The sequence below is a fragment of the Paramisgurnus dabryanus genome, chromosome 7, assembly GCF_030506205.2.
Source record: "Paramisgurnus dabryanus chromosome 7, PD_genome_1.1, whole genome shotgun sequence".
Taxonomy (NCBI): Eukaryota; Metazoa; Chordata; class Actinopteri; order Cypriniformes; family Cobitidae; genus Paramisgurnus; species Paramisgurnus dabryanus.
In genome coordinates, this window is record NC_133343.1 from 18,420,175 (window position 1) to 18,561,313 (window position 141,139).

Sequence of the window (141,139 nt, forward strand, 5' to 3'; positions counted from 1 at the left end):
ATTTGGCATCTCCAATTCACCTAACCTGCATTTTTTTGACCTGTGGGAGGAAGCCTGAGTACCTGGAGTAAACCCACGCTGACACAGGGAGAGAACCAGCAAACTCCACACAGAAAGGCCACCTGACCTAGCCGGGGCTCGATCCGGGGACCAACTGAGCCACTGTGGCCCATGCCTTCTTTGAAGAGACCTAGTTATTCATGATAATAAGCTAAAATTTGTGTCAGTTTGCAACGACACTTGATTTCACTTTAAAACATAACATTTGTGCCCTAAATATTTTTATTTTGTGCTATTCTTTTTAACAATAAAGCACTTATACAATAGTCACTTTCATATGTAGTTGCAATATAGCACAAACTCTTGCTCTGTGTAGCTTAAATAATGGTAAACATTAAGAATTTTTTTTGACACTTAAATTTAGTTTAATTGCAATAAAGATGAAACTACAATACAGGTTTGTATTGTCCTCTGCTATAGGTACAGAGCAGTCCTTTGTTCTTTGTGTGGACTATGACGTACCAGCCAAGGCTTTCATTGTGTTCTGTGAAGTAGAGAAGAAAATTGCAACTTGCCTTTGATGACCGATGTCAGTGAGACATTTGGAGCTCAAACGAGCGGTCAAAGAGCAGACACCACTGTGTCCTGATTCTCCACCCCCACTATTACATCAAATATATGCCTTCATACCTGTTACGATGTTGACCTTTCAAAATGCATTATGGGATATTTAGTCATGAATCACCATCAGTACCTGGGATGCAATCAGGACTTGGGGATTTTTAGATGGTGGTCAGAGGCAGAGACAAAAGCCGCTAGTATGTTTGCCCTCACCTGTCATGATAATAGACAACCACACATTTTCAACAGTAATTTTAAGATGTGAGCAGCTGTCCCTTGCAAGAGAAAAGGATATTTTGAAAGGGGTCGACGGGTCATTAGTGGACCACTCACCCTCAGGCCAGGATGATTTTTGTTTGGCAAATGAAAGGCCAAAGGACTAGTTGAAATATGGTTAAGGTGATGAGAGAGATAAAGATCAATGCCCCAGCAGCTGCACTCTGACACCAGAGAGAGACCCCAGACAATCTATATGTCTGTCAGATCATGGATCTGTATATGAGTCTTAATCCTATCATTCCTTAGAGCGAATACATGCTTTTACCATAGCTTCAAGCTGCTACAGCTGTGGGGGGGAAAATCACGATTTCATTTCACGATTACTTTCAATTTTTCAAAAGTATAGGTACGTGTGTAAGTAAAATTATCTTTTTGTTTCATACTGTTAACTACCAACAACATTTCTGTCAAATTGCTAATAAAAGTAATGATTTTATTTGCATGTATTTGCAGAAAATTGAAACCAGACAAACTAACAAAAATATATAATGTGTTCATATCTTGAAAACTGTAAAAAAAAAACACATTTAAATTAATTTTAAACAATGCAATGCTACAGTTTTACATGTATTTTAAAAACTATTCAAAAATGAATATTTGGCAGATTTTTAATCACATCTTTCATGGGTCCTATCATGCACTCAGACACTGGTCAAAGTGGTCACAATACATGTAGATAAGATGATTAAAGGCAAAACTGGAATGGTCTCATATTTTTTCCGCGGCTGTATATGCCATATTTGAAGGTACTGTTTAGCTATTAAATAATATGTTCAAACAAATCAGCACACCTGTGAACCCCCATGCTTATCCTTAATGCTCTTTGTGTGGAAAATATGTAGACAGGTGCAGTTAGGTCTGTGAATGCAGTTACACAGCAGATGTTTGGCATGATCTTTGTGGCACTCAGCTGGCTTTCTGTGTATTGTAGTCTGCAAATGTCTACTAAAAGTTTTATTTATTTTATCATAACTTGTTTGTATTAACTGTAACCCGAATAAACAAACCCAGTATAGTCTTGATACAATTTTTTTAAGTAAAAAATCACACACACACGCATTCACACACACATACAATCCTTAGAAAACCATTAAACTTTGGCTTATAATGACTTAGTTATTATACTAAAATAATAAATGTTACTATACATACCCATTAATGTAACTTTTAATGTTTGTTTGTTGTAATGTATTCGAAAACGAGGTTACATTTGAGGAATAGTTGCACAGAATATTCACCTGGTATAACATTCAATCATGTTGTATATTTTATTCATTTTTAGAAATACAGAGTCTGTGATAGAGCAACAATATTATCCTATAACAATTCTAAAAGCAAGAGATCCTGTCTTAAACATGTCACAATCCAGCTTGAAAAAATGGCGGTCCGCGCTCTGAGCTTTTTCCAGAACCCAAACTCAAACTAATTGTGTTAATGCAATTAAAAAGAAATCAATACATTACATACATTTTGTGTTAGACTAATTAAATAAATATACTTATTGCTTTTAATAAGATATGTTAAATTAATTCAACACAATTCTAATATGCTATTTCTAAGAAGAGCTTGAATCATTTTTTTTTTTTTTTTTTTGAGTGTGCGATCGTTTTGCAATATTCGTAACCTGTACAAACACGCACATGCACAGAGTGACCATTGTCTTGCGTGCATGTAAGAGCTCATGCATGTACTTTTCTTGTTTTTAAAGAAAAGGTTAATTAAGTAGAAATCCCTTCCTCACCCCCCTTTAACCACCTATAATGGCCGCCACACTGGCCCCGATGCACATGCTAATGTGTGGAATGCAGCCATTTCCTCCCTCTCAGGAGACAAAGAGAATCAATGCAAAACGGTCTTCCCTTTCAGTCTCTTTACAATGGAAAATGAAGGGCAAGATATTTTACATTTAAATTTATATTGGAACAAGCAATGCTAATATATATTCAAAACCTAGATAATCTGAATTTAATTTTGATAGTTGTTTGTAAAATTTTGTAACATATGCCAAAAAAAACTACCCCTAATAATAAATATACACACTATCAACAACAATATTCAACATTCAACATGTTTTGTATCTTACAAGTATACTTTGTGTTGTACCCCTAACATATAACTGGTACACAATAGGTATTTAGGGTATAATATTGTACACAAAAATGTGTACTTTATCCACTTGTTAGTCTGACGTCATGCACCGCTTCAGGGTCCAAACGATCTTAAATGCCATAGGAAAATAACAGAATCGTGCAAATATACACTCGTATCATAATGCAAAACTTCCAAAAACACCTGATCCTAATTTTTATCTCCATAACAAAATCGAAGATGGCTGGACATGGACTAATGGATATTAATTTTTTTTAAGAATTATTAATATATTGCTGTCAGTGATTCTGTGAGCCTGGAGACTGCAGTGTACAGTGTGAGTTTAGACAATTTTTGTGTAAATGTGAAATATGAATAAATAGTGCTTAGAAAAACTAAATAAATAGTGCCGGATAGGGCAAAAAGGAACCTAGTGACAGAAAAGGTCAATTTTGACTTTTTTCCTGACAGTGTAATCAGTTGCTGTAACTGCCATGCAAATTACCTACCATTCTTAGTAAAATGTGGGCTTATTTTACTGTTTGCACGTTTGCATGTTGACGTTAAAAGAGTAGGTACAGATCTGTACTGGTGATATGAAGAGAATCCAACTCAACAAGTGCAGGCTTGATTGCCATACAAGGCAAAAGGGCATTTGACTTTCTATACATCTTTTCAAGAGCAGGTGGCTGGGTTTTAATATTTGTATTAAACATGATCATGAATTAATGAGTAAACAATTATGGTCAATTTTGTCTTTCCAACTTTTATATTTGACTAAAACACTTCATTGCTATATTTATTTTTATATTTAAACTAATTGTCCTCAGATTTAAATAATATACACACTCACTGTATAGCTGGAAAATCGACTGTCCATATAATATCTTGGTGGCACCGACAGACGTGTGTTTGTGAATAGAGTGTTTGTATAAAGTGTATAAGGGAGGTGTAGGGTATAGGAGCAGATGGTAGACCTCTCCCCAGTAATGTCTGCTTTAGAGAGAACAATACACCTCTCTTTCTGAGGCATGATTAAGGGGTGGAAGAGGATTGCTCTCTATGGACAGCTGGTTGGCAGCATGCCTCAAACACACATACAGACACCCCCTCCCCATCATCTACACAGACACACTCAGCAGTTAACTGACACGGGCCATGGTTTAAATATTCACCAGCCCGGAACGAACAAAAGACATTTAAATCCCTTCTCATTATGTGGTCTGTATTTTTCTTATACAATATATGTTTCAGAAGATTTTTTATTTCTTTTATTTATTTATTTTGTGTCATGCTACATGTTTTGTTATCATAAATATTTATAACATTACATTAAAATCATTTCTGATAGTCAGTAAAATATATAAAGTAAGACTAACAAGCAAATATGTTAAAACAACAAAGGAAATGAGAAGCAGAAGCAAGAAATGGGAAGCATTTAGGAAGTTACTGATATGAAGTTTCATATTCATAAATCTTATCTAAGAGAACATCCATGCATTGATGTGTGCATATATAGAACACCATTGGAACTTCAAAAGGTAAAACAAAATAGAATAACAAAAGTCATTTCATCTTTAAACAGTGAACACTTTACTGCATTCCTCACACACACGTTAACAACAAAAACACCTCGACGCACAGAGCAGCGGTAAGCGCGTGCAATATCCCCCTTGAGCAGCGCAGTCCGTTGGAGAGCGAGCGGTTCTCTTGCGCGCTCGGAGAGGGGGCGGGGCGAACGACAAGCGGAACTGCTTTTGATCCCCGAGGGACTCGCAGCCTTCACATTCCTCGCATTCCAGGGGCCGTGAACAATCGGAGCTCGGTCATTTATTAGCGGAGCCCCTCCTATTCTGCTCTCAGTATGCTGGAGAAGCTCTCCAGACGCGCACGCATCTGAAACATACGCATGGAAATATAACCCGTACTTCAACGGATTTTCTTAAGGATTATATTATTAAACTCATAAGCGAGTCCAGAACACCGTGCGTAACTTTAATTTGTGATGCGACGGTAATTTGGTAAGTTTTTACAGGGTTTTTACAAGTCATCTGTTTGTCGTTTTGCTGTGTATTATACATGGGTTGATAAAGATTTTGCCAGGGAACGATACTTTTAACGCTGATTGTTTTTAAACATGTACTATTTAAAACGCTGCGTTTGTGATAGTATGCTACTTGATATTTTTGTACAGTGCGTTTATTCAAAAGGCGCGTTTTCTCTAAGCCTACACTATGGATGTTTTGTTTTGCCAGACAATACATTGTGTTCGCATGTTTAGTATAAAGTGTTGAAAGAAAGCCAACCATGACATAACATTCGCGCTACTTTTGGCATGTTAAAATGTAACCTCGTGTTTTATCTAATTTGTTCCTGAAAGACGAAGTCGAGAAACTGGATAGGAATGTGCAAGTGTTTGCAACAGGAAATAATTGTCGCAACTTTCCAAAAATTTCCATTTCTCTTGTTTTGTTTGTTTATTTGTGTGTTTTGCCTGTCCAGTATTAAATATAAAGTTTATATAATTTTAATAATTTTAATTTGACGGATTGTATTTGTGCATACAAGCAGTGATGTTTTAAGTAAACGTGGTGTTGCTATGGGTAAATCTAGTGAGCCTAGAAGCATGTGGAATAAGTGAGACACCATTCTATTATTTGACTCTATGATTTATAGACTGACTATAGACTGGAACAGAACAGACGTTATATTGACGTAATTTATGTCTTTTGAACCAGGTACGTACAGTCAGAAGATCCCCTATAACAGAGTGACATTGATTGCTGTTGTGCAAAACATAAACAGAAATGAGAACCGCAGAGGATTCATCAGGCACTGTGCTGCACCGGCTGATTCAAGAACAGCTACGTTATGGGAACCCCACTGATCCTACTCTTCTGGCCATCCAGCAGCAGGCTCTGCGTGGAGGCAGCAGCGGTGGAGGTTCGGGTAGCCCTCGTTCATCCCTGGAGAGCCTAACGCAAGAGGAATCTCTTTCCCCCCAGCTGTCCACCAGACAGGAGCCTCAGGGCCAAGAGCATCAGGGGGACTACCAGCATTTAGAGAGTCCCATCTGCCACCTCTATCAGCTCCACACAGAGGAGCTGCCTACTTATGAAGAGGCAAAAGCTCACTCACAGTACCTGGCCTACCAGAGAGGGCAGGCAGGACTTCAGCAAAGCAGTCTGAAGACCCCTGGAGTAGTCGAAGTGGCTGAGCAGGACAACGGCATGTGGGATATGAAACGGGAGCATGCTCGCTCGCTCAGCGAACGCCTAATGCAGCTCTCGCTGGAGAGGAATTCTACCCATGATAATATTCACATGAGCTCATCGCATAGCTACCCCCAGCTCTCAAATAGTCATCCTGGACCTGTTTCAAATGAAAGATCAATTCATGAGCCAGACCAACGTGGCCCTCCCCCTGAGTATCCCTTCATGGTGAGATCCCCTGGATATATGGTTAGTCATTCACAAGAACATGGACACTTTTACAAGGAGCCCCCTCCAGCTTTCCACTCTCAGCATCACAGGTACTTTCAGCTGCACGTTATACGCAAATATATTTATACATTATAATAGAAAGATATTGCTCATATGGTCTTTATGGCACACTAACAGTTCCAATGTCATTGCTGTTATCAGGTTATTTCCGACCCAGTCACAAATGCCCCACCATAGCGGCCTCCCCATGGTGACCCCTGCTGGCCAGGATGTCATCGTTGGAGGATACAGCATTCCTATGAACAATTTTCAAATGGAGCAACTGATTAGAGAGAATGAGAGATTGAAAGGAGAAGTTGAAAGTTACAGTGAGAAGGCAGCAAAGTTGCAGAAGGTAAGATGTTTTTAGAAACTTCCTGAATTGATATTCTTGGTATGGCCCTGCTTTTATATGAAAGCAAAGATACAAAGAAGACAGCTGTGGCCTTTGTTTTTATTTTAATCTCAAAAATCACCTACAAAGGGTGTGAAGACAAGAAATCATTGTGCGCTGGTGTCTTCTAGCAGCTTCATTGTAAGAAGATTAGCCCTCTCGCTGTGTAGGAATGTATTCAAGGGAGTAGAACACAAGGATTTTTATTTCATTTGAAAAAAGTTATTCCTGGTGATTTAGGGGAAATTTCACAGTGGCTTATTTAGCATCTAAAATGTGTATGGTTTGAGATAGGTGATTGTTAGATTGACATTTAGCCATGCCTGCAATGCCAAGCATTTTTTCGTAATGTGATAATGTCATCACTGAAATACCTGAATGTCATAGTAGGACAAGGGATGAAAAATGTATTCTGGTGTGTGTTTTGGCTATTAAGTTTTACCACATGCACATTTATCTTTGGTTCTCATTCCATGTGACGTTCAGTGGCCTAACAGTGAGTAAATTTCAGTTCAAGGTATTTACTGCTGGAACCAGACCAAATGTATCTGTAAAATAGCTGCCCTACAACAGGAGATTATAAAGGTCAAACCTACTTCATATAGATGGATAGATTGTAAATCAGCAGTGGGGGTTGGTTGTTCTATGGCCCTCTTTGTTGGAATTCCAATAGGATGCCAATAGTAACAGATGTCTTAGCTCATCCCAGTCTGTCTGAAAGTGTAAAAGGGCTCTGCGTAGCCTTCAGCTGATGTACTGGGCTGCAAAAAGCAACAACCAGACTCCACAGCTGTGGATTTCCCATCTGAATGGCCCCTTTCACTTTCAGTCATGAACAGAACCCCACATGGTACCCATGGTCCTGCTTGTGAATTAACTGAAACAAATAGTCTAAATCTACAGTTCTGAGTAAATGGTTTAGGATGTGTATAGATGGGTCAAAACATTAAAACGCATGATCTATTATTTTTAAGAGAGATGGCATTCTTTCACAAACCATTTTTCACATCACAAATGCCAAACAGGTGCATATACTACACAGTACTGTTCTCTGCCTCTGTGAATGGTATACACATACTGATCCTTTATTCCCTGTGCTTTCCTTTGGCATCCCTCCCGGTAGGAAGATAAATGCATAGACACCTGGGACTTATAAGTGTTCTTTCTGGAATGTTGATTCAATTCCCAGTCCATTAAGAGCTCTATGAGAGAGTGATTCACTTGTGGGCAAGCACAAGAAAGAGCTCGGCCAAGCACATTCTTACCCCTTCCGTCTTTTTTATGGCTTATTCATAGTTTTTCTTTTCGATCCAGGTGTTTTGGCATGTAGGTGTAAGAATAGAGCAATATATTAAAGCTTGTTTAGATGTTCACTGCAGTCCCTGTGGGAGAAAGTGAGAAACTGTGTATATTGAAATATATTTTTCTTCTCTTTCAGCTGGAACAAGAGATTCAGAGGATATCTGAGGCATATGAGACTCTCATGAAGGGGTCTGCAAAGAGAGAAGCTCTTGAGAAAACCATGAGGAACAAGCTAGAAAGTGAGATTAAGCGACTTCATGACTTTAACAGAGACCTCAGGGGTAAGATCTGCTTGTAGATGTTTCACATACTTAAGTAATTGTCTTCAGTTTTCAAAATATGAGCTACATGCTTGGGTATGAGGCAATAAATACTAATTGTTAACTCCCAATTTAGACCGCCTGGAAACGGCCAACAAACAGAAAGCAGCCATGGAAGTTGAAGACAAGAGTCGGCATGCCTTTGCCAAACTGGTTGAGCAAAGTAAGAATTCCCCTATTGGTTTTCTATAAACTGTCTGTCTCTTAATGTGCAATCAACCATGCAAAATCCCCAGCTGTTCCCACTGAGTTTTTATGTTTATGTTGTAGGCATAACGATACATTCCTCAGACAATAATGCGTTACGTGTTTGTCATTGCTTTGATTCCTAAGAAAGCATTTGTTTTGATGTATTGCTTGCTAAGCTGAAATGGTGCATTAGCATAGCAAAGGAGTGTTTTTTACAAACTTAATTAGCATGTAGATATGCTGCAGTGAATAGCTGGTTGGTTCTGGCTCAGACCCAATGGAAAGGAATGGGTATGTTTTATATTCTTCATCCCTACCTCACATAGCAACTTTCGGAATTTGACCACCAACCATTATTAACACTAAGTAAATGCGAGTTGGATGCCTGGAATATTTTCAGGTATTTTAGAATATTCCATTCTCCTGGAATGCCTCCCACCCCCTACTTTAGCCTCTAAGGCCATAAGCACCCTCTTCTAATGCCCTAGAAGACCTATGCCAGATTCTGAAAAGGCCCTCTTGCGCTCCATTTTTGGGCATATTAGTGCTGTGGAATTCAGAAGTGTGTTAGGGTAAAATGGATTCGTTTTGCTAATCCTAATAGGGTTTGTTATTACCTCAAGGGGAGTTTGCTATTGTTTAGCATTTAATTTCACCATTGTGGAATTATAATGTCCATCATGGGAATGGAAGTCTGAAGCAATGTTTTGGCATAATAAAATTAGTTTTCCCGTAAAGTTTTAAAATGTTTGAATAAAACGGACCATGTTTCACTTTTGTGCAAACAATAAAACTCAATGGTTAATGATAGAAACATTTTGAGTTCAACTGCAGCATAGCCTAGTAAAGATTCAGGATCTCTGAAGGCTTACAACGGTGTGTTAACATTAATCTTTATGACCTTGTGGAGGTATTTGCTTTACTTGTTTACAGCCTGGCTCAGAGGCATTCCAGTTGGTACAAATGTGTGCTTGTGCGCGTAAGTGGATAAGAGGAAGTCTGCATTCCATCCAAAGGCATTTGTTTTGGGTTGTATAATCAGAGCACCAGTGTACAAGTGGGATGCAAGACTAATTGCTGTCTAATTTGAGTTGTATCTCGCAAGGTATTCAAAGTGAACCAAAAACAAGCAAGTTGAGGTTCAGTGTGATCCTTTTCAGTGATCTTAAAGGGTTATGTGAGTTTGTGGAATTCAGCATCCCACATGGGAATTCAGTGAATTGCTTTTGTGATCTGGGAATTCTAAAGCAGTCTGCAGTGTAGGTCAAAGGACGCGGGGAGACTCTGCCACTCCCCTACAACCCAGACAGACGTGTGTAAATCAAGCATCCTTCTTTTGTTCCAGACTCTTGTGGGAAGCTTATCCCCTGAGAATTGGTTAGAATAAGACTGCAGCCCTAGAGAATGCTTTGGACACACCCCAGTCCTACAGCATGGCTATTCATTTTGCGGCCTGCGTAACAACTATGCATAATGTCTGAGCGTTCACTGTGCCCGAGGACAGAATTCCATAGAAGTATGAAATTCTGTCATCGGGGAGTATTGCCACATACATTTTGATGTATCCGTATTGTATATTTTCAAGTTTAAGTTTTTACAAGTACTGTTTTTGCCTCTTCATAGATGAGGATCACCAGCAGGAGCGTGAACGACTGGAAAAGGAAGTGCAACATTTGCGAGGCTCGGGAGAAGAATGGAAGAGGCGCAGAGAAGCCCTGGAGCAGGCGCTGATCTCTGCTCAGACACGGAATAGGCAGCTAGAGGAAGAGCTACGAAGGAAGAGAGCTTACGTGGAAAAAGTGGAGAGGATGCAGAGTGCCCTGGCACAGTTGCAGGCAGCATGTGAAAAGAGGGAAGCACTGGAATTACGGCTACGGACCAGATTGGAACAGGAGTTGAAGAATCTGAGAGCTCAGCAGGTAAAAACAAAAGATTTTCATTCAAAAAACTGGATGGTTGTTATTGCATGTCCTATGTTTGGGGAAAACAATCATTTGGAGATTGAAATCAGTTATTTCAACAACATTTCCCTTTTTTTAGTGGCAGTCTCAAGGTCAACAAATAAGCACTGGGTCCATCTCAAACCTGAGCATGTCATCTCTACAACAGCAGCTGAGAGAGAGAGAGGAACAGGTTCTGGCCCTGGAGGCCGACATCACCCGTTGGGAGCAAAAGTATCTTGAGGAGAGCACAATGCGTCAGTTCGCCATGGATGCGGCCGCTACTGCAGCAGCCCAGAGGTAAGCAAACGCAGAAACGATAGACAGATCTAGCCTAAAAGGACAGGAAATTACAAAATAATTTGTTCCTGTTGTATAACTGTAATGCTCTCTTCACAGGGATACAACCATCATCAATCACTCACCTCGCCATTCACCCAACAGCAGCTTCAACGATGACCTGCCGTCCCCAAACCAGAGACATCAAGAAATGGAAAACAGGTATGTCCAGTGTTAATTTCTTGCTGGAAAATCTGTTCAAGAAATGTTTTGGAACACGGTAGCTGGTGCAAGCTCATCCGGCTACATGCGCTTTCCCAACAGAAACACTCTCTTGACCAGCTGGTTTGCTGCTTGTCTGAGATGCTCTTAGTGCACAAGCCAGCTCATAACCGGCTACCCTGTTCCAAATACAACTTTTCTTGTGTCAGCAATAAAAAGTAAATCCAGTTTAAAGTTGTTAGCGAAATTATGTGTTTAGTAAGTTATTGTAATGCTTAATAGTGTCCAGGTGCCATATCTCAAAGTAGTCTTTGTTTTCTATCCAGGATTCGAGCACTTTATGCTCAACTGTTGGAAAAGGATGCCGTTATCAAGGTCCTGCAGCAGCGCTCACGACGAGACCAAGGCCGACCTGAGCAGCAAGGCCTACGCCCTGCTCGATCGGTCCCCTCCATCAACACAGCTGCCAACACTGCCGCGACCAGAATTAAAGGTGAGCAGAGTCGGCTGCAGAATGTGCTTCTGAAATGTCTGAGGCAAAAATTACGTATACTTTTAGCTGACAGCTGGTAGCTTCTTTACTTAGTAGAGATGTAATGTCGCCAAGGAAGTATTTGTCAACCAGTGTTCCTGAAATAGTTGACGTCTTGTGAAATTGGAATGCATTTTGGTCTCCCTGCTCTCCAGAATAGATCTTCTAGAATAGGAAAGGGAGTTTACAGGATAGCAAATGTTTGTGTGCTGGAATGTCTGTGATGGATCCAGTAATTAAACCGTTTCCTTTTTTTGTCCATGATTTTAGGGAAGAGCCTCTCGGATGACCAAACAACAGCCGCGGTATTGCCCCCATTGCCCCATTCACGTTACAAAGCCCAGTCTCGGGACACCAGCACCCAGTGTGATACGTCAATAGATGAGAGCAAGACTTTACCAGAATCTGCTGCTACTGCTTCTGCTCCAGAACCGTCAATTGCCCCCAGCTCTGGTGTGTAGGCTAATAAATCTGACTTAATTTCATACCTAATCTCTCTCCCTTTATCACTTTCCCTTTGTTTGGTATTTCTGATGAAAATTAATGTAGTTTGTGGTTAAAGTATGATATTGCAAACCTAAAATCAGCATTTCTATCATTACCTGTATCAGTTGACAAAATCAATGCATAGTGGTTAGAAGTTCTCAAAGATGGTGCATTCTTGCCCTTATGAGCCAAAGTGGTTAAAAAGTAACCCAAGCACTGTGAGTGCAAAGTTTTTGCAAAATATGTTACTTTGTTTACCATCCAGGTATTACCCAACTAACTAAAACTTGTATTTCATTACAGATTCTTACTCTCTGGCACATCTCAACACAATCAAGATCAGCAGCAGTGTTGAAAATGATATGGTGGAGATTCTCATCTAAAAAGGGAAGAGATCTGAAATGAACAATGATCAGCTTGATGCTGTCTGCTGCTCTTACACAGAAGATTTTTCCTTCTTCTGTCTGAGGACTTACCATGTGCGTGCTTAAGAAGAGAGCTCGCCAATGGAGCCAGTCAGCTTTGGCATCAGGAAACCATGGGAGAAGTTTGTGGGATGAACCGCAAACTGATCTTTAGTGAAGGAGAGCTGAGCTCCCTTGATGATTTCTCCACAAAGAAAAAAAATTGACAGTGTTTCATCTCAGCTGGTGACTCTCAACCAGCTGGACTGTGAGATGTACATATGTCTGAATCTGAGGTACTTGGACAGTACTCCGCAGAGCTCTGAAAAGCTAAAGTGAAATGCATAAGTGCATTTAAAAACATTGTATATGTTTCTTTTTATGCAATTTATTTATGAGTATTGCTGCTGACTGTGTGATGTTAATTTGTGAGTTTAGTTTCGAGTGTTGTAAGAAATAGGAACGAAATGTACAAACTATCCCGCTGTTGTGATTTTTATTGCTTTATATAAGTATATCGGCCCATGTAAGACTATATCCCACATTCCTAGTTAAAAACTCAGACAAATATATCTCGCCTTTACATGTTCCATGTATAGAAGATATGTCAACTGCTTCATCCTCAAATATCAAGAAAAGAATAGTTTGGATTGTGGGAAGCCAACTAACCAGCCGTTAGGCCTAGGATTAGATAATTTACCAGAATAGTTGGGTAAATACCACATGAAGAACAGCACTCCCTTTGACTAAATTATCATTACAGTTGTTGTTCTTTTTATAATTGACTGACAGTGAGCGCTTCCTGATTTAAGCAAGGAATGGGAAGCTTCCTTTTGTGGACAGTGGAAGGGTGCACATGTCTGCTCTTTTAGGAACACTTAGGGGTAGCGTTATCCTTAGAAGGGATGGGTGCTGATGTTTCGAATGCCATATTATTATTATTTTGCACCCCAAACTGCATTAGACATACCGCTCGCTCGCAGACAAGCCGGAGCTAATCTTTCCACATTCCTCCATGGTGGAATGCCCCTGCTCAGAGGAAAAAAGGCTATCTAGAGTCTGACCCTTGGCCCTGTTTAAAACGGTTGGCATTAAGACCACCATACTCTTTTCGGATCTGTTTATTTTTGTAGTGCTGTGGTAGCTGGTCCTACCGTATGCATCTAAATGGAAAAGTAGAAACGAACATGTGCCTGGTTCTCCAGTCTAGCAACTGTGACAAGTCTTGAGAGGTTACAACATTTCTGTTGTTCTGCCAACATTTGTTTTCATCTTACATTTGTATTGTTGGGATGATGGTGTAAACTAAACTAGCGACCATTTTTACCAGCTTGTTGTGGTAAGCTAGGTTAATGAGTGTTCAGTCTTATTTATGTGGGTAATAATTATTTTACCATGTTAATTTATCCTTTTCTCACTGATATTAAATGTTACTTGTATTTTCCTATTGACTCCGACGCAAAGCATTTGCTGGTCAATGTTTTGTAAAGGAGCCATGCTTTTTGTTCACTACTTGGACTGTTTACAGAAGGGCTGTTTTGAAACGAGAGAATTTAATATATTTTGTATATTATTTTACTTTTTGGTATTTAGTGATGCAAACTCGACGCCAAAGATTTGCATTACAATTAAGTTATGTAATAAAAATATCAGCATTAGCGACGTGAAATGTAGATACGCAGTTCAAACTGGTTGACCCATATTTGAATGTTGCTGTGAACTTCAAGAATGGGGAATGTTTTGTATGTCATTAACATTTCTGTAATTCGAATAAAACTTTAATATATATCTTTAAAAGTATGATGTGTCTGTTGGTCTCTTCGCTGAATGTAAGCTTGAAAAGCGGATGCATTTAGATGTGTCGGGAGATGTTTGTGGTATGGCCTCCTGAGATGTTTCACATACAAGTACAAGTCTGTACAAACTGCTCTTATCTGCGTCCTTTGGTTGGCATGAATGGCATCTTTCTTTCAGAGGAGAAGGGAGCTTTGTTCAAAACAGAGAAACAATTCTAACACCTGCTTTACTGTTGGCAATCTTCATGTGGAGCCACATAATTGTTCAGACCTATTAAGAAAATTATCAACAGCCAAATGTTACTACACAAGAAAAGTGGAGATAATAGATTGGCAATATAATGACAACAAAGTAATTAACAGATAAAGACTTTGTTGTGCTTTGTGACCCAGTCTATGAAATCCCATACATTTTGTGATTTTGCTGTTTACAAAGAAAATTCTATGAAAATATATCTTTGATATCTTTAATATTTTTTAAGACAATGTCAAAGAAATGTATGATTAGGAAGTCATGTTTATGACTACTTTAATTTAATTCTGAGACTTTAGCTTGGATTTTACATTAGTTTACAGCCTTATTGCTTATATAAATGGTTAGAGGGTAATGAAATAATGAAGAATACTAATTCCACTAGGATTCTTAAAATTATAGATTTTTTGGTTACTCATAAATCCTTCCATTAAAAAGTGTAATCGCTGACACGTAAACAGGAGTAAACCATTGCTATTCAACACAAATAACAAGATAACTTTCAACCACCTTAGGCAAATTAAATCTAACCAGACAGGGTCTTAACACTGGAACAGTTTAAGCCAAAATAATTCAAAGCTTCAGCTCAACATTAAGACATAACTGGAATTCACTCCCTGCTAAAAGGTTAAAAGGTGTTAAAGCATTCCATTCCAAATGTGGAGAAAATCATAGACATGTTGGGTAAGAAGTAAAGCTTCATTGCTGCTTTCATTATTTTTCTGCGAACCAAATGGGTTTGTGTTTTTTTAGTGTATGAGCCACAAAACCAAAACTCCACTATATGATTAATGCCAAAAACGTTGTCTAGTAGAGTTTCACATTTCCTCCCTCATCTGTCAGTGATATTAATCTTATAAGAACTTTAACTCCCAAGTTCTGTTCACAAGGCGCATTTTTGGAATAGTTTTCTAAAGAATGCAGACAAATGATTCACAGTGCTTTTTGGTGTTTGCTTTAACCCGAAAATTACTATGCATTATGTTTCAGGATAAATTGCATTGTAGTATACATAAGTATGATGATCCCCTTTAAAAATGTAAATTATGTGTACACACCTAAGCAAAATCATTACTGCTATTTTGCATGAAAGGACATAAAAGCCACCCAGCAGTGTTGCATGTGCTAGAAGTGGTGAAGATTGTATGTGCTCCCCTGTGGGTTTGTTTTCAGAATAAATATTTTGCCTTGCATGACTCCCTTGTAGGTGTGAGCTGGCATTCCATAAATGCCTTGCGAGATACCTGGCTGATGGGTTTACTTGTGGCGGATCAGTGCTACTTTTCTCAGCCGAAGGAGTTCTCAACCAGATTGGAGGAATGCTCCTGCTGGAATGTTTCTATCGTCATAGGGCTCAGTACACTTCAAGGTCAACAAATGACCAAAATACACTTCCCATTTGCGTTAGCTGTTGCTGGGTTTTTTATAAATTTGGATTTTATTCAAAGTGCATCACAAGTTATACATTTCATTACTACAGTATGTGTGTTCCCTGGGTATTAAACCCATGACCTTTGTGCTGCTAATGCAATGTTCAATCAGTTAAGCTACAGAAACACTATATTTCAGTTTGAATAACACATACTGTAAACATTATTCTTACATTTGTTTTCATTTGTGTTGTTCTGTCTAGGTGAGAGGTCAAGTCTGAGGACTAAGACCCTCAACATCTGTGTATGCAAGATCTCACACTGTTCTGTGGGGAATGTAAAATTCTTGGCCCTCCGCTTATTTCAGCAGGCTTCCCAAGCTCCCCAAATTTCAGCAAAACCATCAGGGACCGAGTGCGTTCCAGAAACATCTGCAGTTTAAAAATGTAAAGCTTTCTTTTTCGCAGTCAACATTGTTGAAGACGTCTGCACAATTGAATGTCACTTTCTTTGCCCAGCTAACCAGTTTTGTCAAACGAACAATGCAATAATTCTGCTTTGGTGATTGTCATTGTGGTGAATTTTGAGGGTTCACTCACAATGCAATTGATATTTATAACGGTTGGCATACCCTTTATGCACACTGTGTGGAACATTTTTTCCATTTTTTATCATTACCTGACTATCACTGTAAATGGAAAGCGCAGCATTGATATTGGCCTTTACTCATGATCCACAGGTCTTGGTAACATGTGTTTGGTTCAGGATCCGATTGGAAAATAAATCAAATGTTGTGTTTTCCATCAGTTTCCATGGAGATTTCCAAACATCCTGCTTGCAGTGTGCATGGAATGAATTTTTCTTTCTTTCCAAAGACGGTTAATTTTAGGTTCGCTTTTTGATGGAAAATACTTTATTTTTGCGTAACACCTTTTGTGACAATTAGAAACCCATCTGTATATGAGACATACATGTGGGATAAAACTGGGCAGATAGGTTATTTAGGAAATAGTGCGTTTTGTTTTTCCCCAAATCGGTAAATAGTAACAACGACCACTTGACAAACCAATTGATTTAGGGATAATGTTTAAATGTTGCATATTTATATAGTTGTGAATCCCTTACCATATCAAATATCAAAATGCATTATCTGAACGACAGTTTTCAGTATTTAGGTGGTTAAATCTACAGTTTTTTAGTTATTGTGAAAGAGTATCTTGCATAAAAGGACCCTAATAAAAAGTAACAATTGGAAATTGACCAAAAGCAACACGAAAACTTTAAGTGCCTAAATATCATGACTTTTCCATGTTTAAGTGCTATAATTGGGTCCCCGGTGCTTTTATCAACCTAAAACGTGTGAAAAAGAACAAACCAGTAACTTAGTTTTGGTAAACCATTCTCTGTAAGCATGTGAAAAAATAGGTCATTAAAATTTGGCTCCCCTTGTGATGTCAGATGGGGATAATACCACTCCTTAATCTGCACTATCCAACCACAGCACTGCCATTTAGTGCAGAGATCATCTCATTTTCATTTACAAGGACACACCCAAAAACACCACCTTATCCTGCTGGAAGTAGCCATCAGAGAATGGGTACATGGTAGTCATAAAGGGATGGACATGGTCAGAAACAATGCTCAGGTAGGCCGTGGCATTTAAATGATGCCCAATTGGCACTAAGGAGCCTAAAGTTTGCCAAGAAAACATCACCCACACCATTACATCACCACCACCAGCCTGCACAGTGGTAACAAGTCATGATGGATTCATATTCTCATTCTGTTTATGCCAAATTCTGACTCTACCATCGGAATGTCTCAACAGAAATCAAGACTCATCAGACCAGGCAACATTTTTCCAGTCTTCAACTGTCCAATTTTGGTGAGCTCGTGCAAATTTTAGCCCCTTTTTCCTATTTGTAGTGGAGATGAGTGGTACCCGGTGGGTCTTCTGCTGTTATAGCCATTCCGCCTCAAGGTTGTGCATGTTGTGGCTTCACAAATGGTTTGCTGCATACCAGTGGTTATTTCAGTCAAAGTTGCTCTTCTATCAGCTTGAATCAGTCGGCCCATTCTCCTCTGACCTCTAGCATCAACAAGGCATTTTCTCCCACAGGACTGCCACATACTGGATGTTTTTCCCTTTTCACACCATTCTTTGTAAACCCTAGAAATGGTTGTGCGTGAAAATCCCAATAACTGAGCAGGTTGTGAAATACTCAACCCGGGCCGTCTGGAACCAATAACCATGCCACGCTCAAAATTGCTTAAATCACCTTTCTTTCCCATTCTGACATTCAGTTTGGAGTTCAGAAGATTATGTGTGTTCGAGATCATCCGGCGCTGCGCAGACAGATCGGCGAGGTTTGCCGCTTGCAGTCGAGGGAGGAACTGAAGACGGAGCCGTCAAGCCGGACACCTGCTGCTTGCTGTAGTGACATGTGCGCTGTGTTTCCTTGTTTTTAATCACAAATGAAGTGAATTAGATGCTGAATTTGATAAAAACAAACCTTTTCATAAAAAGTTGCAACCAGAAACATTATATATCGAATATTTTAATTGCTGCTTATACTGTATACCCGAAAATAACGGGAAACAAGCCTATATTATTAAAATACCAATAGAGTTTGTTATTGTCATTTTTATTTTATTACACGACACAATATATTTAAGCATATTAAAGTGTTTTTTTCCTGTTTTAAAACATGAATTTATAATGTTTATTAGTGGAACTAAAGGTTGGATTAAACTTGAGAAGCACGTGATCGTTGTCATCAGTGAGGCGACCAATCACGTTAAGCTGTTACGTCATCACAACTCCGTGCAGCTCTCGCGGTACTTAAAAACCATATGACACAGTTACGTGCCTGCAGCGCCAGCTGAAGTCAGACAAAATTACTGAAGTCGAACACACCTATTGTCTTGACCAGGACCACACCCCTAAATGCATTGAAGCAACTGCCCTGTGATTTGTTGATTAGATAATTGCGTTAATGAGAAATTGAACAGGTATTCCTAATTATCCTTCAGATGAGTGTATAAATACACACACATTAATGGATGTATTTAAAAAACATTTACATGTGTATAGATTTATTTATATTTTTGTAAGTTTCAATTAATTTTTTTCTATATTATATAGACGGTTTCAGCAGTAACAACATAAACAAGCGGCTGTCGCGGTCCGCACGTAACTTCCGGTAAACTCCGCTAATAATAAATAACAACAAAGTACTTTAAACGTAGTTTATTTATATAACAAGCAAAAAAAAACACATAGATTAAATAGGAAACCAAAACATTTGTTATTTTCGACGAGGCATTTGTTCAAGAGACCATTAAAAAAACGAAACCGGAAGTAAAGTTTGGATCCAGACGTGTATCACATGCGTCCGATGAAACCGTCCATATCAATAAAAAAAAAAAATAATATATATATATATATATATATATATATATATATATATATATATATATATATATATATATATATATATATATAAAATCTGAAATGTATGTGTGTGCGTGTGTGTGTGTATTTTTATTTCGTATGCGATTAATCGCGATTAGTCTTTGCCCTGCACTAGAAAAAATACTTTTGTCTTTTTTGTCTTTGCCTTGAAACCAATAACCTGTATATACCTATATAAATAATCTGTAAATACAAAGAAGCTTCACAAATGTCTGGGTGTGGTAATACTGACTCTGTTTAATCTTTTCAGACAGATGGCTCTTTCCTCTATACTATCTGAAAGGTTAGTGCCAAAGGTGGGGCAACGGGAAGTGTAGAAGTATCATCTTCCTGTTCAGGGATCAGATGTCCAGCTGGTTTAAGGTGGATTATGTTTTCTTTATGCAATCTTCAGTTTTATCTTATGACTCACAAGTGGTATAAGGGCGAGGTAGGAAACAGCTGTCCTTAAAGATGTAGGTTAAATTACCTAATAATAAAATGATGAAACTCATCTCTCCACTCCTTCTCTACAAATCTATAACCACAGTAAAATATCAAAAGTGAAATAATACTGTAAAATACTATTTAAATTAAAACAAGCAAAAACAAAGAACTGGGATCAGGTTTTTCAGTAATTTTATATGAAATTATAATAATAAGCTGTTTAATCAAGTAGAAAAGTTAAGCTTTGTCATGTCTAAAGGCCTTGCTTTCTGATGCAAAGTGAAATTAAAACTAGATCTATTTTATTGTGATCTTATGTAAAACATGCTTTAACATCAAGAGAAGGTCATGCATGCATACATGGAAAATGACAAACTGATTTAGTGTTCAAATTACTTGGCAACCGATTTGAAAGCTTCTATGTTGCACTTTTAGTAGCACTACAAATATGAATTAGTCATCATAAAGTATCTGTCATCTATATTTGCTGGTTATGTCTATGTGTGTGTGTCATAAAATAGCTGGTAAAATAGCAAACAGTTTTCGCATGTTTTCATGTTTGTCAACAACCTCTCTTGAATTCCAACCATTTACAGAGACATGCTTATTTACATATGCTGTTTAATTTACCCCCATCATGTCATAACTTTTCCCAGTAACAGCATACCAGGTTAACCCAGATAAGATCCTTGAGCTGCTATGCAATGTATGCTAAAGATAGGAATGTTCACTATGCTGTTTCATCAGAGCTCAATCCTGGTCACACACTGACAGGTGAGCATAGAAAGTGTGTCACTAGTAATGCATGTGCTTCAGTGGCAAAGAGAGAGAATGTGTTAAGAAATTGCTTCTTATAACTGACCACCTATAACCAACAGGTAAATACACATACTTGAGCACATACATGCTTATTTAGTCCCTTTATGTTAAATATTTGTATTGTGTTATGTAAAAAAATTATATACATTTTCTTTCCACAGCAGTGCACATAAACTTCATTGAAAGAATCTGGAATGCTCTAAAAAAAGAAAATGTGTTAGGCGAACAGTTTTATATTTTTATGGCCTGTCAGTTTTGAATTACTAGCTATTTTAATGCCCAAAACCATAAATTGTTGGTTGTTTGAATTGTTAAGGGGACATATCATGAAAATCTGACTTTTAGTGCTATAATTGGGTCCCCAGTGCTTTTATTAACCTAGAAAATGTAAAAAAGAACAACCCAGTAACTAAGCTTTCAGTAAACCATTCTCTGTAAACATTTGAAAAAATAGGTCATTAAAATTTGACTCCCCTTGTGATGTCAGATGGGGATTACTTATTACTCTACCAGGCCACACTGATTTGGCGACATTTACAGTACATTAAAACATTTAAGACAGGTGAAAAAAAGTAGCCGATTCACCATTGCAAACAAAGTTTAGAACAAACAACAAGAAAACAAAGAATAGGAATCAAACATTATGGTGACGAACATGCTCCACAGCTTTCTGTTCTTGGAAGAAGTAAAAATTAAAGAAGAAAATTGATAGTGTGTGTGTGTGTGCAAATGCTGTTTATTAATTTGTATAATTGTTTGTAGTGTAGTGTCCTATCTCAATAGTTTCACGCGCATGTGCTGTTGTACGTGGACTGTACATGCTCAAAATTTGGACCACACGCGGATGTTCCACGCGGACGACCGCGGACCCTCCTGATGACAAAAAGACCTCATGCAGATGGCGCACATACATGGACGTCCCTAGTATCTTCAGCTTAAATCTGCACTTTTCGACCACGGCACTGTCATTTAGTGCAGAGATCAGTTCATTTGAAATTTAAAGGGAGACACCCAAAAATGCCACATTTTTGCTCAGACCTACAAAGTGACAATTTTAAAATGCTATATAAATGATCTATATGGTATTTTGAACTAAAACTTCACATACTTCACGTACTCTGGGGACACCAAAGATTTATTTGACACCTTAAAAAAAATCTTGCGAAATGTCCCCTTTAAGTTAGTTACTAAATGATCTTTAAGAACCTTTGACTAAAGGATTCGGAAACCAAAACTGGTACTTTGTATGTTGTGTAAGCTTGTGTCTTGGTTATAACAAATAAAAGTTTTAAAAAACAATAAGGAAATAAGTTATTTATAGTACACCGGTTGATTTTAGAAAACACGAATATAATTTTTATAAAGCACGCTTTAGTTCTTATTAAAATAATAAGAGCAATATATTTAAATTTTCTTATACAGAATTGTCTGTATCTTATAACCAAACAGAAAGACATAGAGAACAAATGCTAACAGTGATATCCTATTTCTGACATTCCTGAACACATTCCTTGCACAAACAGATGCTAAAGGAAAAAGACAGAGCTCAAATAATTATTCCCGAGCTTCTGGAGATTTTCAGAGAATTTATTGGATTCATATTTCAAAGCTGTATGCTTTTCAAAACTTTGACATATTGAAGTTTCGGATGTCATTATAAAATTGGCTATTTTATTCTTGCATAACATCTGCGGGAGGTGGATATTGTATCTTGTTTACTCCATAACCCACTGTCACAACCTCATGTGGTGTTTACATATTAGTCTTTACCATTTAGAAATGGAATGCTAAACAATGGATTTTCTACTGCAGCACTGCATGCAAGAACCTTGTGGATTTTTTAAGATGTGGGCTGTTAAGAAAGACCTCCCATCCAACACCTCCCATTACATTTAGTTTTTAAGAAAGTGAGTCATTCTGTAAAGAAAAACAGATTGTATGCCAGTGTGTGAAACCATGCCCTTGGCTCATTGAGAAAGTTAAGGCCCCTGGACAAAACAATTAATCAATCCAATAATAAATGTACTGTAAACATAGGGAACAAAAGTGTCAACTAAAGGATAAATTACAGAATTGGAAAAGTATTCCTTTCATCTCAACATACTTCAGCAGAAGAATAACAAGCTGTTTAAATACAAAAAATACTTCATTAGCTTTTATAATTCTTGCAAGAGAAGTGGATTCCATTTATTCGAAAAATAAACCCAACACATTTGAATTTTGCCGAAAGCATCTTACTCTACTGACAGAAATAACACCCATCTAAAAAAACTGTTTTGAGCACACACCAAACAGGGCTGCCAAGCATTTTGGGCATCTCAGTGATGTAATGCTCCATGTGAGGGTGCCAGTAACATGATGCTGAAGCCTTGGGGTTGTTGTCCATGCTCTGAGACTTTTCAGGTCTAAAATGGTCTTTCATACCATAGTTCATTCTAGACCTTTGCTCATGCACACTTTATTGCCTTTTAGCATGGAGGATAGAATAACATAACAGTACTTCACCAAGACAAAACATAACAAAAATAACTTTGCCTCGGTCTGCAAGTAATATAAGAAATATATTAGCATGAGCATTTTAAAGGGTTAGGCCAAGTGAACTTCGCCACAAAACTAAAACTGTATTTCACAAAATATTCAAACACAGTTCTATAGTGCATACCATTAGGATAACATAATATGTTTTTTGTTAATAACTTCTTGGCAACTGTCTTTCCTGGTATTGTCATGTAAGTCATATGGTAAAGAACATACCAACAATATTTGCCAAGAACATAGCCTAATCCAGATGCAATGTTAATCAAAATAAATATTTCTTATACATTTATTTTTCCAACATATTGGGTTGTGCAGCATGCCCGTGTTATCTTTACTTGAGGAGTTATAAAATTAAGAGACTAACTAGAAAGGTCTTATTCCAGAAATTTGACGGAATGTCATTACTGAACCCTTGTGGAATGTTCTGTGGACTGGAGCCAGATAGGAAACCTGAAACATTTGTTTTCCTGGTCCCAAATTCAAGCACCAGATTTCTGTAAGGATCTAAAGAAATCAAGATCACAGAAATAAAAAAAAATCTAATTTGATGTAATATTTTAGAATTTGGCGTAGGAGCGTATTACCAAAAACATTTCAAGTTTTTTAAATAAGCAAAAATGTAGGCTAATTCCTGGTCATCCTTTAATGTACATGTCTTTTAATTCTTGATTTGTGAAATGCGCTGCACTGTAACACCGCACAATTATGCAGGGATGCTGTCAGTATAACGAAGCTTTTGAAATCGTAAATATTAACTATTATTAAATAATTTCATTGCCTAGCAATACTTGACCTTTCGCGTAATTAGTTTAGTTCTGCCATCTGGAGATGATAATTAGCACTACAACAACAAAATACTGGCTTCTGTATTTTAGAGGAACTGTTAAAATTACCTTCTTGAGGTAACACAAAGAAATTACACAAATACAAGTAGTATTTTTTTATCAAAAAACGTCAAACTTTAACGGTATGCATACTAATAATATACTATTTGTCCTAATGTAGTTCTGCCATCTGGTGGTGATAGTAAACACTACAAAACAAAAACAAAATAGTGGTCATTTGATGTTACACAAATGTACTAGTAGTATTTAATTAAAAAAAAATTAAACTAGTTACGGTATGCATAATAATCTTATATTATTTGTCCTAATGGGGTCACTTTTATACAGTCAGTGTAATGTAATGCACGTTTTCGGATTTGAAGTGTTTTAAACGCAAGAAATTGTTGACTCTGTAGTTACCGTGGTACATTTTGTATAGGTTGCTACAACAATGCAACTTGTTAAACATATATTTACAATATGTGTATAAATATAATATTTTGATTATTTTTTTTACATTTTTTTGTCCTTTCAAATAAATTAAACAATGTCGATGTCTCGATGTATTTTTAGTCTGTGGGCTTTTATTTTGAAATCTCTGGGTCCGGTCTTCCATTTTGTTTTTTGTTGCTGTGTTCACACTATGGAGTGGAAATAGCTGCAGAAACACGGTAGTATTAGCAATGTTTGTTACATTGTTATATATTTTTTATTGGACTTGTAGTACATTTTAATACCATTGTCACCTAGTAACACTGATATTTCATGTACGCAATATTTGCTTTATAGACCGATTCGCATTAGTTTTAATTATTGAGCAGGGGAAATAACGCCTGACTAACCCGCTCTTTTCATTTAATAACATAAACTCTATTATTATGATGTCCTTATGACTCGCTGTATGATTTGAACCTTTGTGTAAGGCAATAAACCTGATCTGAGTTAGACGATGTGACGTTTCGCGTGATACAGAGAAGTAAACAGTAAAGCAGTCGAACTGACATAAGTAACGTTAGCGATACGCGTTCTTCATCCTACTGTTATCGGTTTACATTTAAACAACTAGTTTTATATTTGCCTTGGGTTAGATAGAGCAGATTTGAATGAAACTGTTATATTTGCTGTGTTCTTCATCGATCGAAGTAGTTCAGAGTAACACTTTGTTTATTTTGACGAGTGCCTTGTTTGCAAATAATAAATATGGTCTTTGTCTATATGGCACCTTTATATAGTTATGATTGAAACCTGGTAGGGACTTAACAATGTCCTGTCCTTTTCTTACATTTTAAGGCAGTGTGAGACAATAAGCTTGTTCAACTTGGTTTCCCCCCACAGGTTATAAACAGAAGATGAGTTCTCAGCAGTTTCCCAGAGCTGCGTTGCCTCCCTCTTTGTCTGGACAGAGTCAGACATCTACTGGCAGTTCTGGTCTAGCGATGCAAGCAGGTAAATTTTTCCTAAAGCCAGTCCAGTTTAGCCCCATCTAAAGCATGCCATCACTGGAGGGCTCACAAAATGTGATAAATTCTCTGCTGCAATAGGTGGTGATGAAAGCAGTCGTGAAGTAGATCACTCTCAAGACACTCCTGGCAGTAGCGCTGGAGCAGCAGGATCGTTTCGTGATGATAAGCAGGAGACTGTTGTGGTTAGACCATATCCACAGATCCAAACCATCAGCCAGCCTCCTGCTCTGCCCCAACATGTGCCTATTCAACCCAGCCCTCCTATAACTGTGTCTGCCCCTTCAGTTCACCTGCCACAAGGCCAGCAGGCAGGCATCAGTGAGGGCTCACTGAAGGTAATCTCATTTTACTTTCTTATTCACAAGTTAAAGGCGGGGTGCATGATCTCTGAAAACCAATGTTGACATTTGAAATCACCTAAACAAACAGGCCCCTACCCCAATAGAATCTGGACTTATTTGATAGACCCGCCTCACACATACGCATCCCAGGCAATGGTTAATGGCGAGTAAGGGAAATGTCTGATTGGCTACAAGTGTGTTTTGGTACCCGCCTGGCCTGACTATTTTTCAAAAATCATGCACCACGCCTTTAAAGAGCTGAGACCATTCATAGCATATGACCTGCAGTCAATTCTTTATCCAGTTTTTACATTCAGTACATTATGACACGACGGCCACAAATATCCGCAAACACAAGAGGCATCACATTTGACGCACTTTGTGCTATTCTTATAAATTACGCGATTGCAAACGGGACATCTAAAACCTTGTTTATTCGAATCGCGTTTGTTCATTAAATGCACAGATGCATGCCTTTCCAGACATGTGTTATTCCTTTGTGCTTCTTTCAAACAACACAACAGATTAATTGCGTCTTTAAACAAACACAAAGTGAGTTTGCAGATACGCAATTGTGCAGGGCAGTAGTTTACTCATTTATTTATTTGTTAATTTTTTACTGATTTATGACAAGCCATATATGTGATTATCATTAATACATGACCCTTTACATAGCGGTGATCCATGATTGCTGTCTCCCCTCGCAGGCCTAGCAAAATTTCAAAATCCTTGGTAGCCCTTCTGGCAGGTACTTTTAAATTTTTGGCAGCCCGCAATGAATATAAGTAGCCCGAATAAAAAATACATAGAATTTAAGGTAGAATATTGATAAATCCTGGATATCCATTCAAGCTAACTATTCCTGCCCATCTCCTAGGGCCAGTTGTTCAAAGGTAAGCTGATCGGATTTTGGTTATCGGATTGGATCAAATCTTGAAAATGGGTTGTTCAAAAGGGAAAGAAGGAATCTGAAATCAGATTAGATCACAGAATCCAATCCTAGTTTAAATCTGGATCAAACCTTCAGTTTGTGTTGTTCAAAACTTGTCAGTAGGATTTGGATAACTTTGATCCAAAGAAACTGGATTATCCTGATCCCAACAGGGGGTAGGATTTAAAGGTGGATTCCAGGAGGGAAATGTAGAAAAACTTTAAAATTGGTCAAATAACACATTTGTTTCATTTAGTGTATATACTTTTATTTATATTTTGAACTTGACTTGTGTAACCGTTGTAACAGTGATAAAGTAGATATAGTAGACATAGGCTACCAATTAAGCTATTCAGTAAAGTAAAAATAATGAAATATGAAACAATCCCCCAAACACATTTCAATCACAAACAAAAATAATATATTCAATTTTTATGTCATTCATCACCGTATATTAATTTCAAAGAAACAATCATCAGAGGTGAGCCTGTCAAAAACAATGTCTAACAATGGCATCCCTTACTATATGTCCACTCAGTCTCTCATTCTGACAGAATGCCAGAGGTTGGTCTGGTTCTTCAAACGGCTCAGGTGCATCATAAACATCATCACAGGGAGGGACATTGCGATTTTGTGCAGGATGTTACACGCTAGTATTATGTTGCATGCTCTCTGTGGTTCCACTCGCAAGTAGTTAAGGCATGCAAAGCGTCTCTTCAGAACTCCATTTAAAAGCTCAATTGCACATCTTATTTTGCAATGAGTAGTGTTGATGAATACACAGATGTGGTTCTGGACATTATTGGAAGTGAAACTATAAAGCTCTGCATGGGATTCGAGGTGTTGTAGGGGATGGTGAGCCTACGATTGTAAAGGAAAGTGAGGAAACATTCATTCTGGATCTCAGCCCTACTGTATTTTTGAAATACAACCTGGACCCTCACTGGTAGAGCAAGCAGTCACAGGAGCTCAGAAAAGACACTTGAAGCGTCCTTTGTGCGTCCACAATGTATTTGTTATTGGATATATATATTTTTTTGTGACTCAGATGAGGGTTCATAAAAGAAAATATAAATGGATGTTTATGTTATTTTTGTGTTTTGTATCAAAATTAAAAACTCTTACAGTGATCCCATATTGGTTCTTCTACCTGTTCTTCACATAGCTGGTAGCACATGTTGTGATATGTTGTCCCATTTAGAGCACAGGTAATCTGGATTTGGTAATCTTGAAAACTGTGTATCTGGATCAGGGTGATCCAGTCCAATGTTGCTTTGAAAAACCGACATTAAAGTAAGACGGATTACCTGATCCTGAATAGGAAAAAATGTGATTTCCAAATCCGGATCATTTTGATCCAGATTAAACTTTTTGAACAACTGGCCCCTGATGTTAGTTTTTGGTTAGCCAGGAGTTTTCTTTAAGAAAATACAACATTATTTTCAGGTTAGTTTAACGTACCCCTAACATTAGAATAATTCAATTACTCTATTACTGAAATATTATATGAATGGATTATAACACAGGTTATTTTGAATAAAAAATACCTCAACACATCACACATTGTATTTAGATAACATTGTGTTTTATCAAATATATAAATAATGTGACTTCAACACAATATAGATGACTTAAAACAGATATTTACTGAAAAGGAATAAACATTTAATTCACTTTAGGTTAACATATCTTACCACAGCGGTTTAGCCGCCTCTCCTTTATTGAAATTTACAACAATCAAAAGATTCTAACATCATCTCTTCATATAGACGGAAAGCACTCAAATATATTTTCCTTCTCACATAATTAAGTTACTAAATAAAGAAAGAGAACAAAAGAAACAATGTTGTCTCTAAAGTAAAAACGAAATGACACTTGTTATTTTTTCCAGAGCATCAATGACAAAACAGATCTAGAGCATCAATGACAATTCAGTACTGTCGCTCCTTGTACAGTTCAAGCGATCACTAATGTAAAGTGAAAGTACATGTAAACCCGATACCCAATGTCTGAATTACATACAATATGATTACCTATCTAAATCTGAGAGAATGCAAAAACATAAAAAAGTTTCCTCCTTAAGATAGCCCAACAACCAGGGCGGAGATACATTTTGGTAGCCCAACAGGAATTCATAATAGCCCCGGGATGTCGGGCTAGAGATTTTTGTGAGCCCTTCCTCGTCTTTAGGAAACCAATACATTTTTTATTTTCGACGAGGTATTTGTTCCAGAGTTCAGTTTAGCCACTATCAGACCCCTAAACAAACAGAGACCGGAAGTTAAGTTCTGTCCAGACACGTAAACGCAACAATGCGCGTGCGACTGATGAAACCGTCTTTAATATTGTGCTTTGAGCATGCTTGATGTAATAAAATTCTAGTAATTTAAAGGGATAGTTAACCCAAAAATGAAAAATCTGTCATCATTTACACTTTACTTTACATTACTTTTTTAACTTGTTACAAACCTGTTTAAATTTCTCTGTTGTGACGAAAATGAAGGAAGATATTTTGAGAAATGTTTGTAACCAAACCGATCAGAGGAACCATTGACTTCTATAGTAAGAAAGAAGAATACTATGAAAGTCAAAGAGGCTTCTGATTGGTTTGGTTACAAACATTTCTCAAAATATCTTACGTTTTGTTTTCAGAACAAAGAAATATACACCGGTTTGAAACAATCTGAGAGTGAGTAAATTTTTAAGACAGAAAGAGAGTAAGAAATTTTATTTTTATCCCTTTAATGTTTAACATATAAGACTTTAGCTGGGTTTTCACAGACTGGGTCACATTTTTCAGGCTGACTGACAGTCTGTGTTCTTAACACAAAGACTACTTCACATTTCTGTTTTTTCTCTAGGCTGCTTTGAAGTCACCTATGCCCAGTCGTCTGATAGCACCTGCTCCTGCAGTTACCCAAGGCCATATTCCTGTCCCAGCCAAGGTGGCTGGACACATTACAGTTCCACTGGAAAGCAGCATCACTTCAGCTTCTATACCAGTGGCAACCATCAGTGGTCAACAGGTAGAGCCCTATTCGATAGCTGATGTAGTTGAAACTTTACTTTAGATATACCACACAGTGGGTTTCATAACAAAATCAAAATTATTGTTTCTCCAGGGGCAGAGTAATTTGCATCACCTAATGCCGACTAATGTGCAGATCATAAGGAGCAGTGCACCTGCACTACAAATTGGATCTCCTGCTCCTCCTCCTCCTCACACTTTCACCTCCCACCTACCTAGAGGTTAGTGCATTTCATTCACACATAATTCCTGTTGACATCACTTAATTGCTTGGGTATCTTTTAAAATGCTATGTACTATATTGCTATACAGGGTTTGCGGCAGAAAAGTTGTTAGTCAAGGTGGTAGGGTTGGGCGGGTGGATGGGGCCAAAGGTGTGGCAATCAAAGTAATTTATGCTTGTGACATAAATTACACATTGTAGCCTATGAAATTATTAGGGTTGGAGCTATCGATTATTTTACTGATTATTTCATCGATTAATCGGATAAAATTTAATTTAGTTATGATGAAAATTAAAATATTTTAATAAAATAAATTAATAAAATATTTATTTTTAAAACACTCAAATAAAACTTAATTTTGAAGAAACTATGACAAAAATGAACACATACTAGATAATTAATGAATTTTAATGTTTTTAACAGATACCTCTAATGGTAATAGCTGCGTTATGAAGTGAAACTAAAGGGTTAATAAACACAAACTAAAGCAGATGTTGTAGATCGTCTGGCGAACGATGATAGATAGCGCAAAAATGGTAAAAACTGATTATTTCCCACTATTAATTACATTATCTTAAAGGAGTGTAACTGTAGCATGTAAATAATAATAATAAAGTTGATTAGATATAACAAAAATTATATCTAATCAACAGGCACATGAAACCTAGCTAGCAGGTTGCTCAAACAACAAAATCACCAGCTAACTTACTTTAAAATTAGAAGAACTATAGACTAATACAATAACAGCCTTGAATAACCCCAAAACATAAGTCCACTTAAAGTTCTCACGGACACGTGTTTTATCAACTGGCTATCCTCCAGACATGACGGAGCAAGTCTTATCTCATTTCGGCTGTGTGGTGCGTATGCACGCTCGCGGTGTGAAGCACGTCCGCCCTATTCTCCGAGATGTTTTATCAACTGGCTAGTTATCCTCCAGACAGTGACGATCCGGACCACGTTTTTCTCATTTTGGCCGTGTGGCGCGCGTCCCCGCATGCGGTGTGATGCGCGTACGCGCTATTCTCCGAGATGAACTTGACGGCCTTTTGTGCAGCGATTTTTTTTTTTTTTTTTTTTTTTTGGACAAGTTAGTTAAGGCGGTAGGGTTTCCAAGCTTAGGCGGGCCGCCTTAACTGAATATGCTGCGGGAAACCCTGCTATATATGATATGTACGCAATATTTAAAAAAGCCCATATATGACAGTTTTCCGTCTTTTTTCTTCAAGGTTGAACATGCTATGGCCTCTGTGGCAATTCTGAAAATATCCTTCTTGCTCTTCCATTTGGTGTTGCTTGTGACATAAATTACACATTGACGCCTATGAAATTATTAGGGTTGGAGGCAGCTATTGATTATTTTAGTAATCGAGTATTTTACTGATTATTTCATCGATTAATCGAGTAATCGGATAAAATTTATTGTCTTTAATAAAGAACAATCCTTAATATACAAAAGAAAATAATACAGGTCTCTTAAAATGTACTAATTTGTTTCATTCTTTTAAAATTTGCTTTAGAAATCACTACACTGGTAATTTAGAGGGTTTAAAATTGTGTAACGCATACCAAAAAGTATAAAACAACAACAATGTATAACACATGACATGTATTAAACAACAACCACAAGTAAAATTCATTACATAAATAAATAGACAGGTTAGGTAACTGAAAAAAGGACAACAATGAATTTAATAGTTGAATATATTATGACCATATGATATCAGTTTTATTTTTTCATAAACTCGGTTTTAGTTGACCTTTTTTGTTGTGAATTTGCCCAAATTAAATAATACTGTGTTATAAAAATTGAAGTATAGTTTATTTTAAATTTTTATTACTAAATAGTATAGTGTTATTTTATAAAGTATATTTTATAAAAAAAAATTAAATATTTATAATTATCTATTTAAACTATATTAATTTTTTTATGTATATTACATTTAGTTTAGTTTAATGTTTAATTGGCTGTTTAATTTAGTAGTAATATACTACTTGCTGAGATGATGCTGCCCTCGGCAGTGTACACGCCGCTGACCACCTGCTGATCACCTGGAACTCACATATCCAAAAATCTTGAGGCAGGACATTTTAATTTAAGCGCTATCTTTACTAACTGACCACATATTTAAAGTTTATTCATCTATATTCTCGAATAAACTACATTTTATGGCACAGAAAGAGTAATATTTCGAATATTGTGCAGGTTTTAAGCTCCATTGCCTTGACGCGAAATGCATTCTTGGCTGTCATAAGTCCACACAAGTCACCTCCTGATGCATCCTCTATAAAATGGGATCAAGAACACATCTGGGGATGTTATGTGGAGTTGGCTTGGATTTGGAACAGTACTTTGGCCGTGACTGATGACATTTCAGAATTCCACAAGAACATAAACAGACAAGAATGCATATTGAGAAACGGCCCTTGTCTTATGTGCCAAGTCACGCATGCAGTGCACGTGTGATAGGGTGCGTCAGTAATAATGTTCTGGGGGTAAACAAAGTGCTCCGTTTGTAATTAAATGGACTAAACGAAGCCTCGAAGACTTATCATTTGCCTCAATGATTTTTTCTTTTCAAATTACTCTAGTTACTTGAGGAATCGTTACAGCCCTAGAAATTATATAATTGCATCACTATGTGTTTTTGAGTACATGCACGTGAAAAAGGGATATATGGCATACCGTATAATCTGACAACTGTCTCTGTTTTTGGCGGTTTAGGTGCAGTCGCTGCAGCTGTCATGTCCAGTACTAAAGGCCCTACTGTTCTCAGACCAGCCGGAGGAGGAAACACGGGCCCTGGCCAGCCTACAGCTGTGCAGCACATTATACATAAGTCTATTCAGGTGCAGATACTAATCACTTAGTTACATGCAACAGTCACTTGACGTTTAGAAATGTGGAGATTCTGTAACATACGCCCCAACATTAAATTATGCATTAAATGAATTACAATATTGTTACAATGCTAAAAACAAACTATTAATGCTATGTTAATGCTGTATGTTAGCTTTAGGCTAAAGTTCTACTATTGACGTTACAGTTATGTTTTGCAGATCCATACTGAAAAAACACAAACTTACCACTCAAAAATTTCCATTTCCAATCTCTTAATAATTGATTATTCCTCAAAATCGGTATCTTCTTCTGATACAGGCTCAAACATATAAGGTCTGCTGTTTGCACACAGACAGCGCTACTGAAATTAGCCGCTCTGAGAAACAGCCAATAAGTGCAGACCTCAACGTTATTTTTCATGACCCGTTCAAATAAGGTAGTAATATCTGGAGTTTAATTCTTGAGACAAATCCTAGGGTTGTAAATGGACTCTGGATTATTAAACTTAAATCTTAAAAAAGTCACATACAGTGATGTGAAAAAGTGTTGGCCTCCTTCCTAAATTTTTGTTTTTGCATGTTTGTCACACTTTAGTGGGCCAAAATTCCTCTACAGTGCTGTAACAAACTCATTGCAGGTTTTTGCAAACGCTTGATTGGAGTTGTTGCTGCTAATGATGGCCCAACCAGTTATTAGGTTTAGGGGGCAAGCACTTTTTTACACAGGGCCGTGTGTGTTTGGATTAAGTTTTCTCTTCATAATAAAAATCTTCATTTAAAAAGTGTGTGTTGTGTTTACTTGGGTTATCTTTGATTAATATTTAAATTAGTTTGATTTACAATGTGTGACAATGTGACAAACATGCAAAAACATAAAAAATCAGGAAGGGGGCAAACACTTTTTCACACCACTGTATCTTCTATGTAGGTATCAGAGAACAATGTAACATTGTATTAATGCATTCTTTGGCACCTTTAGGAAAACACAAAGTGAATCTGTTCAGCCCATAGTTTAATTTAAAACAGGCTTCTTGATGTTTACCTGCTGCAAATGTCTTCACAGTCTCGACCCTTGGTGACCACATCTACGACTGTTCTACCCACCATGGTGGCTCCTATCACAGCTGCCAGAACCCAGTCTCCAGTCATCAGTACCCCTGTGACACACACGGCAGAGATTCATGGGTATATTATCGTATCTGTTTGCGAAGTTTGTATGTCATGATAGGGTTGTGTGATGTTGCTTTTCTAACTGTCTTGCACTTTTAGGCGACCAGTAAATATTCACCCTCCAACCACCATTAACATCCAGCGTCCACCAGCCCCACGGGATACTGCTGCTCGCATCACTCTACCATCCCACCCAGCTATTGGAGCCCAGAAGGCCCAGTCCTCTCATCCTGTCGCACAAGTCAGTGACATAACACACCTTTTGTTTCAGTTATCTATATAATCTGTTTGTTTTGTTATTTCGATTTTTGGGTGTCCTGGCAGAATTCTTTACATTGACATGTTCATTTTGTTGATGCTTTCATGCAAAGTGAATTTATAGGTCAGAGGTAGACATTTTACGAGTTTGTTTTTCCCTAGAAATACGACCCTTAAAAACTCTGTGTATATCTGAAATATGGGGGTACTTAATGCTACAAATATCTTTCATTTATAAATTGAGTGTTTTCTCAATTGAGTCTTGTTCCACAGAAGCCGATCTTCAACACTGTGACCCCTGTTGCTGCTGCTACAGTAGCTCCTATCTTAGCTACTAACACTGCTCCATCAGCCACCACTACAGGTATCTTATTTTTTCACCTGAAGCTTTCTGGCAGAGATGAGCTGATTCCATACTGTTTATGACCATTACCTTAACATTGTCTGTCCTATAACAGGCTCTGCATCACACACCCAAATGACCAGTAGCACCATTGTCACCATGACAATGGCCTCTCACTCATCTCATGCTACAGCGGTGACCACCTCTGCTATTCCCGTTGGTAAGTCTAACCTTTTCTATAGATGTATTTATTATAAGAGACAAAAGGAAGGGCTTTTGTAAGAAGTGGCAGTTGTTAAAAACAAAGATTTTCTGGAATGCTTGAATCTGATTAACCAGTGACCGACATTTTGAGGTTTGTTGTTCCCAGATAACCACAACAAACTATTAATACATCTTGACAGATGCAATTTCATACTTAGAAAATTAATCTCGTAACATTTATACTTTCACTTTTCAGCTAAAGTTGTTCCTCAGCCAATTGCACACACGTCTCCACGTATCCAGACAGAATATCCTGGAGAGAGGGCTAACCTGATTCCCATCTCAGGTCATCGTTCCTCTCCAAACCCAGTCACTATGGAGGCCCGCAGCGATAACAGGTAAAACAACACCAGAAACACTAGATTTGATGGTTAAGATCTAGAAACGTGAGATTTTAGGCCAGCCTGGAAGGCTAATGCACTGTAGTTTCCTTGGGTGTTCAGAATAGAGCCCGCCCGATTATATATATATATATATATATAACACATATCGCAGATGTAAGTGCTTGTACATTGTGCAATTACTAAGTCTGTCCAGCAGAGCGCGCTCAATTGTTTACACTGGCGACCCAGGTCACTATAGTGACACAAGCCATTACCAATAAAGGTCTCTTTTTTTAGGCAGTGGCAGAAAAGCACTCCATAGAGTACTGTCTGTAAATAATAAACTACTAAAATACTATTTAAAAACAAATCCTTATGTCCTGCATGTTCATTTGACTACTATAAAATACACATCACAGAATTTGTAAAATCTTTTTTTAATTATCAAAATGTTTCTTTTATTTAATATATAAGTTCAATTCAATCGATATATTGTAACCAGGGTTTTTTTTTTACTTCCCATATCGATATTGGCATCGTGCCCCCCTCCCTAAAAAAAAAACATTGGCCAGACTTTAATTCAAATTAATGTTTAAAAATGGTGGGCTGTTACTTTAAGATGCTTTTCATTTTGTCCTGTGATATAAATTAGAGTTTACAGAGTTTTGAAGTCGAGTTTTGAAGTAAAGTTTTGAATTAACCAAACTTAAACCAAAGTAACTTATATTTAGCATATCATTTTAAAACTAATCATTTGTTTATTTCTTATGTTTTTCTTTAGACCATCTGTGCCAGTACAGTTTCAGTACTTCTTACCCACATACCCCTCATCACCATACCCTCTGACCCACACCTACACCCCCATCACTAGCTCTGTCTCTACTATCCGCCCCTACCCAGGTAAACACAACACACACCCTATAGTACTATTCGGACGGGATTAGTTTTACATAGGGAGGTGGGGTAAAGCAAGTTTTTATCAGAGCTTCTCAGTGATTTTAGTCCAGTCCGAATGCTCTATGTCAGTAATCATTACGGACAATGTCAGTAAAGATTACGGCGTCTTTTACCTTCTGTAAAAAGTAGGGATGGGCATAATTAATCGACGATCGACAATTGATTGTTAAGAATTTCGTCGATAACGTTAATTTGTTATCAATTAATCGAATGCATTTTTTTTATCTAACTCCTGTTTCACAAATACTCCGTATGCAGTGCGTTTGCGTACGTGTGCGGCGAATCCGTCAAGCACCCGTTGCAGTTTTGCAATGCTTTATTTATCTCCACATATATCATAAATAAAAATAAGCAGAGTAACTTTGCAAGTCTACCCTTCCACATTATATATTTCCTACTATGTATGTATATGATTTCCAAATAATAAACGAGAGTATTCAACGACAAAAAAGCGTATCATATGGAAATAAATCCTCACAATATTATTATTTCTCAAAACTTTATGACAAAAATAAGCAACTGTATTCCTACAGTTATTCAAAGATGCACACATTATTCCGCATATATTTAAATATTATACAAAAGTATTCATATAACGGCACGTCTCATATGGAAAATAAATATCCTCACATTAACATAACAGCACAATGAAATGAATAAACAGACAATGAAACAGGATTGAAATATAAATTGTATTATTATTACCGGAAAAAAGCAATATTGCTAAAATAATCTCTGAGGTAAATGCGTCAAAAACGATGTTACCCGCACAATAAGTCTAAATGAGCAATAAAAGTGAAACAAACATTATTAGGCCATGTCTCAAAACTTTATATGACAAAATATATTTTAAAGAAATGTATACTTACAGTTATTCAAAGATGCACACATTATTCCATATTACTCCCGTTTATGAGCACGTTTGTCTCTGGCCTCGCTCTGTTATGTAGTAGATTGACAGGTGCGCATCTCCGTCTTTCAAACATATATAATTTTGTAATTACTACCTTAGGAAAATTAGCCATGATTTTATCATTGTGAAAATGTTTTTTTTTTTTTTTGCAGATTAAAAACGATTTGTATTTCCGCAATTTTACTACAAATACCATGGTTATGGTATATTGTGGAGTTGGAGACCATAGTAAATTTGTGTCTACTGTTGTTTTACAACAAATAAAAACTAAAAGACTATGTTAGTATAATTAAACAATTGTGAATGGAGCTCACAAAACGCACGCTGTTTCACACATACTCTGTATGCGGAATAAGCCAAGTTAGCGCTGAGGTACCTGTGCATCCCGGCCAGTCTTCTCTGAGCAGCTGTTTTCGGCGGCGGCTGGACTGACGGTCACCATGGGTTGCGGTCGCGTCTGACCCCAAAACATGCTTTTATTTCTCAAAAAAAAAAAAATCAGTAGACTGGTGCAGAAGTTTTATGCGAGTTACTAAAGTTAGTTATTTTTCACGAGGCTTTAATGCCTAATTTGTTATAGCCATAATGTTAGAAAGGCTAATATCTTGCACTTTCTTCTGGCTTGAATAATTTTGAGTTACATTTTGACAAAACCTTTCAGATCTAAGTATTATGTTTTTTGTTTAATTTAATGTTAAACATGAATCTGTTTTTTTTATTTATTTTGGAAATAATGAGGTCTCTGTTTAAGAACGCTGGCTCGCAGCTGCAGGTTCCGCTGCTTTACAGCACCGCACATGCACGCACATATATGTTTGAAACATAGTTTAACTGTCTGCCACAAGTTGATCTTGTAATAAAGGTCTCATCGAGGAAAAGCACGCTGTATGTTTGTATTCATTGCATTTTTTAAGTATAAAAGTTAAATAACAAATTTTATTATAAAATATTAATGATTAATCGATAGTCGATCGTTAATTCTCCCGACGATCGACAAAGAAAACTTAATCGAATGCCCATCCCTAGTAAAAAGGTCCGGAGAAATTACCTCAGGTAATACTAATCCAGTGCGAATAGACCAGCTGTAAATATCCACGTAAATCGCGTCATTTCCTTTCAATTTGCGGGTTTCTTTTAAATATAGAAGCGCTTAAAGAAGCATTTACTTGCGTTCTAGACGGGAAACAAGTCAGTGGCAGGTCAGTTTCTGAATAAAACACGACACAAACTTTAAAAAAAAAAAGTCAAATTCACTTCTCAGATTCGCGGAACTGTTTACGAAACTGACGTTCTCCCCAAACTGAAATTAATAGGGATGCACCGAATCCAGATTTTTTAGGTTCGGCCGAATCCCGAATCCACCGTTTAAGATTCGGCCGAATCCGAAACCGAATACCGAATCCTACTCGCATCCCATTAACACAGTAAAACACATTAATGAAGTAAACAACGTCCACAGCAGTGTATTTTTCATTTTATTTAATTTTAACTGTACATTATGCCAGGATGACAAGTTGGAAAAACTATTTTGACAATTACCATAAGCCTATGCATAATGAAAGCGATGCGTTGCGACACGCTCGTTTTTACAATAAGCAAGCAGCTCCGCGCTGAAAACTATATTTAACTTTGAGTGAGAAGCTCCGCTCGTCAATGTCAGGTTTCACACGGCCGTCCAATTACAGTGGAGAAGGGGCGGGAGATTACCACAGCAACCAACCGGCTCACAGCTGAAGCATCACAGCTACCAAGCGCTCGGCTGAAAAACAGCTGGCATTTGGCGTCCTCAAGGCGTTTTCAGCCGTGTTTAAAAGTTTTGGTGTGTCCAGCCCCCAAGGCTCACCGAAAGAAAAAGCTCATCTCCACGTCAGCACCCGATGTGTGTAATCAACGGCCGCGTGACGTCGACCTGCGTAGCGCAAGCCTAGGGTTCGGTTCGGTGGAAAAAAAATCTAGGATTCGGCCGAATCCGAACCCCGTCAAAAAGCCCAGTATTCGGCCGAATCCGAATCCTGGATTCGGTGCATCCCTAGAAATTAATCACAGTGTTTCGCGTTTTCCTTGTCTGTTTCATGTTGTTTGCACATCTGATATCAAGAGGCAAGGTAACGTGCACGTGAAGACGAGAGGTGACGCGCTGCGCAAACGAGTTACCCCTCCCACTTCTGAATGTTTTACTGAGAATTCTAATCCCGTCCGAATTGACCATTAATATTACCGACGTCCTGTGGTAAAATTACATTACGCCATCTACCCCTGTAAAACTAATCCCGTCCGAATAGGGCTTATGAGAACCAGCTGTTTCAAGTTCTTATATATGTGATACTGACTCTGTTGATGTCCCTCAGTCACGGCTCAGGCTCAAAGCTCAGCTCTTCCAGGTCAGGCTGGTGTGGGTGTGGCAACCACTGTACACTTGAACCCCATGCAGTTAATGGCAGTGGATCGCATTGGCCTGCAGTCTGCCCAGATCAGCACCCAGAACATCCAGCCAGCCTCCATGACCACTCAGGGCATTCAGCCTGCACCAATAGGAGTACAGGGACTGCATGCCACCGCACCAATCAACACGCAGAGCGTACAGCAGCTTCCAGTTGTCACACAGCAGTCACAGTCAGAAACGAAACCATCAGGTTAGTATGGGCAGGGTGAAGTTAAGAAAGGTGCCGTTATTTTTGTTTCATTTGCAGTTTAAGGTAGCTAATGGCCAGAAACTTTTGCCATGATGGTTTTCTGTATGGAGGGCTACATCCAAAACATAAACTGTCACAAGATTTTCTTTATAAAATAGTATTTTATATATATATATAATTATTTTTTCCATATTATCCAATTAAAATCAGCAAGTCATTTAAACATATCCTGAACACAAACTTTTTTTTAGGTTATTTGTCTTGGTGTTTGTTTCACTCACAAGTATTTTTTTAAATTTGTGTTTTACAGGTGTAGTTATGGCTGAAAGCACTGCCTTTGTCAATAATCCGGTCGGGAGCACTTTCAGTGGCACCCAGCCTGTCACTACGGTGGGCCAGACACACCCTCAAGGGGCGGGCACTGGTCCACCGACCCTTCTCTCCTCCCCCCGACCTAGCATCCTTCGCAAGAAACCTGTGACCGAAGGGTGAGTTTATACCACACAGTAAACGTTGCGTTGCTATTTTGCTTTGACCGTTATTAGACACAACTTCAAGTCTTAGGAAGTAACCGTCTTCTGTATTATTTTGTTGAGGGAAAAAAGCAAAAGTTGATGAAATAGTATAAGACCAGTTTTTGGATATATTTCTAGGGCCGTGCGTAAAAATCTGATCCCAGCACAGCCAAGCGAGCCTAACACTGTCCGGATGGATAGTGGGATGCGGCTATCAGGATCCCCTCGCCCAGCGGGGTAAGCCATGCCCAAAGATCTACTAATAATTTAGGGAATATAGGATGACAAATTGTGTACTTAACAGATTTTATTTTCTAAAACTTCTTTTTCATTTATTAGGGTGAAGCCCAAATCTGATGTTCATGTTACTATGGCACCCTCAGTCATGGCTGCTGTGGAAGCTCTTCCCAGTCATGGAGGAGAGCAGCAGACTCTTTCCACTCCTGTCCAGCATCATTCCCAGGCCATTCCCACTCTTCTAGCCCCACCAGCACCCACACCCCCCTCACAACCCACAGCAGTTCTCTCTGCCCTGCCTGCAGCTATGGCCGTCACGCCCCCTGTTTCTGCCACCATGGCCAATGCCGTGGCATCTCCCACTCAGCCGGCAGCTAGCAGCACTGCAGCTCTGAGCTCCACCCTTTCGGAAGTTAAAATCAAACAGGAAACGGAGCCAATGGACACCTCACAGCCAGGTACAAGCAGTGTTTCCCATACATAGGCTCTACTTGGGCGCTGCGCCCAGGTAAATTGCGACCCGCCCAAGTAAAAAAAATCACTTTACGAATTTCCGTATTTCTGAACTCGACTGGATGACCCGTGTTTTGGAGAGAGAGAGAGAGAGAGAGAGAGAGAGAGCGCGAAAGAGAGAGCGCGAGAGAGAGAGCGCGAGAGAGAGGTGGGGATTGGGTGACCGTGAAGATGATGCACGCGTCATAAACTCATCATCCAGCGCGGCAAACTGGATCAACTGCAGCAGCACATACGGAGCAGCCAGGGACCAAAATGGTCGCATATGCTTATGTGCATATGTGTTTATAGCATCTAAGTTGGCTTCATTTTGCGTGCAAGCACGTTGTGTCTCTCCGGTTGAGTGTCCGTTCACGTGCTCTCTGTTTCTCAATGAATTGGGCGCGACGCGAAGCAACCTCAGTGTCACATTGTATCCTTTCATGTTTCTGAACTTGAGCAGAGTTTTACCATTAGAGGTTTTTCTTCACTGAGGACGCGGGACCCGTACGGTTCCGGGTTTATTATTTAAATGGTCAGATGGGTCCGGGTCGGTCCTAGTTCATTACTTCGGGTCCCAAGTCTGATTAATATTGTGTGTAAAACCCGAGTCGATCGGAGAACGGCCGTGAGCGCTACCGCGCTAAAGCTCGAGTGCTGTTTTAGCGTGCCTCCGGTTTCTATGGCGATAGCAACTGGCTCTTGTCACGACCACGCGCCGCTTCATTTTCTTTATCCCATTTTTTAATAGTCTTACTATTAATAGACAATATCTTTACTAAAATCTAAACAGTTTGCACAGAGATTGTAGCAAAAAGCAGTGCTAATACTGAATGAGCAAAGCTCTAGCTGACTCAGGATATAAAAAACGCAAAGCTGTAATGTAAAGTCTGTCATCGGGACAGCACAGCAAGTAGACTTTTAAATCTGAAATAATTAGTGGATTAAGCTTTTTTAAATCGGCAAAAGAGAAATAGAAAGCAGTAAAAGTGCCTATCTTATAGAAGTTATTACCATTATAACATCAGTCACATTTATAATCTATAGACCTGCACTGTCTATATAGGCTATAGTATACATAGTATTGTATATAATTGAGTTTGATAAAAGGGGTCATCAAATTGCTTCATATATCAGTGCAAAAACATCAAGTTTTTTCGTGGTGCTTTGACAAACAGTGTCAGCTTTGTTTATGGCAAAAAAAGTTTGGGGTGGTTAGATTAATGAACTATAATGTGAAATTAATATGAATGTTTTATAAATCAAAGTATTGTGTTGTGTCACACATTATTAGTTCTTTGTTACATGTATAGTAGGGGTGTAACGGTACGCAAAAATCACGGTTCGGTGCGAACCCCGGTTTTGAAGCCACGGTTCGGTTCATTTTCGGTACAGTAAGGGAGAAATGCAAACATTAAACTGCAGGTTGTTTATTACTTTAAACTTTTTTTTACAATTTGTTTACACTTTTTTAAACACTTTATTAAAGTATAAAATATATATAAAATGAAAAAATAATAAATAAAATACTACTGCAAAGTTATTTTTTACATTATTTTATAACAGAAGGTAACTCTTATCTTAACCTTCTCTTAAACTTTTTCTACTAAAACCTTGAACTAACAAATTCAATTCCTGAATACATTTATGAACTATTAGCCTACATTTTTGCCACTAAAAATTTTCTGTTTTGATTTATTTTGGATTGTTTAACTCACAGAATTGAATTGGCTATGTACCATCTCTGTATAAAAATAATATTACTGCTCTATGTGTAACTGCATAGCAAGCAACATGATGATATACTTATTATACACTCATTTTGAGATTAGTGAGCTGCATACATAGCCATCTTTGATCTTTTGCACGTTTCTCCTAATCTTTGCTTGTGTCATCAATGTAAGCTGTGACTTTACTTACGAACCCCTCCGCAGCTGAGTAACAGCTGAGTAAGCCCGGGTTACAGCTCTTCTCTGTCCCGACCAGCTGATCGCATTGTGACAATGATATGATTGACGTGATATGCAGATGAAAAATCTGATCACGCATTCCTTATTCTTGCTGTCACAGAAAGCGCGTCTCATGAATGCGTAGCAACGAAAGACGTGCATCCTCTCACGCACTTTTGAAAGAACAAAGCAGCGCGTTGACACGCGTTTAACATGCGCTTTTAGATACGACATGTAAACGTTTACATCAATAATCAAACGGATATACAACTAAGTAAATAAAAATCTTTCTGCGGGCCGAATTATGTTATATGTTTGACAGAAGACTTGCGCTGAACGCGGAGACTTCCGCCACTTAATATGTTCGTGCGGAAACGCACGTATTATGTTCCGCACAGGCGCACACAAAATACTTTCGGTGCACGTGCGCACCGTGCCGAAAGCCCTGAACCGAAACGGTCTGGTTCGAATACACGAACCGTTACACCCCTAATGTATAGTAGACCATTTTTTGTCGGTGGATAATAATGATTGCCCTTTTCACCAGCTACCACCACAAGTAAATTTCAGATCTGTGGGAAACACTGACAAGTGCTTGCCCTGTTCACAAACCTTACAGAAAATGTTCTTCTTTAAATATATAAACATACAATATATCAAATCAAAGAACTGACCCTCTGCTTCCAAACAAAAAACTTTTTATCCTACCTTCATTAGTTCTCTTTTTATTATCTCTCAAATATGGGTAGGTTTGAGCAAAAAGCTGAGATAATAAATTTTTTTGTGAAGGACTTTTGATCGAGATCAGATTCAGAGTGATGATCAAAACATACACGGACATACAGCTGTTTGCCCAAGGACGATACTTCCGGGTTTTAAGTTGCGGAAGATAATAGCGGTATTACGGATTGCCGGAATTACTCTTCATTGGCAGGGAAGCGTTTTCTCTTAATTGACGAGTTAACTCGTCAATGGTGGAGAAAGAGTTATGAGTTTAAACTTTGAATTCTCTTGTTTATAGGGGCCTTGGCTCCTTCCTCGACAGGTCCAGCTTCAGCGCTCTCCTCCCAGGCCTCCTCTTTGTCTGCCCAACCTGGAGACCTCCTGCCCGGGGCTTCCCCAAGAAAGAAACCCCGCAAACAGCAGCACGTCATTTCCACGGAGGAGACAGAGATGATGGAGACCAACAGCACAGATGAGGAGAGAGCCAGCAGCAGGGCTTCAGGAAACAGACCAGACAGACACGAGTCTCCACCTAGGGAATATGTTGGTGAGTTTAACAAACCAAATAGTCTTTCTTTTATGTGTAGATCTTTTGACCATCCTCTGACCAAATCTTTTGACTTTGACTATTTTTGTAAATAATAAGTGGTGTGGATTTGAAAGGAGATTAATTGTATTGATGCAGATGAGGAGGGTGTCCGTTACGTCCCAGTCCGTCCCAGACCTCCCCTTACTCTTCTGCGCCAATACCGTAACCCGTGGAAAGCTGCCTATCACCACTTCCAGAGATATAGCGACATCAGAGTCAAAGGTAAGTGTCTTTTAAACGTTCTGTCAGCTTTCTCTATTTGTTCTTTGAATTATTTTTGTTATTAATTAATACTGAATAATAATGAATATTGTTTCCAGCAGAATTCATTTTTAATTTTTTTTGTACCAAAACAAGTTATTGTTTCATTTAGAAATGTCAAAAAAAAGTTATGTTTTGTGGTGAATTAGGTGAGTCACATGTTATTCAATATCTGCACATAAGTCTTGGACTACCCTGGCCACCAGGTGTAGATGTTTTCTTGCTGTATCTCTTTTCACATTCTAAACAAATGTGAAAACAGATACAGTAAGAAAACATCTACTTCAAACTAGAAACACTTGATTGTACTGTATGCATGTAACATGAATCTAAATCATGATTTTGCTACTGTCATCTTTGCAGAAGAAAAGAAAGGAAGCCTTCAGGACATGGCCAATCAGAGGGGAGTTGCATGTCGCGCTCAGGGATGGAAAGTGCACCTGTGTGCTGCACAGCTGCTGCAGCTGGTGAGTTCTGCAGCTGATGTTGTCTTTTTGGCACATTTCTCTACTCTGTAACTTAAACCAGTTGCACAGTGTTATGTAAAATATTTTGTTGTATCAGACAGTTTTTGGTGGAGTTAATGCAGCATACCATGTATAGGTAATTGTATATCTTCTCTTGTTTGCTCACAGACTAACTTAGAGCATGACGTGTACAGTCGTCTGACCACCTTGCAGGAGGGGCTTATTCCAAAGAAGAGAGCTGGAGCTGATGATGACCTGCACCGCATCAATGAGCTCATACAGGTTAACGTCTCAGCATTTTGTAACCTTCTACAGTGTACTGTGCAGAGCAATCGGTTATGACATTAAATGACCATGAGAGAGATTAAAAAGCATATTAGGAGCAGTCTGCTCTCCAATCGCTCTTGTGTTACTTTAATGTCATAAGCCAATGAACTTCATCACATATCTACCAGTTTTCATCAAAACAATTACATATTTTAATGATGTAAGCGTACTCTGATACGGTTCATAAAGTGTAATGTGAATGCAGACCAGCGTATGCAGGGGACAAAAATATTAATATGCAAGCACAAAAAAATATATATATAGAGAGAGAGAGAGAGCGAGAGAGAGAGAGATAATTTGGTGTCTGTCTTTTGCCTCAGGAGCTCCTTGGTTTATTATAATTTTTTTTTTGTCTTTTTATGCTCAATTTGAATGCGCAATAATACATATCCTTAGTTCTCTTTTTATCGCTTGATGCAGGCGAGTAATTTACATGTTATGCATGTTATGGCACTTTATCTAAAGTTCATTCAAGGTAGATTTTATCAGTATGTGTGTCCCGATGACCTTTGTATCTGCTAACGCAATTCTCTACCATTGGAGATACAGAAACAAATCTGCCCTTTCTAAATTAAACTAAAGTCTTCCTGTATAGTTGTTAAAGAAAGCTACTTACTACCCTGGAGTGTTTTTTTTAACTAATCCAGCTGCCTTAAGGCCTGTTTACATTAGAGCATTTGCGTTTTAAAACAGCATTTTAAAACTAGAAATGAAATTTCCAAGGAATTACCAGTGCATGAAAATGCAAAAAAGTTGATTGACAGAAATGTAAAAGAAATTTAGTCTAGTAGTTTACCTGGCTGTTAACATGTTTTAGTGTGAAGCTAGCATGATTTTAAAAAAGTTATCATGATGAAATATGAAGCTAGCATGAGTTAACATGATTTAGCATGAAGCTAGCATGATTTAACATGAAGTTAGCGTGATTTAGCATGAAGCGAGCATGATTTAGCATGACGTTAGCATGATTTAGCATGAAGCTAACATGATTTATCATGAAGCTAGCATGATTTATCATGACATTATCATGATTTAGCATGACGCAAACATGATTAAGCATGAAGCAAACATGATTTAACATGAAGCTAACATGAAGAAAACATGATTTATCATGAAGCTAGCATGATTTATCATGACATTATCATTATTTAGCATGAAGCTAGCATGATTTAACATGAAGCTAGCATGATTTAACATGAAGCTAGCATGATTTAGCATGAAGCAAACATGATTTAGCATGAAGCAAACATGATTTAGCATGAAGCTAACATGATTTAGCATGAAGCTAGTAAGATTTAACATGAAGCTAGCATGATTTAACATGAAGCTAGCATGAAGCTAGTAAGATTTAACATGATTTAGCATGAAGTTAGCATGATTTACCATGAAGCTATCATGATTTAGCATGAAGCCAGCATGGTGCTAGCATGGTTTAGCATGAAGCTAGTAAGAGTTAGCATGAAGTTAGCATGAAGCTAGTAAGATTTAACATGATTTAGCATGAAGTTAGCATGATTTACCACGAAGCTATCATGATTTAGCATGAAGCCAGCATGGTGCTAGCATGGTTTAGCATGAAGCTAGTAAGAGTTAGCACGAAGTTAGCACGAAGTTAGCACGAGGTTAGCACGAGGTTAGCACGAAGTTAGCACGAAGTTAGCACGATGTTAGCATGATGTTCGCATGATTAGCATGAAGCTAGCATGATGTTAGCATGATTAAGCATGAAGCTAGCATGATTTAGCATGAAGCTAGTAAGATTTAACATGAAGTTAGCATGATTAACATGAAGTTAGCATGATGTTAGCATGATTAACATGAAGCTAGCATGATGTTAGCATGATTAACATGAAGCTCGCATGATGTTAGCATGATTAACATGAAGCTAGCATCATGCTAGCATGATTAACATGATGCTAGCATGATTCGCATGAAGCTAGCATGATGCTAGCATGATTAGCATGAGGATAGCATGATGTTAACATGATTAGCATGAGGCTAGCATGATGTTAACATGATTAGCATGAAGCTAGCATGATGTTAGCATGATTAGCATGAAGCTAGCATGATTTAACATGAAGTTAGTAAGATTTAACATGAAGTTAGCATGATGTTAAATCATGCTAGCTTAATGCTAATCATGCTAACATCATGCTAATAATGTTAGCATCATGTTAATTTCATGCTAAATTCATGCTAACTGAATGCTAATCATGCTAGTTTCATGCTAACTTCATGCTTATTATGCTAGCTTCATGTTAATCTTACTAGCATCATGCTAGCTTCATGCTAATCATGCTAACATCATGTTAGCTTCATGTTAAATATTGTTAGCTTCACGCTAAATCATGCTTGCTTCATGCTATTTTTGGCAAAACCTTCACTGCAAACCTCCATTTACCTGAATAAAAATAATTTTTACTTTGACACTGATGCTCTGTCACGTTAACATCAGCTGTTCGTTTACATAAGACTCTGTCTACATTCATTTAGACTGCGGCACAACGTCTAAGCTCTCAAACTAAAACAGGGTCTGCAGCGTTTGCCAACGAATCTGTTTATGAGGGTTAGAAACTGTGGTGGAGTGTAAATGAAAGGTACAAACATAGCAAAAGTAACGCGTTTTAAAGGATAAACGCATTAATGTAAACATAGCCTTAGTGGAATGAGGAAGGTTTTGTATACGGTTAGCATGAGCAACAAAAGCCTAATGGCAGCTTGCGGACAAACTTCGCCGTTTACAGTGCATTATTTTTAGGCCGCATCCGCGCTTCATTCTCAAAACGAATAGTTTGCCTAAAATTGTGTATACAAACTATGTAGTATATAACAACCATTAATACAATGGCGTGATGATGTTTGCTGTATTTTCCTCTTTTTTTGTTTACATCGGGAATTTCTTTGGAATTTCCAGCACATTGATTCTGATCAATCAAAAAAGCAGTTTAGGAATTAAGTTCAAAAACATATGGCCAACAAGCAATGTGGATGTTATCACATGACTGCGTTTTGGTTCCTTTAAACTGGTTCGGACCAGAGCAATCAGTGTGGTGTGAAAAGGAACCAAAACTGCTAAAATAGCTACAACGTATAATTTTTTGCCTTGGGTCTGGACCAAATGAACCGAACTACAGATGTGAAAGTATCCTCACAGACTTGTTCCTGACCATTTTACCTGTCTTTGTCCAGGGTAACATGCAGCGCTGCAAGCTTGTGATGGATCAGGTGAATGAAGCTCGGGACACCATGATGAAAGTGCTGGACCACAAAGAGAGAGTCCTTAAGCTGCTCAACAAGAATGGAACTCCCAAGAAGAGCTCCAAGTTAAAGCGCAAGGAACGGGCATAGACGCTATATGGTCTTATTCTTTTCTCGAATGCTCTTCATAAGGACCTGTCATGGTTAATCAGGTTGCTTTGCACAATCATCTACTTTCTTTTACAGTCTCAGTAACACAGAGTGACAGTCGTAAACCATTAAAGCATTTTTATAACAGCCGCTGCTTACTGTGGACTATAGACTGTCCAATGGATTTAATGCAGCAAGGTTAATTGATGTTTTTTGTATTTCCCCAAAAAGAAATGACTACATTTTTAAAGAAACATTGTGTTGTATTTTCGTTTAGTTATAGAGGCAAATACTTTGTTGTAGTGAGAAAATTGGAAAGGTCAACTTTTTTGATAGAAGTTACTCTTGTATTTAATTTGATACACACTGCACACGTACCAAGGAAAGAGTGTGAGCTTTCCATGTTTTCGTGCCTTGTAAGATGGGTGAAACTGTGGGATGTGAAGATCCCGGATTAGTCAACAAATTTAGTCCGCTATGAAAATACATGGTAGCAGCCTAGATGGTGACAGTCCAGTTATTAACCAGTTGTTTATTCAACTCAACATTTAAGCGTTAAAGAATGACTGATGATAGTACAGAGCGGTGAAATGTGTACTTAAAAGTCAGTATAATTATGTAATAAGAAAGTGTTTATTGTTTCAGTGCAAGAACATTATTGTTAATAGATGTGGTTTTCCCTCAAGTCGTTTGTGCTGTTTTACAGACTGTAAGTGAAATGTTGTTCTAAGTTTGAATAATAATCTGGCTTTTTTGTACATTTTTGTTACTTTGTTCAATTTTGTTTGTACACTATTATGTGATATTACAGTAAAACTGGATACATTTACAAAGCGTCTTGTTCAGTGCATAGATTTTGTAATGAGTGGGCTCTATCTTACACCCCACGCAATGCAACGCCAGGTGCAGCCTGATCTCACACATTTTTTTTCGTATTTTACGAGTGGGCTAATTCTTATGTATTCGTACAAAGTTTGTTTTTTATTCGTACATATTGTTTTTTATGATATAATCGTAACTAAACCCTAACGTCACAGGCAACAGCAAATTATAGAAAGATTTATGAATTATTAGGACTTAGCTACCTAAAATCCGTATAAAATGTCATGAGATGCCGTTATTTTTATTTTTTTGCTAGTTTTAACCTGACGTAGTTAGTTTTCACGTTCAGCACTAAATAGCCAATGCACTTGCACCAATCTGTTTGCCAACGTTGTATTCAGGCACATCGCTGGCATATTGCTATTTAAGGCACCTGAAAATGGCAGTGCCACTGACCAACTAAAACCTGTGGCCGGTTGCATAAAACTTTAAGACTAGTCTTAAAAGCTTAGTCATGAATTTTTTTCTTCAAGACTGATCATAAATGTTTTAAGTATGTTACATAGAAAGGTAGATTGGTCTAATTTAAATCCAAATAATAAGACTGATTATCCCTAACTTACTGCTAGTTAGTCAGAATCATTCTTAAGACGCAGTCTTAACTCATGGCTATGTTTATGCAACCGGCCACTGGTCTAAAGTTACTGTAATGGCAGAGGCGTCATGCCCATTCAAACTGAGGGGGCACCTGCCCCCTTGGTTTTTTTGAGCCAATGGATTTTGCATCCAACCTCAAAATCAAATAAGCGTCCATTAATCTTTTATTTGACTTTTAATCTGTTAATATGCACAATATTATACATTCTGTGCTGCATCCTTGTCACTTTTCGGAGATTTTCGCCGTTTTGATCGTGTTTTGATCATGTTACATTACTTTTATTCTGGCGGCAGCTGGCGCTGCAGTCAGAGCGCAGTCGCAGACGTCATCAGTGTCTGGGCGCGCTCACGAGCTCTCTGCTGTTGCTGGCTTGCTGCTGCATTTGGCTAACTGAGGAATTAAAACGTGTTAGAAACGCTCACAACATTTCCAAACCCCAGTACGGTAATGTGCAGTTAACCTTCTCTGTGTAGAAAATGTATGGTTTTAAATGTGACCGTCTCAACGTTATATTAGTAGAGATTCATCTTCTTGGCACAACGCCAAAGTTCGCCAAAGTTCACGCGGGCGCGGAATCTCACATGCTCACATGAGGTAAAATTTAATGCAAAAATCCGTTCCTCTAATAATTTTATCTAAACATATTTTTATTTTAAAATCATTATTGAACATTAAAATCAATCACGTGGCTATAGCTTATGTCATTTTCGTTGTTTATATACTTTATGGATTTAAAATTACATTAATTTTATATGATAATGTAGTTGTTGTGCAAAATGCATTAATGACACAATTAAACAAGCCATTAAGACTTAAATAAAACATGCCGTTTCAGATGTGAATATGATGCAAATGTGTCATTATTCCGATTGAATAGGATTTGATATGAAAGTTAGTCATCACTTTTATTTTGGAGGTTTTTGCATGAAAGCAGGGGTTTTCAGATTGTTAGAAATGTAAGTGCCATGGAAAAGACTGAAAGCTCTATAATATTTCGTTTGATGTCTGTGTATGCACAAATTTCTGTGAGCTGTTGACACTGTGCCCCCTTAAAAAAATTTGGTGCATGACGCCCCTGTGTAATGGTGTAATATTTTTTTAGATTTAAAGGCAGGGTGCATGATTTTTGAAAAACACTTTGGAAAAGAGAGTCGGGCCGAGTACCAAAACACACTTGTAGCCAATCAGCAATAAGGGGGGCATGTCTACTAACCAACATTGTTGCCTTGGTTGCGTATGTGTGGGGCGGGTCTTTTAAAAAAAGGTCCAGATTCTGTAGGGGTAGGGATGTGTTTGTTTAGGTGATTTCAAATGTCAACATTGGCTTTCAGAGATCGTGCACCCCACCTTTAAAGTTGCCATGAAACTGAAGTATCGATTGTCTAATTTTCCCCGTGGTGACATATGGGTAACTCTCACGAAATCTAGACTTAAAAGGTGTCCAGCATCAGAAGCCATTGAAGCCACAATTTGTTTTTGCACATATAAGATTAAGGTCTGAACTTACTTTAACCATTATTTCTAGAGGATTTAAAAACTATTTCCTATAGAATTGTTTACATTTTTTGATTATCATTATAAAAAAAATTATCATAACCGCAACATATTACATTAAGTAAATGCATTTACAAACTCATGTTTTGGTAATGAGAACTAAAAAGTTGTCTAGGTACTATGACAAACAAAATTTCTACTTTTATCTGGAGAGAAAAAATAAGAACTGCTTACCTGGTAGCCATCTTGAGTGTCACAGTCAATTATGTCCCTTCCAACAATTTTTATTTTATTTTTGAAATGTTAGTTCCTTGAGGGCTTAAACAATGATTGAAAATTGTTGCGGAGGATTAGAACATTTTTCTTGGACACATTTATATTCCTTATTATTGTCTCTATATTTACCAATGATCAGCAAATACCACATGCTTCTTTACTGTAAATGTTTATAGTATAACATGCAAAGCTAAAACAAGCTTTTTATTTTTTAGATTTTTTTATAAATATTTACATGTCAAAGAACCCAAATCCAGTCATGGACACACGATGCTGTAATGAAACTTTCCCCTTAAATGTGGAACAACAAAATTGGTTTGTATGATGTCATTTGAAATCAAAATAGTTCATATAGAGATGTTTGTAACTGTATGCTTCTTATTTTGATACTCTTACTTTGCATTTATTTTTTTATCAAAATGTTTCATGACACCCCATAAGTATAATCTCGCGAGAATCACCCGTATATAATCTGAGTGAAACCGGCTTCTAAAAATGAAATAAGGCAGGGCTGGATTTGAATTTGTCCATCGAAATCTGATTGGATTGTTTGAAGTTTGGTCATGTTGCTAATTGCTAATCGCAGCGATCTTTTTTGGGACCTCGCTCACCTGCCATACCATATGACCAGAAGTAAAAAGAGATCATTGTGAGGAGGAGAGGTGATTTGCGTTTTTGATTAAAGATAATGAGGACACATGAAATAAAATTTTTAAAAAAATGAAACAAAAAATACCACAATATTACAAAACAAATTACAGTTTTTCATTTTTTTAATGGCGACTTGAAAGGGTGCAAGTAATATAGGCGGGTGCACAACAAATGTATACTCTGCTTAATACACACACAGGGATGCACAAACATGCAAAATATTAAAAATTAAAGCATTACAATGTAAAAGAGTATTATTGTGTACATATAAAAGATAAAAAATGGTAAAGATAAAAATGGTTACATGTCATAATCAAGTGTTTACCAAAGTGCTATACATATTATGAATCAAAGAGCATATAACAACTAAAATACATTAACAAACAATAAAAAACACTTCATAAAATACCTTATAGATCATTTATTATAGCATGTTAAAATTGCCACTCTGTGTGAGCACAAATGTCCAGGATATAAAAGCATAAATAACACTGTCAAAGTTTATGATGGACAAGAAACCCTTAACTTCAGTTGCCTCTACTGATAAAACTTGATTTAATTTCATATCTTTATCTTGTTTAAATCATAGTCAATTAAAACACCCAGATTTTTTACAGTGGGATTTAAACGCCCATATCTTTTATTATTTGCACAACCAGGTCTAAATAATGATTTCATTTTTTTTTTCTTCATTAAACTTAAACAATTGGAGACCATCCAGGCTTAAATATCCTCAAGACATCTAAACAAAGGTGCTTCTGAATTGGCATCATTTCGTTTCAAAGGCAGATAGAGTTGAGAGTCACCTGCATAACAGTGAAACGAGATGCCATGCTTACTAAAAATAGTCCCTAAATGTATGGAGCCCTGAGGGACTCCACATAAAAGAGATGCGGAAGAAGACAAAAACTGAAAAAGTTATTTCAGCCAGAAAGGATCTAAACCATTTTAACACCCCTTCATACCCACATAATCCTCTAAGTGAGAGATCAGGATATTGTGGTCTATGTATCAAATGCAGCTGCATAAGAACAGCATAGTAACCTGAATCAGTGGCCAATAATAAATCATTATAAACTTTCAGCAAGCAAGTGATTTAATGCCAGACTGGAAAATTTCTTGCAAGGCATGCATATCAAAAAAGTAATGCAATTGAATAAGCACAACTTTTTCCAGTATTTTGGAAAGAAATTGGAAGTTTTGAGAGGGCATTAAATTAGCATGAACCAAAGATTCTAGGTTAGGTTTTTTAATCAATGGTTACACTGTTAGTCATTGCAAGTATCAGAATTACCTATTTGAAGGAATGACGAATGCAAGTCCATTTCCTCTCTGGAGAATTGTTCAGTCTTTGCTTTTGCAAATTCTGCCATCTAAATAGCCATGGTGCAAGCGCAACTGGCTTTAAAGGGAATAGGAGATGAGGCTCGGATTTGTTTATTGCACGTTAAGGCCAATATACACATGACTCGTTAAGAGAATAGGTACAACCCTTTTAGACTATGCACCTGGCGTGCCGACTGTTTTTCTATAATTAAACTAGTAAAAGGTAATTCATGAGGGTGATTAAATGATGACAGAATAAACATTTTGGGGTGAGCTATCTATTTAAGGGTCTTTTGGGTGTCAGCATGTACAAAAATAACTAGTATTTAAAAAGTAAAGTAATGCTACCTAATACATTTTTATCAAGGACATTCAAATGTGCCATCCTTCTGCTATGGTAACCGGCTGAATGCTGTTATACAACAACAATAACAACTCAATCTAATTTGGTGAAGTTCAAAGGTCACAATAATGTGCTCTGTATAGCTTATAGAGCATAGGTTTGAGGCACGCAAACTAATAGAAAAATGTATACCTTATAAATGTAAGTCACTTTGGTTAAAAGCGTCCACCAAATGCATAAAATGTAAATAATGATCAGCACAAAAGGATGAACCAGTTACAAATGCATCGACAGATAATTGTCATGGATAAAAAAATACATTATAATAATACAGGGATAATTTGGAATTCCTCCAATGGAGTTCCATATTGCTAGGTTAAAATATCACTCTAAATAATGGGTGGAGTCATGATGGTAACTATGACATTTCTATGATATTTATGGCAACCATGATAATTACAACTTTATTGCACCTTTATGATCAGAACTCAGCCCTCTGCTCACTAACACAGGTCCAAAGGTTCCGCTTTTAATCTGTATGGAAAAAAAACATTATGTAAAACAGAAAACAATTTTAGAAAACCATTTAGTCTACTAATATTCATTAGTTTTGTACTATTGGCCTCATTGAATTCATTTCAGACATCATCAGGGGGTGTTTGTGTGGGTACATGTTGCTTGCTTATATACTGCATCTACAATGCACATTTAAAAATATGAAAGTGAAGCTTTATTCCTTTATCAGAGTTCTTTAGCATGATTAGTAGAATTAGTAATGATGACCCATAACTGCTCTTTCCTTTTTGTTTAGGTTTTATGATGTAAAGGGCAGAACTTCTTCTATCATAATGTGATTATGAAAATATTGATCAGGGAGCAAAGTCAAAGTATCATAAACTACCGTCATCCACAGGCAGTCGCTTGAGGCCATTTCTTTGAACTGAACACTTGCGGAAACTGACGTGAAAGAAAAGCACAGAAAATCTGGTTGTGTTTCTTAAAAGGCGAAACCAATTTGCAACCCACAGGTAAAGATTTTATATTAATTTGGGTATTATAATGCCTTGGCAAATATTTGCCTGTACATTTATTATAGTTAGAAAAAGTGCCTACAAATTATTATGGCTTAGTCACAGCTCTTAGAAATTCTTAATTGGTATGATATTAATTCATAATAATTTTTTCTTTTGTTCAAATGTTCAGACTGGGTTAGGGAAGAACTCAGTCATGGTGGTTTTAAGAAATGTAAGTAGTTATGAATAATTTGTGACATATTATAATAATTCAGTTTTCGTTAAAATAATAATTTCATTTGAAAAAAAATTATTTATTCATGTTATTTAGGGAGATTATGTTTGGGTGGAATGCAGTGATGGAGTCTCAATCGGAGCCGAAGTCCGGCTCTCAGATAACGGACAACTTCAGGTCATTGATGATGAAGGAAAGGTAAAAGAAAATCTTTCTCATATATATATTCTTTTTTTTTAGTGTTGCTGATATCATTGAGTGTTGTTGATGTCTATTGTGTAATTTTCAGGAGCACAAAATTACGAATGACAACCCTCTGAAGCCCATGCACCCCACCTCGGTGAAGGGTGTGGATGATATGATCCGTCTAGGTGACCTAAATGAGGCTGGGCTGTTACGGAACCTTCTAGTGCGCTACAAAGAGGGAGCTATCTATGTGAGTCCTTAAATAGCACTTTATGAGAACACACCAGATTTTATTGAAAAGATGTGTTTATCTAAAATCAGCAAAATAAAAGAATAAAATGTATGCAATCGCAAAATCCATAAAGGACTTGAATAGAAAAGCTTTCAGGATTAAATGTATTTGTTCACTTTAGTGAGTTGATTCAGCAGATGTTCTTTGCCCTTCCTGTTTAATAGCAAGATTGTTTCCATAGAAACAAACAGCTAGTTTAAAGTCTAATGAAAGGATCGTATGTTTTGTAAGATAAATGTTTCTCTGCGTATTATTGTATTGTTGTATGTTCCCTTTAAGGTCCAGCTATATTAACTCATAGTTTATTACACTGAGTAAATGCGTACTGTAAATCTCATTGTAAATGTGTTATTGTGTCACCTAAAATACTTTAAGAGGCATAGCATTATATATATGACAACCTCATAAGGACGCTTAAGTTTTAAACCCTGATGTATGATGTCCATTAAAATAAACATATCTAAAGCATTTGTAACCATGCATTTAGGGTGTTTCCTTTATCCAAACCACCTTTGACCCTTACCCATGATTCCACATGACTGACCTGTTTATGTGTCATTCTGTTTATTATTATGGTTGTTTATTTATGCAGTCATTTATTTAGTTATTAACATGCTGATGCATTGGAATATTAACTATTATCTTTTTTTGTGTAACTTAAAATGTAAAAGATAAGATAAGTTCACATCTTACTGCCAAATAAAAATATCTGTAAATTAAAATAAAAGTAAAAAAAAAAAGTTTTCCCACTATATCTTCACAAATGTCTCAAAGCATTTTATGCCTGTTGCACCTCTTTTCTAGATAGCTGGTTTTGAACCAACGGTTGCCAGTTAATCCTCACTTATTCAATCGCTTTTGTTGTCAGACATTCACAGGGTCCATTCTGGTGTCGGTGAATCCTTACCAGTTGCTGCCTATCTACACTCCAGAGCAGGTGCAGCTGTACACAGACCGGCGGTTGGGTGATCTCCCCCCGCACGTTTTCGCCATTGCAGACAGCTGTTACTTCAACATGCGCCGGAACCGCAAGGACCAATGCTGCATCATTAGGTTTTACAGTCATTCATACATAAATAGCTGAACTCATTCTTTACCTTGTGAATAACATCTCTGTCCATTTTATTGTAAGTGGCATTATAGTACAAATTACCGTACCTCCACCTAAAGGACAGATTTAAAAATGATCAAACAACTCTTTAAAGGGACAATCCACTTTTTTTTAAAATATGCTAATTTTCCAGCTCTCCTAGGGCTCTATTTTAACGATCTAAGCGCATTGTCTAAAGCGCACAGCGCAACGTCTAAATGGGCGTGTCCGAATCCACTTTTGCTAATTTAACGACGGGAAAAAATTTTTTTGCGCCGAGCGCATGGTCGAAAAGGGTAGGTCCTTTTGTAATGGGAGTATTTTGGGCGTAACGTGCAGTAAACCAATGAGAGTCACAGCTCTCATCCCCTTTAAAAGCAAGTTGCGCTGGCGCTATGTCTAATCCCTATTTAAATGACGGACTTTGTAAACTGAAAAACTAAGCGGAGGAAGACGATCCCCAGTTTAAGATTAATGTTAAATAATTGTGTTGTTTTTCACTTGTATTGAAATTGTTATTTTTTATTAAAACCTTTAAAACCCGTTTTCTTTTAGTCATGGAAGTAAAAAGCAGGCTTGTAATTGCTTTAAATGTATGGCTATCCAATATCATCAAAACATAATTTACAAGTATGTAAGAAAAGGTTTGTACTCTAAAAATACTTTATTTGTAACAAACAGGAGATAAAGAAATTACAAACGGCTCTCCTCACGTTTCAGCACTTTGGACAGCGTTTTTTTTAGCAAAGAGTTTTTTAAGCATTACTTACAAATGTTTCTCATCTCACCATATCCACAGGTACATTATATACAATAAATCCGTGAGGTAGCATTAAAAAAAACATTTAAAAACAGACGCATTTGTTCAAAGCAAAGCATTTATTTACTTACCAGGCTGGTGAAGCAGCTCTTTGCGCCTTAACGTCTCATAATCAGTCCTCATTTATAAATATGTCCAAGAGACTCAATAATAATCTTTTACATTCAATCCTTTAATCTTTCATATTTAAAAGCATTTTTGTGCTGCTGCGCATTCATGTAGCCTACTTTGTGATAAGCAAACCCGCGTTGTCCTCCCGTTTATAGGCGCATTTTACTAATGCGCTCTTTAAATAACATAAAACACATTGCGCCATTGACTTTAGACTTTAGACCAGGTTTTTGTTGGTCAATGGCGTAGTCTATTTTAGTTGCCTCAAAATAGCAACGCGCCAACAATGCGCCTGAACACACCTCATTTTCAGACCAGCAAAAGGGGGCGCAAATGCATTTGCTATTTAAACAACGCGGCGCTAAACGTGAAAATTAGGGTGGAAACTAGCGAAAGACACTTGCGTCGCGCATTGCGCTGCATTGCGCCGGGTGTAAGATAGAGCCCATAGTGTTAAATAGTAGATTTTTACAGTTTTGGAATCCATTCAGCCAATCCCAGGGTCTGACGGTACCATTTTTAGCATAGATTAGCATAATAAATTGAATCTGAGTAGACCATTAGCATTGTGCTAAACAATAACCAAAGAGTTTCTAAATTTTTTCCTATTTAAAACTTGACTCTTCTGTAGTTACATCGTGTACTAAGACTGACGGAAAATGAAAAGTTGGGATTTTCTTGGCAGATATGTCTAGGAACTATACTCTCATTCTGGCGTAATAATCAAAAAATTTGCTGCCGTAACATGGCTGTAGTAGGCATAGTGATATTACACAGCACCTGAAAATAATCCCCTTGGTTACTTTCACTAGCAGGGGACTATTTTAAGGGTTGCGTAATATCATTGCGCCTGCTGCAGCCATGTTACGGCAGCAAAGTCCTTGATAATTACACCAGAATGAGAGTATAGTTCCTAGCCATATCAGCCTAGAAAATCCCAACTTTTAATTTTCCGTCGAGTTTTAAATAGGAAAAATATAGAAACTCTTTGGTTATTTTTTAGCGCAATGATAATGGCCTAATCAGATTCAATGAATTATGCTAAGCTATGCCAAAAATGGTACCGCCAGACCCAGAGATCGGCTGAATGGATTCCAAAATGGTAAAATTCAGGTGTTTAACTCTAGGGGAGCTGAAAAATGAGCATATTTTCAAAAAAAACTGAAGAGTCCCTTTAAATATTACCGTAATATTGGAAATAACATTAGGTTTATGCTTTTGGCAAATATCCAGTTCAAACCGAGTATATTCCGGTTCAATCTGGGCTTGTATATTTACTAGAAGTCAAACTAGCTTTGTAATATCAAACATCTGCCATATGTTCTGTTCTGTTAGTCTTATCTGTTTGACGTGATATAAGAATGTCTGGGTGTGTTGTGTTTACCAGTGGGGAGTCTGGAGCAGGAAAAACAGAGAGCACCAAACTCATGCTGCAGTTTTTGGCGGCTATAAGTGGTCAGCGCTCATGGATCGAACAGCAGATTCTAGAGGCCAACCCTGTTTTAGAAGGTACAACCCTGTTTTATTTGTTTATGTGGGCATTTGAAGAAATAATAGTGGACATTCTACAGACACTGATAGTAGCGTTTGAGTATTCATGTCAATTCTTATTTGTAGCTTTTGGAAATGCCAAAACCATCCGCAACGACAACTCGAGCCGTTTTGGAAAATACATCGAGATACACTTTACCAAAAATGGAGCGATAGAGGGCGCCCGCATTGAAGAGTACCTGCTTGAGAAATCACGTGTTTGTCGACAGGTAAACGGATTTAAACTACTGGAATATTTTTTTTTAGGTTTTTCAACACAGGATTTTCAAGAAAAGTAGACCTGCCTGAACTCCAATAATGTAATGTTTGGCACAGGCCCTAGATGAGAGAAACTACCACATCTTTTACTGCATGCTGATGGGGATGCCAGCTGACCAAAAGAAGATCCTGTCTCTGGGAAGTGCTGCAGAATATAACTATCTCACCATGGTATTGATCAATATTGACTATTTCACTTATACATGCACATTTGTTTTGTTAGTCATTCTAAGAGCATATAAACCAAGGTTGGGCATTATACCAGAAATGAGTCTGAATGGCCCACAGATGGCCCTAAAAAATGTGAACATCATTTTGTGTAACTGTTACATTAAACGTGGTTATGTTGGATTAGGGTAATTGCACTACGTGTGATGGGCGTGATGACATAAAGGAGTATGCTAACTTCCGTTCAGCAATGAAAATCCTGACATTCACAGAAAATGAAACCTGGGAAATTAACAAGCTGTTGGCATCCATCCTCCACATGGGAAACCTAGACTTTGAAGGTGAGGAAAAACATCAGCTAAATACACAAAACAAAATGTTTATTTTATAGATAAAATGCTTGTATGAGCTTAATTTTTATTTTACTTTTATAAGAAACCATCATGAACAACATGGAGGGCTGTGATATACTCACCTCTTCTCATTTCAAAATGGCTACACAGTTATTAGAGGTCAAACTTTATGATATTTTTCTTATTAACTAAATACATTTTTTTAAACAAACAAACACAATTAAGCCCATAGACCTTTTTTGCAGGTAGCCCCAAATGTCCTGGAAATGAGTTTAACGCGGCGTTCTTTGATGACCAACAGAGAGAGTTTGTCTAAGCCTCTTACCTCAGGACAAGCCATGGATGGAAGAGATGCCTTTTTAAAGGTTGTACGATTGAATGTCTGTACTATTAAATGATTCATGCTGTATGAGATCTAATATTCACTCACTAACTTAGCATTTCCAAATTCTTTCTGTGTGCAGGCCATTTATGGAAGGCTTTTTGTGTGGATTGTGGAGAAAATCAACAGTGCCATTTACAAGCCGACTCCCGATGATCCCAAACATGTCCGACTTTCAATCGGTTTGTTGGACATTTTCGGCTTTGAAAACTTTCAAAACAACAGGTTTGTAATTTAAACATCTCACACTTTTTCCCTTAAATGAATAGTTCATCCAATAAATTACCTTTTTTTTGCATTTACTTACTTTCACATTGTCCAATACTGGTTTTACTTACCTGTAGAATGTAAAAAGTGATATTTTGAAAAAGGTTAAGTTTAGGCATTCATTAAAGAAATTAAGCCGGTTTAGAAGAACGTAATGTTCTTTTATGTCTGGTTTCTGCAGTTTTGAACAGCTCTGCATCAATTTTGCCAATGAGCAGCTTCAGCAGTTCTTTGTGAAACATGTCTTCAAGCTTGAACAGCAGGAATATGCCCGTGAAGACATAGTCTGGAAGATTATTGATTTCAAGGACAACCAACGCACACTTGAAGTGCTGGCCATGAAGCCTCTCAACGTTCTTTCCCTTATTGATGAAGAGAGTCGCTTCCCCAAGGTTATAAAATATAGCTGCTATTGTTTTAGACTTGCCTTTATCATTTTTATTCTAATGAGTATGTGATTATAAATGTCTTCAAACTGCCAGCTGTACAGTTATTCCAATATTCATGTACCATATCTTTAGCTGCTTAAATGTTTTACCAGTGTGTGATGTTTGTTTAGGGCACAGACACCACCATGCTTAACAAAATGAATCAGGTTCATGGGAGGGGTGATATCTATATGTCACCAAAAAATAATCATGACACAAAATTTGGAATCCTGCATTTTGCTGGAGTTGTCTACTATGATTCCAAAGGTATGAATGAGCTATCAAAATTCACATTTGTCTTGTTTTAAATGGATCTAATGGAAATGTGTCTTAACTTTTGCTGCACATGTAGGTTTTCTTGAGAAGAACAGAGATGCTCTGAGTAGTGATGTCATCCAGTTGGTGCGCACATCATCAAATAAGCTCCTAAAGCAAATATTCCACAAAGAGCTCAGCACCGTCGCTGATGAAAAACCGAGTAACGGCCACGTTATCGTAAACCGAAACGCAGTCCGGGTAAGTTAACACTAAATAACTACTAAAATAATTGAAACATAAGTCATACATTAGCATTTAGCAGCCAATCATGCCAAACACGTTTTAAACATGTGGAATTGCTAGGCAACCATCGAGGCAGCTGTCCTGTCAATCAAATATTGCAAACGTGCAGTTCACCTGTGCAATGTGTGAAACCAATATTGACCGAACATGTCTGAACCTGTAGCATAGTATATATATGGTTCGAGGTGGTGCGAAAGAGTGGAGGTGGGGACTAATTGGCATAGATTTATCTATGGTCCAAGTGTTGCAATTAAGTAGAAGCGGGGACTAATCTGCATATTCATAAATCTGCATATACTAAATGAGGCAAGCGTAGAGTTAGATTTAAGCTGTTTTAAAGCAAGAAGAAATTACTGTGATAGGTTAAATGTTTATATATGCTAATATAATGCTTAAAGATAAGTTTTAACTGAGTTTTAATTATTTACTACAGGGAGACTTTTACATGCATAAGTAATACAAAATCAAAATCTGAAATTTCAAAACACGATGTGATGTAAATAAACTTGAAATTTTACGTTTTTTCATCTTGTGTGTAAGCATACTCTGCGATAAAAACATTTATTCATTAATCATCACAAATTGTCTCATAACTACATGGTAAACCTTTACCATGTAGTTATGAGACAATTTGTGATGTAATAAAAAATGGTTCATGGTGTGGGTTTTGTGAAGGCCTGTCAAGATCTTCCATGCCTTGCCCTTCTATCACATGTCTACAGACAATTTTGCTGTGTGGTGGATGTAATTTTTTAATTGTCTCGCCATCTTGTTTGCCACTCCCTTAGCAAAATGAAACAAAGCAAGTTCCCACATTAGCTGGTCAGTTTCGACAGTCATTGGACTCTTTAATGAAGACCCTAACTGCCTGTCAGCCATTCTTCATTCGCTGTATTAAACCCAATGACTTCAAGAAGCCTATGGTAGGTTTAATTTCTTTAGCTATAAAATACATGGTTTCACATTCCTTCTCTCCACATTACTTTTAGTTCAACATGTACATCTTTCTGTCTTAGCTCTTTGACAGGGAGCTGTGCATTCGCCAGCTTCGTTACTCCGGCATGATGGAGACTATCCGCATAAGGAAAGCCGGCTATCCCATCCGCCACACATTTGAAGAGTTTCTGGATCGCTACCGCGTGCTACTGAGGACGAGTGTTTGTGACCCAAAAACTGTGAGAATGCTTTTGAATTATGATGATTTATGTTTGGTATTTACAGTTATTCAGCCTGTGTCACATAAGTTGGCACACGTTTTAAAGAAAACGTGAAAATTCAGGTGTCCTTTACTCAGCATCATGTCTGTCAAAACCAGCATGACTTTTGTTCTTCCAAAAGGAGTTGTTTAGTTTAAGAAGTAGTTAAAGTTCACCCAATTCCTTACATAAAGCTTCCATATGGGATCAGAGTACTTCTGGCGTCTTCATCCAACTTTATTGTATAGAACAATATGAGGTTTAAGTAAAATATGACAGAATTTTTATTTTTAGGTTACTTATCCCCATGTTATGTTACCTACTTATACTTATAGAATACAAATTACCTAGTTATGTAGTTGTATGTGCTGAAAATTCCTTTCATTGGTTAAAGGAAAGCATCAAGAAATGCTGCGAAAACATCTGTGAGAATGCACTGATTGAAGATGACTGGAAGATCGGCAAGACCAAAGTGTTTCTGAAGGTACAGAGGTGAATTTACAGATAATGCTACAGAATTGTCAGAGAACAACAATTTTAAATATTCTATGTATTGGTGTCAGGATTACCACGATACATTTTTGGAAATGGCACGGGACAATGCTTTGAACAGGAAGGCACTTCTTATTCAAAAAGTCCTGAGAGGATACAAATACAGGTAAAAGACAAGATGATCTCTGACATGCTTCTATAAAATCCATAACACTGGATTAACCGCCATTTTGTTATGCTGCAGAAAAGGGTTCGTGAAAAGGAGAAGAGCAGCTTTGGTCATTCAGAAAAACTGGCGTGGATTTAAAGCCAAAAGGCTTTACAGAGTGGTGAGCAGATTGATGTCACTTCCTGTTAGTCTGAGGAAAAGAGAGCTAACCTACAGTATGATGACTGTACATGTATTGCCTGTCCCAAACTGATGCACTTGCTGTAGTCTTGTGGTCTCATGGCTTTTGCCTGCATGCACCCGTGAAGTACATAAGACAATAGGGTGTCCCATTTGCTATGCTTTTATTCAAATGAGTGCTTATGTGTATTGAGACAACAGTTGATTCACAAACACCATTGCTTAAGATTTTGTTTGGAACGGAGCACATCTAGAGTGTCACTTCTCTTCTGCAGGTCCAGTTGGGTTTTGCCCGTCTGCAGGCTCAAGTGCGATCTCGCCAGATGGCCTGGCAGTATAAGCAAAAGAGAAAGGCATCTTTGCTGCTTCAGGCTCAGACCCGTGGCTATCTGAAGAGAAAGGAGTGGAAACGAAAGCGAGAGGCAGTGATCCTACTGCAGGCTTACACGAGAGGAACTTTAGCAAGAAAGGCCGTAAAAAAGTTGCAAAGAGATGTAGGTGTTTGGTTGACCAAATATCATTTAAAATATAATACTACCCTCTTGATCTGTTGCTGTATCTTAATCATAAATCATGCTGTGTGTGTGTAGGCTTTCCTTTCGCTTCAGGAACGCAGGGCAGAAGAGCTTGCTGTTCTAGACAGACAAAGGAAGTTAGAGGAAGTCCTGCGGCAGAAAAGAGAAAGAGAGGCAGCTGAGAAATTGGGGGCCATCAATGACCAGGAAATGGTGGATGATATCTTTGGCTTCTTGCCTAGCATGGTTGGAGGACAGGAGGGCCAGGCACCTGTCGGTTTTGAGGTTAGAGATCAAGATTCTCAAAGAAAGAAAAAGTTAACAATCATTAAAAAGCTACTGATGGTGGCTGAAAACAATTTTGTGTGTTTGCTTAGGATTTGGAGGGAAAACGGACAGTACTTGAGGAGGTGGACCTTGATGATGCTCCACTGATGGAGATTCCAGAAGAAGACTATGATGATTTGGATAAGTACTCCTTCTCCAAGTTTGCTTCCATGTACTTCCAGGGTGCAGCCACATCTACACATATTCGCCAAAGAATGCGCCAGCCCCTGCTCTACCATGAGGATGAGAATGATGTAGTGGTAAAGCCACTTTTGATCTTCAACCATTCTTTGGTTTATTTATTTATGTTTTGCCTTTTTATGCACAGAACTCTTAAGCAGTATTATGCTTGCATGCTACGAGGACTGATCAAAAACCTATTTCTACTGTTCTTCTCTACAGGCTTCACTAACAGTTTGGTGGATGATTCTGAGATTTATGGGTGATCTTCCTGAACCAAAGATTCAGCAGATCTCTAGAAGTGACCAAATCTTTGCTGATCGCTCCCTGCAGAAAGATGTGGCCTCCAGACAGGGTAGACGTCTCAGCCATATGGTGGGCGTGGACCAGGTTAGTGGACTTCTGTTTATTATGCACCGATACTCAAACCAAAAATCAATGTACCCCATAATATATTCACCCTCAAGCAATCCGAGATATATGTCCATAATCTTTCAGACAAACACATTTGGAGTTATTTAAGTAAATGGCCTTGCTTATCCAAGCTTATAACGGTAAAAAACAGGGATCATGGAAAAACTTCTGACTTTGAAGTGCATCCATCCTTCACAAAAGTAATCCGCATGGCTCCAATGGGTTAATTAAGGTCTTTTGTGGATAATTGATGTGATTTTGTAAGAAAAATATCTCTATTTTAGAAACTATAATTCTAGCTTCCAGTAACAACACCATGTTGTGCTCATGCGAGTGTGTAACGTAGCTATGTCAACCAACACTGACTACATTAAAATTCTTCCAATATGGTGTCGTTACTGGAAGCTAGTTATCACAGTTTATAAAGTTTGAAAAATTAATATATTTTTTACAAAATCAAATTGATTACCCACAGAAGACCTTATTAACCCCTTGAAGCCATGTTGATTACCTTTGTTAAGGATGAATGCACTCTTTGGGGGTTTAAAGTCAGAAGTTGTTTCCTGATAGCTGTTTCTACCATTATAAAGCATGGAAGAGCAAGGACATTTACTAAAATAAGTCCAAATGTGCTCGTCTGAAAGATGATGGACATATATATCTCGGATTGCTTGAGGGCTCGTGAATCATGGGGACATTTTGATATTTGACTGGCGTTTCCCTTTAACCTACATTTTTTCTGTCATTGAAAGAAATCTTTTGTATAAATATGCACAGTATATTCTTTGAAAGTTTTGGTCTCATTATTTTCAGAGGATAAGAAATTCAAGAAAAACACAGAACAGCAGTGCATCTACTATTCCAGATGAAGCTATGCGCAACAGAAGACCATCAACTTTTGCAGACATTCTGTCTCGAAACAGAAGAGCATCAAGTGTTTCAGAAGACACTGTTAAAAACCGCAAACTCTCTGCTATACCGGAGCATAAAAACAGAAAAGGCTCGACTTTCTCTGATCTAACGTCCCGAACCAGAAGATCCTCCATACCTGCAAAGAATCCACCAATCAGAAGGTCTAGCAGAAAACCATCACTCATTGAAGAAGAGGTGAGATTGGCTTGAAAATGACAAATCCGTAGTACTGATGTATACATTCATGCTCATTACTGTTATTAAAACATCATATTTGTCAAATTAATACATAATTTCTATTTTAAGTCAGAGGATGGGCCTGACGTTTTTAAACCAGTGACCGTGCAAACTATTAGCGAAGAAGATGAAATGAATACCGATGGACTTACTCTGGACCGGCCAATGACATCTCTTGAAAAGCTGCATATCATTGTTGGATATGCTATTGTCAGACGTGACCTCAGGTTGTTAATTATTTTAAACTGAGAAATCTTTTTATGAAATCAGATGTTTTGCTTCCAAGTCCTTACCGCCTCTCATTGTTAGGGATGAAATCTACTGCCAGATCTGTAAGCAGCTCCAAGAGAACCCTAGTCGTGGTAGCTTCTTCCGTGGCTGGATCCTTCTTTCCATCTGCTTGGGCATCTTCCCTCCTACTGATCGCTTTATTAAGGTGAACTGTGATGGATTATTCAGTTCTGTAGTAGCACACTTATCTGGACTCTACATTGTGTTGTTTTTAATATCTGCACTTTTCCTTACAGTACCTGCAAAGTTTTCTTCGATTTGGGCCTGTAGGATATGCGCCATACTGCGCAGAGAGACTGAGGCGAACTGTTGCGAATGGAGTTCGTGGAGAGCCTCCCAGCTGGTTAGAACTCCAGGTGAAGACGTTTAAACTTTACCAATGCGCCAAATGACCACTAGAAGTAGTCTAATTCATGCTTTTGCTTTTCAATAACAGGCCACCAAGTCCAAGAAACACATGGCCATCTCAGTCACCCTGATGGATGGGAGAACCATCAGTCTACCTGTAGATTCTGCATCCACTTCCAAGGAGGTCTGCCAAGTTCTTTCACAGAAAATCAACCTTCAGGACATGTTTGGATTCTCACTTTACATGGCTTTATATGACAAAGTATGTGACTTGTACCAAGATTAACAATTATTACATATTCTAAAGATATTTCATTAAATTGAAGATCGTTGTTGAGCCCTGTATAGGACAGTTTGCTGCTGTCTCTCTCTCTAGGTGTGGTCTCTGGGTAGTGGCCGTGAGCATGTGATGGATGCTATCTCTCAGTGTGAACAGGAAGTAAAGAGAAAGGGTGGGCAGGAGCAACATGCCCCCTGGCGTCTCTACTTCCGTAAAGAGATCTTCACACCATGGCATGATTGCAGCAAAGACATTGTCAGCACAGACCTTATATACAGACAGGTCATCAGAGGCCTCCGATATGGAGAGTACCTGTGTGAGAAGGTATTTTTGAGACAAATTATTTGGTTATGTTTAGATTGAAACAAGCTTTCTCAACATTAAAGTGGAAGAAATCCACCTAAGTTACTAATTGTTAGGTCTTTACATAAGTGCATGTACATAACTGAGAAAAATATATGTCATTCTGTTAGGAGGAAGACTATGTTGAGCTTGCAGCAAAGCACTTTTATGTTGAGTATGGATCTAACAGCAGTATGGAGAATGCTGAGTCTGTTGTTCGTGAGTGCATTAACTCCAAACTACTGGAGGCAAAGTCAGAAGCCAAGTGGGTCCAAATGGTCAGCACAGCACATGCCCAGGTAGAGATGCTTCTGTTAGTGCGTACGTCCCTTCAAATTAAAAGTCAAACTTGGCTGATAGTTAAAATATTAATTTTTTCAACAAGGGTCCATATATAAACTCCCGTACCAAGACTGCTAACGTCAAGGCAGAGGTGGTTGACTATTCTCGTCAAAAGTGGCCTATGTTCTTCTCCAAGTTTTTCGAGGCGGTCAGGTTATCTGGTATGAAATTCTAAGCTGATTATTAATTACATTGATGCTAATTCTGGCACTAAAATAACTAAAGTGATATTAATTTAATATTCAGGTCCTGCCCTACCGAAGAACAAGTTCATCATTGCTATAAACTCTTCGGGAATTACGTTCTTAGATGAACGGGAGAAAAATCTTCTTGCGCTGTCCTACCCTGAGATCACTGGGGTCAACACTGTTAGGTTTGTTAGTGAGCTTGTATCGTGCTGCCTACTATAATAGTAAAATATTCTCCGATTTTCTATTAGTTTTGCCAGTCATTTAAGTGATATCTCACCCAAAAAATATTAAAGTTCCCTCTGTCTTTTGTCTGTCTTCTAGAGACAGGAAGTCTTTGTGTTTGCTAACCCTAAAAGGAGACTTCACCCTAAATGCAATAATGGCTGTAGAGATCTCTGAGCTGGTAGCCATGCTCCTAACAGGCCTCATAGAACGTTCACATTATGCTGTGACCCTACAGGAGGTTAACAGACAAGGTCAGTGAAGAAAATAAGCTACAAGTTTGTTATATACAACAAATAATGCATATTTTTAACCTTGAATCAGTTGATAATGTTACTGTCTAATGAAAAATGGTTTGGATTTTCTTCAAGATGATCGAACATTTCTCAGCTTTAAGAAGGCAGAGCTCATTCTTCTTATTAAAGATGATGAGTTTTCTGCTGAGCGTGGCTGGTTGAAGGGTAAGAATGAACGAACCGGAGAAATTGGTGCAGTTCCTGTGGACGCCGTTTTGATTCTTCCCACTCTAACAAAGCCGACCAATGAAGTCCTGGTGAGAAGTTTAATATGTGTTAAACCTTCCTTTTTGAACTGCTTTAAAAAGTAGACCTGTGAAGATCAGTAGTGTTTACTTGTTCATTTTTTTGCTTTTTAGAGCCTGATCAGCTTGTCCCCTGATCAAAGAAAGACCATCATAGATAACAGTTTTAAGGGAACCTTAACTGAGAGAGTGGCTCCTGCAACCCTTAAAGAGTTCGCCTTTGAGTTTTTCAGGTGCCTTCCTATACTAGTCATTTTGCTTCTACCTGGTAGTAGACTAAGATGATACAACATACAGTATCACACTATATAAACTAAAAAGCAAAACAATAATGACCGGTATGACCCACTGTTTCCAGGCAACCCGTCAAAGATGTGAACAGACAGGTGATGACTAAAAATGCAGGGCCTGAGAGGCTATGGGCAAACTCCAGAGAGCCCATCAGACAGCCCCTGCTAAAGAGACTGGTTGGAAATCCAGACTTAAGCCCTCAAGCCTGCCAGGCCTTCACTGATATCCTTTGCCACATTTTTACAATTTAAATACTTTTATGAACTACATTAAAATACTTATGAATGTTTACATTGTTATCATTTACTAGAAAAGCTAAAATATTTATAAAATGTGTTATGTACATTACAGTACATTGTCACATTAAATACATTATGTATTGTAGTGAAGTTATGTCTAAAAAATAATCCAAAGACCCTATAATTATTTATATAGCGTTTTTTTATGTTGCATTGTTTCAAATCAGCAACATGAAATGTGACAACTAATCTGATTCTAATACTAGTATACAATTCTGAAAATAGTGCTTCTTTGACTGATATGGTGTGCACCTATTCTCAAATATATGGGTGACTACCCCACCAGACAGATTCAGACCCCTCTGGAACTCACAGATCAGATCTTTGGCCCACCTACACAAAATGAAGCACTGAGAGATGAGATCTACTGCCAGATCATGAAACAAATGACTAGCAATAACAACCGGTTAGTAGTATTGTTCAAACAGAAATGCTGGGGGATTCAAAGGTCTGACACCATTAGGGATTATATTTGTAGGATAATTTTTTTTTTATAAAAGTGAACGCTAAGTTAACGCTCATTTATACAATCAAGCCAGCAGAGCATAACAAAGCTTGATCCCTGGGTTGCCAGATTTGCATAAAAAAATCAGCCAAATGGCCATTCAAAGCTAAACGGAAAACCCTGAGAAAACTCAAATACTTGGCAACAGTGAAAGGTCCTGGCAGATTGCAAGTCATAAAAAATGCACACACGGGAAAACCAGCTACATAGAAATTACTTTCTACTTTGGGTAGAACGTTATTTTACAGTGTAGTGAAGAGTATGATATTTGTCTTTCAAATGTAGTGAAGTTAAAGTCACAAGTACTCAGAAAAAAATATATTCAAGTAAAGTACAGATACTCAAAAAACTTAAGTACTTAAGCACAGTACTCAAGTAAAATACTTTTTTCCACTAAAGTGCACCTATTTCATTTCTAAAAACAACATTATTTTGTATATTTGGTATAATACAATGTGTTTGCGTGGTTTATGGTTAAAAAACACAATATTTTCAACATACCTTACATTTTTGTAGCTCCAGATATCCTGCCTTCCTCAAATGCATTGATTTTGTACAAAACTCATCAATCTGAAAGGGCTGTGTCCCTGATTGGCCAACTAATCCAAAGGTATCTCATGAGAATTCGTACATATTTTACAAGTTGGCTAATTCGTATTAATTCATTAGACCACATATGTTTTTGTACGATTTGCCTTGACCCTTGTGACGTTGTGGTTAGGTGCGGGGTTAGGGGTTGTGTTTCGTTGTTGTTTTTTCATAAAAATCTTAAATTTTTGCACCATTAATTTCATATGAATTCATTAGCCAACTCGTAAAATATGTACGAATTCTGGTGAGCTCATGCTCTCTAATCTACGTTGTGGTTGGCCTGAATACCTCAATACATCAGCTGGAAATATGACGCTCCTTACAATGTTTGAAAGATTCACTCACAATGCAATGCTGACAGGAGTTAATTTACAGGCTGTGAGTCAAAGCGGGAGAAATTATGATAATGTCGCTCTTGTCCACGTCAACAGGCCCAGGAAGTAAATGAAGTAACCAGGCTAACATAATGTGACAAGTTGGGTTATTCAGTATAAATTTTGCAGAATATAATTTTTTTTTTTACGTCTTTGTTTTTAATGTTTTTAAAAATCCTAAAATTTCCTTTATATTTAAAATAAAAGCGCTTGTACATGCAAACAAACTTAAAAAGAGCCATTCATGCTGAGATGTGACCTTTGTATAAAGATATGTAAAAACAATTTCCCAAGATTTCTTGTGGGATTTTAGTTGCGCCAAAGCCAGCTTGGTCTTTATAGCGTTGAGAGGGAACTTCATAACCTTTAGCTCCATTAATATCCAGTTTTCTTTTTTTTTATCTTACCTTGATTATTTATTGTTTCTAAATTTAATTTGAAGTATAGATTACAGTGGTGTTTTATAACATACATGTCATTTTATATTACCTAAACACATTTCCTGATGACGTGTAATCATTTTCAACTTTGCCCTTTGACGGTACATTTTTTTTCTCAATCAGGTACAGTGTAGAGCAAGGCTGGCAGCTGCTGTGGCTGTGCTGTGGTCTCTTCCCACCCAGTAACTCTCTGGTGAAACATGCCCAACGTTTCATTGAGACCCGCAAAAGAGAGCCACTGGCCAGTGACTGCCTCCAGAGGATGCAGGAGGCTCGGAGGTACAATTGCCACTTATTGTGCATTTAACCTTGTAGAATGAACAGCGCTAACTAAACTTTTGTAATTCAAAGTGCATTATTATTGGGTAGAAGCTTAAAATATTTAAATGGATAAATATTACACTTCATATCATGTTAGTTTGGTAGAATCACTTAAGGTTAATATGAACCAGCTACAGATATATTTACATTTGGTGCTAAAATGCACTGTTTAGTACCAAAATGTACATCTGAAGTACTAAAATTACCTCTTTTGGTGTACTTTTTGAAAGGGTACCACCACAGTGACAGCTAGGGACCATTTACTTCTGACAGCATATGCAAATCATCTCTCAGAAAATGTGTTATGTTCCTGAATGTATAAAGTATGCTGTAAAGCCTGTAACAGCATGAACATCCCATATAATAACCTCTTATTAATGCTGTTTTACTGTACATCAGTTAATGGCACAGTAATGGTTTAATGTTTAGTTATTCCGTATTAAAAAGCCCACTATATGCCAATTAGCCCAGCATGCTAAACTCAAGCATACACCAGAAAAGTGCCAGGGGTGATTGGTGGACAGTGGACAATTTAACTGTTCTGAGACTTCCACATTAGGGAAACACTGCTATAGACATCTTGTGAGCAGAACTAACTTCATTAAAAATTGCCGTTATAGTACCTCTACAAGTAAGATGAAATTTGTTTCTTGCTTTAGAATAGATCCCAGGAAGCTTCCACCTCACCAAGTAGAGGTAGATGCTATTCAGCAGAACAGCACCCAGATCTTTCACAAAATCTTCTTCCCTAATGACACTCAAGAGGTAATGCAACAAACACTAGAAACTAGTTGTCACACTGTCTGTGAATTTCAGGCAAAAGTCTCATAATCTAACTTAGAGATTAGGATCATCAAAGTTTGATTTTACCTACTGATTTCATTTAAAGTTCAATCTTTGACTTGAACTTAGTCAATATTAAAGATATTAAGGGTATTTTTCACTTAAGGGTTTTTACTTGATGTAGGATGGTTTTATGTAGAAAACAGTAACACACACAAAAATGAACTGAACTTTCACAGGCAGGGTCACGCACATCACTGAATTTTTTAACTTCCTACAATACAATCTTCAAAACAAAATGTCACCAATGTTAGTCATGCATTATCCCATTTGGACAGATTTTTGAGGTAGCGACCAACACCAGGATAAAAGATCTGGTCCAGGCCATTGCCAAGAAACTTGTGTTGGTTTCAGCAGATGGTTTCAGCCTCTTTGTTAAAACTCCAGATAAGGTTGGTAACAACTCTTCAGTAATGTTTAACCAACAGAAAAGTTAGTAACAAAAAGTTATGGGTTATTCTCAACATTTGGTCAAAAAGGGATGAACCCAACCCCAGAATGCTGGGTTGTTTTCCATTGTTGGGTCAAAAATAAATATTTTCTGGATAAATTCAACCCAGAGTTGGGTTGGGAAAATAACCCAACACTTTTAGAGTGCTCATTCAAAATTTTTGGGTGGAACTAACAGTGAAAACCCCCTAAATGTTTTGGTTGTTATGGCTCTGCCAGCAGGCTTATGTCATGTTTCGTTGTTAATTAAATGCTGCATTGTTCTCAAATTTTCATTTCAGGTTCTGGGTTTAAATGAAACTGACTACTTCTTTGACAGTCTGAGACAGATTACCGATTGGTCCAAAAAAGTAAAGAGAGTGAATCAAAGTGAGTGTACTTCAGTTTAGGTGCTACAACATTTTAAAATAAAATCCAAAGTATGTTTGAGCAGATGACTGATTTCCCTGATGCTCTTCTATTTGGTAGGTGGTCCAGTGAACATGTCTTACATGGTGTTCTTTATGAGAAAACTATGGTTAAATGTTGTTCCTGGAAGAGATGTGGAGGCTGATCTCATCTTTCATTACCCACAGGTACTAGAAATCCACAGATTTGGATTTGTATGATTTGACTTGGTATAATCTTAAAAAATATTTACAGGTCTAAAATGTTGTGCCATGTTCACATTTTCACATTATTTACTGTAGGAGTTGCCTAAGTACCTGAGAGGTTATCATCATTGCACTAAAGAAGACATGGTGCATCTTGGTGCTCTGCTTTTCAGAGCTAGGGTGGGCAGTGATAAATCTCAGTTTCCTATGATTCCAAAGATGCTGAAGGAACTGGTGCCCAATGACCAACTTAAAGCCATGTCATCCGATGAATGGAAGAAGGTCAGTTCTAAAAAATGCTCTACTAAGCCTTATTGTGTATTTCACTAAGAGTTTATACTTAATGCATAAATCTATAAGCAATATTGCTCTCCTAAAGTGTTTCTCGTTTGCAAACATCTATTAACAGAACATTATTGCTGAATACAACAAGCAAGCAGACATAACAGTGGAACAGGCCATGGTTGGCTTTTTAAAGATTATCTATAAATGGCCCACATTTGGCTGTGCCTTTTTTGAAGTGAAAGTAAGGACATTTAACTCCGCTACAAACAGACATATGCTGACATTACTTATTTAAAAACCTGTGTGTAAAATATGGCATGAATTTTACAGCAAACATCAGAGCCTATTTTCCCTGACATTGTGAGGATTGCCATCAGCAAACAGGGTGTCACAATTATCCACCCCAAAACAAAGGTATTCAATAAATAATAACAACTGATAATTCATTTTTTCATATTTTTGTCATGCCAGATTGTGAAATGTGCTCCAATAAGCTTGGTTACAAAATAACATTGTATCACAAATCATACCTTTGTCTGTAGATAGAGTGATTTTGTTAGGATTTATTTTCTTAATATCTCATGTCCTTGACTGTTTAAGGACATTCTGGCGGTGCATCCATATAACAAGATAGCAAATTGGTGCAGTGGCAGCACATACTTCCACATGACTGTTGGAAACCTTGTCAAAGGGAACAAAATTTTGTGTGAAACATCTCTGGTAAGTTTCACAAATGCTGTAGATTAAATTATATTAGAATATTGTCATAAAAAAGGCACAAAAGCTTTCACTGGGATGGTACCGCATACTTTTGTACCTTCTTCTCACAGTGTTTTAGGACTAGAAGTGATAAACCTGCTTTTTGCTATATTTTCTGGAACTCAGAATATTATATTTTGAACTTAAATTTTCATATATTAAATTCAGTATACTGTACTTACATTTATTTTTACTTTCATTTTTAAGGGCTATAAAATGGATGACCTGCTGACCTCCTATGTCAACATGTACATTTATACTGAGAGGAGAGAGACAAGAAGGAATCAATATTTTGACTAAACATTCAAGTCATTTTTTTTTAAAACAGCACACTAACACATACGATAAAAACATTGCAGCCAAAATACGAGATACCTATTAGAAAAAGTGTTAGAGTTAGAAATATGGCATGGAACGGCTATGAATCTTTTTCACTGTAATGTTTTTTGATCTGCAAGATATGCTGACCAGTATAACTGCATTAGTACACTACACATGGCACTTTAAGATCCATTAATATAGAATTTTTGTTGCCAAAGACTAATTTCGGCTTGCTTGCTTGCTTGCTTGCTTGCTTGCTGGTTAAGGGATATTTAATGCTAAATATGAATCAGTCATCAATCAAGATGTTTCCTCTTTTTTTTTTTTTTGAGTTCTTAAGTAAAATTGTCAAATAAATGACTATGAGGCATAACTTGTGGCATTGTGAAATTAAATTATTACAGAATGCAGGTGTCTCAAGACTGTTTTTTAAAGTTTAAGTTATTTTTGAGTTGAAAGAGCATAACAATGCAGCCATCCTGGCATGAGGTGCTGGAAATCTGAGACATACCACAAAATTGCAAAAAACTATTTAATAATAAATTACTGTTGGGTTAAACCCAGTAGTGGGATTACATTTACATTTGCATTTGTCAGACACTTTTATCCAAAGTGACTTACAAGGTACAACGGGCCATTGAATTATAAGAAAATAATGCACACCCAAGGTGCAATGCGGCACGACGCGAAGAGGCTCAAATCACTTAAAGGACCGGAGTCAGTTATTCCTTTTATACCACGGTTACCACAAACATTGCTCTGGTGCCTATTTTTAAGACATTTGACAAGTTAGGTGTGCGGTTATCAGAAATTAATGCACACCCACGGAACATTTTTCTGCCAATCAGAATACAGCATTCAACAGACCCTTGGTATAAAATAATAATACTAAACAATATATGCACTTCTAAACACATTTTTATATTATGCTTTTATCTTCCACAATACAATATAATGTTGAAATATTTTAATTGATAAGTATGAATAATTAAATGAATTCAAAACTTTCAAAGAAGTTCTTATTGACTGACGTCTCAAATTATTAATACAGCCTAAGAGGTTGTTTATGTCATGTTTAAACTGTTACGCCTCTTTGGGAATGACAGAAGAGCAGTTCTTCACTGGTGTTTTGCCACAGGGCATAAGGGAGGGAGACAACAAAGACTAGGGGCACAGCAGATAATGAGGACTTGGAGACGTCCCAGTTAAAACTTGGCTCTGTGTAATTTAACCTAGTCTAGTAAAATATAAAACACTAGACAGTAGCCTCATTCAGTAAAATAAACTATATTAGCATCTCGTTTTGGACGGTCCCAGACAGAAGAAAAAGAGCCGATGTGTGTCCTACACAGCTGTGATCTACCAGAATGAAAGAAAGATTATTAGCCTCGTTTTTCTCGCCTCCTCTTCACATCTGTCTGAAATCGCGTGATGGGATGATTTTGGCCCACTATATTGATGCCCCACAGTCCACAGCAGGGTCCCAAAGAACAAGAACCCCAGTCTGTTATTCTCCGTCTCACCCGCCCTTGTGTTTTACGCTCAAATTTCTTCTCACTCATTCTCTGAGTTTCAAGGGGCCTCCACTGTGTTACTGTTAGGGGTCTACAATGGATAATCTCTCTCTCTCTTTATTCGTAAACTGGCCGCTAAATGCTACGTTCATCTTCTGTTTATTGATATAGTTGAGGGATGGGGGTTTTCAGACCTTAAGGCACGCAATACAGCTTTAGGCCCTGTTGCCATGGCACCCCTCCCGGCTCCACATTGCGACCAAGGCATGCCATTATTCTCCCCCTGTCGAAATGTGCCGCTTCTTCTGACTCGAGTTATTGTGGAGCACACAAGTGGTCCTCAGAAGAAAATAGCATTGCAAAGAAAGGCTGAGGTCAGGGGTCACATTAGAGCCTTCCCATCAGGAACCACGTTTTTGTGATCAAATTTGTTGGGAGACACGAAAAGAGCCAGAGTATCATAGCTCAAACGGACTGAGGCGCAGAGACAGCAGAATACGCCTGCCACCATTACCGCAGCCCAGTTTAAGAGAGTTACAACTCCATTAAACTCTGCCCTCTAAACAGAAGCTCCCGGTTAGCCTTTTGCTTTCAACCAACTGTAAGTAACTCACACCAGCAGCCAAACTCTCTCTCTCCTCTGATTTGCTCCTGTCTCCGACTTCACTGCTGCACGGACTGCTGAGAGATTAACACTCTGGTAAGTCTCTCAAACATTTTATTACTTGACCCTATTGTGTTTTTATAGTTTGCGTTAACCAAAGAATCATTATGGATTTTTGTATGTAAAGGTCTATACTAAATAAAACCATTTTGTAACCAATTTAAGTTTATTAGAAGGGATCATGTATTTGGCTGCTTAGTTTCAAAATCATTGTAAGCAGTTCTTCTTGCTTTTTAACATCTGCTTCGCTTGGTTCTATAAAACCATATTGTGAAATCATATTGTGAGTCTTCAAATGAAAAATCACCATTAGGAATTTTTCCTTATTTGGTTTCATGTGTTCAAATTTCATTTGCTTGCCTGTGACTGTTTAAAAAATGAGGCTCTCTTTTGGCTTGGGCTTTGGAAGCACGTTCATAAACGTTGAGCTGCAGCTCCTGTTAATCCGCAGAACCCCTCGCGCCTGCGATTACTTCTGTGCTCCTTTTGTGTGCTGTAGTATGGGAGCATTAGTGTCACAGTGCAACCCCAAACTTGACCTGACAAATGTCTTTAATACAAAAGGGATTTTGTATGTTGCCAGTCAGTGAACTTGCAGGGCTTTCTGTTTCAGACCATGCTTTCAGTGCTTAAAACCACGGGAAGACTCATGTAGAGCTCCTTCATGACTAAAAATTGTGTTTCTCATATTTTGATAGACTGAATGTGTTGTTCCTGGATTAAGCAGTTACTTCATTTTTCATTTTATACCACACACCAGAGGATCAGAGCCATGAGTCAACATCTGGATTCCTTCTGGTCATCACGCCTTTGTTTTTCTCTCTAAGTTCAGGACAGCTTTTAATTTATTTCGAAGTTTATCGGTTTCAATTATTGGAGGGTTTGGCATGCTCCGGGATTTGAAGATTGTTCTCCCCCTCAGTTACAAATCTGCAGGCAAAACCCCGAAGGACCTTGAGACACTCCTATATTTACGTGCCTATGGTGTGTTTCTTTGTTATATTGATAATGTGTCTTCACTTTTTTAAACATTAGTGGGATGTTATGATGAAAGCTTGTGTTGTAGATTTTAGTCACAAAGAGAATTTTAATTAAATGCATACCACATTTGAGTATTTATACACTGAACTGTAAAGTCCACCATGAGTTTATTGTATAGTGGTGGACAAATTTCTTAGAAAAATATTGACAGTTTTTGCCTCCACATCAACATGATTTAATTTTATTTTGATGGTCATACTGTTTTTATCCACTGTTAGCCACAGATGATAGCCCTAACCCATGATAAGTAAGCATAGTAAATGTTTCCACATAACTCTTCTTAAAATGGTCTTCATCTCATCCCCACTGATACGGCTTCATCTGTTGGTCCTGATTATTATTAGACTTACTATTATTAAATGGTAGGATTGAATAAAGCCTCTTCCAACAGAGTATTTGATTAAATCTGAGGCACGCTGCGCTGTCCACCCGCCAATAATTTGACAAACAAGGATGGCATGAGGCAGCTGGGTCAGATTGTAAGCAGATAACAGGGAGTGGCTGTGGGGTTTCATGACAAAGGTGTGGCCCCGGATGCACTTCAACCTACATGCAGCTCTTCAGTAGTGCTGACAGCAAGTGTGGAGGCACATTGTGTAGTCAACTGCTCCACAGAGACATCTGCGCACTCCCCTGAGACACAGAAATATCTTATTTCTAAGAGAAGCTGAATTCATGCCAAACGCCTAGACAGCTCGCACGCTCCCTCATTTACTCCTCAAAGCATACATAAAGACATTTTTATCACTGTCATGACAAAAAAGTGCTGTTCTTGCTCTATTTCTGTAAACACTTTTTGAAAATGGGTCACTTATTTTCAGTAGAAGTTTTAAACCATCTTTTGTTTTTCTGTTAAATCAACTTAATTTAATCGAGTTAATATAAATTAATTATTTAAATTTTCCCTTTGTTTTCTGCAGTAACGAAGATGGATTCCTCCCTGACAGAAATTCCCAACTTGCTGTCCAACCAATCCATGGATAGCTGTCCATCTGTGGATAATACAGTGGAGAACACGGTCTTTGGACTCTACTACATCATAGTTTTCCTCTTGGCCCTAAACGGCAATAGTCTCGCCTTGTGGATCTTTTTGCGTCAGAAAGGCTCTTCTTCCCCAGCCAATGTCTTTTTGCTCCACCTTGCTGTGGCTGACCTGTCATACGTCTTTATTTTACCCCTCAGGGCCACTTATCATTTAACCGGGGGCCACTGGCCATTCGGCGAAGTCCCTTGTCGTCTCGCAGGCTTTCTCTTTTATGTAAACATGTACGCCAGTTTATACTTCCTGGCTTGTGTTGCGGGTGACAGATACCTTGCTGTAGTGCATGCCGTACGTTCCCTCAAGGTAAGACGCCCTCGATACGCTCACATAGCTAGCTTCGCGCTATGGGCTTTGGTGACAGTCTCTATGGCGCCCCTACTGGTCACCCAGCAGACCGCAGAGGTGAACGGCTCTACCGTATGCCTACAGCTGTACAGAGAAAAGGCCTCACGTCGCGCTCTCATCTCCCTCGCTGTGGCGTTCACGCCCCCTTTCGTTGCCACCCTATCCTGCTACCTGCTGATAGTGCACAGTCTGCGGAAAGGTTTGAGGCTGGAGCCTGCGCTAAAACTTCGAGCTCTACGCACGATCGGCCTGGTCATGCTTATCTACATTGTGTGCTTTCTGCCTTATCACTTAAGCCGTGCAACATTTATTCTGGGTTATGGACACCCAGACCTATCCTGCCAAGTGAAAAGAGGGCTTGCTTTGGCCAATCGTCTTACTTCCTCTCTAACCTGCCTGAATGGGGCTTTGGATCCTCTGGTGTACCTGTTTGCTGCTGAAAAGTTTAGGGGGAGCGTTCAAAGACTTCTCTGCAGGGATAAGTCAGGAGGGTCAGGCGCTAACAGTGGAGATCTGAAAGGTACACATGAGAGCTCCCTGAGTGCCAAGTCAGAGTTCTGATTAAAGTGTTCATAAATTATTTGAGTATTTCCCCATATTTCCTGATTGCATACATGTTGTGGTCGATTAAAGATCAGGAATAACTTTAAACAGCCTTATGTATCACCAAACATGTGACTTGGGTATGTTGAAGTGAAAGTAATTTGAGACAAGACTGTGAAAAACAAATGACTGGAATTTATTTCACAGTACTAGTAACATCTAAGTTAATGTTAATGTTTGTTGCAAGCTGCAAAACAATAATGGCTAAAAAGACATGACTTATGTATAAGATTGAGTTTTGCCCTTTGGAATACTGTGGTGTTTTTATAAGCATTTACCTGACATGTTTGACGTAAGTTTTTGCTGTACTTTTGCTTTTACTTAAGTTTTGCTGTTAGCAGATACAATAACATCCTAAGTGAAATCAGTGTGAAACTCACTAATAACTGTACATATAAAAGATATGTATTATTGTTGGCCACGTGGTACTGATATTATAGCACTGTCGGTTGCAAAACTGTGGTAAGAATATGTAAAAGGTTAACTGTGCTAATATTTCTTTATATAATTCCTTGACAGCTTGATATTAAAGGGGACATATTATGAAAATCTGACTTTTCCCATGTTTAAGTGCTATAATTGGGTTTATTAACCTAGAAAATGTAAAAAAGATCAACCCGGTAACTTAGTTTTGGTAAACCATTCTCTGCAAGCATGTAAAATAATAGGCAATTGAAATTTGGCCCCATAATCTGCACTATTTAACCACTGCACTGCCATTTAGTGCAAAGATCAGCTCATTTGCATTTAAAAGGACGCACCCAAAAACGACACGTTTTTGCTCACACCTAAAAAGTGGCAATTTTGCTATAATAAATTATCTTATATGGTATTTTGAGCTAGAACACATACGCACTCCGGGGACACCAAAGATTTATTTGACATCTTAAAGTGGTCTTGTGAAATGTCCCCTTTAAAGGAAAAGTTACCCAAAAATGAAAATTCTTTCATGGTGTACTCAGCCTTATGTCATTCTAAACCTGTATGAATATTTCAAGGAATAGAAGAAAGTTTTTTATAAAGGTTTTAAACAACAAGAGGGTGAATATAAAGTAAAAATGAATGCATGTGCATTTCATGTAATACAGTCAATAAAAAATGATAAAATTCATGAAGTTCCTGTAATAATTAAATATATTAGACCCTTCTTAAATCAATAAAATATTGATTTTGTTGTAACTTGTTAAAGATGTCATACATGTTGCTGTTTCTCCAGATTAAAGCACTTCTTCACACTATTAAAAATAATCACACACCATGAGTTCTGATCCATTTTTTCACCCCTTTTGATTGCCAGGAAATAATCTGCCCTGGTCATCTGCTGTTGACGCAACAAACAATTTCTTAATTGGGTCACAATGACAACAGAATTGCAGTTTGTATGCTCTTCACTTCTAGGTTTTTAATACTTGGAAAACAAGAAGTAAATGGCAAAACTATCAGTATTTGTCAGTATTGGTAGATGTCATTAAGTTAATATTTGCTTTCTATCATTAAATCAGTATTCATATCAGTTTAATCTTTGTAGATGCATTCACTAAATAAATATAACCTGAAATGGTTATTTATGGTGTTTTATGCTGTTTTGATTTAAGAATGCAGATGACTAGAATGCATTTTGACTTTTAGGAAACATATGTGACCCTGGACCACAAAACCAGTCATAGTCATTGGTTCCAAAACGCCAATAAATTATATTTTGACTAATTTCTGTAAAAATTAGGGATGTGAATATGTCATTTTTTATTACGATTAATCCATAATTCTGAAAAACGAGTACTTGATGAACTGGGGCGGGGCAATTAAATTTGGGTCTTACACGTCATGGTGAAAAGGAAAATATTTTTATTTAAAACACTCACATAAAACTTAATTTTGAAGAAACTATGACAGAACAATGAACACATGCTAGATTTATGAATTAAACGTTTTTAACAGAAACCTCTAACAGGAATAGCGTGATGAAGTGAAACTAAAGGGTTAAAAAAAGGGTTAAAAAAAGGGGCCATGTCATGAAAAGTGCTATAATTGGGTCCCCAGTGCTTCTATCAACCTAGAAAATGTGAAAAAGATCAACCCAGTAACTTAGTTTTGGTAAACCACTCTCTGCAAGCACGTGAAAAATTTGGTCATTGAAATCTGGCTCTCCTTATGATGTCATACGGAGATCTTATTATAATAATACCTCCCCTTAATCTGCACTATCCCACCATGGCACAGCTAATTAGTGCAGAGAGAGAGAGAGAGAGAGAGAGAGAGAAAATAATTCACAGCAAAATTAAGTTTCAATTGCAACAAACCACCATCATTGCAATCAGTGTTTGAATTTCATCAGCTCATTTGCATTTTGAAGGACACACTCAAAACGCCAAATTTTTACTCACACCTAAAGTGTCAATTTTAACATGTTATAATAAATTATCTATATGGTATTTTGAGCTAAAACTTTACATGTGTACTCTGGAGACACCAAAGATTTAGTTTACATCTTAAAAAAGTCTTGTGCCCATTTAAAACATGTCCAGTCAAAGCACAAGCTTCATAACATTACGCAGATTTAAGTCTTTTGCTATCATTTTAGTGATTAGCTGTCATGTTGTCCTCTCACCTGTTCTAATGCTCGTATCGCTCTCTGGTATCTCTTGACATTTGATGATTAAATATGAGATGATATGAGGGAACTTGTGACGGTGCTGTACATTTTGCATCTGACTGACTGTATTTTTGACTTACCGAAGTGAATCCAAAAATTACTGCATCCTTTTAAAACTATAGTGCATCAGTGATGTAAATCTCCCGCCCTCCTCCCATTTTGTTATTTTCTCCTGAAAAACTCCTGTAATTTAAATGGCCCTACCTCATTATATGAATAATCACATGATTTCTGCGCAGGTAAACGGGGGAAGTTGAATTAAGCATCACTTTTAAAAATGGCATTTGAAAGCTCAGGTGGTGCTACGGCAAAAAAAACTAAATAGCCTAGCTGCAAATTTAACAACAGCTCGACAGAGGAGTTTAATTTCTTTCTTACTGCGAATCACATTGTCCATTCCAACGCATTTTGCAAAATATGTCGCACTAAATTTTGTATCGGACACGGTGGGAAAAACGATGTAACGCAGCACAATAAATAACAACGGGACAATCGCACGTTGGATGCAAATTGCATAAACGTAAACTGTAGATATAACTGTAGTATGCGGTGAATGATACTGTCCAGAGCACCCCCATACAGTTTGTTTTGTTGGTATGACCCAGGATGTTTTGGTATGTTCTCAACCTGGTGAGTTTAGTTCTATGCACATTAGTAAAAAAGCTCAACGTGAATTCCTATGTGTACGTGTCTTTATGTTAATCAAACTTTAACAATAACCACAACATTGTGTCAGAAGTCACTGCATCCACCGAATAACACTGCGCACATCAAGTTGTGACAGAAGATCACCACGGCATGGGCGAACAGTGATTAACAGCAGCACTACCAGATTATCCTAGCGAGGCCTACGTGCCAACGAGACAGACAAGATGGAAATGCTTCATCCGCCGCCACCTTTGTCCCTGACGGGGAACTTGGTGTAAGTGGGAACAAAGATTTAATTTGCATCTTACTGCCTCAGCTCTAGTGGATAAATTTGAGACGAGACAGATCGCTGTGCTGCTGCATTGCATAGGAGAAGAGGCACTAGACATTTAACTCACTTGAGATTGAATACCAGGATTATTTAGAATTATAAGAGGTCCTCGCAGCACTGCAAAAATACTATGCTCCGCGAAAGAATACCGTCTTTGAACAACATCAGTTCTGGGCCCACAGGTTCTCTGAGCAAGCAGGCATAGACAAATTTGTCACTGAGCTAAGAAACAAAGCACACACATGTGAATTCCATGCGCTCCTCCTATTTCCACCTCGAGAAGGTCCCAAAACACCCCAATGACCAAACAAAGACAAGCATTAAAATTTAACAGCTTTTATTAATTATTAAAATGTAACACAGAAGATTACTTTCACAGACACTGGGACTTCTGCTCTCACCCAGGTGACTCGTGACGGCGTACAAGGTAAGCATTTTACAGGTGCTGGACTCGGGCTCTCTCCTTCTGCAGGCTTACTTCTCCCTGTGTTGTTACTTCCCGGCTCTCCCACCACTCTGCTCCGTGGTAGGGCCGTTAACCTATTGACTGAAGGCTCACAATACACGTTGAACTGGCAATCTCCACAATAACACACCGTACAAGGTAGCAAGTACTCACAATGGTTAATGATGTTCCCCTTTTGTTTCCTTTTCCTTAGGGCGGACGAAATCCTCTTCACCCCGTATTTAAATCCACTGCTACAATCCTCTCCAACAGCACTTCCGGTGAGTCGCTCCTCAACAAACACTCCAACACATCAATGATGTACGTAGATCAATTCCTTTCCGAACTCTTCATATGAATAGTATACTCATACCTGGCTCCGTTTCCTTCTCTGTTTCTTTATCCAGTAGACCTCGCCCAGATCCTCACTCTGCACACCGGAAAGGTTTGACAGCACGCCCAACAATGGCACAACACTGCTACCACACAACACTCTCTTTGGTGCTCTTTTAACAATCGTGCACAACTCCTTCCTTACGCCTCTTACGGCCCGCACTCTTTCCGCTCGCTTCAAAAGCGATCCCCGGATCATCGGCGCCTACGGACTCTTCAGAAGGAGTGTGTGTTTTAATCCGCCCTTGGTGGAAAGGAGCTTTCCCCGAATCAACCGCACTAGGCGGAACTGCATCTGCCCAAAGTCAACCGCTCTCCACTTGTGTTTCTGCAGATCTATATATGTGTCTCCTCTTCCACACATCCTCCAATCTCCAGCCGCTACGTTTATTACTCACACCTGCGTTTAATCAGGCTTGATTTGCCTCACGGCGTTTACCGGAAGTTCCAGTGTTTCCGCTCCTCCGTCCGGGTGGGAACACTTCCGGGCGGCACCAATCTTCACCAATTTTGTTTCCGCCCTATAAAGTCACTCCGCAACACAAACATCTATTTGTGGTGGCTAATTTTAATTTTGCGCAAATATAACGACACGCCTATAATCCCTCCCACTGCGAAGTGATACCAAACTCGATGGAAAAGCTAACCACGCCAAAGTAAGGTGAGGTGACCTGACCCAAACTAAACTAAACCAAATGATCATATTGGCATCCACCAAAGCAGAACATGATACCATCCTGAACAGAGCGATTAGCCTTAACATAAAATTAAACAAAGACAAGCTGCAGTACATCGTCATTGAGGTGACTTACCTTGGCCATGTTATCACAGCAGAGGGTGTAAAGCCTGATGAGTCCAAGGTTGCAGCAATATTACAATTTCCCCCTCCCACTGACAGAAAAGCTTTTCAATGTCTGCTAGGTATGACACGCTACCTGTCGCAAACCATTCCCAGCGAAGCCACCCTCACTGCACCGCTAAGGCTGTTTCTAAGGAAAGATATAGACTGGCAATGGCATCCTGAACAGCAGTTAGCACTTGAAAATCTCAAAACAGCCATAGCAACTGCACCTGTTCTAGGGCATTTTGACCCAAAGGAGCCTATAGAAGTGCAGGCTGATGCTTCAAAAGATGGCTTGGGGGCCGCTTTAATGCAGAAACAGCAACCAATTGCATATGCTTCCAGAGCACTATCGCCTGCTGAAAAGAACTATGCCCAGATAGAAAAAGAACTACTGGCCATAGTGTTCGCTCTGAGAAAGTTCCACCAACATGTTCATGATGTGCCCATTAGAGTTCAGTTGGATCACAAACCACTTGAGGCAAAAATTCTGCTCAAGCTTACTGGCCAGTCAGACACACTATTAGCATAGATGATGAGCTACTCATGAAACATGAATGCATTATCATCCCTCATGCACTACGACAGGAAGTCTTCATGCCGCACATCAGGGCATACAGTGGTCTCTAGCACATGCCAGATCATGCTTCTACTGGCCAGGACTCACTGAAGCCGTACGTCCCATGGTGGAAGCCTGTAGTTGCTGTCAAGAGAGTCATCCTGAAAATATAAAGGAGCCTCTTATCTCACATCCAGTTCCAAAGGGACCCTGGCAGAAAATAACTGCTGACATTTTTGACTTTCAAGGACATTAATTTCTTCTGATTGTGGACTACTTATATATCCAGAAGTCCTACAGCTGTCAGTCAAAACATTAGGCTCACTGATAGCACAGTTCAAGGCAGTGTTTGCAAGACACGGTGTGCGTGAGATCCTGATTGAAGATCAAGTACCCTTTGGCAGTGCTGAAATGGCTTGATTTGCTCATGACTGGGGTTTCAATATCACACACTCCAGTCCAAACTTCCCTCAGTCCAACGGCACTTGACAGCATATATACTGGTGAGTGTATTTTCCTTGCGTACTGTCCTTGCTTTACCTTTGATTCAAACTTTGTTTAAAGTTTAAGAAGGGGGATGTAGTATATGCGGTGAATGCTGCTGTCCAGAGCACCCCCAGTCTGTGTAGTTGATATGACCCATGATTTTCTTAACCTGGTGAGTTGAGTTCTATGCACGTTAGTAAAGAAGCTTAACGTGAATTCGTATGTGTACGTATCATTATGTTAATCAAAGTTGAACAGAAACCACAACAATAACAAGACCACACGTTGGGTGCTGGATCGTGGGTCAACAGCGCCGCCATATTAGTGGTGACAACTTCTCCATTAGTCTCATAGCAACTGGAGGTAAAAATGCCTCTGTCGTGTTCAGTTTGAAGGTGTACAAACCGTCACACACATCAAAATGACCTTTCACAAGTAAGACTAAACAGTTGTTTCTGGTTGCAATATCATTTGATCACAATCGTTATGACATTATTTTGTTAGAGAGTTGTCAACTTGAGGCAGACAATTATTAGCTAGAAATATCGCTATTTAGCTATGAATGTTGATACTTCTCAAAAATGTACGTTTACATTTTTTTATAAAATTGTAACAAGTTAGGGTATATTAAATTGTCTATCTTACAATAGTTTGCAGGTTCGTGTTTCCTAAAGTGAAACAAAAGAGGAGGCATTGGGAAGTTGCTGAAAGCAGAGAAGGTAATAATTTTAGTGCTATAAAAACGATTGCAGACGGTCACTATTTGCTAACCCCCCAGACCTCCAACCACCCCACAACCCCCCCTTCAGAGGTCTGGCAGATTTTGGAACCCAAATGTTGACAGGTATGATGCTAACCAGATATACAAATGCCGCCACAATAACCAAAAAAATCACCCCCACAATTATCATTTTCATGATCGATCATCAATGCAATGTTCGAGTAAGCATTTGATTACTCATGCCCATCCCTATTATGATTAGTAATATGTGTTGCTAAGGATTCATTTGGACATCTTTAAAGGCGATTTTCTCAATATTTAGATTTTTTGCACTCTCAGATTCCAGATCTTCAAATAGTTTTATCTCTGCCAAATATTGTCCTATGCATTATTGAAAAAACTATTAATTCAGCTTTCAGATATTCAATAAAAAAACTGACCTTTATGACTGTTTTTTTGGTCACATATGTTAACCTTATCATCTCCTCCACATAACAATAACACTTGACTTTTGAGCATCTTCTCATGTAACAGCTGCTAAAGACAATAGTCAAGGTCTTGTGAAAACACTTTATTACACTTTTTTAGCCCTCTAAACGCGGCCAGCACTGCTAAGCTCTAATTGTCACAGAAACATAACCGCTTTCTTTATAGCAGTGTGAGAGAGACGCAAAGACGGAAACCACCAGGCTGAAGTGACTGTGGCAGCATTAAGGTTCTCTTTTCATATCATGTGACTCAAACTGTCGACTGTCAGCAGATTATTCTCTCTCACTCTCAATCTACCACTTTCTGTCTTTGCTTCCTTACGTTTGTGCAAGGCTTCCTGTCCATTAACGTAACAGGGCATCTTCGCAGAGAGAGAGAGAGAGAGAGAGAGAGAGAGAGAGAGAGAGAGAGAGAGAGAGAGAGAGAGAGAGAGAGAGAGAGAGAGAGACTGAAAGAGAGGAACAGACTATGCATATTACTCAGAATTACTCAAGAGTTCCTAAAAGATTGAAGCCATCATTTAAAAAGAAAACAAAGCAGTTATCAAATGTTTAAGTGTGCTAAATATATCATAAACTGGTTTGCAGGTCTCCAAGACTAGTCAAGTTGGTGCTCAGTTTGTATAACTGGACAGCCAGCTTGTCTCAGAGTCTGACAGTGGTTCGAGTCGACATAGTTGACTTGATATGTATATAAAATTCTCTTATTCTCTAAACACTTTCATACACATATACTTTTCAATAGGTCCTCCAAGCTAATAAACATTCAGCGGTGATGAATAACTGCACAAGTGTGTTCCAAAAGTCACTTCCTTCTTGAGCTCACTGCTTTGATCAAGAAGATGAATCCATAATCTACGTCACAACAGATCCATTCACACTGTAAAAGTTTATCTACCTTTCTCTGTTTTGCATAATGGATTTTAGTAAAACAGTTCTATGGGTTATCCTTCGTGTAGTTAAGGTTGGCAGGGTTAATCATTTATATGTAATCAAAGATCTCTCTGATGAGAGTTCTTACAATACCACATACACCTTTCTCACCTCTTTTGTGGTAAAAAAAAGTTGCAGCTGTGTGAAAATGAACCAGCCTGCTACATGGCCTTCTCGCTTGCTCACGCTCTCTGAGTTTTCAAACTGTGTGTGCAGAATGAGGAAGTTCACCCCTGTGTTTGTGGCGGCTTCCTTTTTGTAGCTTTCGCCCTTCTAACAGGAAGAGAGAGAAACAGCAAGCCCAGAGCCAGACAGAGCAGGAACAGCTATCAATTCTAACAACGCCATGATGCAGACTTCGGGACTCTGAAGCTAACCTCATGTTTATCACCTGTTGAAATCTGCCGGGGTCAAATTAACCTGGGTGTCGGACGGACACGAGGAAAAGTCTTTGGAAAGGATGTTTTCCCAACAGCCATGGTACCATGGCAATATCACTCGCTCTACAGCTGAGGACCTCCTATCCAAAGCAGGCAAGGATGGAAGTTTCCTTCTGCGTGACAGTGAATCTATACAGGGAGCGTACGCTCTCTGTGTACTGTGAGTATTATTCAAGGTGGAAGTACACATATACTATCACTAGTGTTACTTTTAGAATGACATGTTTAGATGTTTGACTGTTTTTGAGTTGCGCGAAAAGAAAACATTTACACTGCAGGAGGATTTGCATATACAAACAAGCTGATATTATATACAGCTTATTATGAAATATGTATTGTGGCTCTAATCCTGGAAACAAATTTAGGTTGGATACAAATAAGCACAGTTGTTTTCAAATTATATATATATATAATATATATATATATATATATATATATATATATATATATATATATATATATATATATATATATATATATATATATATATATATATATATATATATATATATATATATATATATATTACTGCATTACTATTCTAGCTTTGTCAATTTTATCACCGGATAAAATGGTTTAGCTGATTGCATACATGTTTTGTTCTCATCTTCAGTATTAATATACAAAACAGAGCCCTATTTGTTTGCAAACTGATCTCAGGTTCCGTGTAACTCTATTTATGTGGTGCTACAGTATAATGTTCTCATGGAGTGTGTTTTGTAGTTTTTCCTATTAAAATTGTATGTTAAAGAGAAAAAGAGATTAAAATGTATTTGTGATTCCTTGTTAATGTGAATTAGTAACAGTGTTGGCTGTTTGGAGCAAATTGTGAGATTGTGATCACTATGCTGCCATGCATACATAATGCATGATATTCATTTTACTATGAGCTGTTTATGCTTACATGTACATACACATTTAGAGGTTGCTTTTATCTAAATGGCCTTGTAAAAGAGCAGAGAACAACAAAGTGATTCATTAGAAGGAGCCAATAATATGAGAATTAGCAGATACAGAGTTTTAACAGTTAGAGAAATATATCTACAAAAAAAATAGTAGTTTTAAACTACTATGCTTAATGTAGTGTTTTCCATAACTCTTTTACAGCTACCAGAATTGTGTGTATACCTACAGAATATTACCAAATGAAGAGAAAAAGTTATCAGTCCAGGTAAGAAACTCTTTGACCTTTGGTGAGAAGATTCTTTGCACTGAAGACTTCTGTCATGCCTGTGCTTTCCTCCTCAAGCAGACAGGTGTTAGCGTGTGCTTGCGGACTATTTTCAGATGTGCATTGGGCCACTTCTGCTGGTGACGTCAATAAGCATTATAACGTCTTGAGTGTTGTTTCTAAATTCAGTAGCGCTGCTGTTTGTGGTTTATTTGAACTAGAATTAAATATTTGATTTGCTAGCATGGTAGCAGTGAAAGTATGAAGTATATTATGAATCTTTTGAATATAATGGCATAAAAACTTAAAGTTAAGGCAAACAATCAATCTTCTGTTCTTTTTGCATCGTGATCACTTGACAAAACACTCTCTTACAATGAATAGTTGCACAGAACATCTGGCATCTTATAAGCCATTTACTATCTCATGCTCGGTAATGAATGTGTGACCTTGTGACAGTTGGCTGCCCAGCTGCTGAAGACTCGCAGAGACGCTTGTATGAGTGTGTTGTCTCTCAAGCTATTCTGTCCTCTTCATTAAAGCAAGCATTGGTCTATCTACCAGCGTGACAGTGCAGCTGCAAAACCAATTGGTGTATTTATTCAAGCTACAAAAGACTGCTACACTCGTGACAGAACCAAACAATGAAAGTATGCGTATGACCCACCGCAGCCAAACGCAAAATGGGTGACCTTTAACTATAATTTGCATTGTTTTTTTCTCGGTTGGGTGGTGCGTTTAGAAGTAACCTGTGCTCAAGGGACGTGGGTAAACTGTAGGGACTGTAAAGTCGAAGAATGTCCCTCAGTGTCTCTGCTACAGTTCTTCCTCTTTCAAGTGTACATTGCAGCACAAGCCTCAGTATTAAATTATCCATCAGCGTGGGTGTTAAGCAAGCCACAGGGTTCCTCTTGCAACCTGCCTTGAATGGAAAGTTTCAAAAAACTGTTCGTGTCATGTAATCAAATTAGATTTGATAAATTCAGTTTGTGCTGACCTTAAATCTTATGTTGATAAGCATGTGAGAGAGCGTGGGAGGTGTTTCTACGCTAAAATGTTGTCTTTTGCCTATTGTCAGGCCGACATCTTGTGATTGGACCTTCAAGATGGGCGCCTGTGCTGAGCTGCTTAAAACGCGGACATTTTCTTTGCATTGACTGCTCCATATCAAATGCATAAATTGATGATTTTTAATTGGAATTTTACATTAGAGCATGTTGGTTAGCCTGTATTTGTGCTGCATGAGCTACAGAATATATTTTATAGTAGATTGGGTGTGTGTAGTAGATATTTGTGCTTGCCCAGAGTATTTTACATTCATTACTTGTTTGACAAATCAGCTTGCATCTCAAAATATTTGCTGCGTATAAGCTGCATCAGAACCTACTGTTAGGCAGATCAGGTGATGTAGAGCTTACAGGGACTACAAAGTCCACTGAAAACAGTGGCTTATAGAACTCACAAACTGCATATTTTCAAGCAAACCATGTAAGAAACGCACTATACCACAGTTGGTTTTTGACAAGCAAAAAATATATTTACTAGTAGTAGTAAAGGTGTAGGAGTTTAAGTTTTGTTGTGCACATATATGCAAATCTCATTTAACTATTAAACAACAATACAACTGAGGGCACCTGATGCTTGTTAATCTTTTCTTGTTCTTTCTCTTTGTAGGCATCTGAGGGTGTGCCTATTCGGTTCTTCTCTGCACTGCCAGACCTGGTGGAGGCATACTACAAGGAAAACATGGGTCTGGTGACACACCTTCAGTTTGCTGTGCAAAAGGAGGAGGAGCAAGAGGAGGAACCAGGTAAGGAAATTATCCTACTATATGGATCCCAACTTGACTTTTCCATGTTTAAGTGCTATAATTGGGTCCCTAGTGATTCTATCAATGTAAAAAAAGAACAACTCAGTAACGTTGTTTGGGTTATTGCAACTATCCAAATTTCAATGACCTATGTTTGCAGAGAATAGTTAACCTGATCTCACAAAGTTCCGTGGGATAGTCACTAAATTTTTTGCTTATTTTTCTGTGGCATTCTCAGGGATTGAGGAAAAACAGCTTTTTCCTATTTTCAAACCAGTGTCGCTTCGGTTTAGGGTTAGATTTGGTCTTTGCGTTAGTATGTCACTTTATGTCACTATTGGTTTATACTATTTTTTTCTGATGTATTCTTTTATATTTTCTAAACTTAAAACAACTGTCGCCTGGTGTTGGGGTTAGAGTTGGGTTCGGGTTAGGATGTCATTTTATGTAAATCTAACCCTAAACCGGGTGTAGGCAAGTTTGGTCCTACAGAGCCGCAGTCCTGCAGAGTTTAGTTCCAACCCTAATCAAACACACCTGAACAAGCTAATCAATGTCTTTAGGATTTAGACATCAGGTTAGATTATCAGTGCTTAGGCTAAAATATGCAGGACTGCGGCTCTCTAGGACCGAACTTGCCTACCCCTGCCCTAAACCGAAGCGATAATGGTAAGAAAATAGGACAAAACAGTTAAGTAACCAATCCGTGAGAAGGCCACGGAAAAATTAGCAAAAAATTCTGTGACTATGCCATGGAAATTCGTGAGATCAGGTTAACTATTCTCTGCAAACATAGGTCATTGAAATTAGGCTCTCCTTGTGATGTCAGAAGGGGATAATGCCATCCCTTAATCTGCACTATTCAACAACGGCACTGCCATTAAGTCCAGAGATCAGCTTATTTGCATTTTAAAGGACACACCCAAAAATAGCACATTTTGCTCACACCTACAGGTGGCAATTTTAACATGCTATAATAAATTATCTATGTGGTATTTTGAGCTAGAACTTCACATACAGTACTGTGCAAAAGTCCTAGGCCCCAATCTACAATTAGATTAGTTGTTTTTGCAATGTTATAGTGATCATATATAATTGTTTCTCAGTCTCTTTCATAGAATACATCCAGAAAATACAGGAATAGTATTAAAAACTATATAAAAATGTAAACTGAGTTTTTAGGGTAAACTCCCCTTCCACTTGAGCAATAGCAGGAAACTGCAGGAGCTCTTAAACCTAAATAAAATAAAATCTTAATTTTTAGAGTCTTTTTACTTCATACTGCTCAAAAACGCTCAAGATGTGTTTAGTGCCAAGAGGTCACACTAAACACAGACGATGCCTAAAGAAGACATTTAGTCCTGTAATTTTTCTTTTTTACATTTTCCTGTATTTTCTGTTTGTATCTTAATAAAATAGATCGAAAAATAAATATGGATGGACATTAAAGCTTAAAACTAAACATTAAAACTAAAACAAGTCTGGTGGTGGTGGACTAAGACTTTTGAATGGTACTGTATGTACTCTGGGGACACAAAAGATTTATTTGACATCTTATAAAAGTCTTGTAAAATGAGCAATGGGCATGTTCATACAGTGTATTTTAAAGGTGTGAGAGCACTAATAAAATGCTTATTTGTCTGCTGTTTTCTTATTATTCCTTATGAACTCTTTTTTGAAAATGAAGTATGCTTGCCAGGCTGTGAGTTTGACTCTGCGGGTATGCTAACATACGTGTCAAAAAACAAAATAACAGAAAAAATGGATCTTACTGTAGGGGTGAGCGGGGCACAAACTAACTGTAACGCGGCAACTTTAAATATTTATAGAGGGCTGAGCAATCTGTGCTTTTGGTTTTTTTCTCTTCAGAAGATGATGATAATTCACTCCTGTGAATTTCTTTTTTTTTATGTGTTTTGGTTAAGATATTGAACAAAGCCTGTTTTGGAGGCATAAAAGTACATTTCTTCATCTTATGTTTCTGAGTTGGGTGTGTAAGTCATCAAATCCAACCTCATATTATTTTAATCACTGTATTGTGTGCTAAAACATAACACCATTTCGAAACCTGTCAGCAACTCCTAGTAACAAAAAAAATCTATTTATATGCATTGATGCTTAATATGGTTAGATGAAAGATCATGGATGGATGAATGTATGGATATCTATCAGATATATAAACAATATCCACCTTTAGTATATAGACAGAATTTGATTTAATTATTTTTTGATTGAATTTTTTGTGTTAAAACTAAATTTTCTAGCAGGTATTACAACAAACCCTCTGTTTGTTACAATGAACCCTGCCTATGGGGTAAGTTTAAGTTGTAACATTTGCACTTCTGTCACTTTCAGTGTAATTGTCCGATAACGGTAAGTCCCACAAACAAACTTTAAGTGTTAATTTGTTAGCAGATATGTGCCTGTTGATTGTGTAAAAAATTATTAATCTAACTTAAATATTTTTTTTGAATGATAGAGCCAAAGTCAAAAAGCGTTAGGTTGTGCCCCACTCTCCCCTACTTATGTGAAGTATATAACAGTGCAACCTATTTTACCTATTTCAACTTCAAATACACTCTTTGATCAAAAGCTGTTGGTTAGGTTTAAATAGCTCTTTTGATATCTTTATTCACAGAGCCGGTTAGTTTGCCTCCTCAGCTGCCACCCAGAAACTTTCCAAGTAATGATGGAAAGGATAGTTATTGTGACCCATGCAGAGGAACAGAGAGAGCAGTAGAGCCTGCCCACCTCTCCATTTCAGACACCTATCTCCAGCGTCTGCAGCTAATCGACATATCAAAGTACAATGACATTCATCTGTCACACTCTAACATAACTTATTGCAGAGAGATATTTTATGGATTTAGTTAACTATAAACATGCATTCTTTGTAAAGCAGCTTTGAAACAATGTGCCCTGTAAAGAGCACTATACAAATACATTTTAAATTAATTGAATAGTTAACTAGAACACAAAGGCTGGAAGAATGTATTTATGATGTACATATATAAGTGCCATTAAAAGAATTGGAAGACACGGAACGAAATTAAAAGTGTTGGCTTTTATAATGTGTAAAGATTTATTAAGTTGGCCCTCCTTATCACAGGACACTGCTTCTGATTGTTCCCTGACATTGCATATTACATTATTTGTTATACATAGCATTGTTCTGGTAGGTTAATAATGGTGTTTTATATCCAGTCTCCCTGAAGACCATCAGAAGTCCATTCAGGAATATTTCCGTACATCTGTGTGTCTGGATGCAGAGCAGGTGCAGACTGGAAACCCTACTCTGCCTCACTTTAAAAAGCTCACACTAAGTATCTGCAAAACCCTGAACAGGTCAGAAAAAGAGCATGACTGTGATTCAAGAACTGGATGTATAATCAAAAGATTGATGTTATTGCTTTGGTATCGCCATTTTAAGGATTGTACAAATACAAATTAATATTGATGCTTTTAATAGTGAAGTTACCCGCATACTTCCGAGTCTCGAGGCATTGCAGAAGCTTCTGGATCAGCCTTCATCTCCTGGATCTGGGAGACAAAGAAATCAAGTATGAATTACAAGCAATTAAAGCAAGTTGTGTGCCATGTTATGAAAACCTGGTGTTATGTCATTGTATTTTTATCAAACTTATATCCGGTGTTTATTTATCTGTTACAGTTTTCTGGTGATGCAAATCAGTCTGTGGCTTTCAGACTTGAGCAGCTGACTAACCTTTTATATTCAGTAGAAGAAAAGGTATAACTACTGTATTTATGCTTCATCACACCATGACACAAGGCAGAAAGAAACTTCCTATTGCAGATTGCCGTTTCATCATAGATTAACCCCCTGTTATTTACAGACTAAGACTGCTGTGTTTGAATCCGTTGGATTTGATGGAGGACACAGAAAGTCACTAATACCTCCTGTGATGTTTGAAGTAAGAATCTCAGTAAATATTTAATCCAATGTGGGCATTGCAAGATATTAATGATATTCATCATTTAATTATTCTTGTAGCATATTACTTAAATAAATGTATGTAAAAATACTGTTTATGCATGCGCAATGTTAAAGTGTGTGGTAATTGTCTTTCTGCTACAGTGTAGCTTGCCTTTATCCAAATATACTGAAATGAAAGCAAACGTTTTTGCTGTTGTTCTGCTCTCCAAAACAATATGCAAATTTGAGTGAGACATGTTTGCCTATGTGTCAAAAATTCAATGCAATGACATTTGCAATCTAGCTTTGCAAAGAGGATCTTTGTAACACATTTTACACTCTAAAAACAAATGGTGCTAAATAGCACTAAAAGTGTTTCTTGGCTTGTAATCATAGAGGAACCATTTTTAATGCTATACATATAGGTACTAAACGTATAGCATCTATGAAGCACAATACGGGGGTCATATACCGGTAGCACCATTGTAGCATCACATATGGTTCTACATAGCACTATATAGTTCTAGACCGGTAGACTACACAGGTACTTCATCGGTGCTATATGGCACTTCAAATGGTTCCTCGAGCCAAGAACCACTTTTAGTGCTATTTAGCACCGTTTGTTTTTAGAGTGCATGCATAACAAAACAAAAAAAGAAATGCAACAGTTTAATTGTTATTTTCTGTGTTAACAGGTCAAATCTGAGTCCATCGGTATTTCAAATAAAATGTACCTCAAGGTAGATGTGGAAGGTGGGAAGCTTTACTTCAAGAAGTCCAAAGATGGACCCGAGGACAAATATTATGTGCACAATAAAAGTATGCCACATTGTCAAAACTTACATACACATATGTACCATACCTCTCTGAGAGTGTATAGGGCACCAATTTACCAATCAGAATCAAGCTTTCTAGAAAACAGTGTGATACGAGTCCATATAAATCTACACTATGATGATCTCTTAACCAATAGTAATCAGTAATATACTTTTCAATCTCTAGTCTTGCAGTTGGTGAAGTCACAAAAGATGCAAAACAGATTAGTATTGATGGTGGAAACAGACAAGGAAAAAATCCAGCGCAAAGACTATGTCTTTGACGACACAAAGGTGAACACCTTGTTTATATTGATCCTATTTTATATAGCATTCATCATGTTGCTTTACATGGGAAAAAGTTCATGCAATATAAATACATATAAGGAAAAATATTACATGTATATTTATGTAGATGTATAAGCTATAGGTAATGTTTTACAGAAATATACACATATGAAAATAGACATATGTATAGCTCATTTAAGATTGTATTTAAATGTATTTAAAAAAGTGGATGGCTTTGTAGCGTGTTTCACATTCTTGGTGTCATACATGGAAAAGCATGCACAATAATCTATTGTTTCCATCTTCTTCTATTTGTGTTAATGTTTTCTTGTATGTAAATGTGTCTTTTTAACACACGCATGTAGAAAAGAGAAGGCTTCTGTCAACTTCTGCAGCAGATGAAAAACAAACACTCTGATAAACCTGAGCCGGATATGATCACAATCTTTGTTGGCACCTGGAACATGGGTATGACCATCTACAGCTGTTGGTTTTTAGGGTTTTAATCAGTTTAAATTAGGCTTTAATTCTTTATTAACACATATAATGCAATATACAACTTACATGTGCACTGCATCATTTTTGTTTATGTTGTGCTGGTGGACATAACAGTTGACTTGTAGATTGTAATCTATGGTCATCTATGGTCGTCTATGTCATCTAATATCCTACCCTAATCACAAATGTATTTGAAAATTGTTATACAGTAACAGTAAAGAGTAATATTTGCATAATCATATGGTCTTAACATTAACCCCTATAAGTCCCTTGGGGTCAATCTTACCCCAACCCACTTTTTTTGTTAAAAAACATGGTTCCCTTCTTCTCAGTGGAGAAGAAGGGAACTTTTTTCTAGACTATCTGTCAATATTAATAAAAAAACTGGGCTTGATTCAGTTGTTCTAAAGATGTGTAAAAAATACCAAAAGAAGACCTTTCTGGGCTAAAAATGACCCCAATTGAAAATGAATGGGAAATGCAAAAAAACTAAAATTCTTTTTATTTGTCAAAATAAAATTAATGCATCTACAATTAATCGGAAAATTTCAACACAGAAAAGAAGGTCTGGTACTAGAGCATAAATGCAATCTAGAAAAGAAATGCTCAATCACACACACACACACACACACACACACACACACACGCACACACACACACGCGCACACACGCACATACACACACACACACACACACACACACACACACACACACACACACACACACACAGGTATAAATGCCACAGAGAGCATTTTTTGCCATAGATGCAAATCAAAGATGATGAAAATTGGTGGACTCTAATGCTTACATAGGTGTGTGCACACACACACACACAAACACACAGTCACAGTAAAGCTTACACACACATAAAGACACAGACACACACATAAAGACACAGACACACACATAAAGACACAAACACACATGCACGCGTGCGCACACACACACACACACACACACACACACACACACACACACACACACACACACACACACATGCAAACACACGCGTGCGCGCGCACACATACACAGAGACACACACTTACATTCAGTCAAATTTCTGTGGCATTTTGTAAAAACAGACATTTCAAAATGCATAAATACTACAAAAATGTCTACTATTTGAAATAATATTTATTTTGAATGTCCTTTCTAATGTTTATATATACACAAATTCACAAAATGTATCACTAAAGTAGTGATTTAAGCAGTTGGCCACATCCAGTGAAATGAATGGGCATCTGCTGGTATACTTATATATTTTAACTATAATTATTTTATGTTTTTTTTCTAAACACCTGATGGCCGAATTCAACACATGACATCTAGATCAATATCTAAAAACAATTTAAATCAAATTTAGATCATAATTTTTGTGAATTTTTCAAAAAAAACTTGATATTTTACAGACAAGCTAATGGTGTAGTTGAGGGATTTAGTGGTAAACAGGTACAAAAGTACTTCATATCTCCCAAAACACAGCAATAATGTTTAGATGGGAAGTAAACAAAAAAAAAGGATATATTATTTGTAATCACTTTTTTTATTTCTGGGGTCATTTTTAGCCCCACGTAACTCTTAACGTAGACAGGAAAATAGGGGCTTATGAGGGTTAAAACCTCCACTTAGGAGCAGTCAACCATCTTTAATTTATTTATTCCATTAAACGACCCATAGAATGTAAAACTGCATTGGCATAGATCAGTGTTTCCCAATCCTGGTCCTCGAGTACACAATAAACACACGTGATTCAACTCATCAGCTTGTTAGGGAGATATGAATTCATTCTGAAAGGAGGCAGAGGTCATGTAAAACTTTCTGTGAGGGGGTACTCGAGGACCGGGATTGGGAAGCACTGTCATAGATAAATAATAAGAGTTCTGTACATGTTACATGTCGTGAGCTCCAAACACTATGGCCAATGTCAACACAACACCAACTGTGACCTTACAGTCAGGATGTACGCTCCCGACATTAAATTACACATTAAATTAAGTACATTGTTGTTACAATGCTAAAAACAAAGTTTGATGCTGTTCAATGCTGAGTTTGCATTATATTCTAGTTAATGCTATATGCTAGCGTTTCTAGTTTGACAGTTTACGTTACAGTTACGTTTTGCAGGTCCATACAAACCCCCCCCCCCACAAACTAACCACTCATAAACATTCATTTCCAATCTCCAAATAATTGATTATTCCTCAAAATAAGGCTCAAACATAAGGTCTGTTAACACACACACACAGAGCTACTGATATGAGCGCTTTGAGAAACAGCCAATCACAGCAGAGCTCAACATTATTATTCATAACCCTTTCGAATAAGATAATATTAGACCATTTCATTCTAGGGACAAATCCTATGGTTGTAAATAGACATGTCAAATTTTTTGCATTTTTCTGTGTAGATTTCAGAGAACAGTGTGTGATGGATGACATTTACAGTACTTAGAGGTAAAATTAATCGTTCATGTCATGTTTTATGCAGGAAATGCAAGTCCGCCACAAAACATCACTTCCTGGCTTCAGTCAAAGGGTCAGGGGAAAACCCGTGATGACACTGCCAATAAAATCCCACATGATATCTATGTAATTGGGACACAGGAGGACCCGCTGGGGGAGAAAGACTGGATAGACACAGTTAGAGGAGCCCTTAGGGATATAACCAACATTAGCTATAAACATGTAAGTCACACATTATTTCTTAACCTGCATGTAGAAATTGCATGTCTCTGTCAATGAATGTGTACAACCATATAAGCTTAATAATTACAAGCCATTTGCTTGGTTTTGAACAGATAGCAAGTCAGACCCTGTGGAGTATTAGAATTGTGGTTTTAGCCAAGCCAGAACATGAGAACCGCATATCGCACATCTTCTCTGACAGTGTTAAGACCGGCATAGCTAATGCTCTAGGTCTGTTTACTCATTTCCTTTTAAAATACACAACGTCAATAGCTAACAAAAAAATCTTCTTTCTATGTAACATGCATATTGCTTGTGTGTTTATAGGGAACAAAGGTGCAGTGGGGGTCTCTTTCATGTTTAATAGAACCTCTTTTGGGTTTGTCAACAGTCACCTGACCTCAGGAAGTGAAAAGAAATTAAGGTAAACCGCAACCCCTACTCACTTATCTAAAAATGGGTCAATACACATATAATACACATACGTATGATAACAGTTTAATGTGCAGTTATTACCACATTCATTATTTAATGATTGTACTTTTTCTAGACGAAACCAAAACTACATCAATATTCTGCGTTTTCTGAATCTGGGAGATAAGAAGCTTAATCGTTTTGACATTACGCATCGCTTCACGCACCTCTTCTGGTTGGGAGATCTAAATTATAGGGTAGAATTTCCACCACAGGTAGGCTGACATGTATGTGCATTAGTTAAGCTCATCCTTGTTGCACAAGATTTACCTTCAAATATATATGTATATAGCTTATTGCATGTAAAGACAAAAAATTTATTTTTAAGAGATTATAATTACTCTTTATACTCAAAATACTCTGTGTAAATCTGTGTGTGTGTAATGGTATAACTCTATGTATACACTGTCAGAACAAATGGTCCCAAGCAGTCACTGGGGCAGTACCCCTTTTAAAGGTTCCTAATATCGCATTTAGGTACAGATATGTATACAGTTGATACCAATATGTACTTTTGAAGTACCAATTTGCCATCTTTGTTACCACTATGTACTCTTTGTTACTAACATGAACTCTTTTGTTACAAAGGTGTAAATTTTTATAGGGTTCTGCCTAGGGCCGGTTCTAGATATTTGGAGGCCCTAGGCAAAATATATGTTGGAGGCCCCTCACACCCTTCTAATTTTTATAATAAAGTGAGAAAGTGTCATGAAGTGTTTTAATTACCCTGTAAGTAATAATTTTAGCACTACAGTTATCAACAGTGTTGGGGAAAGTTACCTTTAAAAGTGATGCATTACAATATTAAGTTACTCCTCAAAAAAGTAACTTATTGCGTTACTTAGTTACTTTTCATGGAAATTAATGCTTACGTTACTTTTTAGTTACTTTTGTGTTACTTTTTCTTGGCTGAGGCTTGAACTCTTTCAGGCCTTGCAGGTGTTTTTATGACTGAAAAGTTTTGCATTCAGAAATTGCATTTTTCAGCACAAAAATGTCGAGCTCTGGCCTGCCATCTCAGTTTCTGACTCAAACTGTTCCCACACAGGCGTGTACGCATAGAGTGCATAATGAGAACACGTTTAGTTTAATTCAGTACATAATTTTTTTAAATCAAATTAATTAAACTAAAGTACTCGCATTACTTTTAAAAAAAAGTAACTCTGATAATAATGTGTACATTTAAAAAGTAATGTAACTTTACTCGTTACTTCAGAAAAGTAATATTATTAGGTAATGCACGTTACTTGTAATGCGGTACCCCCAACACTGGTTATCAAACATGTTTTTTGGCCATTATATTTCTTTTTTTATCAAGTTAACAAATGGATTAAAATTAAAGTAGAAATTATGCAAAACCAAATGTGATTTTAAGGCAGGTACAATTTGTTGTTGTTGTGGATACAGTAATTTATTTAAAACCCACCATTTTTGGAATAACAAGGGATAACAGTTTTGCTTTCTCCAAAGAGTAAAATTAAAAAGTCAACACTACATTGCAAAAATAGCCCTCCTATGCGATGTTATCGTGCACATGCATTTAAAGTGTCTAAACAGAATCAACAACGCTCAAGTTTGATCTGTCCTGAAATGTCGTTGATCCACAGAACAAAGCCAAAGTTATTTTTACAATACATTACAATCATTTCAAAATACCTGCATCATGTGCTGCACTGTCTTTGCATGCCAAGCAGGATACAAAGAACGTGATAGACGCTTTCAGCATCACTTAAAGTCAATCTGTTCTCTGTACTTTGATGTCATCTGCCTGTGGTTCATGTGAGGCCGCATATAGTAGAACTCACCTTATAACTTTGTCTATTGCTCTCAATAGTGATTGGTGGACTATGTGGGATTACATTATGTATAAACAGTAAATCACAAAAAGACTTATATATGACTTTTTGGGTATGTCCAAATTTGACCCAACCATTGGTTGAAACAACCCGTCATTTTTAGAGTGCAATTACAGACAAAGTCTATATACATTCATATCACCTAAAGTTTTTATGTTGATCCAAAAGGCCATCTTTTCATTACTAAGAGATTTTAGATACTGTGGCTCTCGACAGGAAAAGACCGAACTTCTATACAATTGTTTGCTTTTTGCAGGATGCAGAGAACATTGTGATGAAGATCAAACAGCAGCAGTATCAGGAACTGCTTGCCAAAGACCAGCTAAGCATAGAAAAGAAAGAGGAAAAGGTCTTTATTGACTATGGTGAGAGCCTCCCTCTCTTTCACTACATTTACACTGCAAAGACACAGAATCAGTTCACACAAATCATGAGGTAAATGTTTATTTCACCCACACTGGAATGCTTTGGTATTTTGGTATAGTACGTTTTCTTTAGCAAACTTTAGCAAATTTATTCCAACCCGAATTTCCTGACAACTATGATCTCCAAACAGGTTTCCTTTGCTCAAAATGAGTAGTGCTTTAACTTGTCTCTGCATGGGTGGGATAGACATTTTAACATCAAAAAAAAACAACACCACAAAGACTACACAGTTGTTAAAGTTGTTGGGATTTTTTTAATAAAACGTTTGTGTTATCATTGCCTTTTCAGTTGGGTACTTCCTTACCATTCTACCTAACCTCAAACCCCGGCAATATAAGCACAAATTGGCTAGAAACATTACTCAATGAACACTATAGATATAAAGTCAATTGACCCTTTACTAAGCCCCGCCCTCCTTAGTTACTGTTGCTACGCCGGTCAAGCTTTTGCGCCTGGCAAGTCAGTATATATGCACCAGTGTCAGTGATTCCCAAGAAGATAATTAATAATTTTTGGCGAACAGGTGAAATATCTAAAAGAGAAAGACAAAAGAGACTGTAGTATGCATTCAAGGGATATATCCATGACATAATATGCAACCAATTAGAGAATAGTTTTATTAAAATGAAGCTAAAGCCTAACGTTAGGTCTCAGTGCAAGCAGCAGCCACCTTATACGCTGACCATTCAAATGGAAAAAAAACACAAATTGAGGAACAGCTTTGTTCATGCACAGTTAGTGAAATTTGTAAAAATAATCGAATAACTATAAATAAAACAGTTGAATAAACACAAGACATTAGCCTGACCACTTTGCAATGAAAACATTCTCCCGCTTATAGAACTAACCCTGGGAGAGCAGCGATCGGATTGGGTGGGGTAGGTCATCTATTAACAAAATGCTAAAATAAAGTATATTTAAACTGTCAGTCAGCCTCTGTCTTCCCTTTAATCATCTTATTTTACATTTAAATAAATGCATTATGAACAAAGAACCCTCATTATTTGCAAGCAATGATGTACTGAGTTAGCTAGCCATCTAATATTAGTGTGCTCTTATATTGGAACAAACGTATGTGTTTTTGTTAATCCTGTTGATATTTAGTTGTAAATTCCACTGCTTGATCCACGTCCGACATTTCTCCACTTAAGTTTTAAGTTTTAGGTAAAAATCCACCACCCCGTCTAAACTCTTAGGATACCGGGTATCAGATTTACACAATCCATATTCAAAACGCTTCGGCATGTTTCCCTCGCTCGAAAGCTTGTCAGACCCCCGTGCCTAGTTACGATTGCTAAACCACGATTGGTCTGTTGTGGTTTTCGGGTGTTGTTTAGGGAAGGGTCAATTATGTCACTCAAAAACAAAAGGTTTCTCAGCAGGAAATAAAGGCAAATCAACTTTTTGAGGACCTAAAACAATGATATTTGTTTTTTTTTTACAGAGGAAGAGGAGATTACATTTGCGCCCACTTATCGTTTCGAGAGGGACACACGAGAGAAATATGCCTACACAAAGGCCAAGGCCACGGGGGTACACTGTGACTCTTTTTAACATGCCAGCTCTTTTAAAATACCTAAACAATCTCTCCTTCTGGACAGTTCCTATGCGGAATGTGTTACATAAAGAAATAACTGTTTTATAAATAATGGATATATATTTTTTTACAACAGACAAAATACAACCTACCTTCTTGGTGCGACCGTGTGCTTCGTAAATCCTATCCTATGGTGCACGTAGTTTGTAACTCATACGGTAAGTGCATTGATTCTATAAAATATTTTTAATATTATATAATATAAAATATTCTATTCTTATTAACTTCAATTGGTTATTTTCTCTCACTTCAAATGAAAAATTTAAGGTGAAAGAAACTTTCAAAAATTACTTATTTTTAACAATTATTTGGTAACACCTAAAGTATTTAAACATTTTCAACTTATTTAAAATATTTAAAAAAAATACTAAAAGTTTAAGTTGAAAAAACAAAAAATTTTGAGGTGTTAACAAATGAAGTAAGTTGATCAAACTTTTACTTTGTACAGTGCATAAACTTTGAGGATTTAGCCAAATTTCATTAGCTTTTTAACAATATAATTTATCTTTATTTAGGATGCTCCAATGATATCATGACAAGTGACCATTCCCCTGTATTCGCTACGTTTGATGTTGGTGTGACTTCACAGTTTGTTTCAAAGAATGGTATGACATCCTCTGTCAATGAACTTGCTTTAAAAACAAAGTGTTGCATTACACAGGGATTGTTTGACTGTTAAACATGTTGGACCCAGTAATTGCATACTTTTACCAGAATTAAATTGTTAAATTTTTAATGTGATAAAAATAATCCAAAGAATTAAAACTTGATCTGTCTTTCAGCAACAGTGAAAAAATGTAACAGACCGGCAGTCTTTTGCCTTGAGCTGTTACACTAACTGTATTGCTCTATTTTATTCCTTTCAGATCTGTCCAAGGAGCCTGAGGGTGCAATAAAATTCATGAATTGTGTGGCTGTTCTATATACTAAATCAAAGACCAAGTTCTTTATGGAGTTTCACTCAAGCTGCTTGGAGAGTAAGGAGTTATGTCTATTACACTTTCATTTATAAATTATCCAAAATACCCCACACCCCACATAGACACATTTGTTTTCAGTTTTCTTTGGAAGGTGGCATACATAATTTGGAAAGAGAACAGTGAAATGTGTTACTGATACCAGTCTTTTAAGGAAGTCGCATCACTGTGCCGACATGTTTGCAAAGCCTTCAGGTCTTATTAAAGCAAGACTTATTGGCAGATACTGTGCATGCGATTTGGCTGTTTGAATGGTAACAAAGCCCCCTCCCCGGATAATGTCATTCTTTAACGGTTGACGATTAGCTCTTTTTACTGGAAGATGGGACTTTCCGTCTGGACTTTAAATTGAATTAACTGGGATTTACCAGTCATTTTAACTTATCATTTTAACATTTTAACTTTCATTTATCTTTACTATAGATAAGTTGATTTATTTAAACTATTTGAAGTTATAATAATTCATCTTAAAATGTTAAAATAACTTTATAGTTGTAGCATTAGCAGTGACGCATCTCGTTGAAATAGAATATCTGTGCCAATGCAAAAAAAAAAAAAAACATTAAATATTTCCTCCAAATCCTTTCAATTCTAGAATTTGTAAAGAGTGCCGAAGGAGAAAATCAAGAGAGCACCGAAGGCTCAATAAAAGTACGCTTTGGAGCACAAGTTGAGGTAAAACATTATGTACTACCACATTATGAGGAAAACAGAATATAATGAGGTTGTAAACACAAAGTGGGCACGTGTATTAAACTCCCTCTTTGTGAAACCCTTTTTGCAGCTCACACCCATCATTGCTGACCCAGAATACCTTCTAGATCAGCACATCCTCATCTGCATTAAATCTACAGATTGTGATGAGTCATATGGTAAATCTTCCTAAATTCACTGCAGTTTACTGCTACCCTATTTTGAAAATAGAAAATGACCGCAGAAGCATTTCTTTAAATGTTAGTGATCTATTTTCTCTCTCAAAATATGTCTAAAACTGTATCTAATATAACCAACATTTTAATATATGCTATATAAATGCACTCCATTTACCATTATGTGCAAATAAAAATGTTCAGTTACAATGGATGTTTTCTGAGTAATACAGATTACAGATGTCTTAATCTGGTTATAGTAATCAGTTTTGGAATATGACCATATTCTGGATTAATATTCAGCATTACAGTAAACTGTAACTGTTGGATCTTTAGGTGTGGGCTGCGTGGCATTGCGTTCAGCTGAAAGCTCTTACAATGAGTTTTGTATCAAACTCACACATCATGGTGAACGCACAGGCAGGCTAACAGGTGGCATCCAACTCCACACATCTGAAGGCAAACAGACAGAGAAGTTATATGGTGAGTGCACAAGGTTACTAATGTCACAGGTCTCAGTTTTACCAACTATTGAATGAGTTCATATGTACAAAAAGCATTTTCTTCTTTTCCATAAGCCTGGTTTTCTTTTCTCCAGATTTTATTAAAGTTGGTGATGATCCAGCAGCCGGAAAAGGCAAAACAGGCGATTATAAGTAAATCCTTCACATCTTCACTCCTGTTATTATTTGTGTTTGTTTTTAAATCTGTGATTAATATTTGTATTAACTTTTGAATAAAAGGGTCCATGTTTTGTTTTCTCTATAATATATGTACATAGAAAGAAATAACTTGGGCTTCGTCATTCTTTGACAGATCTTCTTCTGCAGCCCTCGCCACTGATATTAGTAACCCCAGTTATATGGGCGTAGGCTACAAGAGCAACAACCAGACAGAGAGGTGCGGCGGCAATATTACGTCCCAAAGAACAGTGGCATCTTCTGCGCATTCAGCCAAAGAGATGACACTTGGAAATCTTTCCCCAAAAAAGACTGCTTATGACCATTCTACATCTAGCCCTACTGGAAAAACATCTGGGCCAGTGTAAGTAAACACATATGCTGTATATTTATGTAAACTACATTACACAAAGTGACACTAGATTGACCTCCTAAATCTACTTCTTATAGAACTGAGGATGGGCAACCTCCAGAGATGTTTGACAATCCCCTTTATGGCTCGATGAGTGGATCGAGAGGAAACAAAGAGCACCTCACACCCCCAGATGCACTGTTTGCCTTTCCCAAAACAGACCTTGATGCTGATAGGCAACCTCCAGCTCCAGTTCCAGTTCCTCGGATCCGTTCCTTCACATGCTCAGAAACCAAACAGTCTTCATCCACCACAAACACCGTCAGCAGCAGTGGTCTACATTCACAAAACATCAATAAAAAGCCAGTTGTGCCTTGCCGCTCTGAAGGGGGCATATCTGTGACTGGCAGACCTCCGGTGCCTATGAAGTCTCGAACCGGTCAGCCACAAGAGCCTCAAATAAAGCCCAGAGACTACAGAGACAGCTCGGAGCTCCCGTCCAAGTTACGACCACCAGCGAGATTAGGCCAAACAAAAGATGGTATGATATCAATATGCTTTTCAGTATTCTTCATCTGTAATGTGTGACCCTATCTGTGAAATCCAAGCTAAAGTCTCACAATCTGATTATAAGTTTGATTTAAATATTATTTTCCACAGAAAAGAATAATAAAAGCATAGGATTTTTGCATAACATAAAAAAGTGACAAAATTTATTTTCTGTGAATGGATTGTTTCTTTATAGTGAAAGAAGTGGTTAAAGGATGTTATTCTATGAATCATTTTTCTGATTATATTTTATTGAATGTGTTTCCTCAGTGCATCATGAGACAGCACAACCTCCGAAGATAAGTCGTCCTTTAAAGTGACCTCCCATTGATGGGTTATGGGGGAGACCCTCAGGACTGATGTTTGGAATTTGAGAAAAGGCCCAGGATAAAAGACATTACTTTTTTATCTCAGAGTGGAAAACATAATACATGTGTTTAAATAATTTGTGTATTTGTCTTTCATTTCATATTCATTTTTTTAAATAAAAAAGGTTGAACATTATTTCATTTCTCTCACAAAATACAAAAAGTAGGACATTGTTTTTAAAGAATAATTGTTACACTGTTTCTATATTTTGTTACTCGTTTCTCAGAGCTAAATTGTGAAAAGGAAATAATGAAAATCTTAAAAAGCTCTATTTTCAAACAAGTACCTTTTCTTATCAACATTGTCTTTACTTCCCTTGCTGGTGACCTTTGCAAATGCTAAAGAAAATGTAATGAAAATAAAGCTTTTATAGATGTTCACTATTTCCTCATCAGAGTCTGGAATAAATTTCAGAAGAACTAAAAATTATATGTAGGATTAATACAGAAATAATATAGGAAAAACTTAATTGTTTGTTTAAATAAAACAAAGTAAAAAAGAAAAAAGGGATTTTTTGTTTGTTTGTTTGTTTGTTTGTTTTGTGTTGTTTATTATTTGAAAACAAACATATAATGAACAGATTGTACATTTTACTTTAATTTAAATGATTTTACAATAACTAATACTAGCATGTCTTGGATTAGTAACCTCAAACACTGTCAAATTCTTTTCCCTATGCACATTTGCCTGTTTGTCAGAAAAGATTTATCTTGATTTTATTATCAGTTAAAAATTATGATGAATGTTTCACAGTTTGAATGTAGTCATTGCATTATATTGTCCTAAATTCAGAGTTTGTATCCAAAGGCTTCTAAGTTAATTTTTCTTTATGTTTATGTATTATTTTACGATTTTGCTGTAATCTTAAAATAAAAACAAGTACTAGAAGAATGGGCAAACGTGAATAACCGTTTCTTGAAAGTGCATTGTTTCATGTGGCATTATATTTATGAGGGTGATGTTTTTTAAAGGTTTTATGTATATTTTTTAAAATACCTTTAAAATATTTAAATCTGTTAAAATGATAGAAGCTTGAGAAAATGGCAACTTTAATAATCACTGTTTAACATTAAGCATCATTAAGCAAGTATTTTTAGTAAACCACATTATTATTATTATATCTAATTGATAGATTTTTTCCCTCGTACGACGTATATGAATCTCATACTTAAAAAAGCCATTTATAACAGCAAAACTAATTTATACTTATAAATTATAATTTTATATTGTTACAGAATAACACAAAAAATGTGAACGTTATAAATAAAACAACGCATACAAGTGAAACAGATTGTAGCCTCTATTACTTATTTTATGTTTCCATCTGCTGGTGAGAAGGTGTAATTACTTTTCCGCTAGCAAGCAAAATCTGGGAAGAACAGAGCAGACATACTGTTTCTAAAATAAAATGTAATTATAAATACATTAACATAAAAGAAAAGCTCTATCGGATTATTTTGTACATTAAAGAAATGTATGCTCTATATACTTTCCGAGATGCGTTCTGATGACGGAAGGCCCCTTTACCAATGGGAGCACCATATCTTGATTCGTATAGCCAATAGAAACACGAATCCCTGGCAGCTGTTTGATGACGTATGTGATCTGAAGCACAAAACCGCGTGAAAATGGTAAGCGTTATTTAGCATGTTATTGTGGTGTCTTTAAAGATATGCAACAGTTACAAAACGTATTTTACAGAAATTAATATTTTACTGGGTTGCTGATTACTAGAGTTAGCAAATATTGAATAACGCTAGAATCCGGGTTCTAGCTTTCAGTTAGCTTTCCGGTTTAGCTGGTGTACGTTAGTCCCAAAGACATTTGCAATATCATTATTAATCTCTTTATAACCATTTATATAACGCCAGACACTTTTGTTTGACGGATTCATCGCGAGCTGCTTCTAAATAGAAGCTGCTTCTTGTGTTGTAATGTTACAAAACGGTACTCCATTGTTTACAGTAGTTGTACAAGTAGTAGTTTGCTTGTATGCTTTTGATAGCCTAATATTCACAGTATGGCTCCCAGTACACTGTATGATTTAATTTATGCAGGATATCTTTCACGTTTTTTTTCCTATTTTCGTTGGCATACAATTTTCAGGCTGCAATAACATATTTTACCATTCACAGCTCTTCTATTCCTTCTTCAAGTCCTTGGTCGGCAAAGATGTGGTGGTGGAGCTCAAGAATGACTTGAGGTGAGAACGTTCACTTTCCATCCATTACATATCATCATATAGTTTAACAATGGCACTGCATATGGCAAGTCATACTGTTCATTGTAACTCATTCAATATGTGAACTTTTCAGCATATGTGGAACATTGCATTCAGTCGATCAGGTATGGCAACAGGCTCTATTCATGCTTTTTTATTTCAGGAATATAATCAGTTCAGTAAATGGGTTTTGGTTTTGAAATGAAATATGTTCTCTGTTCACAGTATCTGAACATCAAACTGACAGATATCAGCGTCACTGATCCAGAGAAATATCCTCACATGGTCAGCACTAGTTTGGATTGTCTACAAAGAATAGATAATCAGAATAACACTTTACTGTCAAGTGCATTTCACTGTTTAGTATTAATGTGACGTTTGTTTTCTCTCAGTTGTCTGTGAAGAACTGCTTCATCCGTGGCTCAGTGGTGCGGTACGTTCAGCTTCCTGCGGATGAGGTGGATACACAACTTCTTCAGGATGCTGCACGCAAAGAAGCCATGCAACAGAAGCAATGATATGCTTTGATTAGGAATAGTTTCTGTTTTGATGGACTGTTCACAAACGTTGTCTGTGAAGTGATTTTCATTTTCTTACATAAAAATAATGTAAAGTTTTTAAGTTGAAATATTTGTTTTGTATTTTTTGTCCTAGTTCTAATAAAGAGGGTGTGTCTGTCCCCAGTTAGAGGTTGTGTGCTCATAATTTCTTAATTGTTTGAAAGAATCTTGGGCTCCATCTGTTGTGTTTTACTGTGGTTTAAATTCTTCAGTTGTACTGTGACACTAGAATAAAGTGTTTTCTGTTGTCCCATTTTTGATGTTAAAAGTTCAGTGTATACTTAAGGTAATTTTCTAATAAAATGTACCCAAACTATTTGTTGTATATTTTAAAATAATGCATCTAGTAAGGAGATTGTGAATGTGATGCATGTAGTTTTTTTTTTTATTTGTTTTCTATATCATGATCGTTACCAAACTTTGTCCAGAATATATCAACAAGTTTACATTGCATGAAGCACTAGTAGAGAGTGAGTTTAGCTACATAAAAGTGTTTCAATTTATCAAATTGATTAAACGGTTCATGTAAAAATCTACATTTTGGCCCTTAAATTCTGTCTATTTCAACAGCTCATCGCTGCTAAGGTATTAAGCACTTTACTGCATGCCTGACAATTTTCCAATTAGCCCACCAATTACCTTGTTCATTTATGTTGATTTTGCTAACTCGAGGGCAAAGTACAATTAAGATAATTGCTATCATTTGTTTGTATCTTTAGTTTCATTGCTGCTTTTACTGGCAGATTTGCATGATCGTTTTAGTTGATTGACAAAGTGCAATTGAAATGGTAGAACTGTTATTTGTGGGTATGTTTAAAAAACGTTTACAGTACTACGTGGCCCTTACACATTGTTGAATTCAGTGCTGAATGTGATTTTACATATTCCAAGAGCAATTTTTCTATTAACCAATCAGACTGTAGAATTAGCTCCAAGGGCACTTGGCTTGTTCGACTTCATGGGGCGCTGCAAGAACCGACAGCCGGATGACGTCAAAGTACCGCGAGAACGATTCGAGAAATCATACGAAGTGTAATTTCGTCTTGCTCTCGCGGTACTTTGACGTCATCCACCTGTCGGTTCTTGCAGCGTCGTATAAAGTCGAAAAGCCTAGTGCCCTTGGAGCTAATTCTACGGTATGATTGGTCGAACAAGCCTATTAGCATTAGTAATAAGGGTGATTAGGGCCGGCCTGCTATTTTTAACTGATTATTTCCGTGTGATTTTAGTGTTTAGATTTGTCGGTGTTGGAGGACCAACAAAATATGATGAACCAGGAACACAATACAGACATGGTGATTGTTTTTGTCTTGCTACATTTTAATTTGTCTTTTGTCACCTGAAGTGTTGGGGTTGTCTATGCAAGCATTTTGGGCCACTTAAATGAACTCATTAATTGGGCATGGTGTTTCACCAATGTACTATGTGAATTTTTTTTCTTTTAGGCTGAATACATGGATGAGAGCATTGAGGAATACTCACCGCAGCATCAGAACAAAGTGCGTTTTGGGATGGGTTTACTTTGTTTTTTTTATATAACACTTTTTTTGTTGAAGTTAACTTGTGAACAAGAATTGTAATTAATTCGATTTATTGACATTATCGTGCAGATGGAAGGTCAACAGCTAGCGCTGAACTCTCTACTCCGTGAGCTGTTAGATGAAAAGGTATGATGCCTTCACCAACCCCAGCAATATTTTGATTTAAATTCAATTTTATGATTAATTGTAATATGTACTATTAAGATTTCAACCCACAAGAAAACTCACTGGATACTTGGTCCTGAAGACCTAAATGATACTCTACCCCATGATTTTAAGATGGAAGAAGCTGCATGAGTTGTGCTTCCACATGCATGGCGCTGGTGGACTTGTGGTGTTTTATTTTAACTTTTCATGTTATAAATAAAATATAAATATTTACTTTGGTCTTTTAGTGTAACATGTACAGTCTTGGCATTGGCTTTGTGTATCGCAAAGTTTGCTGTTTAAGCTGCTGTGGTGTTCAATTACATTTGTTTCCAGATTACTGATCAGACGCATTTTAAATAACCACAAGATTCATTGGCCAAACGAAATGAGCTTTTCTCGAAAACCAAAATTTCCCTTTTTTAAGCCTGGCACAAAATAACCGGCTAACATCATATCGCATGTGAATGTAATGTAGTCAGGCTATCATACCAATTGCCTCAAAAGAAAGATGTTCAGACTTTAAATAGTGTCACCACACAATCATAATTTAGTGTTTGATAATTAGCTGGGAGGGCATTAATCATTTTGGCTAATATTTCATTCTTAAGCATGTTAAAGTGGCATAGTCCTGGTTCTTATGTTGTCATACAGAATGTTTCTGATGATCATGAGAAACAAAGTTTGTTTAACCAAGTTTCCATTTAGCCAAGATAAATGCTCTAAGTGTTGACTATAATGTGGTTCATTGTTTCATACCTTAGTCCTTCAAAAAATCGAAACAGCAGAGGTGTGGAGCTTCCCGTATTGTTTTTTACTACCCCAAATTTGTGGTGATTTGGTTCCCTGCTTTTACCTTTTACTCTCTCACAATTCTACTATGCTGTTATTGTGGTTTGCAAGCCTTCCCACAATTCTCAGTTTTGATGCATTGTATACATGCACTGTTTTCAGTATTAGATATTTATTAAGCGTAGTATGTGATCTCAACAACATTAGGTTTCTCTTAAAATGTGTGGGAAATGCTCAAGTGGCTTTAAAAGAACTAGTTGAACATTTAACTGAACATTTAAATTATATAAACCATTCGTTTTATGCAAAGAGCTTTTTGCGTGCAATTGGAAAAGAAACCTTAAGGTGGCATTAAGCACAGTATCATTGTCTTCTATTTAAAATAAAAAGACTGTACACAAGTCTGAGACATAGAAATCCAATACTTTTATTTTACATTCATACATCTATATTTTACAATAAGCTTAATGCATTTTTTAAAAAAGCCCAACCCCAAAACAAGTCCTGAAGATGTATAGCTCACGCAATGCGTCGGATTTTTTTCTTAAAGTGTGTCAGAAGCATTTATAAAGCACACATGCACAACACTCAGTCACACCGTCCTTCTGTCGTACAAACACATTCTCACACTACACACTCAAAAATGGGGGGAAAGGAGGACAAGCTTTGCCCTTCAGTTGTACCTTAGTAGATCTGGGCTGAATGAAAAGAAATTCAGACACCGTTGAGAAAGGCACCTTGAGTACACAGTGTATACACAGACAAAAAGGAAATAAAGGACAACAATATAACCTTTACTGTAGCTTCTAGAACAACGACAAAACTGTAAACCTTCACTTGCCAAAAAAATTAAAAGGTCACGTTTCTATACAAATACATCTGAAGCAAAATATCTCCTTGGTCATAACATAGCAGTACCTTCTTTTTTGTTATAATTATTACTACTTTTTGAATGCATACGTTAACATGTAATTCCAGATCGGCTCTGCCAGCAGAGAGCAATCTTGATGTAAAGTAATTACGCTTTGTCACATTATTTATGCAGTTGCCTACATAATTTAGTTTTATTAGCGGCAACCCATCTCATGCACGTTTTCCATTTGAGAGAGCAGCCATCATTCTCATAAGTACACAATGAAACCAAGTAAAATATTCAATGCTATAGTCACAGTTCGGAGTTCCTCGTACAAGACAGAGGTCATTCCAACATAGTGTAACCTGTACATTAATCTATATAAAAATCTATAGACATAATTCTTTGCTTTGCCAGAAATGTGTTTGATTTAAAATATTCCAACATTGAATCAAAATCCCCAAATACCTTCAGAAAAGTTTTTTGTTGTCGTTATAAAATACTGTATTTTCTAAAAACCAGATTGAAATGTTTTACATTCCGTTCCTTCTTCCAACAAAATAAAGCTTTTTATAACTCAAAATGTAAAAACACTCTCAACATTAATATATATATTTTTATGTTAATATAAACAATAAAGTGACTACAAGAAACCATCCGTGGTTCTATGTTCAAATGTAGAGGAAACCCGTTTAGAACGGCATTTTCTGCCATGTTTTTTTTTTTGTCTTGTCCGATTAACACAGTGTGGCACTAAAAATTTGAATGATTGTACAAGTCAGGGTCATATAATGCCATGGTCAGGTCTGCCCCATAAGTGCTAGCTTAGCATGCCTTCGTCAGGTCGGTAGGTAGGTCTGTAGAGGACATGCGATATTGGATCTTGGTGTTTGTGATCGCTCCGTGCTTCTGACGGAGGTGTAGCCGTAGCTGACTCTTGTGACGAAAATGTAAGTTGCATTTCTCGCACTAAAAAACAAAACGGCACAAAACAAAGTTTACAATCAAGTTAAGCTCTTTTTAGCATTCACCAATCTCACAGGAATTTGTACACATTTTACTAATTTGTTCGAAGGAAATTGTACAAAAACATACGTTTATCATAAAAAAACTATAATTAAACTCCGCCCCTAACCCCAGCATCACAGGAGCAAAATCGCACAAAAATGTGGTTAAAATGTGTAAGAATTGCCAAGAGACTGTGTTAAACCAGCATACATAATATTAGTCGTATTCACATAAATTTGTTTATCACTTTTTACATATTCTTACATGATAGGGCTTTTCTCCTGTGTGTATTCGCAGGTGACTCTTCAACGTCTGCAGGTGGCGAAAACGAGTGCCGCAGATTTCACACGGATATGGCTTCTCTCCGGTATGAATCAGAACATGAGCACGAAGGTGAGCGACCTGTGAAACCATATTTATTTTTTACAATATGTTTTCGTATATGACTATATATTAGTACATGCCTCCAAGTAGTGAGAATCACCCACCTGCACAAATCTAGCTCCGCATGTCTCGCACTTGTATGGCTTTTCTCCTGAGTGAATTCGTGTGTGGGTTTTGAGGTTAGCTGGTCTGTTGAACTGAGCCCCACAGATATTGCATCTATACGGTTTCTCTCCTGCGGTGCACATGAATAGAAATAAAAATTAGTTCAATGACAGTTACAGCCAAAAAGACATTCGTAGCAGTGAAAAATTTGTTTTGTTTTTTACCGGTGTGCACGGTTTTGTGACTGGCGAGGTTGCCCTTGTAGCGGAATGCCGCCTGGCAGCGGTCACATTTGTATGGCTTGTCGCTGTGAACCTGTAGCGTGTGTCGTTTCAAGGCTTCTTCCTCTGCAAACTTTGAGTCGCATTCATTACAGAAGTATGTTCCATTTTCTGCAAGGCAAAGCAATAGGTTTAAGGTTAATTTTGGAAGACACAAACAGGTTCTTAGGAAACTACTTGGACAAGTATCTCACCACAGCTGGAGTCGGAGTACTCGGAGTGTATCTCTGACATCTCCTCAGCCAGACGCGAGGCAGATGTGTTGGGACAGACATCAGAGTGCTGTGGAGACTGAGAACCGCAGGATGAACATTTTAAGTGGCTCATATACAGAGAGGAGTGGTTGTCGCCGTTCCTTTGTGATGCCTCCAGAGTTCTGCTGAGGAAAAAGTATTTTGGTTTCAGTGCCACCTCTGGAATTCGCTCTCATTTTCATAGGATATTTTAATGAATTTCACACATTACGGCTAAGAGGTAAATCCTCTGTGTGCTTTAAGAGGATTGGAAAGGATGAAAAAATTAAATCTGGCTTGGTAAGGTGTGGTGGGAGGGGAACTTGTTTTCTACAAAACACTCCTAAGCCAGCAGTTTAAAAGTAAATTGCATTAGAAAACTCGATCTTATAACCTTCATATTGTACACATACCAAAGGATGACACCCACTTTTTAAACTTGTCTACGAATACCACAAGTAAAATTCTCACCTGTTTATGATGTTGTTTAGGCGACTGGCCTGAGGAACGGTAAATTCCTCGCCTTGCTCACTGATCTTCGTTGTTGTCTTTGAGTCTGGATGCTCAGAATCGGTGTGGTGAAGGAAAGCAGACAAGCCTGGCCTCTGTGGGGAGTGCATTCCAGCATCACGAGGACTAGTGTCATCCTCCTTGGAGCTCTGATTGAGCACAATGAACTTGTATTTCTTCCAATTGCGAGCTTTAGGGTCTTGCGTACCTTGGCAGGTCAAAGGTTGTGAGGCCTGTGCTAGGGCAGCGTTTTTGCTGCTGCTCGACTCTGTCGGAGAATTCGGTTGGCAGTCTGATTTTAGGGGGCTTTGGGGACTGCTCATCAGGGCTTTGCGCCCATTGGTAGATATGCCAATAGTGTAGTGCTGGTGGCTCATATGTTCCTCTGCAAGGGAACTCTGTTCTTTTCCAGTCTCCCTTTGCTGCTCTCGGGCCAGGCTGGTAAAGCCATGCTTTCTGGTGCTTATCCCGATCGACTGGACCACTCCCTCCAACGTCTCCCTCTTCATTTCCTCATCTCTTCCCAGTTCCCTCGAGGAGAACGAGCCAGCGTGGCAAGCATTTGAACTTCCAATGGTGGTGCCGCGGGTGAAGTCAGGCAGCACAGTGTTGTTGGTGTCAGCTGGTGAGCAGTGTTTGTGATGGATCGTGCCTCCTTTTGAAAAGTCTGAGAAAGTGTTTTTGGAATCCGACAGCTTGCAAAGTGGAAAGGGGAAGCCTTGCATGGGAAACTGGCCATAAAGGTATGAGCCGTTAGGAGCGTTGACGCCATTAAACATGCAAACACCATAGGGTCTCCCATCTCTGAACGTTGCTCCCCGTCCTGACATGTTATCCACCACCTCATGGGGTCTGTAACTGTGAACATCATGAGGTAAAATCAGAGGGCTGACCAGAAAATCCTCTCTGGGCAGTTTGATGGAGGAGTCACTGCACGGAAATATAAAGAAAATTAACATTTCAAACATAGCATTTGGACTCGCATTCAGACATCTTTAAACATACGGGTTGTCATTTATAAAGAAATACAATTATACCTTGACTTTATGAATCTGTGGCAGGTGTCGACAACATGATCCATCTGCAAATAGATGGCTGTGTTCATGATGGTCATAATCAGGCTCTCCTTCAGTGCAAGACGTGAAGTGTACATAAACTCCAGAAGAATTGCAAAACCTTCTGGATCAACTTTTGGGTCCAAACTGATGGCGTTCAGATTACATTTGTGCGAGTCGGTAAAGATTGAGTAGAAGAGGCCGCTGTGAAGATGATAAGATTGAGTGAGCTTCTTGGAATACACATAGCTGAGTTTTCATCACACTTCTTTATAGGCTGTACAACATATGTCCACTATTAACAATGAAATGGCATTCAAATAGCTTTAAAATGCACCTGCATGCCATAAGGACAGTTTTGTGTGCTCGAAACTGCTGTCTGTTGACCAGGATTGTGACATCTGTGAGGATATCTCTGCTTCGCAGTCGGTTTAAGTTGAGCAGAACATCACTTGCATGACGCGTGAATTGGATGCAGCTGTCGGCTGCACAAGCCATTTTTTCAAAATCTGTGTAAACCAAGAAAGAGAATTAAACTTTTAGTGCTAACTGGACATGTTTGAACAAGAAATATAGTATACAGGATTTTTGCAATTTGTTAACCAATTTGTTTACTTAATACTTTTTAGAAAGTTATGTGAAATTAACTTTTTTTTTTTTTTTTTGAAAATGAATCATGTCTAATAATCCTTTAACTTTTCAACGTTTTTCTGACAATTCTGATTCACTGGTAGAAAGAAAAAAATCTAAACCAATAAACAGATTTTATTCACATAAACACTAAATACACATGAACTCAAAATCATAAACAGTGTTATCAAAGGTACGCCACCTCTTTTTCTCTCCAGTAGATGGCGACAAACGATAAAAGTATATCGTTTGAAAAAAAAATGAATCCACGTGCAGTTGATTTGTCAGGAAAAACAGCTACTTTTTTATCTCATTCCAATTTTGCATATTATCGGAACTTCTTTAAATTTTCTGTTAAAATTGACTGTCAGGTCAGTACGTTGTCTTAGAGAGGTGGGCATTTACACAGAACTTTTAACCTTGAAAATAATTATTACTCTGTATTTAACGTCCTTTTGTTTATGATTCAAGAGAAAAAATATTTTATTGCCGTATTGTGGACAGAGACATTTTACTTTTAAGGAATGACTGGAATAATAGACAATTTGGATTTAACAAACACAAAAAACAGTAATTAAATTAAGTTTCATTTAGCCTATAAATATTTTCGACAGAATTTTCTCATTTTCCTAAGCAAGATATCAGTAGGCTATGTCACCTCAGATAGTTCTTGACTCTGCTGTCACATATAGTTTCACACGGATGACTTTAAATAGTTAGGCGAACATTTCTCACATGTTGAACATTCAGTATTAGAGATTCTGTTACCATTTGAACTTACAACATACCCGCGCCCTGCCAAAGCTAGCCAATGAATCTTTTGATGCTCTCGCGTGAGGTGACAAAACACACAAATAACTGAACGTTTTTACCCATTGGGCCAACAAAAAATACATAGAATACTTAATTTCCATAATCTCAACTACCAGAACAGCAATATAAACTAGTACAACGCTCGTTTATATTAACCTGTCTGAAAATTGTCACTCCACCGAAAACCTCACGGAGTTCTGATTTCATATTTATTTCCTATTGAAACATTCTTTAGTTTTGCGTCCACGAGATGTCACCCAGAGACTAAGTTCAGCTGTACAATACGACAACACAACCACCTGCAACTTACACACATTAAATCATATTTGACATTTTCACCAACATTACGTGATCTTAAATCACTTTGACCTCATAAACAGAACGTCAACTTATCACGAACTCTGAAAAGTGTTACTATGACAAAAGGCACTCGCCTGAGTGTACTTACTCTCCGTACTCTCCTTATTTAACCCTTCGTAATAAGTGTTAAATCTTATTTAATGCGTTTACCCCATGTAACTGAACGCCTATAAATGTGCTTACTCCAGGAATAGAGACCGATCCATAACATTCAAACAGCAGGCACAGATTTATGAGCAGACACTCGCTTAATGCCAAACACCACTTTAAATATAGTCGATTTATTATGTATTACTATTATTTTCAAATCCATTTTATAAGTCTTTATTTTCTATGTACGTGCTATGCAGAAGTTGATTTTAGAAAAACATTGTATTATAATAACACTTAAACTGGGTGACAAATAAAAGTACCCCTAAATAAGCGATATATGCAAGCATGACTACAGAGAAACATGGACTGATACGCCCATGCTGTTACAAAGTGACAGCAACTGCAGAAGGCTGTAAACTTTCTTTCTTGCATTGGGCTGCCAAACCCCCAAGTAATTCAATAAAAACTGAAACACATTTTTAGAGATCAATGAAATGTAACAATTCAAAGCTCTAAACTAGTTTTTAAATATGTTCGTTGTTTGCCAAACCAATAACAATAATAATTATGAAAGTATCAATGAAAGGATATTATCTTTGCTACAAAAAAACTAAATCGCAAATCTGCAAACTGAATAACTGTACAAACCGAATCATAAAAATCTCTAAACTTATGACGTGAGCCATACTAGAACACAATGTACAGAGCTTTCACAGGACAACAAGATCAAATACCAAAACAACGAGAGCGAATGAGAGCGCAGTTTCAGCTTTAAGGCTAGTTTTAAATAATAAGCTGAATGGCGGGGTGAAATGATCGCATGCGTACATATTTGTATTAAACCATGTCAAGCGTCAGTGCACAAACGCAAGTTTTTATTCTCATTCCACGTGTGCGATTTTGTCAACTTCGTAAGCTGTCTTGTTTGGTTTTGGCAAAAAAAAAAAAAAAAACCCGCACCACGTCTGAATTTTTACCCCTCAGCTGCACGCACTATTTACGACCCCACGCTGAGAGAACTGACAGAGCTGTGGTTCAAGCACAACGACCTGAACTGTCAAAACTATTTCACCAGGCAAACCAGGCTCTCTGTTTAACAGCTCTCAGCTCTGTCTATGAAGCACGTTTAAGATCGGCCGAGCTGAACAATTAACAATAAAACCCAATAAAACAGCCAAATGAACATGCGTGAATACGAGCAACACCGCGCCAGAGGAAAAGAATGTAAAACAAATCACCTGGTAGTGCTTTCCTAGAAACTTCTTGCATCACCACTTCTAAGAACCCCAGTTCTAAGAATCAGTGGAGCTCAATTCTCGGAATTTGAGCTGGCGACCATACCATTTTTAAAGGACAGGGGAGTGTCGTATTTTGATGTAAGGTTGTATTTCTTCAGTTATTCTCAAAATGTTTATTCCATACGATTAGACCGCAATAATAAACGACTTTACTTTTATACTTTATGTTTGAAATGCAAAGTAAATGGTCATATTTTCGTTTTGAGAGAGAGTAATACTTGCCTCAGATGTTTAATTCCTCCTTACTTTTGGACGCGTCCAGACAGAGACAGTCACGTGAGCAGAGAAAGTGGCTTACGTACGTTCTCTCTTTAGCCCAGCCTCAAAATACTCAGAACTAATTTGCTATTCCATGACATAAGCAAAGTGTCCATTCGTTGCCTTTCCCTGTATATGCAACCCACAGCCATAGTCTATACAGAACATATCTGGAGAGCTTATTCAAACGGACACATTTTTCTTATTATTGTTATTTTTACGTGACACCTTTTTTTATTTCCTATGTTATTTCTTCAGTGCTGCGGACCTGCTGCCAATGGGCATAAGGGTTTGTTTGGACGGGATTATATATATATTTGAACATTGAGACATTGTTCTTGATTATTGGCTTTATTCCACCGCTGTAATCTTGTGTTTAACTTCAATTTCGATTAATTTGTTCTCGTTGTGATTTATATCGCTGCCTTAGGAAACAGTTTAGACCGAAATGTAATAGTGCTTGTAAGAAATGTATTTGTGAAAGCGCTGTTAAAAACCGTTACTTCGACTTCGTATTGTGTAATACAGTGTTTTAATTGTCAAGAAGGAAGCAGGGAATAGCCGTTTTTGCACTGGTGCAAGGGCGCAAAGTTTTGTGAAGATGCCATTGACACGCAACATTTAATCTCACTGACGAAGTAATCTCATTCTTACGCGTAACCTTGCAACACTAAAACATTTGAGCAGCTGCACGTTTTGTACGTAGCTACTATACGTCAGACTCTTTGCAAAGTGAGAGCTGGTTTATCTTCTTTTTTGTTTCTCCAAAGACGGTACACAAAAAGGCCAGTTTATAAAATATTTTTATTTTTAGGCCCACGTATATGGTGTTATTTATGCTTGATACGTAGCCTACGTATACTTAAGTAATACGACGTTGCTTTATTTTGCCTCAGCCTTAAACTAAATTCTATTCTTTAAGTTATGTTTAATGTCGTGAGCAACAGTTTATCCGTAATTCTTTCCCAGCACACATTCAAAAGTGATACAACTTATATTTGCGGATCCATTAAACATTAAAATAATAAGCAGTACCCAAAATGTTATCAGCAACCTATAGAAATTTTAGGCCTTTGTTTATTATAAGCCACACTTGGTTATTTTAATGCATTTTTAACCGTTTTATGCTCAACGTGCTCAAGGATTTGTCTAAAAAGTGCGTCATACTCTGACATTGCTCCAGCATGATTACTTTATAATTAATCTCTATAAATATTATTGATTCTAATGCTAACATGGGTTTAAATGAGACTTTAAGAAGTTTAAAGTATTAAAAGAAAGTTTACAAAACTTTTTATCTTGTGGAAGCTGCTGTCAGAAAGTGCAGAGAAGAGGCAGCGTGTCAGGTTGGTGCTTTTCTTTAGGATACTTTTGTACGCACACATGTTTGTATCGTTTCTTTCGTGTCTGCGCAGTTTACTAAACGTGTGCAGAACCAATGCTGTAATAAACTCTATACGTCGCCGCTTGTTATCGATCTGCACAAGCACCGCAACAGGCCAGAAGTTTTTAAGTTTCACATTTAGAGGCAGAAGTAGTTTCTGTATTCCCTAAAACAGGATCTCGTCTCATTAGTCTCTGAGAGAAAATTGAGTTGAATTGATTCATCGAATGGGATGGACAAACACCGACATGCAAATTCTAATTTACTTTAGTTATTCAAACCTCAAGTTCAGCCAACGCTGCCTTGGCGAGCAAGCTGTTTTGTCCTTTTGTCCGTTTTTGGAGGCAGATAAAGACAACTTTAAAGTTTCATAAGAAGACATATCTTTTAGCAGATCTCTTAGTTTGGTGGCTAATGAGTTGTGCGCATATTTTAGCCTGTGGTGTTCAGGTGATTTATTATTGAATGATGTGAGATCTGAGTAACTGTAATGAAAAACGTGCACTTAATGCGAATTTATGTAGTAGTTAGGTGTTGTTATATTTGTATATAAAAAGGACACTTGAAAAGTAATTAACTTTTCCAAAGTGTCGCATGTTTCGGGCGCCTATAGTATTTAGTCTTACATTTTACACTCGGCCTGATTGCAGAGATATTTTGAGAATATGTCCTTGTATGCTGATATGTTAGTGTGATATTACTCTTGTTAAATCCTTACTGGGGGAAAACTATACATTTTTTTCCTGCAACAATATTTTTTTGTTACAGTGTTTATGACCATATAGTAAAGCTATGTCATCCCTACAGCAAAATTGTTACTTACTTTAGGGATATTGTACCTTTTTATAAATATATTGTGTGTGGCAAAAGATAATAAAAAAATTCTAAATATCAATTTCAAGTCTTTGATTTTTCCATTTGCTAAGGCATATTGTGTGCATACATTTAAGTGTCTTTTTATTGAGATGCTGTAAATTCATAATCAGAAAATGAGCTGAATAGTGAGAGTAAAGGCACTAAAGTAAAATTAATCTGTATCATAATCACATTTGGACTCAGTTTTTCTCTCTAAGGCTTACTTTACCTGGACAGCTTTGACCCACATACATTGCTTTTTATGTAACTATCATTTGCAGTTTTAACAATGATCTCAGCCACTCTGTAGTCACAAGGGAATCTCATGTAGCCTTGTTTGTTTTCAAACTCCTTTGCTTTAGTAATGTGCTTTTTCAAGATGTGTATAAGATGTAAGTGGAGTGGTTTCTGCCATAATAAAATACTTAAGTAAGAAGGAAGATTGGAACACACGCCATTCAGCAGAATCACCATTTGTATTTTGATGATTTTTTTTACTCTGGCCAGGTTTAAAATCATTGTCACTTTTTAACATGCTCACCTGGGTAACTTCGTTTATGACTCCAGGTCGGGGGAGCTGGTCCATCCTCGCTTAAAATACCCTGACACAGGAGAAGCATCTGATGGGCTGCAGAGGAAAGGTAAGAAATTCAGTGCACATGTAGTAAAATACTTTTATTAACTTGAATATTAAAATTTACCTGCTGATTTGGTGATAACAATTTTTATTTTTTTGAAGACAAACATTCATTATCTCATAAATTACAGCGGCCCCAAAAAAATGTTCAGACATAAGTCCCAACTAGTTTACAGACTTACCTGCATACCAAATGGCATTTTTCCTTAGAATTAATACTTTTTCTGGACTATTTTTGCCAAAACAATGTTCGCAAAAACCATTGAGTTCCCTAGTGCTTCTGGCTTTATTGATTTGGCAATTTGGCTTTCTGACAGCTTGTTAAGAAGGGTGACATAACAGGGATGGAGGGGCATTTGTCTAAGCCACTATGCTTGACTAATGTTAATTAACAGAAGACATTTTGTAAAAAATTTTGTACATTTTATTTCAAAGACGAAGGTCCATATTAAAAAAGAAATCTTAAAAACATACAGTATATTTAACAAACAAAAAATATATTATTACAAAAATATACAAACTTTTAATCCAGAGTTTTTAAAAACAAGGGATATCTTGTATCACTTCATATAAGATTATTTAACCTCCTAAGACCCGAGCTTTGGTTTGTCTTTTTTTTTTTCAAATTTCTACCAGCTATTTTGGGGTTAGGAAGACCAATAAATATAATAACCAAATATTTTTCTTGGAACATGAAGCTGTGTATTTTTCCAAGTTTGTGTACAACAGGTTCGAGTTACACAGGATTAAGTAGTATGGTGCAAACAACAAACAATGTGACATCCAGGTCTTAGGATGTTAAGGCCATTATTACGGCATTGTTTTTTATTAATGAATTAACACAAACAGTAAAGTTTCCATATGTTCTTTTTTAGCTCAGTATGGGAAGTAGGAACATTATTAAATCCAAATATTTGGCTTGCACGTATCCACCTTGGGAGCTTAGACAAGATTCTTAGTGCATCATTAAATGTCACCTGAAGCTTTTTCATTTTAGCTTTACCGTATTTAAACCACAAGTATGCTGTATAAATTGAAGTACAGAAAGTGCACATTTAAGAGTCTGCATATTTGCTTGTGCATACAACTTTGCACTGACACAGTACATTATCATCATTTATGACCCATAATTTTACCAATAATTCTAATGCATTTAATACTTGGTCTTCCATATAGAATATAAATGTAGTGCATTTTTCTTTTCAGGAATACTGTGAATCATTTCTTTTTTGAGAGTGTTTCAACTGTTGGCATACATAAAATGGTGGAACATTCAAAAAACGTCACAAATGCTGTTGAACTCTTGTGACCCTATGGTGTGACTCAAATGATAAATATCTTGGAGGGTTGTAAGATGAAGATCAAATCAAGATATTGAAAAGTGACAGAACCTGACGTATGCTTTTCCTTTTCTGAATTTTAGTTTTGCTTCAAAACATGACTGTATAAATTTGTTGCTGTATATAATTTGAGTTTCTTCATATTTGTTATGCCCCCCTTGCTTTAGTGATGGCATGCATTTAGGCTGGATTGGCCTAAACACATTTGTGCAAAACCTGATGATCCATGTAATCCCAGCATGATTTAAAAATGATCCGAAAAGCATCTTGTGCGCTTTAATGGAAGTGAGGAAATCTAACCTAATGTACAAAGCAGTTAGAATGTCCTGATTTTGTTTGTGTGATTATTGAAACACAAACAGTGCACATTTAATACAGTATAGCTTCTGCAACGTTTATTTCTATTATGTTTTTATACTCCTTCATAAATTAAACATTTAAAAAAATAACTTTATTCTTCATTTTTTATTTTATTTTAAATAACACCAGTTTTTAAATTAAATTTGTATGGATCATATGCTTTTATGCTTGTGACATGATCAACAAGTCTTTCTCTTTTTAACTCCCCAAGTTCCATGTTTTTTCTCTGGTTTTTGCAAGCGTTTAAAACACTGCAATGTAATACACATTTTTTTGAAGGTCGTTATTCTTGTTGCCATATTAAATGTTTGAAATGTAACCTTGCATTACTTTGTATAGCAGACTTATATAAGACTTCTTACATTGTAAATTGCCACACTTATAAAAGAATATATTGAGATAAAACCTGCATATAAATTTGGGCATATAATTACAAAAAATGTGTTTTGACTCCTAATATTTTAAATCTAAAATGTACTTTGGTACATGTTATTACTCAAATAAAATGGTTGCCTCATAATTACTGTAAAAGATATGTCACTATTGTCAAGCATATAAGACAGGAAAACATGCTCCAAAAATAGTTTACCTCAGTTCTACCTTGGCTAGTTGTGCCCCGTTTGTGTGGGCGGATATTTTAGAACAGAGGTGGAACAGACATGTAAAATGAAACGCCTCTTACTTTCTTGTGAAAATCTTAGTCAGTTATAATAGAAACAAAACACGACAGTTCGAGTATTTTTGACCTTCCGACGAGACCCCACGATGTAAAATTAAATTTCACATTAAGTGCATTCAGTGTTGTGAAGAGGCAAAAGACTTTTACTTTCCTCAGTTTAACACTGATTGACCTACTTTGTTATTTTGGCCCGAGGCGAAAATTGAATCAACCGAATAAATTGATTTTTTTTGACCCACTAATACATTTTACCAGCTTTGATCCAAATGTATTAGTTTAGAGAAAATCTAATTGTTGTAGATGGGAGAACACAGTATGTCCTAGGTCAAACTTCAGAAATTTCTTACTGACCCCAAGCTGTTTTTAGTATGGATTAACTGGAAAAAGCTATAGCGGATATCAATCTCGTAAGGGTACAGAACACCTGACGTTCATTTGCGTTATGTGATGTGTATTCACTGTCAGAAGAAAATGGTCTCAAGCTGTCACTGCAGCACTACCCTTTAAAAAGATCCGAATGTGGCGGATTCCCGGACAGGGTTTAGATTATCTAGGACAAGACCTTATATATTAGTACATTTAAGAAGTTTTTACAAACATACCTTACAAAAATCAATAGCCTACTGGTGTGCATTTTGGGGAAAAAAACAATGACACTGATATATGTTAAGATGCAAGATGTTTATAAATTAAAGGATAATTCCGGTATTTAACACTTTGAGTCTCATTTCTGGTTTGTTTTGGATGAACTACAGTGATGGACACAGAAATTTTGACAATGGGTCGTGTCTTGAGTTTTTGACTCGTTTAGAAGTGTCTCTTGACTGCTTCAGAATGGAAGTCAATGACCATGCACAAACATGTCATTAAAACAACACTTAACGTTCATTTTCAAAACTGTACTACTCACCGAGTAGTTTGTGGTGTTCGTTGATGATTAAAAACAAATATATTGGCGCAATGTATGATTTCAATCCGTGTTATTTGCTATAGTGGAACTATTTTTTCAGATACCTCACAACCGCGTATATACTTCCGCTCTATATTTGAGTCTGAAGCGTTAACACACTCGGCATGCCTGTCACGCGTCCTGCGAGAACAGCATTAGTGAAACAAAACACAAGAGCACTTTTAATAAGGTAGCCTTACATTTTTCTAACAAACAAACACTCCCGTATCAGAAATTAACAGCACAGTAATTACTGACAACGTAAAGGGTAACTGTTAGGCTATTTAAATAAAACAACGAAAATAAATGAACGAAGTTCAACAAACTAATAAAACGGTAGCATACTTTCCAAATTATGTTTATTTATAACACTTACACCATCCAATATGTTTTTTCATCAGCAGAACAATAAAGAAGATATTTGCAGAAACCCCAGTGCTCTGTCATGCAAGTCAACCGATCCGCACACTTTAAGAGCTAAAGCATATATGTCCAATACAACAGTAATCCCCCATAACTCCGTGTGACATATTGACGTCTTGTGAAGCACATCAATCAGTTTTTGCAAGAAACTGGACGTTATTTACAACACTATTAGCGTGAATGCCAAAGCAGGAAGCGCGCTTTCCGTTTGAGGCGATCTCTTCCACTGGTGGCGTTTGGTGGCTGTTGGCTATGGATGTTGGTCTCTCTGCGCCACCTATAGAGCGGGAGCGTGAAGCGCACTTCCTGCTTGGCAAAAGCTCTGCATTAACGCTGTGAAATATTAATATATATATATATTCGAATCTCAAAACTGAAAATCGAATGTCAATCCACGGAACAAATATTCAAATATTCTGGTCCAGCCCTACAAATATGGGAAAAAAATTCTTCTGAGAGAAACCGAGCGAAAAAACTACAACCACATGTAAACGACCCTTTTCTGTTTCCCAGTGGCGGAGTGATATATCAGCGAGCAATGAGTCTTACAAGAGAGATCAATGGAATTTTACAAAATGCCAAATAAAACACGACAGAAACGGTATTTCGCTTCACAACTTGTTTTTAAACATCAACGAACACCACGCACCACTCGGTGAGTAGTACAGTTTTGAAAATGAACGTTAAGTGTTGTTTTAATGACATGTTTGTGCATGGTCATTGACTTCCATTCTGAAGCAGTCAAGAGACGCTTCTAAACAAGTCAAAAACTCAAGACACGACCCTTTGTCAAAATTTCTGTGTCCATCACTGTAGTTCATCCAAAACAAACCAGAAATGAGACCCAAAGTGTTAAATACCGGAATTATCCTTTAAGTCAGCTCAAACATGCATTTTATTCCGCCCCAATATGTACCATTTAGAAATAGATATTTATACATTTGGTACCAATATGTCCTTTTGTGGTGCTTATATGCACTCTTTGGAATCAATATCTACCTCTGAGGTGCTAATATGAACTCTTCAGGTGCAAAGGTGTACTTTTTGAAAAGGTATACATCCCTAGTGACAGCTGTAGGGATGTTTTTTCTGACCGTGTAATGTATTTGCCCTCAGTCAGCACCCTTAAAAGTATAGGTGCTTTAAAGGTTCACAGCGATGCTATAGAAGAACCTTCTTTGGTTCCTCCAAAAAACATTTAGTTAAAGGTGCCTTAAAGAACCATTTAGACAAAAAAAGGTTCTTCTATGGCATCGTGAAGCACCTTTATTTTCAAGAGTGAAGGTGATTTGAGGTTTACTAACAAATGATGGTTATTATTTAGAGCATCCCTTTGATGGACATCTTTTCTTAATCTTCACATAAAAATTCCTTTAGAGAGTCACACGTATCCTTCCATCTGGATCCACTGCCCCACTGAAACACCCCAGGTGTTTGCTAACCAATCGGGAAAAGTCTCTTAAATAGTTAAAGCCCTTCTAAACGGCAACTTCTGATTCAGCACTGCCAAACAAAGAGTACGTTGAGCTTCAAAACAAAAAAGCAGAATCAACTTTATTTCAATTCACTCGAGGGTTGTTTAATGCGCTCCAATGAGGTTTTGCATAATACACGGCCATAAAAGCAACCAGGATTGTGTAGAGAAATGTGTAATTTACAGTGGCCCCCTGCAGTGCCCAAGCACGTGCGCATGAGATAATTACTGCGAAACCTTGGGAAACTTTTAGCCAACGCATTCCACACGAATAAATGACCCACTTAGACAAGCTGGGTGGAGTTTGGACATAAGGGAGTCTTGATCAATACTGCATGTGTTACATGAACCGTTAACAGCTTCTGAGCAACAGGCATGGATGACACGGTGTTAGAGTGACATCATTGGGTTGTCCCGCAGCCACTTAATATCTGCCTCTTTTAGAAATGCAAACAAGCTAGCAATGACAATATATTGCTTATGCGTATTATTCATTATACAACAGGATACTCTGGTTCTTAGATCTGATCCAAAAATGAAAAATCTGTCATTTAATTACACTCATGCTCTTTAAACCTGTATGAGTTTCTATATTCTGTTAAACACAAAAAAGATAAGCTGATAAATGATGGTAACCACACGTTAACCATACCTATTGACTTCCGAAGTACAAATACGACTCATATGAAACTCATACAGGTTTTATGAGGGTGAATAAATGATGACAGAATGTTTCTTTTTGGGAGACTTATCCCTTTAATGAGTCTGGAAATTTAACTTAACTAACCTTTTTTGAAATTCCAGCTCAGTCATTAATCATTTTGTCCTTGTGATATTGCCGATGACTGTTTTGCACAACTCCGTTTTTACTTGCAACTTGTAAGAAACTGTTTAATGCTGAACGGGCACAATTCGCTGCCCGCTAACATTAGCCGGAGTACCGGAAGCCACCCTACGATCTTTTCTACATGAGCGGCAATTTTTTTAGCCCCATCTGAAAGCAACGTTTTAGTTTTTATAATTTTTTCCTGCTTCAGCCTTCATTGTCAGCGAAGTCCTGAGCCAAGCGTGTTCATCAGAGGAATGATGCAATGGAGCTGTAACATGGTACGGATCTGCTGTTAGCAAGTGCGCAGAAGTCCTTAGTACGTTAATAAAAACTGCTTTTGCCGTTTCTGAGGCCTATTTTATAATAAATGTTCACCGAGAATAGAAGACGTCATACGGATAATCACTTTTTATATCAGCAATTTCATGTTTTGTTCACCCCTGTATCATGGATTTATTAGTTCTGTACACCCTGGTGAGTTCTTTTTATTGTGTGCGAGTGTAAAGAAAAATCCAGTATCTAATTAACCCAACTGTAGTTCGGTCTTCATTTTGTCAACTGTCCTCATATTAATTTCTTTATTCTGCTGAACACTAAGGAAGATATTTTTAGCAATGTTTGTAACCAGTATGCAGGAGCACCGCTAACTTCCATAGTACTTTTTCCTACTATGGAAGTCAATGGTGCTTCTGGTTAATCACAAATATCTTCCTTTGTGTCCAGCAAAATAACAAAAATGATACAGGTTTGAAACAATGTGGAGGTGAGATAATGATGACAGAATTTTTATTTTTTGGTGAACTATCCCTTTAAATAAAATACAGTTTGCCCTATCGACAACATTCAAATTGTAATTTTGTTTGATCAAACAGAAGATAAAAGTTGTGGTACCTGCTTCAAAGAGATTAAAATTATGATTTCTTATTTCTGTATATGATGCCTGATTATTGTCTCTGTGTATTAATTTTTATGTTACACAATCATTGAATTTCATCTATGCTCAACCATGCATGCAAATAGTCTTTGTATAATCTGTTAACCAAAATTACAAGTACATCAATAATAGAATTTTTTTATAATTCACCTTTTTAGGAAACACAAACATAACCGATAACAATTGTTTCTGTGTTCAATATAATTTATTAACCCAACTCGGTACTCTGTGTACTGAGAGAAGATTGAAGAAGTGATGAAAGAAACCTTGAAGTGTCAGTACTGTTATCACTCACTCTTGTATCTGTTTTTCTCACACTGGCTGACTTCATGCTCGGCTTACTAAGCTATTAGAACCACACTTGCCTCCATAAGATGTAAATATGGCCTAATTACAGATACAGATGATGTTTGATAACATTTATCACCAGCCACTATCACACCTCGCAGTTACAAATATTGTTTATGTGACCTTATGGTCCACCAATTGAGACATTTATTTTGACCAAACAGTGTGCAAGATGTAAAAGTTTGCCGTATTCAGATGAATATGGATATCCTTTGAAATAACCTTTGAAATGACTTTTAATTAAACCCAACACACTCTCTCTGGGATGAAATTCAATGTATAAATTATTTCTCATATAGTTGTCCTTGAATGTATCCGTCATTATAGAGAAATTGTATAGCACACTCTTATGGGGGACATCTGAATTTAGCAGACTGAAAACATTGGACCATTGGCTATTCTGTAACACTTTAGCATAAAAAGACCAGACGAGACAAACCTGGTATGTATTTAACGCCTACGGCGCTTCATACTTTTAACTCTTCAACTGTGGTGAGAAAACCAGTGTTTCTGTGGTCTGGTATGATGTATCACCATTTTCTTACATCCCACGTCAAATTTACCATTTGCATTTTCTAAGTTTATAAGAAGTTGCCACATGTGGTGTTATGTATGAAGGTATTTAATATTAAGTATTCACACTAAGTTTGTTTCTGGCAACACACACCTTAGATTCACATATATATGAAGTGGATTAAATTTAGGCTGAGGCGTGGGCCACGTCGTCTCGTCTCGAGGTTTTGCATGTGAGCTGATCAGCACAGGATGTCACAGCCCAAATAGCAGTAGGAGGGGTGGGGGTGCAGAGCGGTGAAAGCATTGCAGCTTTGTCTAACTCGGAGCTCGGTAACATTACAGATGTGTGGGTATGCTGTCTGTATGCAGGGCCTGGCATTGAGCAGGTGGGGGAGGGCACACAGCTGCCACACTGACACCATAAGTGCCACATTACTTCCTTAACTAACTGGCTCAAAGTGCGTGTGTCATGCAATAAGGTGCTTTAACATTTATATACTGTAAAACCTATGGATTTTATATGTGATGAAAATAATTTGCATTGGTTGTTCTCTATTTGTTGCTTTATTCCAGTAAATGCATGTACATTCTATTGTAAAAAAAAAAAAATGTTTCTCTTTCAAGGAAAAAAAGCTGGTATCATGCAGTGTTGCACTGCCACTGACAGAGGAGTTTGATTATGTAAACTGCACCTGCTTTTAGCGTGTTTTTTTTTTACTTAGTAGACTTTATGAAGACAAGTTTCAGAAGAAAGCACAACCAGCAGCAGTCCTAATGGAGATTAGCTCACACGAGGAAACATCTTAGTGACGTAGACTGTGGCAGGAAACACGTTGCATTACACATTAGGAGTGTAATAAATTTTTTGGGCTATGAGACGAGCCTGCAAAAAGACATGTGAAAATGTTTCACATAAGTACACTAGCAAGTGTGGCTTTTAGCTTATGTTCAGTTGGTTATGAACATAATGTGTTATAGCACAGGATATCTCTGTGTGCTGAAAGTATCTTCAATCTACACACATTCTTCTTCAGGGTTTATGCATTGTGTTACCATCACCTGAACTGTCAAAAGTGCCTTTTGACACACACTTTGTTTATTGGAACCCGCAAAAGTTACTTGCAAATTACTCTCTTATTATGCATCCTTACAGTATATAAACTAAAGTCCTATAAATGAATATTTACTAGTTTCTTTAACAAAGAGTTTAAAACAAACAAAATATCAAATCATGTAGTTTGAGAAAATAAAGTGCAAGAGGTTGTGTTAAAAAGCTAAAGCAATAAAGAGAAGACTTCAAAACTTTAATGTTTTGGAAATGTTTTGTGATCATCCAAAGGTGATCTGAGGTTTCTGAGGCTTGCGCCACCTGGTGGATTTCAAAAAAAGAAGATTAAAACTGTGCCGTTCTTCAGGTACATACTGTACAGAAGATCACTTTTATTCTTTGAAGCAATACCAATGACTCATTGTTTTCTCATTTCGATGTTGTGCTTCTGAGGATACAGAGAGGATTGAAAGGCATGACACCAAGAATGTGAAAATATGACTCTCTTTCATGATCCCACCCCTTTAACACTCTCTGAACCTATCATAAGCAGGCTTTTGGAACAGCCCATTTTCTTGTTTTAAAGTGTCAAGAGGAACTGGACGATCATTGTCAGAGCAATGCTGCTGGCTTTTCCTCTTATAATGTGGATAAAAGCTGTTATGCAAATATGCAAGACCTAATATGTACCATATAGGTACAGACATGTATACATTTGCTAGCAAAATGCACATTTACTTAGTAATAAGATGGTACTGCCCCAGTGCCAACATTTATTTCTGAGAGCCCTTTCATTTTATTATATATTTTAGATATAAGAGTTTGAATGTTGTATAGATTTTTAAAGTTTTGTGTCTTCTTTTCAGTTTACTTTTCTCGGCACCTTGCCATAAATTGTTGTGCATATTTCATATTTGACTTAATCCGTTATGGGAATTCTGCAAGATAAAATGAAGGGAGCATAGAAATATTTGTTTTACTAATCTATCTGAATTATTTAATATATTAATGATTTTTAATCTAATCTGTTTTTTTTTAATAATTGCTGTTTTCTTTGAGTTCTCCACTTGGCAAACATGTGCATCTAGGTCTACTCTCAACTGTAGATCTTAAACTCTTTTAAAAAAAGTTGGCATTGCCTGTTTGTAAATGAGCCAAATCTCTTTGTGCATCTGTAATTAAGGCATCTTTTCGAGGCTTATTGGAGGTTAATCTAAAGAGTTGGTTTGCCCAAACATTCCGTCTGGATATCAGGGAATTCAATCTGGCTGAAATGCCTCAGTGGCATATCCATTAGGCCTGTGGAGGGGTGTGGTTCCGTGCTTCCTATTTTTGGCTCTCTCCCTCCATCAGAGGAAGCAAATGGAGTGTAATCCATGATAACATGGATGCAAGGGCTTTAGGCCTGGATGAAAGCAATTCCACCAAGTCCCAGAAATCACTCCGTCTAAACCTGATTTTATTTGGATGGTCGTCTCCAAGTTTGACCAATTCAAAAAACCCAAGAGGTAGATAAACAACTATTTCCAGAATTTTTAATAGCATATCATTTTACATGGGATTTTGGGATTTGCAGAAGTATATTTTATAGGGTGGGTTACGAATCCTTATGAAAATATAAATAGTATGCTTTTGGCAAATCTAAAAATCTAAACATTTTCGCATCATCTTGGGATCTTAATAGTAGTAAACTACTACTTATATTGTAAAATGATCACTCCAATGTTGGTTTTCACATTTTTGCAGATTTTGGTAATGATATTATTTTCCTGAGACTACATAAAGTTTTAAAACAGAAGGCAGGCATTGTCAGTTGCCAGGAAACTCTGCACACGTGTCTGCTGTAAGATGGAACACAAAATACTTTTTAAAAAAAATTCTTCTCAACAAAAAACTTTGACATTAGACTTGTTAACTAAAAAGTTTTTAGTCAATTTGTGCAAAACTATTATTTTTATGTAAATTTAACAGTGTTTATCTGTGCTTATTTACTGATGTTGGATAAGGTCAGGGACAATTCAGTTCAGTTTAAGACATCCATCCTTCTTTTATTCAGTTTGTTTGTTTTATCACCTCTCTCTGTGCATAATCAGTGCAATGCCTTTAAATCTTATTAGTTAATGTTATTTGTGAATATCAGATTTTTTTAACATCTTGTTTTGAAAAGTACTCACAGTGGACCGCTTCATGAATCTTGTATAAAGGGATAATTTAAGTTTTAAAAATTAATATTTTTATACAAAATTGCATCAGTTGCCCTCAGAAGGCCTTTATCAACCCCATTGAGCCGTGTGAATTACTTCTGTAAATGATGACTTTTTTGGGCTTCAATACAGAAGCACCATTTACTACCATTATAAAGCTTGGAACAACCACATTTTCTAATATACCTCCAATTTTGTTCATCTGATAAAAGATAATCATATACATCGAGGATGGCTTAAGAGTGAGTAAATCATGGGGTAATATTCATTTTTGGGTGAACTTTTCCTTATGAAGTGGAGGTCCAGATGGCATCAGTATATGTATTTTGCTCTGCATGCAGGTTGCATGGAACCAACCACCGATCACTCACTTGCGCCGAAACATATGACTGCTAATGTTTACAGCTAACGGATCAACTAGAGTCAGCATCACTTCTCTGTGGAGCTGTACTCATTTTGCATAATGGTTGTTATGAAGAGAACCTTTTTTAACAAAAAACATGATGAGGTTTGCATTTGTTTTACATTATCATGCTATTCTCTTAACATAACATAAATGTTAGAATTTATTGAATGTAACCTAGTGCTTTATTTGTGTAGCCCACAGAGTTGCAGCGTGTAAAGTGTTGGGTTAGTTGCTTCAAAAAGAAATTAATTATAAAAAAGGGTGCCACAAATGTTCTTAAAATGTATTTCTTTTTTAATCTAAATAACCTTTTTTTCTTTAAAAAGAAATGTTAACAGAAATCTTCAGGTGTTAAAGGTTCGTTATGGAAACATTCAGCCAAAAGTGGTTCTTATGTGACACTGTTTCTCAACCAGGGAGCCGGGGCCCACAGGGGGGCCTCATAAGATTTCAAAGGGGGCCTCATGATGACTTAAAATTATTACAAATTGAACAAAACAAGCATAAAAATAAGCTAAAACAAGCAAAAATCAAGATGTTTATGTTTTTTTGGCCATTTTGGTAGCAAACATACATCTGTTTAGTCATTATTACAAGCTCTAGTTAATTTTGGAAAAAAATAATGGACTGAGGGGCCTTCAAATATTGTTGTGGTCAACTAGGGGGCCTGATATATATATAAAGCAATCTTTTTAAATCTCGATTAACTTAAACATAAAGGAGCGATTTCCTGGACAGGGATTAGTTTAAGACAGGACTAGGCCTTAGTTTAATCAAGAAAATAACTAGTTTTAACAAACATGCCTTAAAACATTACCTGTGTGTATTTTGAGGCAAAACAAAGAGTACTGATGTATTTTAAGATAGGTCAGTGCAAGTTGTTTTCAGTTTGGACAGCTCTTAAAGATTTTTTAGTCTAGTCTAATCCCTGTCGGGGAAACCGCCCCTACCTGTATCAATTTGTAAACATTACATCTTTCAGTACTTTTTTAGTCCAGTGTCTATTCTAACTCGTTTTAAAGCAAACTTGAATAAATTTAGATTTTAAATGTAATATTGTTTTATATTGAATTGTTGAAAGGATATGCTGAATATAATACAAGAAACAGTAACTGTAATTTGGTAAATTTCAGGTGTAATGTAATTTAATTGCAGTAATTAACAACTAAGTAATGCATTACACCCAACAATGATGTACTGTAGAGCATTTATAGGCACTGTATGTCACTTTGGATAAAAGCAAATGTATACAAAAGGAGATAAATAACATACATGTTTTATTAGTGTTTTTGAAATGATATTACAAATCATGGAAAGTGATAAATCACAAATGGTCCCACACAAGAAGTCATATCTAACATCAACATAGTGCATGATGATCAGAAGGTCTCTTCAGTCTTTTTGAATGAGAGTAGCCAATACAGTGCTGCGTATGTTGGTGCAGTGTTTCTGATTTGAGCACACGAGTGGAAAATGAGCTTTAACTAAGCTTGTAAACATGGCCATCTCTTCCATGGCTTTTAATCAGCTTCATGACTATCCTACTCCAGAGAATTAGAGTAGATGTTTGTGGCTTGCGGCAATCCGGGCATACAGACATTATACATGTGCATCTTTATAGCTAAAACATGTTTTGTATCTCTACATCACAAATATGCTCCATTTAAGCAAAATTTAATTCATAAAATATTCCAAGTGTGCATACAGTAAAACAGTAAGTATAGTAAAACAGTTCTAAACATATTGTTTAATATTTGTATATTTTGGGCACTATACATAAGAAATTATACATACACATTTCTGTTCTAAATTATGGTTATGAAACGCTGTTATGTTGTATTAATCTGTGCACATATTTGTTATCTATATCTTTGATTTATTAGATTAGTTTCACCGTTCAGCTTTAATGTCATTTGCAAATTAACAAAGCTTTTGTCTACATTCTCACATGTACAGAAAAATCAGTATTTCTGACTTCAAATATTTGTTCGACAACCAAAATAGAAACTCTTATTTTCCCTACTCCCACACCTACCTGTGATTTTTACCGTGGTGTTATTGGAACACGAGACACCTCCACTCATCTTTCTTAGTTTTATTGCAAAGTCAGATTTTGATGTTTTAATTTCTCAAACATTTATAATTGCATTTTTCTCTGTGAGTATGCTTTGGTAGATATTTATATAGAGCAACTTTATCATCAGCATGCTGTGCTCTACATGTTAATGGGCACACAGGTCAAGCAAGCAGGCTACATTTTGATTTGTTATTTTATCACACTTTACAACTTTTTTAAATGTGTGTATGCCTACGTGAAATAAAGTACAGCTGGAGGAAGATGTGTAAAGAAAAGAAGCCCCTTTATAAAACAATGTCAAATAGTTGTGAATTACATCAGCATGATTCAATTAAATTATATGAGTTTGATGCTAGAGAGCAGTTACTGTTACAACTGTGCAAGCAAATGCCAAGAAGAGCACACACTCAATAAGATTAAGAGAGAGGGATGAGTCCAAACAGCTTCAGGCACTGTCTTCTCTTCCTCTCTGGTGCCATTTCTACTAATTTTGCTCATACGCTTAACATTCTTTTTAGATTCAAAATTCATTTTATTTTAAGCAGTGATGCAGGCTACATGTAGCTCTGGCTTTTCTGTGGGTTTATACATTACAGATTGTTTTGATTTATGTTGTACTGAGGTTAAGTTAGAAGTTGGGATCTCATTATAAAACATAAGATAGTGTTTTGTTGTCAAATTATTCTGAAATGTATACTTATACACTCTTAAAAATAAAGGCTCCTAAAATGTTGCATACAGAGTTTTCACAGAAGCGTTTTATTCAACAGATGGTTATAAAAAAATTATTAAGACTAAAATAATTAAAATTATTATTTAAAAAAAATTTGGTTAAACAATGCTATGTGGATCTAAAATGGTTCTTCTCAGAGATTGCTGTAAATAAACTTTTACACTGTCCAATAAAAGCACCTGTCACTGTGGTGGTACCCTAAAGTACACATATGCAACGAAAAAGGTCATTACAGACCTTTTTAAATTATACATATTGGGGGGGGGGGCTTTTTTTAAACGATACTGCTCCGGTGACAGCTTGGGACCATTTTTGACAGTGTAATAAAAATAATAAAAAATCCACCTGTTTTTATCTCACTGCGTTTATCTTAAAGGGATAGTTCACTTTAAAACGAAAATTCTGTCATCATTTACTCATCCTTATGTTGTCCTTAACCTGTATGAATTTTCTTTTTTCTGATGAACACTAAAGAAGATACTTTGAGAAATGATGGTTAACACACAGCAGTAAGTGACCATTGACTTCCATAGTAGGAATAAAAAATATGATGGAATTTAATGGGTACTGTCAACTCTGTGCTTACCATAATTTATCAAAATATTTTCTTAGTCATTTATCACAATACTTCCAAAATATTTTTTTCCTACTATGGAAGTCTATGGTCACTTACTGCTGTGTGTTTACCATCATTTCTCAAAATATCTTTTTTAGTGTTCATCAGAAAAAAAAGTAATACATGTTTAAAACAACATGAAGATGAGTAAATGATGACAGAATTTTCATTTTAAAGTGTACTATCCCTTTAAATACGTCACTGTATTTACGAAGCAATAAAAAGGTCTAACACATATGAAGTACTACTATACATTCGACAGTGCAAGTGTGAACCCTGACCTCTCAGCGTTTCAATGAAGTTTGTCTTTTCCTACTTTACTATGTGTGTCAAATAAGGAAATTGCTCTGCTGGCATCAGTTTTGCTCTTTCGTTGTCTTCCCAATTAAAGTGTTTACTTATTATTCATTTCATTTGGACTGATTTACTGCAACCACAGCAAAGACGCTCAGCACATCTGGGAGTGTGGGGTCACAGAAGAGGTTAAGAGTAAATAGTAATAAAGAAGAAAATTCTCACCGTGTTTCTGCTGCACAGAGTGAGGCATGCTGGGAGATAAGATGTTGTTCGGTGGCAGAGAGGAACCCCAGCTTCGAACTCCAGACCAGGACCTGGTCAGCCTCCAAAAGTTGCCAGTGGGAGGCAGAAGTCCTTCTTTTTTTGACAGTGAGGGAATTCGGGTATTGTTGATGCCTTAGGAGAAGATAAGAACATCCAGAGTTCAAAATGAGAGAAAAAAGCAATTTTTGACAGCTCGGCAAGCAAGGAGCGGCGGCAGCGGGGCTCAGATTGGTGGGAAAGCTGGAATGCGGCACAGGAGCTCAGAGCTGAGCATGCACGATGGCAGATGTTGAAGATGCCTGGTTTGCTAGATGCTTGGAGGTGGCTACGGTAAGTAGATGCTGATTCGCACTGTTTCTTTCTTTCTTCTGTCTTATAGGCAGTCGGGGCACCCTGAAAAAATCCTGACAAGCGGGAGAGTTCCTGGTTAGATGCGGTTGCCAGTGAGGATGTGGAGGAGGATCGGCGTAGCAGAGATCTGAAGCAAGTCGAGTCGACTGAGCGCGCTCAGTGTTAAAGAAGAGGTCCACAGGGCATCAATGGCACTTTAAGCTGATAGGCCAACTACGATCTAGCGAATATTGTTCTGTGTGTGCTTTCTTGTTCTGCTTTTCTTGAATGCTAAATTTATGGTGCGTGCTCCATTTTTAGTGGGGGGTGGGGTAGGGAAACCCTACAGATTAAGCTATCATGCTGTAATCCTAGGCCTTTTGCCTTCTGTCTCTCTCTCTCTCTCTCTCTCTCTCTCTCTCTCTCTCTCTCTCTCTCTCTCTCTCTCTCTCTCTCTGTAGTTTATACTACAATTGAATGAGGTGCAAACTGAAATCTCATTGAGCCTCAGTGGAGTGACGGGCCATCTGCCAGATGTCTTTTATGTACTGCCGTGACACATGTTTTATAAACTGAGTAACATTAATCTAGCTAAGCTCATCTTAATCCACAGAGATGGATATTGC

The 141,139-nt window shown here is 37.3% G+C and overlaps 7 protein-coding genes and 1 long non-coding RNA gene across 15 annotated transcripts; 7 read left to right on the forward strand and 1 right to left on the reverse strand.

Annotated features, from left to right (window-relative positions):
- The first annotated feature begins 4,733 nt into the window (after positions 1-4,733).
- On the forward strand, positions 4,734-14,335 carry amotl2a (angiomotin like 2a). The gene is made up of 11 exons (XM_065264559.2): positions 4,734-5,009; positions 5,727-6,520; positions 6,633-6,825; positions 8,303-8,447; positions 8,563-8,649; positions 10,299-10,594; positions 10,716-10,915; positions 11,015-11,116; positions 11,443-11,609; positions 11,919-12,101; positions 12,438-14,335. The coding sequence occupies exons 2-11, from the start codon at positions 5,796-5,798 to the stop codon at positions 12,515-12,517; spliced, it is 2,178 nt and encodes a 725-aa protein (XP_065120631.2). The 5' UTR covers positions 4,734-5,009; positions 5,727-5,795; the 3' UTR covers positions 12,518-14,335.
- A 10,324-nt stretch (positions 14,336-24,659) lies between these two features.
- Positions 24,660-49,470, forward strand: sap130a (Sin3A-associated protein a). Of its 2 annotated transcripts, none has more exons than XM_065240791.1 (21): positions 24,660-24,710; positions 25,375-25,485; positions 25,581-25,837; positions 29,636-29,800; positions 29,897-30,023; positions 32,752-32,876; positions 33,931-34,052; positions 34,137-34,278; positions 34,569-34,659; positions 34,754-34,858; positions 35,099-35,240; positions 36,007-36,125; positions 39,444-39,728; positions 40,039-40,216; positions 40,382-40,480; positions 40,583-40,938; positions 43,943-44,191; positions 44,330-44,455; positions 44,858-44,961; positions 45,130-45,243; positions 48,478-49,470. In XM_065240791.1, the coding sequence occupies exons 2-21, from the start codon at positions 25,389-25,391 to the stop codon at positions 48,634-48,636; spliced, it is 3,162 nt and encodes a 1,053-aa protein (XP_065096863.1). In that variant the 5' UTR covers positions 24,660-24,710; positions 25,375-25,388; the 3' UTR covers positions 48,637-49,470. The 2 variants fall into 2 exon arrangements, with proteins under 2 accessions (XP_065096863.1, XP_073671236.1); XM_073815135.1 differs by having other exon boundaries at positions 24,706-24,724.
- Positions 49,471-55,068: 5,598 nt separating this feature from the next.
- Positions 55,069-75,780, forward strand: myo7ba (myosin VIIBa). Its single transcript, XM_065240775.2, has 48 exons — positions 55,069-55,234; positions 55,410-55,451; positions 55,551-55,652; positions 55,744-55,890; positions 56,801-56,985; positions 59,341-59,462; positions 59,571-59,713; positions 59,820-59,933; positions 60,118-60,271; positions 60,366-60,442; positions 60,529-60,648; positions 60,748-60,890; positions 61,114-61,324; positions 61,492-61,627; positions 61,713-61,876; positions 62,710-62,844; positions 62,938-63,096; positions 63,512-63,601; positions 63,681-63,775; positions 63,854-63,938; positions 64,234-64,452; positions 64,549-64,758; positions 64,851-65,060; positions 65,203-65,370; positions 66,208-66,501; positions 66,613-66,770; positions 66,853-66,979; positions 67,071-67,190; positions 67,271-67,444; positions 67,559-67,786; positions 67,936-68,103; positions 68,190-68,307; positions 68,393-68,519; positions 68,659-68,813; positions 68,931-69,112; positions 69,215-69,333; positions 69,459-69,613; positions 69,943-70,096; positions 71,724-71,879; positions 72,581-72,686; positions 73,043-73,156; positions 73,496-73,583; positions 73,683-73,789; positions 73,904-74,089; positions 74,217-74,333; positions 74,423-74,506; positions 74,693-74,812; positions 75,059-75,780. Exons 2-48 carry the CDS (start codon positions 55,434-55,436, stop codon positions 75,149-75,151), a joined length of 6,657 nt encoding a protein of 2,218 aa, XP_065096847.1. The 5' UTR covers positions 55,069-55,234; positions 55,410-55,433; the 3' UTR covers positions 75,152-75,780.
- Positions 75,781-76,847: 1,067 nt separating this feature from the next.
- On the forward strand, positions 76,848-81,639 carry gpr17 (G protein-coupled receptor 17). 2 transcript variants are annotated; one of them, XM_065264921.2, is made up of 3 exons: positions 76,848-77,386; positions 78,049-78,334; positions 79,312-81,639. In XM_065264921.2, the coding sequence occupies exons 2-3, from the start codon at positions 78,238-78,240 to the stop codon at positions 80,337-80,339; spliced, it is 1,125 nt and encodes a 374-aa protein (XP_065120993.2). In that variant the 5' UTR covers positions 76,848-77,386; positions 78,049-78,237; the 3' UTR covers positions 80,340-81,639. The 2 variants fall into 2 exon arrangements, with proteins under 2 accessions (XP_065120993.2, XP_065120994.2); XM_065264922.2 differs by lacking the exon at positions 78,049-78,334 and having other exon boundaries at positions 76,856-77,386.
- A 7,501-nt stretch (positions 81,640-89,140) lies between these two features.
- inpp5d (inositol polyphosphate-5-phosphatase D) lies at positions 89,141-108,803 on the forward strand. 2 transcript variants are annotated; one of them, XM_073815136.1, is made up of 27 exons: positions 89,141-89,495; positions 90,427-90,490; positions 92,165-92,300; positions 94,939-95,104; positions 95,505-95,645; positions 95,770-95,860; positions 95,971-96,048; positions 96,155-96,232; positions 96,930-97,053; positions 97,237-97,343; positions 97,703-97,805; positions 100,323-100,519; positions 100,633-100,750; positions 100,847-100,943; positions 101,070-101,208; positions 103,106-103,214; positions 104,720-104,808; positions 104,949-105,030; positions 105,388-105,477; positions 105,739-105,849; positions 106,445-106,524; positions 106,634-106,721; positions 107,055-107,201; positions 107,317-107,374; positions 107,535-107,762; positions 107,849-108,291; positions 108,570-108,803. In XM_073815136.1, exons 1-27 carry the CDS (start codon positions 89,365-89,367, stop codon positions 108,617-108,619), a joined length of 3,345 nt encoding a protein of 1,114 aa, XP_073671237.1. In that variant the 5' UTR covers positions 89,141-89,364; the 3' UTR covers positions 108,620-108,803. The 2 variants fall into 2 exon arrangements, with proteins under 2 accessions (XP_073671237.1, XP_065096842.1); XM_065240770.2 differs by having other exon boundaries at positions 89,141-89,479.
- Positions 108,804-110,219: 1,416 nt separating this feature from the next.
- smx5 lies at positions 110,220-111,765 on the forward strand. The gene is made up of 5 exons (XM_065298323.1): positions 110,220-110,299; positions 110,804-110,871; positions 110,984-111,014; positions 111,115-111,174; positions 111,282-111,765. The coding sequence occupies exons 1-5, from the start codon at positions 110,297-110,299 to the stop codon at positions 111,405-111,407; spliced, it is 288 nt and encodes a 95-aa protein (XP_065154395.1). The 5' UTR covers positions 110,220-110,296; the 3' UTR covers positions 111,408-111,765.
- Positions 111,766-114,333: 2,568 nt separating this feature from the next.
- Positions 114,334-124,672, reverse strand: bcl6aa (BCL6A transcription repressor a). Of its 5 annotated transcripts, none has more exons than XM_065240766.2 (9): positions 124,591-124,672; positions 118,696-118,867; positions 118,341-118,562; positions 117,265-118,233; positions 116,755-116,936; positions 116,504-116,671; positions 116,279-116,409; positions 116,055-116,192; positions 114,334-115,751 (listed from the first exon to the last, which is right to left on the reverse strand). In XM_065240766.2, exons 1-9 carry the CDS (start codon positions 124,667-124,669, stop codon positions 115,608-115,610), a joined length of 2,205 nt encoding a protein of 734 aa, XP_065096838.1. In that variant the 5' UTR covers positions 124,670-124,672; the 3' UTR covers positions 114,334-115,607. The 5 variants fall into 5 exon arrangements, with proteins under 5 accessions (XP_065096838.1, XP_065096837.1, XP_065096840.1 ...); XM_065240765.2 differs by having other exon boundaries at positions 116,755-116,939; XM_065240768.2 differs by lacking the exon at positions 124,591-124,672 and adding an exon at positions 121,493-121,633.
- LOC141282377 (uncharacterized) lies at positions 121,766-126,031 on the forward strand. The gene is made up of 3 exons (XR_012336967.1): positions 121,766-122,099; positions 124,617-124,690; positions 125,893-126,031. It is a non-coding gene; the product is annotated as an uncharacterized lncRNA (long non-coding RNA).
- Positions 126,032-141,139: the final 15,108 nt, after the last annotated feature.

Coding starts and splice junctions, on each gene's coding strand:
- amotl2a (XM_065264559.2), top strand. CDS start 5,796: ATGAGAACCGCAGAGGATTCATCAGGCACTGTGCTGCACCGGCTGATT. Junction 6,521..6,632: donor TTCCACTCTCAGCATCACAG/GTACTTTCAGCT, acceptor TGCTGTTATCAG/GTTATTTCCGACCCAGTCAC. Junction 12,102..12,437: donor GTCAATTGCCCCCAGCTCTG/GTGTGTAGGCTA, acceptor ATTTCATTACAG/ATTCTTACTCTCTGGCACAT.
- sap130a (XM_065240791.1), top strand. CDS start 25,389: ATGAGTTCTCAGCAGTTTCCCAGAGCTGCGTTGCCTCCCTCTTTGTCT. Junction 34,053..34,136: donor CACACGGCAGAGATTCATGG/GTATATTATCGT, acceptor TTGCACTTTTAG/GCGACCAGTAAATATTCACC. Junction 44,456..44,857: donor TAGCGACATCAGAGTCAAAG/GTAAGTGTCTTT, acceptor TCATCTTTGCAG/AAGAAAAGAAAGGAAGCCTT.
- myo7ba (XM_065240775.2), top strand. Junction 68,814..68,930: donor ACAGGAGGTTAACAGACAAG/GTCAGTGAAGAA, acceptor ATTTTCTTCAAG/ATGATCGAACATTTCTCAGC. Junction 74,090..74,216: donor CATCCGATGAATGGAAGAAG/GTCAGTTCTAAA, acceptor ATCTATTAACAG/AACATTATTGCTGAATACAA.
- gpr17 (XM_065264921.2), top strand. CDS start 78,238: ATGCTCCGGGATTTGAAGATTGTTCTCCCCCTCAGTTACAAATCTGCA. Junction 78,335..79,311: donor CCTATATTTACGTGCCTATG/GTGTGTTTCTTT, acceptor TGTTTTCTGCAG/TAACGAAGATGGATTCCTCC.
- inpp5d (XM_065240770.2), top strand. CDS start 89,340: ATGTTTTCCCAACAGCCATGGTACCATGGCAATATCACTCGCTCTACA. Junction 90,491..92,164: donor AGAAAAAGTTATCAGTCCAG/GTAAGAAACTCT, acceptor TTCTCTTTGTAG/GCATCTGAGGGTGTGCCTAT. Junction 107,375..107,534: donor GGCAAAACAGGCGATTATAA/GTAAATCCTTCA, acceptor ATTCTTTGACAG/ATCTTCTTCTGCAGCCCTCG.
- smx5 (XM_065298323.1), top strand. Junction 111,015..111,114: donor CATTGCATTCAGTCGATCAG/GTATGGCAACAG, acceptor CTCTGTTCACAG/TATCTGAACATCAAACTGAC. Junction 111,175..111,281: donor CAGAGAAATATCCTCACATG/GTCAGCACTAGT, acceptor GTTTTCTCTCAG/TTGTCTGTGAAGAACTGCTT.
- bcl6aa (XM_065240765.2), bottom strand. CDS start 124,669: ATGCTTCTCCTGTGTCAGGGTATTTTAAGCGAGGATGGACCAGCTCCC. Junction 118,868..124,590: donor TCATAAACGAAGTTACCCAG/GTGAGCATGTTA, acceptor TGGTTTACACAG/ATTTTGAAAAAATGGCTTGT. Junction 116,410..116,503: donor TCACAAAACCGTGCACACCG/GTAAAAAACAAA, acceptor TGTGCACCGCAG/GAGAGAAACCGTATAGATGC.